The sequence below is a fragment of the Sciurus carolinensis genome, unplaced genomic scaffold (assembly GCF_902686445.1).
Source record: "Sciurus carolinensis unplaced genomic scaffold, mSciCar1.2, whole genome shotgun sequence".
Classification (NCBI taxonomy): Eukaryota; Metazoa; Chordata; class Mammalia; order Rodentia; family Sciuridae; genus Sciurus; species Sciurus carolinensis.
In genome coordinates this window covers 1,392,058-1,536,236 of record NW_025920137.1, presented here as the reverse complement: position 1 = coordinate 1,536,236, position 144,179 = coordinate 1,392,058, and the positions used below count along the sequence as shown (strand labels likewise).

The following is a 144,179-nucleotide window of genomic DNA, read 5'->3' as shown; positions in this document are numbered from 1 at the left end:
GCTCAGGGATCTTTCAGACCTGATCTCCATTTCCATTTACTTTGTTGGATACATTGATTAGTGGATAGATAGAAAATGCGTGGTAATATACTTCTTGAATATTATAAAAATCTATAATAAAGAACAGCAGTCAGAAAATATATTCTGTAAAATGAAGAACAGAAAATATAGAGACTTTGCAAAACTAAATTTTCTTATTCACCAATAATCAACTGCCATGTATAACTAAACAGAACAAACAAAGAAAAACAACGGTCAACCCATCATCCTTAAAAAGAGCCATGGAAACTATCAGTGGAAGTAAGCATACACCATTAAACTCTATGAGAGCATGTATTTTACATATATATTTATATATATGTATGTTTATATATATACATGTATATGTTTATATATGGATATGATGCAATGTATATTTAGATATGCAAATGTGATAAAATATGCAAATTTAAATTACAGATGAATATGCATGCATGATTAAAATCATGCTAATTGGGTGAATGCATACCAATTGATATATACTAATAGAGAAGGTTAATGGACCAATAGATAAGTTAGGTATTGTCATTCATTCAAAGTAAATATTACATTCATTTAGCAGAAGATATTCTAGCCACTGAAATTCTATGAAAGATAAGGACTTCAAATTTGTTTTGAAATAGCAAAAGAAACAATAAAAATGGACTTCAAATACCAAATGATCAACAGCCCACATAGTACAGTTTTGATTTGGTTGATCAAATATATCAGATTTTTGTTTTCCTTTGAGAATGAAGAAGCACTGCATATGTGCAAAGATAAAATAGGTAATAACATTTATGCCATATTTAGTAGTTGGAAAGAATTGATTTTCTTTATGTTCAAAACAAGGATGAGGATATAGACAATGTAGAAACAAATGCATTTCAGATATATTAGGGCTTTTATCATATTTCATTAACAGTCAATTTCTCTCATTATAATGGCTTGTGTTTTATATACTCCCTTAGTTGTTTAAACTTCTTAGTATCTACCATATTGTGCTTTAAATTTTATTTAAACATCTGCATTAGAATAGATAACTTATTATGAATAAAATGTTTACAAATAACATTTTTTTTAAATACCACGTTATATCTTTGTAATATAAGCTGTGCTTAGAATTGTGGTTGCTTGACATTTAAAGAATGTTATTTTAGTACAATCGCTTCCAAGTAAATACAAAAAAAAATTCAAATTTATCTTTAATTCTTAGAAAATACACAGTATTTCTTAGCATTTTTACACTTTAAATGTACATAGTGGCCTGATTCTGCAAAAGAAATTTAGACCTGGAATCCATAAACCATAACATAAGTTGCTAAAAAAATCTCTCAATTAAAAAATGAATGATCGGCAGTGGAAAGGGTTCGGGCGCGGGGGGGGGGGGAGTGGGGGGGGGGGGCCCGAGCGCCACAAGAGTATGACGGGGTTGTACGAGCTGGTGTGGCGGGTGCTACACGCGCTGCTCTGTCTACACCGCAGGCTCACCTCCTGGCTCCGCCTTCCGTTCGGCACCTGGAACTGGATCTGGAGGCGCTGCTACCGTGTAGCCTCCGCTGCGGTCCTAGAGCCGCTCGGCTTTAGCTCCGTAAGCCCCGGCAGTAGGCAGGAACCGCCGTTACCAACGGCACCCGCGCGCGGGCCCGGGTCCGGCCGCCGCCCACCCCCGGCTGCGCTGGCGCGCGGACGGCGGTTCCCTGGAGAAGTTGCCTGTACACCTGGACCTGGTGATCACCGCGGAGGAGCAGGAACCCAGCTTCTCGGACATCGCGAGCATCGTGGTGTGGTTGGTGTACGGCCGCGGGTATCTCCTACATTAGTGTCTACGACCACCAAGGTATTTTCAAAAGAAATAATTCCAGACTGATGGATGAAATTTTAAAACAATAGCAGGAACTTCTGGGCCTAGATTGTTCCAAATACTCACCAGGGTTTGCAAATAGTAATGACAAAGATGATCAAGTTTTAAATTGCCATTTGGCAGTGAAGGTGCTGTCCCCAGAAGATGGAAAAGCAGATATTGTGAGAGCTGCTCAGGACTTTTGGCAGTTAGTAGCCCAGCAGCAAAAGAGATCTACAGATTTGGATGTAGATATGTTAGACAGTTTACTTAGTTCAAATGGTTTCCCTTTCCTGATTTAGTATTGAAGTTTGGTCCTGTGGACAGCACATTAGACTTTCTTCCCTGGCAAATCAGATTGACTGAGATTGTCTCTTTGCCTTCCCACCTAAACATCCGTTATGAGGACTTTTTCTCTGCCCTTCGTCAATATGCAGCCTGCGAACAGCGACTGGGAAAGTAGTGATCCCTGGTTGCATAATTTGAGTTCAGGCTTTTGGAGAAAAGGACCCAAGTGACTCTGATGTTTACAAAGCACCTATGAAACCCTGTACACACCTCGTTCATATTCCTCATAATTTATCAACAAACACACAAAAGTGTCTTACTTGAGCGTGAGTGTATGAGTGTGTGCAAGTGTGTGTGCATGTGTGTGTGTGTATGGAAATAAACTTATAAATGGGGGAAGTATTGGAGAATGAAATAAGTAGACCTACAACTTTTGAGCAAATAGCAGCAGTGTTTTAGGAGCTGAGATTTCACATGTAAAGCTTTGGGCCCCTACTACTTCCCTGTTTTTGTGGGGAGTAAAGGGAGGGAGTGACTAAAACTGGGTTGTTGTTTGGGGAGAAGGGAGTAATTTTTGTTCTGTCTTTCCTAGTGACCAAACTTTAATTTTTTTAAATAATATATTATTAAATGGAGGTATTCTTAGTTTGAGGGAGTTGCAGAGAATGGAGTTCTGTGTTGCTCACTTGTTAAAAGTTTGCTCCTCTTCAGAGGAGAGAGAATACCTATCTTAAAATACCCGTCCATTTTCATTTCTTACTTCATTGTAGTTAAACAGTGTGACTTGAGAACGGAGTCTGTGTTCTGTGTTGTAAAGAACATTTGAAAAAGAACTCTTGATACACTGAGATGCAGAATTAAAAAAAAAAATTGAATTAGGCAGTCAGAAGGGAAAAAAAGGTGAATAAATTGTATTCTTTAAAGTAAAGGTGGAAATTTCCTAGAAAAGAGAAGTTTTGATTTTCTATTTCATGTAATGTTGCTTAGTACCCAAAATTGGTTTAAAAAATATTTCCATTAGCTATTTTTATTTAAAATGAGCATTTGAGAGAAATTACCAGGGCAGCTCATTTCCTTAGAAGTAACCTGTTCTTCCTTGAAATAACACCTGGGATTTTTTTTTTTCTCAGTAAATTCCAGTGGTGACTTTGCATAAAAAATTAAGTAGGATTGAGGCCTGTGGGGGGGGGGGAATATTACCAAAGTCTACAAAAATAATTTAGATTAATTTTATAGGACAGAGAACTCACTGATTCTGTTTTTTTTATGAATAAATGATTTCTTGAAAGGTGTTTAATATTTTCCCCTCACTACTGATCCTTGGACAGAAACCATTCTTTATATTTGATGGACTGTTCTCAGAAAACTCTTTCCAACAAGTGTACAGTAGTTAATCTAAAATTGTACATTTAGAATGGAGTATTATAAATACTAGGTCTCAGAAGTCTGGAAAACAGCAAAGAAGACTGAATTTGGAAAGCATGGTCTGGAATTGCTTGGCAGATTCTAAAGCAATGAATAAATGTTTCAGCTTTGGATTATAAAACCCCATTTATGATTTTTAAAATACACTTGAAATAAAAATGATTAAACTAAATTTTGGTCCAGTGACATTACTTTGCACTTCATAGTTCTTTATATAACCTTTTTTAAAGTCTTAATTTATTGCCAAAAGTTTTGTGTGAAGCTACAGCATATCTAAACTTTGAGAATTTTTCATTTATTTCCCTGTGCTGTGATCCATGTTTTATTGAGAGTTTGTGTTTTTGTTTTTGGCTAATTTAAGACTGAATTTTTGCCTTTTGCAGATACGATAGATATGTTATTTATAACCATTCTGGAGTACGTTCAGCTTTAATGAATTAAATTAATTGGTCAATTAAAGGGAAGAGATATAATGTTTGTTAAAATGAAGTTAGTCAAATTATCCATTGGCATATAGCTCAGGTCCCTAAAGAGTTAATATTGAGTTTTTACACTTCTCTCCTATTTCATAATAGTGTATGTACATCAAAATAAATCTATAGCCCATGACCTGAGTCTAGGAAGAAATACTTGAAACATGTTGCTAAGCGTTCTGAATTTGGATATACACATTTCAGAACCTTCTCAAGTGAGTTCGACTGCTTGTACAGTCTGTACAATTTGAATAATATTGGTCATTCTATCATTCCTGCCAAAATTATCACAAGTTCTGTATCATCAGGGCTCCCTTTGCACTCCCGCCAAAAGAACTGATAGCTGTAAAGAAAAATGTATCTATGTGTATTGAAGGTTATTTTCTTTAAATTTTTCTCAACACTCCCCACAATGAAAAAATTATCAAATTAAAACTACTTTATGGATGACAGCTTGTAGCATAGCAAGAAGTTGGAGAATTTGAATTCCATTCCCAGTTCTGGTTGTGCTTTGCTTCTTAAAACTAATTGGTTCTGTTACAAAGTTTAAAAAGCTAGTTTTAATGTGAATAGCAAATTCTGGTATATTGTGACAGAGGCTTGAGATTGCCTGTCTCTGAGAAGATGTCATATTAGTGAGCAGTGCCAAATACACTGTGCTATCTATAATTTAATCTTTGAATGTATATTAATTAATTAGCTCCCTCCTGTGTGATGGTACCATGCATAGAGTCAATTAAATCCTTGTGATGTTTTTGTATGGCTGTAGACTTTGACGAAACATGTATATAATGTGTACAGCAAGTTTTTATGATTAAGGAATCAAATTTATTGAATTTTATTATTGAGAACAACATGTATGAACAAAACCCAATAAAAGAATATACTCTTTTCATGGACTGTAAAAAAAAATGAATGATCATTTCTAATCATTGGTAATATGCTAATAGTGCCAAAACAAGAATTATATTTCCTGTTTTCTATTTAAATTAACTTATTTTTCCAACATTTGGAAACTACTGTGATATTTAATAGATGTATAAAACATAATGAAAAGTTTATGAAAAGTTATTAAAAAAAGAAGACATTGATTTTAGCCCATGATTATAATTGAACACTCCTAATTTTTTTAGTGATAATCAATTGTCTTCTTAACTGATAGGGAAGAAAGGCAATTTATTGTCATTTTCTCAATATCATGTTCTTGATTACTAACCCTTATTTTTAATGTGCCTCTGAAAGATTCTAAAAAAGAGCAAGTTCTTTACATCAAATAATTATGTGCATGAAAAATATTGTCATAACACCTTAAAAATGGTGCAGTTAGAAGAGTGTTTTCTTCAGTTTCTTCTTTTTTTCCACAGCAACAGGGCAAACAACCTTGGCTCCTCACTTCATATTGCTAGGTTTAACATCTCTCAATTTTTTGTAAGTGGAATTGAGGATAATAATATCTAGTCTGTAAGTAGATGTAGGTGCACTGACATTTAAATAATATTTAAACAAATTCTTTAAAAAATTGAAGCTGCAAAATTTTACACAGAGTTATATTGTGTATAGCACACCTTCAGCACAAATAAGCACTTGAAATTCAAAATAATTGAAAATATCACTCACGCATATTTCCAAATCAAAATTTCATTTCTCCCTGGGCATGATGGTGCATGCCTATAATCCCAACGGCTCAGGAGTCTGAGGTATCAAGATAGCGAGTTCAAAGACAGCCTCAGCAAAAGCGAGGCTGTAAGCAACTCAGTGAGACCTTGTCTCTAAATAAAATACAAAATAGGAGTGGGGATATGACTCAGTGGTTGAGGCCCCTGAGTTCAATCCTTGGTATCAAAAAAAAAAAAGAAAGAAAGAAAGAAAGAGAAAGAAAGAAAAAAAAAGAAAAGATAAATTCATTTCTCATGTAACTCTACTTAAATCTACCCTTACAATTAGTTCCTACAAAAGATTTTACTATATTTAACACAACACTGAATTAATCAGTGAACTTTTGACTTAGGATTTAAAAATCTGAAATAGCTTCCAAAGGGTCAAAATAGTAAAAATGATTATCTCCTGGAGTTACTTTTAAAATTTTTCTAAACAATCAAACATCCACTCTATATATCAGAAAGTGAAATGTTTTATTATTTTGTGTCAAATAACATTAATTGTATTAAATAATATTATTTAATAAATTAACAAGATGAGGAAGTCAACCATAAAAAAGAGAATAGCAAATAGAAAAGTGATAGATATACTTTCTACAGCTGATAGAGCCAGCAATATCAGTGAATGCCAACATCTAAAAGTAAGTGATCATAAATTTAGACTTTTAGATAATGTTTAAAATGGTTCTTAATATATTTCATATTCCAGTAGAACAGCCCGAGGTTCTTACTGGACTTACATACATTCTAGGCTTTTTATATAAGACACTGAATGTTTGGTCATGTTACTTTTCTTTTCTCTCTGCCTACTCCATTAGACAAAAGAGAGATTGGAATCATTGGAGGTGTGTGATCTTTAGGACTAATCTAAGCAGCAATACCAACATCTGTCAATTTTTCTGTTGCCTGTAGCCTAGAAGCAGCCTCACATGCCCTTGTTTCCCAGAGGGTATCCAAAACAGACTTGAGAGTCTTAGGAACAGTTGGTGCTTTATTTTGAGATTACTTTCCAAGTTCAGAATCCTTATTAATGAAAAAAGTCATCTAAGAAAACAGATGTTCAGTTGAGAGGAAAACAAACAAACAAACCAACAACAACAAAAAAAAAACCACCACAGATAACAGACATACTCTTGAATCATAATGAATATTTGCCAGAAAATAAAGGATGTATTTCATTGCATTTAATGTAATATTCTTCTCGAACAAGCCAAAATTACACCACATTTTAGCCATGACAAAACCATGTAGCCAATATATATTTTTTTAAATTTTTAATAAAATTTTATAATTACAAGAGTTACATGTTTTCAGTTTGACTTACTATAAGAGGATTTGAGTAATGTTTAATATCTGAATGGTGTTTCTCTGAAATTTATGTAAATTTTATGAATTAGTCAATTCACAGTGGTCACAAATCATTGCTATATTTAACTTCCTTCCTTCTCTTTGTCCAAGAAAATTAATGTTTGAATAAAGTCTCCCCAAAACAGCTCCTTTACTGGAATCTCACAAAATTGTTTCCAGAATAGTGTCCAAAATAATTTATCAGGTTTTGCTATTTCAAGTTTGGGGTAACTTTGAGAAATTTCTTATATTACATTTCCCTTTGAAGAAAGGAAAAATGTGAATTATGCAATTTTCTTAAGTAGGTAAGTCATTTTATTGTTGACATGAACACTTAAATTATACTTGAAAAGAAAATGTGATAGGCAATGAATCATGTTATATTTTATAATTTGTGATTAAAATGTTACTACTTTTAATACAATGAATATTTTTGCTTAACTTTAAAAATGTTTATGTGTTAGTTATCAAATTAGCTTATAAATTTTCCTTGGTTTTTATGTAATTTATATAAATGATTTTTATTTCTCCAAAACTATAAAGCAAAGAAGCATGGAAATTATTCAGTGATGCTGCATGGAAATTATTCAGTTTTTTAAAGGAAAGGTTGAAAACCTTAGATATTAAAAAAGAAATCAATGTTTATATTAGGAATGTACTAAATTATTTTTATTGTGGTGAATTTATATTGAATCATAAATCAAAAACATCAATCCTAAAAATTAAATATAAAAAATTTCTAGCCAGGCATGGTGGCACACACTTGTAATCCCAGCTGCTTGGGAGGCTGAGACAGGAGGATCCAGAGTTCAAAGACAGCCTCAGCAAAAGGGAGGCTTAAGCAACTTAGTGAGACCCTGTCTCCAAATAAAATATACAAATTAGGACTGGGGATGAGGCTCAGTGGTCAAGTGCCCCTGAGTTCAATCCCTAGTAATGCCCGCAAAAGAAAAATTTCTTCCTCTTTTGACAGAGCTCTCTCCAGGGGAAATCACTATCTTGATATTCATTATATTCTCACATATTAATTTAAACTCTGATTTTATATTGTTGTATTTAGAAACAATGTGTAATAACTTTAGATGTTTTAATAAATAATATAAACACTATTAATTTGCTTTCAACAGTACATTTTATGCATACTGAACATCCTACTTCCACAAGGTTCTATCTCTTGATGATTGAAATTGATGTAGGTCCTAATTTTTATCTCTTACAAACTTTGTATCTACTACTATTCTTTTTCAGGTCTTCATACGCATATTTGAAAAAGTTCCACAAGAGTATACGTTTGATGACAGAATTGCTCTATCATGTTTTTGGTATTGCTTTATATTCAGTACTGTGTAAATAGCAGTACATATTCATGCCAACAGGAAGTAAGATTATAGAATTTGCCACCTTTATAATACTGTATTGTCATTGAGGTGTGTGAAATGATATGCAATGGTAGCTTCATTTTGCATTTTTCTCATTTGATATTTGAAAATCATTTCATATGTTCATTTATAACTGAGTATACTATTTAGTTAATATAAAAACATCATGTAAAAACTCTTTATACCTAATGATATATTATGCCTTAATGTCAGTCTTGCCTAGTATTCTTTAGTTATCTTACATCAGTGTTTGCCTGTGTTAATTTATTTTTAATTTTAAAAATTAACCTGGTCTAAGGGTTTGATCATATATTTCATAAACTACATTAACCTGATTTTTGAAAATGTAATCTCAGTATATTCTTAATTATCTGACAAATTTAATTCTCATGCATTTTTTTGTACTGGTTAGCAAGTTTGAATTATATTCTTCCATATTATTAATTGAATAATATTCAATTCACTTTTCTCATGAACATAAAGTTTATAACTTACTTTCAATACTAAAAAGTCTAAAACAATATTGTTGTGCAAAAGACACAAGGCAAAGATTTTTGCTGTTACACTTCAATATAGTCCAAATTTGGTTGATAATTTGTTCATTTCAAAACATAAATTTAAAATTGAAACTATTCTCTTCAATTATTCCTGGGAAAATATTAAGTATTTACTGAAACTTCTTAGTATCTCATTTCTTCAGTTCTTATTTCTCTAGAAACATTTCTCTAGTGCCTTTCTGGAGGTGTCTGCTCTTTTGCCATTTATTCTTCACTTTGCCTGAGAGGGAAAACACCCCTAGACCTCATTCCTTCCTCCATTTAAGGCAATGTTGCCTTGTAAATGGCAATACTTTTAGTTTCTTCAAGATTCTTCATGAACCCACCCTTCTCTTCTGTGGAAGGGAAAATACAGCAAAAGGAGAAAGGAAGATAATGGATAGCAAAAGCAATTCCATTTAAATAAAACCATACATTTCTAATGATTTTTTTCCTTTTCAAATAGATGCTTGACATATACATTAACATGTGATCTTTCCTGCAACACCTCATATCCAAAAAATAATAGTATTGTTTCTGATATTACCTCAATATTTAAAATGAAGATTTTTTTTTCTTACAGAGCAAGTGCATATGTTGCTGGAAATGCAATGCCATGCAATTTTGAAAGGAGTTTTTAAAAATTCACTATACTACTTGGCATCATAAACTTTTTACATTGGGACTAGTAATTCTGGATTCTATTGCTCATGATAATATGAACTGGCAAAGCAATATGACTAAGCATATTTCCACTGTGGTAAATAGATAATTTACAGTGTGCATGTGATTTAGAAGTAGTGATCATACAGCAAATTTTGGGAAAAATAAGCTTATATAAGTGAAAATAAACCCTATGGAAATAAAAAGGTTTATCTTATTTGTATGTTCACATTTTAAAAAGTAGTGAATCATTTTTTTCCTCAATTAAAGGGATACCATGAGTTAATATTTTACATAAAATTTCTTAAAGGACAAAAATAAATAAAAGAACACTCTCATTAGAAAACTGCATTTGCATAATTACTATAAAATGCCAATTTTACACAAGAAAATAGGAACCAGAAAGGTTTCAAAATCTCTTTTGAATAATACATGCATATGCAGAGGTTCTGCATGGCTACGTCAATCACCCCATCAGTGAAAATATTTACCTTAGAATGTTAACTTTAAAATAAAAATTTTCAATATGAAAACAGAAGCCTTCAGTATAAAATGTACATTTTCTTCAGTCATGTCTCCCTTTCCATCATTATAGGTAAGCTAAATAATTCATCTGTTCTCTATTTACAAAGCAATAAAACTTATGTAAAATATCAGGGACCTATAAATATTTAATATATAAGACCTGCCCAATCCTGTACATTCAAGTCAGGTAAGAACATGTAAAATTCACAAATTAAATTATTTTTGAGACATTGGTCTAGTGACCATATATTAAAGTATTAGTCCCCAGATTACAATGCTATTTGAAGGTGGTGGAATCTTTAAAAGGTGGGGCCCACTGGAAGCAAGTCAGTTCACTGAGGTCATCCCATTGTAGCGTTCCGAGCCTCTCCTCTTCTTCTATCCTTGCTTTCTAGCTGCTGAGTATCTCCCTCCACCATGTGCACATGCCATCATATAGTGCCTCACTACCTGCTCAAACAGAAACAGGTACAAGCAATTAGTTATTGGAACCTCTGAAACCATCTACCAAAATACACCTTTTCTCCTTATAAGTTAATTAGCTCAGGTGTTTTTCATAGTAATGGAAAGCAGACTAATACAGAAGTGATTTTCCATAGACTAAAATGCATAGGTCTTAAATTCTCATTTACTTTCAGTTTTTATTGAGGTAATATTTTCATCTCTTTATGAAGTATAGTAAAATAATTTGATACATGTATACAATATGTAATGATCAAAACATCACAATTAGCACTTTTAACTCCTTTAACAGTAATCCAGTCATTTTGAAATATGTCATAGATTGTAAAATATAGTTGTTTTACTATATTTCAGAAAAATATAACCAATTTCTCCCACTTAGCAGTGTTTTGGTAACATCTTATAGTCTCTTCTCTCATCACCCTTTCCAAGTCTCTAATGACAATTATTCTATGCCATTCTTCTGTGAAATTAGACTTAGTTTCCACAGGTGAGTTAGAACATGTGATATTTTTCTTTCAATATTTGACTGGTTTCACTTAACATGATGACCTCCAATTCTACCCATGTTGCTGCAAATGACTTTAGGATCTCATTCTTCTTTTAGAGATGAAAAATATCCTGTCAGTCATACACACCACATTTACTTTATCCATTTAACCACTGATGAACATATCAGTTGATCTCATGTCTTGTCTATTATGAATGCTCCTACAAAAACATGAGAGTGCAGATGTTGCCATGAGATACTGATTTCATTTCCTTTGGATGTATAACAAGTAGTGGGATTGCTGGATCCTGTGGCACTTCCATTTTAGTTCATTAAGGAATCTCTAGTGTTGTTTTCCACAATGACTTAGGTGCCACCAACAGTATGTAAAATGTCTCATTTCTTTGTAAGCTTGCATTTTTCTGTTTGTTTTGGCTTTTTTATAATAGCTACTTTAACTGGGATAGCATGATATCTCTATATTGTTTTGATTTGCATTTTCTTGATGAATAATGATATTGAGTATTTTTTCATTTATTTGTTGAACATTCATGTCTTTTATGAGAAATGTCTATTCAGGCCTTAAGTGCATTATTTAATTGGATTATATGTTTTAGATGAGATTGCCAGTTGCAGGAAGCCACATTTCACCACACCAAATAAGATTTAGAGAATTCTATAATCTGAAAAAATTGTTTCATGCCCTATTCTAGTTAATTCTCTAATGGCAAATAATCTCTAGTTCTGACTAGAATGTATTTAAGTAGAATCACATAACACAAATATTTTGTGTGTCTGATGTTTTCATTCATTATACATGTGAAATTCTCCGTGTTGTTGCATGTATTATTATTGTCTTCCCTTTTATTGATGATAAAATACACCTAAAATTGATTTACTCATTTTGCCTTCCACCATGGGATGATGCAGCACAAAAACCCTTCCAGATACTGACCCTTTATGGACTTCTTAGCCTCCAGAACTATGAACTCAACATTTCCTAGTTATTAAAAACTACCTCTTTGTGGTATTCTGTTATCATAACACAGAACAGACTAAGAAAGAAAATTTGGTCTGTTAAGTGGGGTAATTGCTATAAAAGATAACTGGAAAAGAAATAGATTTAGAAATGAATAATGGTTAGAGAATGGAAGAATTTGAAGGACCAGGTGAGGAAAAGCCTATATTGTCATAAATGGAGAATTAAGGGTGATCCTAGTGAGGACTCAGAAAAAAGAATATATGAAATTTTTAGAAAGTGTTTAATTAGCTTAGATCAAAATTTTGAGAGATGTGGATTTTGAAAGCAATTCTGATGAAATGTCAGATGGAAATGAGGAATAAGATATTGGAAACTAGAGTAAAGAACATCCTTGTGACACAGAACTTGACTGAATTGTGTCAACAGAATTTAAAAGTAATAAACTAGAATGCATCTCAGAAAAAATAAGCAAGCAGCAAATCATTTAGAGCTCCACATGGCTTCTTTTAACTGCATAGAGTAAAATGTGAAAATTAAAAATATGGAATTTATAATGAATAGGAAAACAACTTTTAGATTTGATGATATCTCAGTCTGGTTTGATAGAGAATGAAAGAGTATTTTCAGGAAATGAAACCAAAGGTATAGACAAGCAGGTGATAGGAAGACTACTATTAATAGTACAAAATCAGAGTCTATCCTGACACATGCATAATGAGAGAATGCCATCAAAGTCACTTTGGAGGTTACTGATTCCCTTCCTTTCATCTCAGGTCCAAGGGGACCAAGGCCTAGGGGAAGGGGAAGGACACTGGCCAAAAATGAGTCCTAGGACCCACTAGGAAGCCTGGAGTTTGCTGTCCAGGACTGACTCCAGTCCTGCTTCCCACATTCTGGCACAGCACTCCAGTTACCCTAACTGTGGCTCAAGTAGGCTCACAAGTGGGTTTGCACATTGCTATTGAAGGTGCAATGGGAATGTCTTGCAGCATCTATTAAGTATGAAGACACACAGAACTCAAGAGCTGTTGGGAAACATTTTCTTCCACCTAGATCTCAAAGGACACCAGTGTCCTGGGGGCCAACACAAACATGTTACACAATCAAAGTCACCAAAGAGAGTCCTCAATAGGGCAATACTCTGCAGAACTACGGGATCAGATATACTGCAAAGAGTCAACACCATGGGTGTAGGGTCACCACTGTGATCCCAGAACAATAAAACCACCAGTGTGTAATGGCACCCTGGAGAGCTGCAGGCATGAGACCCTAAACTATGAGAACTGCTTCATGGGCTAAGTCCATTAAAGCCAGAGCATGTGAAGGCATCAGGACCCAGAGTGGGACAACATCAGGGTCCCCAGAGGGTGGGATACGGAGTCAAACAAAATTTTCTTCAGGTTTACAATTTAATTTGTTTCCTCCGTGGGATTTGGATTACTTGGACCATTTATCACTTCTTTTCTTTCCTATTTCCCATTTTGGAATAGAAACGTCTGTACTATGCCAATCCCATCATTATATTTTAGAAACATGCAACTTGGTTTGATTTCACAGGCTCACAGCTGGAAGATAATTTAGCTCAGAATGAACCATGCCTTTGAGTCTCATGCACAAATGATTTGCACGAGTCTCTGGACTTTAGATTTTGATTGATGTGAGATAGAGTTAATACTTTTGGGGCTATTGGAATAAAGTTATTGAATTTTGCATGTGAAGAAGACATGAGTTTTTGGATCCAGAGGAAGAATTTTATGTTTTTAATGAAGTCCCTTATAGAACTCATGTTGAAATTTAACTGTCACTATACTAAGTATTAACAGTACTAAGCTGTGAGACCATCAAGAGGTAATTAAGCCAAGGGATCTTAACCAGTGAGGTATTGGAAAGGGTCAGGCAGTCAGTGGAGGTAAGAATAGTGAGGGTCTGGTAATGAAAAAAATGAGAAAATTGTTTGACTCACGTATTTCAAGTCAGGCAATCAATATGGATAAAATAATGAGGGTTTCAAGAGAGACTGATTTTTCAAGGGAAGAAAATAGGGTAGTTGATGGTTATTTTTCAAGAATATAAAAAAATCTTCCATGTTCTTGCTCCTAGGCACGCATATGGGGGAGAAAGGAAAAACAATGATTAATGAAAGAGAGATATTCTGAGGATTATAAAAAAGGCAAGTGAGGCCAATACAATGCCATTTGTGTTACTATGGCTCTGTAGTATAGTTTAAGGTTTGGTATACCCAAAGGATTTAAAATCAGCATATTAAAGTGATGCAGCCACATTAATTTTTATAACAGCTCAACTCACAATAGTTAAAGTATGATACCAACCCAAGTGCCCTTCAACATATGAATGGATAAAGAAAATGTGATATATATATATATAAAAGGATTATATATGTATGTATATTCCATATATACATATATGGAATATTACTCAGTCTTAAAGATGAATGAAATAATGGCATTTGCTGGTAAATGGATGGAGCTGGAGAACAGCATGCTTAGTAAAATAAACCAATCCCCCAAATCAAAGGTTTAATGTTTTTTTCTGATATGCAGAGGCTAATTCATAAAACGGGTAGGGGTGGCAGGAAGAATACAGTTATTTTAGATTAGATAGAGGGAAATAAAGAAAGGGGTGGAGGTATGGGGGCAAGAAAGATAGTAGAATGAATCAGACATTTTTACCCTACGTACATATATGACTACCTGACTGGTGAGATTCTACATTACGTACCACCAGAAGAATAAGAAGCTATATTGTATTTATGTGTGATGTATCAAAGTGCATTCTACTGTCATGTATAACTAATAGAACAATAACAACAAAAATAAATCTATCAGAACATCTGGTGAAAAATTTCATTATCCTGAGGAATAATATTGACCAAATCATATTACTATATTGTATGTACATAAAAACTGTAAAAATGAATAGTTATGTATAATTATAATGTACCAATAAAAAAAAGTGCAAATTTCATTTAAAGAAAAAAGGCAAGTGACAACTCTCCCAAGGGCTTTTGGCTCCCTTCCTCTCCAGAGGATTCTGTCTCTATCACTTTCTTAAATACCTAAATCTTGCTTACTGTGCTTGCTTACATCAGATGTTTGCAGTGTTCATTCTTGGACTCCGTAGAACACGAGCTCAGTCCTGATCACCAATAAGCCTGGTATCACCATCATGGGTGTTACTGCTGTTGTAAAAGGATGAGTTTGTCTTTATCTTGCACTGCCTTGTCCTTTCTGTTTCTTCCATGGTTTTGTAAAGTAAGAAGGCTATTTCCAGATATAGTCTCCTTGATCTTAGAATTCTCAGCTTCCAGTTTTATAAGAGAATATGTATGTTTTTCTTGAATACCTACTCTGTGGTATTCTGTTATAGCAGCACACAAGAGACTAAGACACCATACATGGTGATACTGACCTGAATAAGGTTTTGTTATGCTGATTTCTATTTTCAGAAAGAAAAGGGACGTGGTTAAAATTATGATTGCTTGAAAGATGGAGTAACAGTTTCCTTCCTGTCTGGAGGGAGAAATCTAAAAGAAAATGACTCAAAATCATACACCTATCCTTTAGCTGCTGTTACAGCAATGCTCATGTTATGATATCCATGATGTATTAAGGATATTTTATTCCCTTCTTCACTAAACCCCCAAATCTATCTGGGAACCTTTCGCATTGCTGCTAGCTGAGCAGATCTGTCTCTTAACTGTTAGTAATGATGCTGTGATCACATTCTATATGTCCTTAGGAGGAGAGTTATTAATGGTAGTAAATATTAATATATATTATTGCTTGTCAAAATGCAATTCTTCAGAGTGTTGAGTCATTCTTCTTATATAATGTCTTCTTCAGAGAGAATTAATGTAGTGTCCCAAGAGATTCTTGGAATTCCTAATGACAGATTTTGTGGATCAATTAGTTTCACTTATCATCAGTAAGTCTAAATAACAAATCGACACTTTTAGTTGTCTTTTTGACAGAAATAACTGAGGGCAATAGTTTTTGCTCCCTTGAATGGAGGAGAGTAAGAGTGGAGATAGTAAGGTGAATGGAGAGTGCTTGGTTGTAGGGATCCATTTTCTGTGGCTACAGAGCAGTGGGTTTCTCCAGAAGAGTAATGGAGTGACAGTTAAGCTAGACAGAACAATGAGTAAAATTTATTTTTTCTGAGACACATTAGAAATCTTACAACATACTGATTCACACAAACTCTACTAACATTGTCTCACTATCGATCTAAGTATGTGAAAACTTTTGCTGTGGTTGTTTTAAATATGCCACTATTAAATAGTGTCTACCCACTGGACCATGTCATGAATAATTTTAAATCACTAAAGAAAAATGAGCAAATTTGTAATAACATTTTATGTATACTTTTAATTATTAATCATGTGTATTCCAACTTGGAAAAAAAGTCTCAATAAATAGTTGTTGAATTATATTTTTCATTTGTGGCAAAAGTTTTCAAGGTTAGAGAGTTCTGGAGATTTACTGCACAATAATTTGCATATACTTAATAATGCAGAACTATGATCTTAACTGTCAAGTTGGTAAATTCATTATTCTGTGTATTTGCCACACTTAATTATAAAAAGTAAAAAATTCTAATTAAAATATTTCTCTGAATGTAGGGTAAGAATTCCTGGGTCAGAGTATGTTTATTTTCAGGAAGTATCAGTACAATATCCTGCTTGAAACATTTGCTTTCAAAGTGCCTCCTGGCCTCAAATTTTTGTCCCCCACTTTCCATACATTGATCACTCACATGCTGTCCATGGAAGACATCCCCAGTCCTATTCAATCACTGAGTCCAGCTCAAGGTCTGGAATCCCCTGAGGTAGAGCTCTCTAAACATTTGTTCTTCTAAATCCCCTTATATGTGAACTAAAAGCAACTTGCCTTCTCCTGCCATGGCTGAAGGCTCCGTGACCATTATCCTCTTTGTTTCTTTCCAGAACTTTTTGAACTCTGAAAACTGTCTTTAACTCTGAGAAGTTTAATTGTCCAGAAATTAAATATTCAAAGACTTCTTAGTACAAAATTGGTGTTTAGTAAGCATTATTTTTTACTCAAAATCTAAAATGTTTTTGAACTACCTGTTTGCCTTCAGTTTCTTGTGCCAGTGAGCACATTTCAAGTCCTTTTATGAACATACCTCTTAAAGTTTGACCTACTTCCTTCACACTTTCTTTATTTTCCTCCTTACATTTCCCTCCTGCCTTCCTCCTCCTCCTCCTCTTCTATTTCACCTTTTGTCTTCTTTCCTTGCTCTCCTCCTCCTTCTTTCTTCTCCTTCCTTCTTCTTTTCCTTCTTCTCCTCTATTCTCTCTCTGAAGGAAGGAAGTTTTCCTTGGGAACTTAGGAACTGAGTGAAAATGCTACACCATGAATTTAGCCTTTCCCTGAGTGAGTTATTCAACTGAAAGGATCCATTGGTCTATTATCATTAAAAGTGTAACCACATGCAATTGTGGGTTCTGTTTGTGTTTATTTCTTGTGATAATTCTCAAAGCAGTGTCTCCCCAACAAAGAAAGCAAGGGGGTTTGATTGGAGAAACATACATATATTGATATAGGAAAGAATCATCACTGTATTTAGAAACAGGCACATTCCTGAGCATGCTCAGTTTGAGGATATATATTGTGTGATTAAAAAGTGCAGAAGAAACTGCCTCTGAGTGGAGAATTTAGTATTATAATGTGCAAAGTTTAGGTCACTTAAAAGAGTCCATCATAATGAATGAGTGAATTTGGCTAGTTCCTTGCAAATTTCTTTTAAGGGCTTTGTCTGAAACAAAAGAAAAAAAAATAAAAAAGAAAGAAAGACACAACTCTCAAAGAGCATTGACAGTTGTTTAAATCAGTAGCAGCTTCAAACATACCCCATAAGCAAAGGTGCTTGCTTCTAAATATACCTGAGTAGCAGATAACAAGAGTTACTTATGAATCTTGTATTTTTGTCTTTAGTACCTACTCAATTATCATTTTCAACCCTGAACCCCAGGACATTTATTTTCTTTCTTTTTTGCTATAAAATTTGCAATTCTTTTCTGACATCATATTTTTCTTGTAATACTTTAACACCATCAGTAATAACTAATAAACAGAAATATTCCATTGTTCAAACACTTTTTCAGGAGCTCTGAATTTGGACAGCATGTGATCTACCTTACAGTTTACTACAATTTTGTTGAAAATATTTATTCAATGTCTGAGCCCTCCTCAAAAGGACATTGAACCATCTAGACTAATGTCATCTTTATGCCAATGCCATACATTCATTTTAAGGAAACTTAAGTTCAAAGTACTAATTTCTGAATCTGTCAGTGCAACAGTTGAACCTGCTGAAAAAAATAAATGTGGACATCTCAGAGATGTAGTAATATCACACTCTGGTACTGCAGGTTGGTCGAATTTCTTGTTAATTCTTCACTAAGCAGTAACATGAATATTCTGGACTCTTCCGCCTTGAGGCTTTGATATTTCCAAGCAGTTTGTTTCCATCTGTATGAATGATATTTGCAAATCAGCATAAAGAGTAGTATCAGCACACATAAAGGACTAGGCCTAGCATGTGCAACATTTTAACATTTTTGTCCAGATTCTTCTGGCCAAAGCTGTTGATAGGGCAAAGCTATCATTATGACTTGGATCTTCAGTGTCCCCCAAAGTTTCAAGTTCAGCGGTAGGGTTTTGGGGAAGTGACTGGATCTCAAGGATTCTGAATGAACTACTGGGATGTGGAACCTGGTTAAAGGAGGAACGTCACTGGGTATGTGCCCTGGAAGGTTTGATCTTCTCTCTGACCTCTTCTCCTTTCTGCTTCCTGGTTGCCAAGAGCTGACAGATCTTCTCCACGTCACCCTTCCACCTAGTGTTCTTCCTTACCTCAGGCAAGAACTATAAAACCAGCTGACAGTGAACCTGAACTAGCAACCAAGATGAATCTTTTCTCTTGTAAGTTGTCCTTGTTAGTAATTTCATCACTGGGATGAAAAGTTGACTAGCATACCTGTCTTGAAGGAACCCTGTGAAATGGAAAAGAACACATAGATAGGGGGGTGCATCATTAGTCTTTGCCTACACACTTTTCTTATAAATTCTTACGTATGATGTTCTTATGTATTTGTTTTTACACCTCACTGTACAAATTACTTTCATAACTCATGCCGTCTATTTTCATTACTCTTACTTGAAAGTGCACTTCCCCTTAACATTGATTTACATTTAAAAATTTTTTTAAATTATTTACTTATTTTTTAATTTTATGGACTGCATTTTGATTCATTGTACACTAATGGGGTACATCATTTCATTTCTATGGTCGTGCATGGTATAGATTCATACCATTCGTGTAACCATACATGTACATAGGGTAATGATGTCTCACTCATTCCACCATTTTTCATACGCCCTCCCTCTCATTTCCTTCTAAAAAATCTAAAGTTCCTTCATTCTTCTCTTACTCCTGACCTCTGCCACCCCCATTATATATCAACATCCACTTATCGGGGAAAACATTTGGCTTTTGTTTTTTTGGGATTGGCTTATTTCACTTAGTATGATATTCTCCAATTCCATCAATTTATCTGCAAATGCCATATTATTCTTCTTTATGGTTGAATAATATTCCATTGTGCACATATACCACAGTTTCTTTATGGAATATAAGTTGAAGTTATGTAAAATACATCTGATTAGAAACTTTAAGAAACTTTATATGGTTTGTCTAATAATTTGTTTCACTCTTTTGGAAAGTTCATGTATTTCTTAGAGGGGCATGGGAAACTACATTCTATAAATTGAAATAAAGATGCATGGTACACCACTACTGCTAAACTATAGCTGATATAAGTTTTAGTTGAAAATGAACTTTGATGCTTAAATTATAAGAATATTGAGGTTGTTATGACCAAAAATTCATGAAAATTAAATTTATTTTTTTCTTCAAAATGAATATGAATTTGTGATTTTATAACAGTATTATCTCATTTGTTCTTTCTGGACTTATATCTACCTGAGATAGATAGGCAGGCAGGCAGATTGGTAGATGAACAGATAGACGATAGATATCATCGAAATGGCGGTGCAACCGAAGGAGGCGCTGCAGCTGGAAAGTGCAGTTGAGGTCGGTTTCCTGCGCTTCTTCCAGAGCATGCGGGAGAAGCCAACCACCACCGTGTACCTCTTCGACCAGGGCGACTTCTACACTGCTCACAGTGAGGACGCGCTGCTGGCCGCCCTCGAGGTGTTCAAGACCCAGGGGGTGATCAAGTACTTGGGACCAGAGCAAAGACTCTGCAGAGTGTTGTGCTTACTAAAATGAATTTTGAATCTTTTGTAAAAGATCCTCTTCTGGTTCGTCAATATAGAGTTGAAGTTTATAAAAACAGAGCTGGAAATAAGGTATCCAAGGAGAATGATTGGTATTTGGCATTTAAGGCTTCTCCTGGCAATCTTTCTCAGTTTGAAGACATTCTGTTTGGTAACAATGATATGTAAGCTCCCATTGGAGTTGTGGGTGTTAAAATGTCCACAGTTGATGGTCCACGGCAGGTTGGAGTTGGGTATGTTGATAACATACAGAGGAAGCTAGGACTGTGTGAATTCCCTGATAACGATCAGTTTTCCAATCTGGAGGCTCTCCTAATTCAGATTGGACCAAAGGAATGTGTGTTACCAGGAGGAGAGAATGCTGGAGATATGGGGAAACTGAGGCAGGTTATTCAGAGAGGAGGAATTCTGATCACAGAAAGAAAAAGAGCTGACTTTTCCACAAAAGACATTTATCAGGATCTAAATCGGTTGTTGAAAAGCAAAAAGGGAGAACAGATGAATAGTGCTGTCTTGCTGGAAATGGAGAATCAGGTTGCAGTTTTATCACTGTCTGCAGTAATTAAGTTTTTAGAACTCTTATCAGATGATTCAAATTTTGGACAGTTTTAATTGACCACTTTTGACTTCAGCCAGTACATGAAACTGGATATTGCAGCATTTAGAGCTCTCAACCTTTTCCAGGGTTCAGTTGAAGACACTACTGGCTCTCAGTCTCTGGCTGCATTACTGAATAAGTGCAAAACCCCTCAAGGACAAAGACTGGTTAACCAGTGTATTAAGCAGCCTCTCATGGATAAGAACAGAATAGAAGAAGATTAAATTTAGTGGAAGCTTTTGTAGAAGATGCAGAATTGAGGCAGAGTTTACAAGAAGATTTACTTCGTCAATTCCCAGATCTTAATCGATTTGCCAAGACATTTCAAAGACAAGCAGCAAACCTTCAAGATTGTTACTGACTCTATCAGGGCATAAACCAACTCCCTAATGTTATACAGGCTCTGGAAAAATATGAAGGGAAGGTCATCCTCTTCCACTGAGCACACACAGCTTTGCTTCAGACATACGTGAAACAGTGAGAAAGAAAACACCTGCCTAAGCCAACCAGATTAACCGAACTGACTGACTATCAGCAAGATGGTAGATGTTGCAGCCAGATTACCCTCGCATCCAGAAATAGCTATTTGAAAAGATACAGACCTTTATTCATCATTTCCCTTTCCTACCCCACTCTGGAGATTAAACCTAGGCCTTGCACATGCTAGGAAAACACCAGGTATTGATGTTGGCAGCTTTTGTGACTCCTCTTATTGATCTTCGTTCTGATTTCTCAAAGTTTCAGGAGATGATAGAAACAACTTTAGTTATGGATCAGGTGGAAAACCACGAATTCCTTGTAAAACTTTCATTTGATCCTAATCTGAGTGAATTAAGAGAAGTAATGGATGACTTAGTCCACACTAATAAGTGCAGTCCGAGATCTTGGTTTGGACCCTGGCAAACAGATTAAATTGGATTCCAGTGCACAGTTTGGCTATTACTTTCGTGTAACCTGTAAAGAAGAAAAGGTTCTTCGAAACAATAAAAACTTTAGTACAGTAGATATCCAGAAGAATGGTGTTAAATTTTCTAACAGTAAGTTGTCTGCTTTAAATGAAGAATACACTAAAAATAAAGCTGAATACGAAGAGGCCCAAGATGCCATTGTCAAAGAAATTGTCAATAGTTCTTCAGGCTATGTAGAGCCAATGCAGACACTAAATGATGTGTTAGCTCAGCTAGATGCTGTTGTCAGTTTTGCTCATGTGTCAAATGGACCACCTGTTCCATATGTACAACCCGTCATTTTGGAGAAAGGACAAGGAAGAATTATCTTAAAAGCATCCAGACATGCTTGTGTTGAAATTCAAGATGAAGTTGCATTTATTCCTAATGATGTACACTTTGAAAAAGATAAACAGATGTACCACATCATTACTGGTCCCAATATGGGAGGTAAATCAATATATATTCGCCAAACTGGGGTAATAGTACTCATGGCCCAAATTGAATGTTTTGTTCCATGTGAATCAGCAGAAGTATCCATTGTGGACTGCATCTTGGCTCGGGTCGGGGCTGGTGACAGTCAGTTAAAAGGAGTCTCCACATTCATGGCTGAAATGCTGGAAACTGCTTCTATCCTCAAGTCTGCAACCAAAGATTCTTTAATAATCATAGATGAATTGGGAAGAGGAACCTCTACCTATGATGGATTTGGACTAGCATGGGCTATATCCCATTACATTGCAACAAAGATTGGTGCTTTCTGCATGTTTGCAACCCATTTTCATGAACTTACTGCCTTGGCCAATCAGATACCAACTGTTAATTACCTACATGTCACAGCACTAACCACTGAAGAGAACTTAACTATGCTTTATCAGGTGAAAAAAGGTGTCAGTGATCAGAATTTTGGAATTGACGTTGCAGAGCATGCTAATTTCCCTAGGCATGTAATAGAGTGTGCCAGACAAAAAGCCCTGGAACTTGAGGAGTTTCAGAGTATTGGAGCCTCACAAGGACATGATGAAACAGAACCAGCAGCAAAGAAGTGCTGTCTGGAAAGAGAGCAAGGTGAAAAAATTATTCTGGAGTTTCTATCCAAGGTGAAGCAAGTGCCTTTTACTGAAATGTCGGAAGAAAACATTACAATAAAATTAAAACAACTGAAAGCTGAGGTGATAGCAAAGAATAATAGTTTTGTAAATGAAATCATTTCACGAATAAAGATTACTACATAAAAAAAAAACAATGGAATGAAGATAGTGTTGATAAACTGTAGTCTGTAAGACTTTTGTTTCATATTAACCCCTTTTCCACAGTGTTTGAGTGGTTGACTAATGGTGCCCATAGGATATCAATTTAATAAAATACATAGTGATAGTACATTTTCAAAAATCTTTATTTTGGAAATTGAGAGCTGTAACTAAGGACTATTTAAATGGACACAAGCAATAGTAAGCAATGTGCCGAATTTTATAAAGTCATGTTAAAAAAAAAAGAAGATAGATACCATCACTATACTTAAATACATATTAAGACCTGCACAGAGTGCACAGAATTAGAATGACTGACAATCCTATTTGGCAGATTTATAATTTTTCATGCTTTGCCCACATTTTAATTTACTAAATAATATTTTTCAAAAATTCTAATTACATTTTATTTTTAGAACCATTTAGATTTAGAGGAAAAAAATGCAAAGACGTACAGAGAAATTCAACATGTCCACAACCAGTTTCTCCAACTATAAAAATCTTTGAAGATTATGGTATGCTTGCAACCAGTAAACCAACATAGACATGTTATTATTGGCTACATATTCTGTTGTGCATTCTCTTGGAGGTCATCTTTATCTTAATGGCAAAATACACTTTTGGAAGAGTTAGAGTCAAGGCCATAGTTTTCAACCATTTCCATAAGTTTAAATGGACAGGAGGAAGTAAATATCAGGAAGAGTGAGCCTTTGTTGACCTCCTTCCTTCAAGCCTGGCTATTGAACTCCAAAGGCTCTATTCTTTCCATAAGAGGGAGTCATAGCTTTTAGCTTCAAAACACTGTGGGTAAATATTAGGGAAAAGCAATATATGATAGTTTAAAATTTTTCTTTCTTTCTTTATTTTTGCTATGTTTATTTTGGATTTAGCAACAATGTGGTAGCTAATTAGTTATTTTCATCTTGTAAGAAAATAAGTGATATCATGAAGAATAAATATGCCATGTTTTTATTTTAACTTGTTTGCTTGCAGAGACCACTGATGCTACTGAGCTTCCATGGCAGGAGCCTTAAGAATCAGTAAGAGGCATAAATTCTAAGCACAATAAAAGAGAGCCAGCAGATAAAATCTCTCTCTGCTCCCCACACAACCCACGCAGTCTTACCTGAATGTTTACTTATGCTAGTATCTTCAGCTCCTCTGATGACATTCACTGAGGAAGAGCTACTCTTATTGCAAAAAGGTGTTCATTTTGACCTTTCCTTTATTTTTGAAAACCCCCTTTTAAAAAAATCTTATGTTTTCATCTTTTCTGCTTTCTTGGAAATAGTAGTATTTATCTAAAGTAGTCTTAGCCTAAATGTTCTCTTGCCACAGCCTATGCCCCACCACCCCTGGGAAGCTGAGCTAAATTAGTTTCTAAATGAAAATTGCAATATATATTTAAATAAAAATTATATATCAATATAAAATTATTTATGTAAAAGTTACTATATGGCTGAGAGCATCTAAAAATTAAAGAAAATGTTTCCAAACAGCTAAAATTAGGGTTCAGTGGTTGAGATACTAGAAGGTGGTTGCATATTCTAATAATAATAATAATAATAGAATTTCAATATCAAGAAAACAAAATGGAATTAGCCAAAGTTAAGTTTTATAAGCTAAGAGAATTCATTCATTTAGCAAAGCAATTTCCAAATGTTGGCTTGTGCTAGTACTGGGGAATACAAAAGTAAAAAGAAACAAACCACATCAAGTAAATAGAATTTCTGACAGTAGGAAGATTATCTTTTGACACAGGGGTGCTGTAAATGGATCAAGAAATTATACTATCCTGTATGTAAAATTTAGATCTATCTGTGGCCTAAAACTGGTAATTTATCATTATTCTTTTTCATATCTCAAATCATATAAAGGTATTTTATTCCACAAACCCCTTTAGTTTGTTATGAGAGTAAATAGTAACATATAAAGAAAAAAGACTACAGTACAGTATTAGAAGTTTGAATGTAGGTCTTGTGAACATTCCAGAAAGAAAGCTGAGTTTAACAGCTAAAACATTTGTTTTTGTTTTGTTTTGTTTTGTTTTTTTCTCAGTTAAAAGGTAAGATGGACTCAAATTCTCCCCCCACCCCCTTGGTACTATTTCTTATGCAGTGGGGCTATTTTTAGTAACAGGAACTTGACATCACCTGAGTATTTGCAATAGTGCTAATCTTGGGCCTTCATTTTCTGTGACTCACCCTTTGACTTGCTTTCCCAGGAGGAATCCCTGGACACCCATTTTGCTTCCTCCTTAGAGTGGAGTCCAGGGCTGAGAACCTCCAGGCCAGTGAGCCAGGATCACAGCTCTGAGCTCTGAGCAACTAACTCCAGCTTCTTTCCAAATAGTGCCCTATGCTGACCTTCTCTTCCTGGTTTTCCAGAGCCTTGTAAATTTACCCAAACGTGTCTATTAACACCTAGAGTGTTGTCCTTAAACTCTTTTTGGAGGTCTTTTCTTAGATTGTGTTGATTTTCTCCTCTTTCCCTTTCTCTATTTTTTTTTTTTTTTTTAGATTTCTGAATCTGTTCCCCTTCCTTGATTAACCTTTTATAAATATCTATCATCTATTAATTTATTTAATCCTTAAAAAAACAGTTGTGTGATTTTACTGAATAGACAACCATATTGGAAAGGTTAATAAATATTCATGATGGCAAAATAATTGTATCTAAATTATTTTCATTTTAAAATTCAGAGATATATTGCCATTATACCTAATTTATATAGTTCCTGAATTTGTGTTTGACCTTTATTTATATTTTTAAATTTTTTTTGGATTATTAAATATATAAAATCATCAATAATATAAAAATGAAGCAAGATCCATTTGATAATCTTTATCAATAATTTTGTCAAAAATGGAGTTTTAGTCAAAAGTGGGAGAACATTTATTTGATGACAATTTTAGATACTAAAACTATCAGTTTTTCTAAAATATAGGAGATACAAAAATGGAGGAACACATGCATGAAGAAACTTGTTCTCTGATATAAAAAGGTATGTGAGAATCACTCCATCTAAGCTAATCATTAATGCTAAATTAGAAATCATCATAAAGATGATAATTTTATCAGAAAAAAATGTTCTCCTATTTTCTTTCCATATATTATGATAAATATAAGAATCAACCACTTAGAAAATGTTAAAACCACTGGCTAATCTGCTAGTTAGGCATGATATGTGCTTACCCTGTTTTAAAATTTATCTCAGCAAAATTTTTATTCTGGTCTCTATAATGTTAATATCTCATAATTTGTACATTTAACAAGTATGAACGGGACAGGAGTTTTTCCAAGTCTTTAAAACAAACCTTAAAGTTCAATGTATTTTTAAGTATAGATAAAATAAAATTATCAATATTGCACAAGATGAGTTAGTCAGGTTCCTATCGTTTTAGGATATTGTCAAAAATGGAGATGAGCAAATATCAAAACAGAGCCTATATTATAGTTTTAAAATACGTTTTTCAATTGGTATTTTCCCATTGTAGAAAAAGTGTTCTCAAGACTGTCACTGTGTTTAAACAGTTTACTCTGTAGCCAGGTGTGGTGAGGTGGAGTTACTGTTGGGGGGATTTCTATGCTGGGTAATAACAGGTGAGCAGGGGATGAACTGTGTATTCTGCCAGCACAGTTTAAACCAGTAGAATTGTTTTCCTTTAATTTCAGTTTAATGTCTCTGAAAGGTATTTATGGAGTTTGTATTATTTTATAAATATGTTTGCATCCTCACCATTAACACAAATCATTGAATTTGATTTTTCTGTTCAGGACAATGTAACTAAATTCTTTTCTCCTAAATAACTGCATAGGAATTAACAGCAAAAGTCCACCAGTTTATTTTCATTGGAGATAAAGGACTGGAAATATTCAGTAGCAGAGTATGGTATGGAATAGAATCTGTTTATCCCTTTTGTGATTCTTCATTTAGTAAAAGAATTATGGTTTGGTTTGTAGACATTTTGGAAAAGACACTGTAAGACTAGAACATGTTTATGAACTTGTCATTACTAGACAGATATCAAACTAGATTTTGTTCATCAATAAGAAATACATGGAATAAATCAACAAGAAATAGTTTGAAACAGGTTAATACAGTTACTAAAATCTTTTGTTATTTTATTTTGGGATATTTACCTGAAAATGCGGCAGAAGATGGCAGTATAAATCCTTTTAATTTAGACAAAGTTTAACATTCAATTTATTTAGAAAGTATTAATATATACAAAAACTTTTCATTAAAATAATTTATAATTTTGTCATTACTTAAATATCATTTGATTGAAGTCATGGTTTATATTATTACTATTATCAGATGGTTTATTACATAAAATGTCATTTCTTATATATAAACATATCAACTGATAAACTATAAGACTGTTTTAAAAAGTAAAATTTAAACAAATACTGCCTAATGTAATTATTTTTAATTTGTAATGTCACTTTCCATGGCGTTAGATGCATACTTTAATGATACATACATAAGATTTCAACAATAATACAATCATTAAACTCAATCTGGAAATTTTTTAAAAATATGGAAAAGGTGAAAAAAATCAAAGATTATTTTCTTGGTAGTAGTTTACTTCCTCAGTGTGTTCAGCAACTTTGCTGAGATTTTTCTGGCAAAGCGAGTTAAAATAATCATATGGAAGATATACCAGAACTAACATAAACCAATAGAGAAGGTAAATTAACCAACAAACATGGAATACCATAAATTGATTTAAATAGAAAAAAACAATCAATTGCTACATTGTAATGGTTGTTTGAATTGACTTACTTGAATTGAATTCCTTAGGTAACTTTTTTAATAAACTGTGACCTATGTTGAATTTACAAGTATATTGTAACTTTAGACTTAAGACTGACTTTAGTAGCTCATCACCTAATTTTTTAAGTTCATTTTGTTTAATTGAACTCTTCATTTTTCAAATGCCTCATAAGATAATATGAAGCAAAATATATTGGAGAGTTCATTTTAAAAAGTTAGTATTGAAGCTAAGAAAATAGGGTTTATGTATTACTCTCCTGATTCCAAATACTTCCCATTTCAACAGCACTTTTTTTAAGCAGTGCAATAAAATAATAGTGCATGGATAAACATATAGAAATACTTTTAATCTTCTGAAATGTACAGAATGACTTTAAGTAGAATCAATATTCCATTTTTAACCCAGTATGTTAATATTTAAACCTGTGAAAACAAAAATGAAACAATGTTAACTTACCAATATTCCTTTAATCCTTGATAACTCACAATTAAAAGAGATAGGAACAATATAAACAATGATTTTGAGAACGGAAGAAAGCTCTTTCTAAATTATCAAGACATCTAATAGTTTTTCACCAGAACATATTTTGACATGGTTCTTTTTAGTATGCTGAGTTGTGCTTAGGGAGAATTGGTAGCTTAAAATTGTATACTCTCAAATGCCGACCCAGTCTTAACATCTATCAAAATAATATGAAAATAGTAATACCATGTTAAAACACATAATTATAATAGCACTCGTTTTACCCATCTACACACTAAACTGCATGGTCAAGGAAAAATTAAGCCAAAGTGAACAGGAATTGTTATTTCAAATGCATCATCTGTTTTGTTCTTTAAAAATCCATTTTTTTCTTTTTATAATCTCTAAATACAAGCATACAAAGAAAATATTATTAATAAGCATTGCAATATGTGAAATACTAGCTAATATCTTGTGTATCTGAAATGTATAAGCTAGAGAAATTTAATAATATATTTTCATGTGTGTCTAAGTATAATAAAGAGTAGTGAGTTGGGGATAAAAATAAGTTAGCTGGATAGTAGAAATCAATTAAAGAATAAATTCAAGTCTCCTGTGTGGCCCATAGGATTGTCTAACACAAAATATGAATGTAAAAGGAAGCACTAGAGAAGAGAGACTCACTGGCATACAATAGAAGGAGCACATTTGTCTTCCACAGGATGCAGGGGAAGCTGTCTTCTTAGGAGAGTGAAAAACTTCAAGCTAGAGAGTAGATAGGAAATGGTAGAAGTTAAATTTAAATGAAGAAAGATATCCTAAGAATTGATATTGGAGTAAGGTGTAACCATGGAATGCTAGAACAGAAGAGGGAAATGGGTAAAATGATAAGGAAACAGAGAATGTGCATGCATTTTCCTTTATGATTGGCAATGCCAGGTATGTTGGATTTAGAAGGCAAAACGTAGTTCTGAAGAAATAATTTAGGAATTTACCTGGCAGATGGTGGATTTGCAGTCCTTCTTTTTGTCCTTATAATATAATAGGTAGATATGATTTAGAGCCAGTTGAGATATATTTTTTAACTTTAAATTTTATATTCTCTGATATTTAATATACTGTTATCATCTTTCCCAAAACTATCAAAGACATAATTTTTAAACAATGTTGATAGATTTTTTTAAGAAAGATTGATAAATTAGCTCCTTTAATTATGCTATTTTTCATATTGTTACCAAATAACTTAAAAGGGGATGGAGAAAAAGAAAGAAGATGATTTTCCAATAAATGCAATTCATTTATTTCCAATAAATTCTGTAATCTAACTTATTTGCTTTTTCATATTCCTATTGACTGGGGGAAAATATGTCTATAATGTGTACAATTGTTCTGTATGTCATCTGGGTAATCTATTAATAAATCAAAATTTTGATGATTGCCATACTTATATGACAAGATTTTAAAAAGAAAGTTAAAATACATTAACTGTTCAAATCTCACATTGCCTATTCCATGCCACTGCAGTGTATTAAGTGTTGGCAAGATTAGAAGGCAAATTCTGATGAAGGAAACTTGATGCTTGAACTGCGAAAGTTTGTAATTTCATTATTGTCCTCTAACCTCAGTGTGATAGGGGTTGGGTCCAAGAGCATGATGCAGTTAGACCTTGGCTTTACCTAAATCTAACCAACTATGGTGGATGAAAATAAAGCAAAGCCAGCAAAAGTCTCTATGAAGAAAGTAAAGTGAGCCAAGAGGAGAAAAACAGAAAGTAGTCCCTACAGGGTATTGTTAAAAATCAATTTGACAAATGATACTAATAAATAGGCTGAGTACTTGAGGACTGAGAAGGACTCATTGAATCTTAAAATAGATAAATTATTGACAACCTCAGTGACTGCTGGAGAAAAAAAATCAGAAGTTATACAGAACATCTGAAAAGAAAAAATATATATGAGGAACATGCAGTCTACTTTCAAAGAACACTATTCCATTCTTAGCATATAAAAGTATATTTTTAACATACTATAATTGCATGTATGTTTCTGTCTTACAAGAAAATTGAATTTATTTTAAAATTTTATTTATTTATTTATTTATTTACATTTAAGTAGACAATTATTGTACTGCTCAAGAATAACATTATTTTCCGACTAACCTTTGTCATGAAAGAGAACTATCTAAATCACAAAGTGCAGTGTTTTTTTCCCCACTGTGCACAAATGCAGTACAACTTTTCATTCCTCTGCTTGTACACGATGTAGAGTCACACCATTTGTGTTATCATACATGTACATAGGGTAGTGATGTTTGTCTCATTCCACCATCTTTCCTTCCCCCTGCACCCTCCCCTCCCCTCATTTTCCTCTACACAATCCAAAGTTCCTCCATTATTCCTTACTCTCAAACCCCATTATGTATCGGCATCCATTTATCAGAAAGAACATTGACCCTTTGGTTTTTTGGGATCAGCTTACCTCACTTAGCATGACATTCTCCAGTTCCTTCCATTTACCTGCATGTGCCATAATTTTATTCTTTTTTATGGCTGAGTAATATTCCATTGTGTATATTTACCACAGTTTCTTTATCCATTCATTTACTGAAGGGCATCTAGGTTGGTTCCACAATCTAGCTATTGTAAATTGAGCTGCTATAAACATTGATGTAGCTGCTTTACTGTAATTTGCTAACTTTAAGTCCTTTGAGTATAAGCCAAGGAGTGGGATATTTGGGTCAAATAGTGGGTCCATTCCAAGTTTTGTAAGAAAGTGCCATACTTTCTTACAATTGGTTGCACTAATTTGGATCCCACCAGCAAGGTATGAGTGTACCTTTTTCCCCATATCCTTGCCAACACCTATTGTTGCTTGTATTCTTGGTAATAACCATTCTAATTGGAGTGAGATGAAATCTTAGGGTAGTTTTGATTTGCATTTCTCTAATTACCAGAGATGTTGAATATTTTTTTCATATATTTGTTGATTAATTGTATATCTTCTTATGTGAAGTGTCTGCTCAGTTCTTTAGTCCATTTATTGATTGAACTATTTGTATGTTTAGTGTTAAGTTTTTTGAGTGCTTTATAAATTCTGGAGATTAGTGCTATATCTGAAGTGCATGTAGTAAAGATTTTCTCCCACTCTATAGACTCTCTCTTCACATTATTGATTGTTTCCTTTGCTGAGAAAAAGTTTTTTAGTTTGAATCCATCCCATTTGTTGATTTTTATTTTTATTTCTTGGACTTCGGGAGTTTATTAAGGAAGTCAAGTCCTAAGCCGACATAATGAAGATTTGGGCCTATTTTTCTTCTATTTGGTACAAGGTCTCTGGTCTAATTCTGAGGTCCTTGATCCATTTTGAGTTGAGTTTTGTGCAGGGTGAGAGATAAGGGTCTAATTCTATTTTGCTACATCTGGATTTCCAGTTTTCCTAGCACCATTTGTTAAAGAGGTTATCTTTTCTCCATTGTGTTTTTGGCACCTTTGTCTAGTATGAGATAACTTTATTCATGTGGATTTGTCTCTGTGTCTTCTGTTGGGTACAATTGGTCTATCTGTCTATTTTGGTGCCAATATCATGCTGTTTTTGTTGCAATTTCTCTGTAGTACAATTTAAGGTCTGGTATTGTGATGCCTCCTGCTTCACTCTTTTTGCTAAGTATTGCTTTGGCTATTCTGGGTCTCTTATTTTTCCAAATCAATTTCATGATTGCTTTCTCTATTTCTATGGAAAGAGACATTAGGATTTTAATTGGAATTACATCGAATCTGTATAGCACTTTGGTAGTATGACCATTTTGCCAATATTAATTCTGCCTATCCAAGAACATGGGAGATCTTTCCATCTTCTAAGGTTTTGGTTAATTTCTTTATTCAGTGTTCAGTAATTTTCATTGCAGAGGTCTTTCACCTCTTTTGTTAGATTGATTCCCAATTGTTTTATTTATTTATTTTTTTTGACAATACTGTGAATGAGGTAGTTTTTCCTAATTTCTCTTTCAGAGGATTCATCACTTATGAATAGAAATGCATTAGATTTATGACTGTTGATTTCATACCCTGCTACTTTGTGGAATTCATTTATTAGTTCCAGAATTTTCTGGTGGAATTTTTTGGATCCTCTAATTATACAATCATGTCATTGGCAAATAGTGATTGTGTGAGTTTTTCTTTTTCTATTAATATCCCTTTAATGTCTTTCAACTAATTGCTCTGGCTAGAGGGCAATGTGTCTTATTCTCTACAGAGAAAATTCTTCAGGCCTTGTGCTTCCTTCAGAAGAATTTTTGTATCTTGTTCTTTGATTTTTTTCTTCTACATTTATTTAGTATATTCCATAAGAATTTTTTGATACTTACATCTCTTTGATATTATGACAATATATAAAATCTCTAAGGGAACAGATAACTGTGCTTTATTATATCTTCCAATGCATTTTAACAGATACAGTGAATTTTTCAAAGAGCATAAGCACATTTCTCTTTGACTTATTAGCAATTGTTATCAAAGTGGAATTTCATAATATGGAAAATTTAAAGAGCTTAGTCTTTTGTGTATGTTTGTGTGGTTGCATGTATGAAAAATTACAACTTGGTGGAAATAGGAAGGACCAAAAATAATAGAAAATCATAAGGAGAAGTACTGAGTTGGAGAACTTCCATTGCCATCTACCAAGACTTTGCAATTATAATCCATAACCCTGCATAAGACTGGACCCAAAAAAAACAAGTAGACCACTGGAACATTACAGAGATTCAATAAACATACTAATACATAAAGGATATCTAGAATTTTTTTTTACATACAAGTAACACTAAAATATAGTCTGGGAAATATATTCCTTTCATTGATTGAGTTGACTCAATTTGTTCACTATGGAATCATTGAGACTCATGGTACTCAATCTATAAAATCAGTGTTTTACAGATTGTAAAACCACGGCAATTGGTACACTTGAAAAACACTAAACTAAAACATAAATTTTGATATACTTTACATTTAAATTTGAGAGTTTAAAAAATACCAAGACTCTGCTGATATTGTAAAATTGCAGCTCATGAAATAGAATAAAATATTTGTGTATATCTGGCAAAATACTAGCATACAGAATACATTAGGTAAATTAAACATGAATAGGAAAAAAGACAATGTAATAAAATTTTGCATGTGTTAAACCATCCTTGTATGCCATGGGTAAGTCTTGCTTCTCACAATGTCTGATACTTTTAATGTGCCATTGAATATTTTTTTCTCAAATTTTCTTGCGCATTGTGCATCATTGTATATCAGGGATATTGGTCTGTAACTGTTTTCTTGTAATTTCTTTGTGTATATCAGGTATTGACATAATTCTATTCTAGTGTAAGGAAATTTAAATGTTCTTTGATTCAATTTTGGGGGTAGTTTGAGAAAAAATGCAATTAATTCTTCTTTAGTGTCTGGTAAAATTTATTGTTGGGCCATACAATCCTTCTACAGATTTTGGGTTTAGTATTTTTGTTTGTTTCTGTTTTGTTTTGTTTTTCCATAAAGCTTTCATACAGCAAAGGAAACAAAGTGAAAATACAGAGTATAAAGTGGAGAAAATATATTTGAAAAAATATTCTAGCTTCTAAATATATTTGAAAATACTCTAGCTTCTAATATTCTAAGTTAATCAGTAAAGTATTTAATGGCAAGAAAAATGTACTAATAGACATTTCTCCAAATAAAACATAAATGGCCACAAGGTGTATAAAAGAAAAATGCCAAAAATCAATATACAAGGGAAATGCAGAATAAGTTATCATTAAGATGGATATTTTATAAATAAAAATGAAACAAAACAAAACAAAATAAAGGGTACGTTTTAGCAAAGATGAAGAGGAACAGAAATGGAAACCCTTATTCACTGTTGTAGGAATGTAAGTTGTTATAGTCAATGTGAAAAAGAATACAAGGATTCCTCATAAAATTAAAAATAGAAGTGTCATATAATACAGCAATTAATACAGTTTAAAATTAACAAATATACATTTCTGAGTATATATCCAATTATATTAATCAAGGTCTTAAAGATATATATGTACCCTCACACTTTTATGGTATTTTTCTATCAGCCAAAATATGGAAACAGCACAAATATCTATTGATGGATAAATTTCAAAAGAAAATATGGCATGTACACACAATGAAATATCATTCTGCAATAATAAGCAAGGAGATCTTCCCATTCATGATACCATGGGTGAACTGAGAGGACCTCTTCCTGAGTGAAAAGAACAAGAGTTGCATGATTCCCCCTATATGAAGTAATTAAACAAAATATTAAAATTTATAAAAGCAGAGAATTAAACAGTTTTTGCCAGGGTTGGCCTGAGGGAAATAATTCCTCAATAGGTATAGAGCTTCAGTACTGTATGCTAAGGAAGTTCTAGAGATCTTCTGGACCTACAGGTAATGATAGGGTATATATTGAGAATACACCTCATGTTTACCATATATTAAACAAACAAAACCCAAAGGAAGTGTTGGAGATGAGGAATATACTTAGTATCTTGACTATTGAATGTAATGATGGTTTCTTGGGTGTATGCATATGTCCATACACATAAATATAAATATTTGTACGCATGTATATGCAATTTTTCATATATCAAATATAACTCAAAAAGTGTAAACAAATCATATTATAAATTATATGCCCAGTCTCATTCAAAATATTAAATTGAAAAATATTTCCTTGACAGGTACACTTAATGATAATATAGAAAGTGACAAATCCCACCATTCTGCTGAACTAAAATATTTGAATAAAATAAAAATTGTATTTGCTGAATGAAATATTTGAAATTAAATATTTGAAAATATAGAAATAAAATATTTAAATTACTCATTGACCTATTCAATGGCAAAGAATCAATGACTTTAGAATCGTTCCCCTGTAGTCAGCTACATTTCATGTAATGATTGTAAGCATAATACAGTTTTTTTAATAATTTTATAATTCCTATATTAATAGAGTACTCATAAAATTCATTAAAACTTACTAGAGTTTCCAGGAAGTGTTATATTAAAATATTAAATATAGCAATAAAATATATTACTTATAATATTTTATTAGTAAATGTTTATATATGTTATTAATGACACATTTTGTTTTAATGCCTTCTTATTCAAATGGTAATGATTAAAAATTTTTAGTATGAGTAAACAAAAATTATACACTTAATTAAATCACCATTAAAACCATTATGTGGATAATGCCATGAAAATACACTATGTTTATCTTTTCCTGAATTAGCAATAATAATTTAGTATGCATGAAATATACAATGATTATAATTATTATTGGCTGGTTTATATTATTGTATTTAAAAAGATCCTGATAAAATAAACCTAATTTTAATTAAATCTTAACATATGTATTTTTGTACCAAAGGGAAAGATTTTCACATACATAATATATTTCTGTATGCAGTTTGTGTCTCTATGCACAATTATATATATATTTATATATACATAAATTATAATGTACTTCTAATGCTCTCATCTTTACCATGATATAAAGACATCAAGAAACTGTACCATGATGCCAAAAGTAATTTGTACCCTTTGATTTTATTTTCAAATTGACTAATTTAAATTTTAAAGAAAACTAATAAAACAATTTTTCAAAATATAGTAAATTTGGGGGTAAATCATAAAGATATTTCATTTCAGCTCATACCTTTTAATTGAGGTAATTCTGTCAAAGGGGATGTAGGGTCATTGGATCCAAGCAACTGTGAATACATATAATTGGCAAATGAACAATCAGCATTTCAGAACTGGTACTTGAAAGCTTTATAAAGCAGATAACTGATCACTGCATTGTTCAAGACCGGCAGGTGTTCTCACAAATTACCTGAAGTAATTTGCAGTAAAGTACTGCCACAAAGTTTCACATTAAATATGGGTATGATGTATGTAGTTCTTTCTACAGAAGTAAATCAAAGGTAGTTTTCTTCTTTTTTTTTTTCCAGGTATTTACTAATTACCATATAATTATTATCTTTGCCTATAAGAAAATATGTAGAATACATATTTTAAAAATGCAAGGTGACATTTCCAAGAGCTTAAGTTGCCTAAATGGTTAAGATTTAAATTTTTATTTTTAATGAGAAAAATGACACCTATAAAAGAGATTTGTGTGTGTGTTAGTATAGTGGTTACTAGTGGTTATTCATAGATTTGTTTTATAAGTAGTTATTAGACAATTATGCATATTTAAACTTATACACTCATCTATCAAGATGTCATAGAGGTAATTTCACCAGAGGGCATTTTTCCTTTAAGCATTTCTGAAGGCACTTAAACTTTTTTTCCAGAAAATCTTTTAGTTTATATATATATAATTTTTATATGCTTAATTTTTGATAAACCATGTGGGAGTTATGGCAATTTCTATGCTGTCAAAAGATCTTTGCAGTTGGCACAGCACATTTAGGTAGTAAAATCATTTTTTTTCTCTTTTCAACAATAAATTAAACAGCTACTATAACCTATTTACTTTATATAACTCTTAGTTCTTTATCCTTTTGATTTTTTATAACTCTTAGCTTAAATATAAACACCTTTTGCACCTGTGAAAAATATTTTCCTTTATATTTTTTTTCTGTAGGATTCTTTCTAGGTTCATTTGTTTATTGTAGTATTAATCATTTTATTAGAAACAAAGAAAAAGGAACACATTATCCTTTGCCTCCTTGGGTTACAATCATCAAAATCACTCTTCTATTTCTATGTTTTGTCCCACTAGATGTCCTTAGGGATATTCTCTCTGATAGCAATGCTATATTCTGAAATACTCTCTGAAGGACTTGCTGATACTGTTATACAGTAAACCTTCTTAATTCATAGTCAAACTATTCTCTATCAGGAAAATGTGTAGTATAATAAATATATAATGAAGTAGCATTCATTTATCATTATCAAATATTATGCACTGAATAATATATATTATATAATGTATAGTTTTATACAATGAGTGGTGCACTTGGCTTGTTTACACCAGCATCACCATGAACACACAAGCAATGCACTGCATTGTAACATTTTAACAGCAGTAAGATCACTAAGCAACTGGAGTTTTCAACGTCATTATAATTGGATGGGATCATTATCATACATGTGCATCACTGGGTAAGACATCTATTATGCAGTGTCTCATAGCAAAATATTATTATCTCTTATTCAAACTTCTTTGCTACAAATTTTTCTCTCTAATACAGACACATAAATTTTAATGTTTACAAATTAGAAAAATTTAAAGTTGCTGAATTGATAAACGAGTGATTTACATAATTTGTGGCAACAGTTAAGAACAAAGTCTACAGGAAGAAAGTATAGATTCATTGTATTTACTATAATTAGAATTTTATAATGTAATTAAAATGAACACTTATTCTTTACACATGGTCCGATACATGTCCCATAATTTTGATAAAGTTTAAAGTTAACAAATAAAACTTAATCCTTAAGCTATGGGCAAGAAATACCAATTGTAGAGAGAGTTATCACATTTTACTCATTTTCTTCAAATCTAATCATATTTTCATTTTGGGAAGATAAAAACTTCTCAAAGAAATGTCTCTTTTTAAGACAATTAACTAATTTTGGGAGATTTTTACGTAAGATTAGAAAAACATTTCATACCAAAATGTTATAGTTCTCTATGAATTATAAAATGTACATCTCTCAATGATGTGTATCCTTACGTTGCAGATTGAAAAAAAAATTGAATTGCCACCAAATTTTAAGACTACTTTGGCAGGTGACATAAATATATGATTTAAGAAACACACAGGGCCTCATTTTTATTAACTTGATTTGTATGTATTTATTTAGTTATTTTTGTTTAGTTTTCAAAATTACTTGAAAACAATATGGAACAAAATTGGAAGCTTTTGATTTTTGCATTTTCAAAAATGAAGAATTTTAATATAACAGAAAAGAAGAAGAAGGAATAAAAAAAGAAAACTCTGAAAGTCATTTTAGGAATTCCAGAGCTTAATTGGTTACTATCTTCCATCTCAAAATGAACTGTATAAAAATAACGAGAGGGATATAAACTAATATTTAAACAAATGAGCTGAAAACCTCAGGTAACTGAAGCATGTTTCTGAGTGTAGATAATCTGCAGTAGGAGGACTGTGCCTCAGGTACAGAGGTAGGAGACACACAAGGACCTATGACAGCTCCCCAAGAAGCCTTGTCCTCCCTTACGCTTCACACTGGGAAACACACCACCCTCCCGCCCACTCCCATTAATCACAGAGCACCTTTCTTAAAGGAAAAAAAATCTAGACAACACCAAAATCCTCTAAATGCTAATGGAAACTGAAGGACATGTATCCATACGGAGTTTACCGAGCTGTCTCTATCCAGGAATCAAAAAAAAAAAAAAAATTATACCCCACTGCTGCTGCTCTTGGCTTGGTTAAGCCCCTGATGGTGGCTTGATTCTCTCACACATACGGAAAACATTATAGATTGTGTTTATTGAATGTTTTACATTTAAATATAATCACAGTTGTACTTAGTACTTATTACATGATAGCATATTTGACAAAAAAATTTGTTTTTTGTTTCAGAAGACTGAGGCAGGAGGATCACAGGTTCAAAATCAGCCTCAGTACTTAGCAAGACCCTAAGCAACTTATTGAGATCCTAAAAAACAACAACAAAAAAATGGGGGGTCTGGAGATGTGACTCAGTGGTAAGTGGTTAAGTACCTCTGGGTTCTATCCCTGGTACAATAAATAAATAAGTAATTAATCATTTTTAAGACTTATAATGCCTACCTTTGGGCTCATAATGACTTATGTTAAGAATTTATTTGTGATGCATGTATTTAACATATTGGTTATATTTATAACAGCAAATCTTCATTTTATATCTTTGTAACTTCTAAATTATTTTTTCCACAAAAAATTCTTTTTAAATGACACATTTTTTACTACCCTTATTATGATGAATCCATTTATTACCTTCATTGACCCATAATTACAAGGTATGATTAAAATGTACAGATAATCTCTGCTACTTTAAACAACCCACATATATTTTCCACTCCCCCTGCCTCAAAATTCATCTTTATCTTTAGGAACACTAAAAATAATTCTTAATTTATGCAGAATTAATTTAGTGTTTTATAACTCTTCAACTAGAATACATCAACATATGATTAACTCTCTAAGGTTTGCCTTTCAAATGATTGATTTTTAAAGAGTTATTTATGTACGTACAGTTTCTTCCAGGAAACACAAAGGATTTTCCCTTGAGGGTTTTTGAAACACAAAAGATACCACTGTATAATTTTCCCAAATGAACTTTTTTTTTTTTTTTTGGTAGTGCTGGGAATTGAACCAAGGGCCTTGCGCTTGTGAGGCAAGCACTCTACCAACTGAGCTATCTCACCAGCCCAGAAAATACATTTTTTATTAGACCAGCCTTTATTAAGTTCTTATAATGATGATTGGCACAGGTATGTCACTTATGACACTAAAATTATGTTGACATATCAATGCCACATAAAATATTTTGTATAACCTTAGGTATAGCTAACTTAATAAAGCATGTTTGCCTGCTTATGCTGTATTATCATCAAACTGGCATATGGTTGTCATTTAATTTCTTTCTCATTTACGATTATTACTTTCACTCCACTCTACCTTTACATCATCAATTTCTTGGTAGTATTATAAGCATTACAACTATCACAGAAGAAAACATAGAGTTTTAAGGAGCGCTCCACTGGCGGTCCGCAGTCAGTCTGCTGGCTGCTGTGGGACAATTGGCAGATAAGGCATGTAGCAGATATGCTGTTAACAACGCGGGTGACCATGCCGATGACCAGGATGGTGACTCCAGGTTTTCAGATGTTATTTTGGCAACAATTTTGGCAACCAAGTCTGAAATGTGCGGCCAAAAATTTGAACTGAAGGTAGATAATGTGCTGTTTTTTGGGCACCGGACACTGCTGCAGCATGCTCTGGGGCAGGTCTCCAAAACAGATCCGTCCCGAAGAGGGAAAGCGCCTACCATGATTCTTTTTAATGTGGTGTTCGCCCTGAGGGCCAACGACGACCCTTCGGTGATCAACTGTCTGCATACCCTGTCCCGTTGCATTGCCACGGTCCTGCAGCATGAGGAGCGCCACTGCCAGTACCTCACTCGGGAGTCCAAGATGATCCTGGCGCTGCAGGATGAGGTGTCCGCCGTGGCTGACGCAAATGAGGGTCCGCAGTCCCCGTTCCATCACATCCTGCCCAAGTGCAAGCTGGCAAGCGACCTCAAGGAGGCGTAGGACAGCTTGTGCTTGTCTGGTGGGTGCGGCTCCACATCAACAGCTGGCTGGAAGTGAGCTTCTGCCTACCACACAAGATCCACTATGCTGCCTCCAGTCTGATCCCCCTCTGAGGCCATTGAGCGGAGCCTGGAAGCCATCCGCCCCTACCATGTCTTGCTACTGCTCAGTGATGAGAAGTCCCTGCTGGGTGAGCTGCCCGTCGACTGTTCCCGGTTCTGGTGTGGATGATCAAGACCACATCTGCTGTGAAGAACCTGCAGCAGCTAGCCAAGGACGCTGACCTGGCTTTGCTGCAGTGTTCCAGCTTGCGGCTCACCTGGTGTACTGGGGCAAGGCTGTCATCATCTACCCTCTGTGTGAGAACAACGTCTGTGTGCTGTCTCCCAATGCCAGCGTGTGTCTGTACCGGCACTGGCTGAGCAGTTCTCCCGCCAGTTCCCATCCTACGACCTGCCATTCATCCTTGCCAAGTTCTCCTTGCTCATTTCCTTGTCGGAGTTCAGGAACCCCCTGACGCCCCCTGCAGGAAACCAGGCTCATCCAGATGGTGGTGTGGATGCTGCTGCACTGGCTCCTCATCCAGGTGCACACCTATGTCTGCCTGATGGCCTCCCCCAGTGAGAAGGAGCCCCGCCTGCGGGAGGAGGACGTCCCTTTCACTGCCCGGGTTGGTGGCCGCAGCCTCAGCACACCCAATGTCTTAAGCTTTGGCTTTCCAACCAGCAGTGATGACATGACCCTCACCAGCCTCAGCATGGACAACTCAGTGCAGAGCTGCTCCCCAGTGGGGATTCACCACTGAACAAGCGGATAACAGAGAGCCTGTGGCCAGTCTGTGAGAGCACGATCGGGCAGCCAGCCTCAGTGTACCTTCTGCCCAGAACCCTGAGGATCTGCGCATGTTTGCCAGGCTCCTTCACTACTTCCGCGGCCACCACCACCTGGAGGAGATCATGTACAATGAGAACACTCGGCGCTCCCAGCTTCTCCGGCTCTTGGACAAGTTCCGCAGTGTGCTGGTGCTGACCGCCCAGGAGGACCCTGTCATTGCTGTCTTCCAGGCGCTGCTCACATGATCCAGGAAAAGAATGGGGCGTGAGGGTAGGCACTGTGGGTGGCCAGCCCTGGCCTGACTGAAGACCTGCAGAGCCCTTGACCTTCTTGCCACCGGCACCTTGCTCCCGTTCAGCAGCCGCTGTGGGGTCATCACACTCTGGGATGTCACTTTCAGTTGGTAAGGAGTAAACAAGTTTTATTCATTAGAAATATTTGAAAATGGAACTTATAGAGATGAAACAAAAAACTTCATAACATGATTTTATTATAGTCGTGTATGTATCACAAAGTAGAATGACTGTTTTAATAGTTTATAACTAGGATCCTTAGTCTCAGAGATTAGTTATTAAATAATTAATATGAACTCAAAAAATTTCACTACAATTATAGCTAAAATAACTGGTAATATAATTTGAGGGTTTTTTTTAAACTATTCCTTACAGTAGACAAAAAGAATACAAATATGTTTTCCTTTTCTGACATTTATAGGATTTGTTGTATAAAACATATAAAAATACTTTTATTTTAAAAATTTAAGATTAGTTTAGATATTATTCAAATACAAAATTCTACAGCGTTTTAACAAAACCTTGTTCAATTTTGAGCTTTTATAATCCGATAAACCACTAGTTCCACCATTTTGGGGGTTTTTATTTTTTCATAAGTATTTACCATGAAATTATTTTAAATGTGTTTTTACATATGTGGAAGATACAGAAAAAAAAACTAATAAATAATTTCAAATAATTCTCATCTTTGGTACTATTTTGTATTCATGGAATGTACAGAAATGCAATAATAATGTAACTATTTCCCTCATATTTTCCACATTGATCCATTTTGTGGGTCTAATTTTTTCATGAACTTGAGTAAAACCTGAGACATATTCCAAGAATATTATTTATTAACACTCCTTAATACCAACTTTCAGATAATTTTGTCTCCAAAAAGTTTTAGTTCAATAATAAACTTGACCACCCAAGTGCATAGTAATATTTCTGAACTTCGTTAAAAATTAAATTTTTTCTCCTATCCCAGCATAGGCTGCTTCTTCTACAGATGTCTAGAGCAGGATGAGGAAGTGTTACCATTTTTCTTCTGTTCACCAGTGTTGCTTTTCCTCAATGTCCTAATCCACTCGTAGTTATTTAACTTCCTTTTCTGATTCTTCCAGATCTAGAGGGAGGAAGAAGAGGGAAAAGATGTAAGAGTAATGAAGTGGTTTATTGAATTGAAACTGATATAAGTGTGGGTTGATTTCTTATAGCCAAGGAAGATATTGAGAGTGACATTTTTAATTGAGAAGAAATGTGTAGATTTTTTAGAGACTTTCTTTTCTTATACATCAATACCCTTTGAGTTCCTTAACACTTTTTCCTTCATCTGGTTACTCAGCATGTTGTCAGCTTCTGATTTATGATAGTAGACCTCCATTGATTTTGTCTTTTGACATTTCACCCATAACTGTCTTGGAAATTATCCTTTTAAAATGTGTTCAGGTCAGTTTTTATTGTTGTCCATGTCTAAGTGGAGTATATCTAACGTCCTTTGCCAAGACAAACTATAAGTAAGAAGAATGTTTCCAACATAGTCAGCTTATTTGCATTCAGAAGGTCCAGTGATCATCTTATCAAGCTATCGGAATTTCAAGGCATGTGTGTGGAACCAACCATTGTGTACCCTTCTCCCAAACATGTCAAGGGAAATAGGCCAGATTCTCTTAATGATCTCTTAAGACTCTTTTTCTTGGGTTAAGAATGAAGTGGAAGCATCATCATCTGTTAGAGTTCCAAAGAAGGAACTTATACTGTATTAACAGTACATCCCTCTCATTTACCTCTTCAACTGTACTGCTTTCATACAGTCTAAAGAGATAAAAATAAAGCTTACACATTAATTTTTGACTGCTTTTTTTACTTGCCCCTTTCCAAGTGGTCTGGGAGCTCACAGATGCGGGGGCTGTTAATATCAAGACTCTATTTGTCTTAAGACATTATGGGATTGAGTTGGTAGAAATCACATTTGGTATCAGTACAATATTGCAAAAGATTATAAGTGAAATGTTAGAGTAGTATAGAAAATGCAGAGTCTTTAAATCATTTTTAATACTTTCTTAAATTATCTCATTATTAATGTCCAGCCAGGAAATCACTGCCAAAACAATGTATATAATTTTGAGATAAGTAATTATTAATTATTTTATACTGACAACTGAGTGAATGGAAGATTTTTCAAATTTTATATTTCAGGACATAGATGTTTTAAGCATTTATTTTAAAATAAAATTTGGTGTACAATTGTGTATGAAATACATCACTTACTGCAGAATTTGTTTATCTTTTCAAGAGTTTTCTTGAGCTGCACAATTGATCATACATATTTCATACTATTTTAGATCTGGGCATTTTTGCTTTTGGTATAATTTAGTTCCAACTGTGTTAGAAATAAATATCAAATACTATCTGGAGGAAAACTGAGGGGAAAAGTGTTTTATCTGGTTAATTTAAATGTTAGGTCATTAATTATATTCTTCCTCATCAGTTTTTTTTTTTTTAATTCCCAAGACAGAGTATTACCATTCAAGTCATGTAAGTAGGCTCTAAGTCACAGCCATATCTGAGAGAGTTGGACATGTTTAATATTTAAAGTTTCACCATCTTTATTCCATTCTTTTTCTAGCTTGATTTCATGTACTTTAGAGGATAGAAAATTAGAAAAACAAGCAAAATGTTGCTCCCCAACTACTCAGAAGTTATGTTTCTTCTAGTAGTCACATTCACATGAATGAGGCTTGCAAGCAGAAAAGAGAAATGTGCTTTTTAAAAAGGAATTCCTGCCATATGCAATAATGTGAATGGGCCTGGAGAATAGTAGGATTCATGAAATAAGCCAGCCATCGAAGGACAATGCTACCTGATTCCATTTATATAAGGAATCTAAAATGGTGAAATACAGATAATCATAGAGTGGGATTGTGGTCCAGGGACTGGGGAGAAGAAATGAGGAGGTTGGTCAGAGTTCAAAAGGCTTCAGTTTTAGAAGAATGAGTCCTTGAAAGCTACTGTATGTCATAATGCCTATAGTTTACAGTACTGTCTTGTGTACCTAAAACTTTGTCAATAGTATAGATCTTCTATTAAGTGTTCTCATCACAAATCAAATAAAAACTTTTGGAGCAGATGGATGTTTATGATACTGCTTATAGCAATGATTTTATGACTGTATCCTTATCTCATTAAAATGTACACAATAATGTGGACATTTTTCATATGTCAATCACACCTGTATAAAATTGTTAAACTGATAAACAATGACAGCAGTTCATTATCACATTTCTGCTACAGAGTTTTCAGGGTAAGAGCTATAAATACATCTTAAATGAATGTGAGAAGTTATAAACTTATCCATTCAAACTGCCTCCAGTTCATTTCCACTTTAATTTATGTATACTCAGGAGTAGTTTATCTTATACTGGAGGTCAGCAAAAGGAGAAAGACTCCTGAAGTTTTCCCAGGCAAAGGAATGACACTTCTTCTGATGACCCTCTCCTTCCACTCTCACAGCCCCCAGATCAGCTGCTAGTCAGATTCCTGCCTCCTTCAGGATATCAAGAACTCGAAGGATAAAGGTAATAAAATAAGAGAATTGAAACATTTCATTCTTATAATAGCAAGAATCTGAGAAATGTGTGTGAGAATGTATATTTCTTGTGTCAGATACATAAAGGCAGATAATTATATATTAAAATAAATACATTGATATAGATTAACATTTGAAGATTCATTTTTATATCAACATACTGGTTCTAACAGCTCTCAGTGATCATGAATTTTTTTTTTTTTAGATTTGCTTTTGGCTTTGATTAATAGCTTATAGCCTCCATTCAATAGAACCTATGGTAAATGAAGTTTAGATATTAGAAGTTGGTAGAAGTTAAGATATTAGAAGTTTGGTAGAGAGGAATTAATCTAAATGTCTGTGGAAAAGTTGAATGATATAAAAATACAATTCATGACCTGCTCAACTCCTACCAGAATGCATCACAGAAAAAGCGGTGAAAAATATTTCTTTTTTTATTTTGGAAAATGCTTTTGAAGAGAAATTCAGTATAGTTGACAAGTTCTGTCTGTAGTTTGGGAAAACCAGCAGAAGACACGACCTCTGAAATAAGATTCCGTTTCATCAGTGTTGGCATTATTGAGTGAAAAATACAGATGTCAATATGTAAACTGCAAAACAAACAAAAAAGAATTTGTCATTTAAGATAAAGATAGGTAATGAGAACTATATTGATCCACAGGGTTGTTTTTGCAGGGACTGAAATTGTGGATTTTAAGTTCAAAAGCAATGAACAATCCAATAAATGCTATTTTGTTCTATATAACAAGAAAAAAGAATGGTGAATGAGGACTGATATGATCCACAATGAGAAAGTCATTCTCTCTCATCCAATTTGGTCTTGCATCTTCACACAATAATGATAACTCTACCAGCATCATGTTATCGTATAGGAATTCTGTGTGTGACAAGATAGAACCTTTGAAAATGCTTCTTAGAAATAGGCATCACAATTTCAGAAAAATTAATGTTATGTAAAAAAGTCATCAGATTCATTAATCATTCTCTACATTTCTGTCTCCCATAAAATTAGTTGTTGCCTCTGACATCTAAATTTTGCTTCCCTCTATCACTCTACTGTGCTTGAATCACCTCCTTTGTAAACTTGAGAGTTGATAGTGAACCACTAGATATTTATTTCATTTGCTTGCTAAATAAGGCCCCTACTTTTGGTTTTGCAATGTACCAGCTCTCAGACTCTGTCTCCATGGAAGGAGTCAGCTTGTGCTAAGTTATCACTTTGTGTACTTTAATTATTCTGTTCCCCATTTCTGAAGGACTTTGATTTTATGACTTGAAATATGTTACCATGGAAAACATTTCCAACTATATTGAATAAAATATGTGATGGAGACATTAAATGCTCACCTTTTTAATGCCACGTTGATGCCACATTAGCTTGCACCTGTAGATGTCCTTTTCTGTCTCTCTGTCAACTTATAAATATTCAGGCCCTCTATTATCTTATATGTCAATCTGCTATAGAAATTTTCTTTTTCATAGCAGATATATCAGAACTTCTTATTAAGCTTGCAATGTTAAAATAGCTTTCCGTTTATCTGGTATTTTACACTGTCTTCTATTTGTTCCCATTTCTATTATATATTTTCTCAAATATTAGTCACATAACTAAAATTTGAAAAATGTAGAAAAATAGAAAGGCAGGAAATATAATGTATAATTTTTAGATTGTGTTAATCATTTTATTTTCTTAATTATTAAATGCATATTTAATATAAAATTCTATATATACATACAGAAAAATACTCATTAGATAAGTAAAATTATATTCTATAGGTAGTATTATATGTAGTATTTGTTAAATTCAAAATTTAATGCTATTTTACCAATTGCCACTTCTATTTTTTCTTAATCTGTTACTCTAAATCATCTTTTACACTCTTCAGTGTTCAGCATTGAATTTTAGTTGTTTATTGACTATATTTAATCTATGTCTTTTAGGTAATTGGTAGCACATTCAAATAGATGTTTATCTAGCTAATGTATTATCAGAGATATGTCTTGATTTATACTTAAAACCTCACAATTATGTTTTTTCCCTTACAACTCAATCCAAATGGTTCATGTCTAAAAGCCATTGCTGTTTCTTCAACAACAGTTGACAGAACTTTGAAACAGTCTTTGCATTTCTCAGGACACTTGCTGCTCTAGGTTTCCATGGAGTCACAGTCTTCTGAGTTTTGCTGTACCAATGGTGCTCTCCATGTTCAGCCTCCTTGCCGTTTATCCTCTTTCTAACCTTTTATGATTGCTCTTCAGCAGTTGGTCTTCAGACCACCTCCCATCTCTAGATACACCTATTTTTAATTGTAGATCTACTTAAATAGCTCCAATAAATCTGCTAATGGTTTCTAAATTTTTACCATTAGGCAGGTCCTGTCTTCGGAGTTGCCTTATCCATTAACACCTCCCTCTAAATAGTCATTTGAATCCCTGTTGTACCCACTGCTCACGTCAAAGTGAATTGCTATTTTTTCTTATTTTTCCTATGCAACTTTTCATTCTTTGTTCTTAAAAAGTCTAGTGGATTTTCCACAATGTATCCTGGAGGTTTTATTATTTATGATACTTTCTTTTTGCCATTAGGCAGGTTACACCTGCCTTTGGACCCACATATTCTGGAATTTAGTCAATCTGTCAATTATTAAGTAATTAGTTTTAAATCTATACAGAAAAAAACCCTGTCACTTTCCTCAGAGATGCTTAAATAACATATGTATGGTTGATTGCTTGGCAGAAAAACCTTAAATCATTTGCTCTGATGGTTTCAGGGCAGGGATTTGTGCTCATTTTCAAACAGTATGTGGGCTATTTTGATTGAACTAGTGGAACACTAAGCCATGGTTTTATGTTGGTAGAAACTGCTAGAATACCATGAAGATGATTATTTTCATTTGAAAGTAAATGTTATATATGGAGGGAATAGCATGGAAGTTCAGTGATGGAATATTTTTAAAAATAGTTTTATCATTTTAAAGTTGAATACATTTGTTACACTTAGAATTTCAGTCAAATTTGCACAACATGATCACAGACCTTTTATAAGAGTGTCATTTGAACTAATCCATTAGCCTTGTCCAAATTAGCCCACTTGTTTGTAATGTATTAAATGCACTACAAATCCTAACATGTTTGTTATGCTCCATAATTATAGCACCTGTTAAACAGCCCACAGCAGCTGTACTTTCAGCAGATTACAGGCCATTAGGCAAGTTATACAGTACATTCTTTTAATAACCTATTTTCTCTTCTTTTGCATGAGACTTTCTGGTTCATAACATGAGAACTTTGTCATGGCCCTTCACTGATTGAGATGAGGACAATGGTTTTAAAATTATCAGGATTCTTAGATATAATTTGCAAATGCTGAGATAAAATGCAATAGTAAAATATTTCACTAACTTTTAATCCAATTTATGATTTTTTTTCACTTGGGAGGGGATGGCTTCAGATTTATCATGCTCTTTTTTTCCTACAATTTCTTGAAAATAAGTTAAGTATAAACTACATGGTAAGGAAGCGCAAAAACCCATATTACAAGTTTTTGTTAGGGGTCCAGACAGTTGCCAAATGGAGGAAACATCTGGCATCTATTTTATTCTCTCATTAATTTTTAAGCATTTGCAGGTTGTCTAAATCATCAAAACCCTCTGGTGCATGCAGACACATACACACAAAATTACATTTAGAGTAACAAAGAATATAAAATAGATGAGTCAATCTATTCACTTATTCAAAATTCAGGAGGGTCCAGAAGCTTGAGTCACTCTGCTGTGTACTGCCAATAAAAAAGGGAGAAAATGTAGCAGGCTGACTAGGTCCCTGTTCTCAGAAAGCATACAGTTTCCTTTAGAAGACAGGCTTTAATCAAATTAATCAGGAAAACAATAATAGCAACACATTATATATTTGTGTGTATATGTATGTATGTAGAAAGAGAGAAATGATAAGTAGATACATGTATGTATATCTATATAAATAACCATGTATGTGCATATACACACATATATGTATCAGATACATATGTAGGGGACCTTTATGTGTGTATACATGCATATATATATATATATATATATATATATATATAATGGTGAAGTAGAAATATTTGAATATGTACACATATGCATACACCAACAAACTGAGAACATTAAATATGCTAGGGTTCACCATAAGTATAATTTTCATTGAAATATATTATTAAATAGGTGATTATATTAGAGTAGGGCTTATGAGGGAGTGACTACACAATACAGGATTGTTCCTGGTAAAAGAACCATAGATACAGAAATTCTGTATAAGGGTGAAGCAGGGAGAATTTAGAAATTTTAAAACAGAATAATATGCCTGGATCACAGATAAGGGCAAGAGTTCATTTGAAGAGTCTGCATAGATTCTCCTGGACCAGTTCATTTGGCACTTCATAACCAGTCTGTTTGTTTGTTTGTTTGTTTTTTGTTTTGTTTTTTTGTCTTAATGCTCAGTGCAATGAAAAACCAGAAGTGCTTTTAGATATGGGAGTCTTATGATCAGATTTGCATTAAACACTCCTTTTGCTGCTTTATGGAGCATGGTGATAGATAAGGAAGGAAAGTGGTTTGTGATGAGTGGATATAAATATGGTACAAGGCCAAAGAAGATTAAAAATCTTGTCACATGTTCCTCAGATAGGACATAAATACCCAGAATATACAAAGAACTCAAAAAAACTTAACACTAAACAACCAAATAAACCAATCAAAAATTGTGTAAAAGAACTAAATGGATACTTCTGAAGAGAAGGAATACACAAAGTCAACAAATACATGAAACAATGTTCCATGTCTCTAGCAATTAGGGAAATGCAAATCAAAACTACTTTGATATTTCCTCTCAGTCCATTCATATAGCAATTATTAAAAACACAAATAATAAAATGTTGGCAAGGATGTGGGGAATATTGGTGGAATTGCAAGTTACTGCATGCACTCTGGAAAGCAGTATGGAATTTCCTCAAAAAAACAAACAAACAAACAAACAAAAAAAAAAAAAACTAGTTATGGAACCACCAAATGACCCAGCTATCCCACTCCTCAGTATATATTCAAAAGATTTAAAATGAACTCTTCATTTTACAAAACAGAAATGTTATAATCATTTAAACCTTTTTATTATTTAAAATCTATTTTGTCTGCTATCAATATAGCCATTCTACTGTGTTTTGTTTACTGTTTTCATTGAGTGTTTATTCTTCCTTTTTTAACTTTGAGCCTTTTAGCATATTTCAGTGATGCAAACATTTCAGCACAATTCACAATAGCCAACCTATGGAGCCAAACTAGGTGCCACTCAACAGATGATAGATAAAGAAAATGTAGTACATATGCACAAGGAAGTATTACCCAGTCACAAAGAAGAAAGAAAGTTTGGCATTTGCTGGTAAATGGATGGAACTTGAGACTATCATGGTGAAATAAGTCAGTCCCAAAGAGTCAAAGGTCAAATGTTTACTTTGATAGAGGAAAGCTAACCCAAAATAAGATGGGGGGTATTAAAAAAGAAAGAGGTAAAGTGGAAAATAGTGAGAGAGAAAATAGAGGAAAGATCAGTAGAGTAAATGAAGGGAATTCAGGAGGAGGAAGAAGGGATAGGAAAAGGGAAGATCAGTGTAATGAATCTGACCAAACATTTGCATGGCATGCATAGATGTGGCATGATGGGTCCCAGCATTGGTATATCCACAGGACACTAGTTAAAAGAAAAAAAGTAAACCGTAAATAGTTTGATAGAGGGTTTGGAGGAGTGGAGGGAGGAGAGAGTAGATGGGTGGGGAAGGGTACTGGGGACTGGGGACTGAATTGGAGCAAGTTGTTTTCCATGCTCGTGTAATTATCAGGGGTATTTTGGTGTTCTACATAGCTAAAAAGATTTTTTTAAAGAACAGATGATCTCATTTTTAAATAAACTTCAAACTAAGGAATCAGTTCCTACTTCAGTTTTCATAACATTTTACTGCATGTATATGACCCCTGCATTAAATGAAACAATGAATTCATGGAAAAAGGCATTGTGGGAGTAATAAGAATGTGAATTTTTTGAGAGTATTACAACATACTATGCCATTTTAGGTATTTGAGGCATCAATATTATACATCATGTCCCTCCATATTTTTTTCCTGTTTACTATAGAGATAGTAAAATATTTTGTTATTTATAACCATTCTTATGGTTTATTAATGAACTTCTTAGATTTGAACCAACTATGTATTCCTGGAATAAATCTCTCTTGACCATGGTTAAGTTTTCTCATTAAAATAATTGTTTCTTTTCTTCAACTTTAAATTGTGATAAAATTCACATAAGGTCTGACATCTTAACCATTTTAAGGGTACAGTTCAATGATATAAAGTATGTTTGTATTGTTATACGGTAATCACTAAGATTTAGAACACTTCATTTTACAAAACAGAAATGTTGTAATAATTTAAACCTTTTTTATTGTTTAAAATCTATTTTGTCTGATATCAGTATAGCTGTTCTACTGTGTTTTGTTTACTGATTTCATAATGTTTATTCTTTTTTTCTTAACTTTGAGCCTTTTAGAGTCATTGTATCTAAAGTGAGTCTTTTTTATTGCTGCCTTATAATTATATACATTAAGATTCATTATGCCATATTCACACATGCACATAATTTGATCATATTCCCACTATTATCCCTTCCCCACCCCTCAGCAAATGAATTTTTAAGAAGACAATAAAGAATAATTAAAAATGAAGAATGGTTTAAAATAATTTTCATAAAATGAAACAATAAGCAAATAATGAAACTATAAGCAAAACTAAATAAACAAAAATAAAACATAAAGATAATTTATAAAAGGATTGACTGATGCTTACTAAGAAACTGTGGTTTAAAACTTATTTTTAGAGGTTGATTAAGTCATATTAAATAACTTTCTAAATAAATCTGTAATATTTGTCCTGGAAAAATACTACTGGAAAACCCTACTTCTACCTACTGTTTACAGAAAGTTGAATATTCTATGCAAGAAAATTCAAGTGTTAACTGATTTAAAGACAGATGGAATTTAATGAAATAAATCATATTTTAGTATGTCTACACATACCTAATCACTTCTTCTAATTATATTTGTATAAGTAGTAATGGAAGTTTTTAATTTCTCCATTTAGTGGGATGATAACAGAAAATCAATGTGGACTGACCTGGAATTAGAACAAGACTTATCATCTTTCTTATCATCTTTCTGTAATTTACTCTGCTGAATGCATTATGATGAGGTTATAGAAATAGAACATGAGAAAATTTTATATTTTGTTTTCTTTTTGGTATTTGAAAAGAGAATGTACTGATCTTATTAATATTCTTCCATTTTCCTGGCCATAACACTGACAGTGGGAACATTCATATGAAAACAACATTTTATTTTAAATTGGTCTGCTTTATAGATGACTTTGATGTTTTAAATTTCTAAAATTTCAGCATTAATTTCAGTTTTACTGTGCCTAAGCTGTATAATTTGTGAATTTTTTCCCTCTTACTCCAGAAATTTTTTTATGTTTTATACTGTAAACTGTACAATTTTAAAGATAATATGGGTGTGATACCTATACACATAGAAGATCAGAATTTTTAGGACTAGATGAAGAGAGATTAAAAAATAAAGGGATAGAAAAGAAAGACAAGCAAAAAAAAAAACAGAAGAAAGTACAGTGAGTGGACTATATATAAAATTTTTTGCAGCCTAATTTCATCATGGTAGGATGAAGAATGTATCTTTGGCACTTAATCCTATAGTACATAGCATCAAGACTTATGCCTGACCAAGGGCCAGTGGATTTGTAGGAAGGAAAGAAGAAAGTCAAGCATGCATTGAGACTTAATGACTCGTAGACTTTCTTATGTCAAACTTACATCATTTTATACTTTACTATATTGCACTTTTGAATTCACTTTGTAACTATTTAATGTGATTTATTCATATGAACATTTAATCATTTTATAATATATGGAATATAATACAAAATATTGGGATTCTGGTTAATAATTCATAGTTTTTGGTCTCCATTATGTTAAGATGGCACACATGGGAAATGGCCTTTGAAAAACAAATTAAAAATTAATATAAGACTAATTCCCAGATCTTAGTTTCTAATGCCATTTTCCAACAAAATAAACTTAGAGAAATTACTGATTCTGGAGATAAAGCAAGAATATGCAAAATAAGACTGAAATAGCCTCTAGTTCCAGAAAGGAAATATTCATAAAAGAAAAGGATGGGGACTGTCAGAGGGACATGGAAGCAAACTAAAAGACAGACCTATAAACCAGAGTTTTAGCAACTTGAGCACCAATAAGGAAAATATGATTATATTATAATCTAAAGCAAGAAATAAATATCCATAAGTCTGAATTGATAAAAATAGATGATTGACAAACTAAATAAATGGAGATGAGTAGACAAATATCCTGTAATTATAAATATTTGTTTGGTTACTGATGCCTCAAGGATATAAAGCATAGCTTCTTTCCAAAGAATACATCATGAAAAGAAGGCAAAAATTTAGTTAGTTTTAATTGGATACATACAATCTCTGGCCTGAAATAAAGAGCACACTGTCAATTAAAAAACCTTGTTGGTAATAGATATCTTTCCCATGATATGCTGAGGGTGGCACTTTACTCCTGTGTCTTCCTCTTAAAACCCCTAGTAATGACTCAACACCTCTAGTCATGAGGGAAACTTTAGATAACCTTAAATGGTGAGACATTTTACAGTATGTAATCAGTAATTCTCAAACAATAAACATCATCCAAACAAGAAATATCTGCAATCTTGTCACAGTCCAGAGGGGACTCATGACACATGAATATTAAATAAAATATGGGTGCTGGATGGAATATTCTAGATCAGAAAAAAATAATTATATAAAAAGAAAAAATACAAATAAATATGTCCTAGTGTTAAGGTTGATTCATTAGCTGATTCAAATATGCCATTCAAGTGGGAGATGCTAATAAGAGGAAAACCTGGAGTTGGGGTAGAGAGAGACCCTCTGTACCAACTTTGTAACTTTTCTGTAAGTCTAAGACATTCTATTATTAATGCTTGTGTAAGAATTCATATAGTGATTTTATTTATTTATTTACTTTTTATTTTAAGCATATACCTTTAGGAGCCTGGATAGAGTTTATATAATGTAAACCTTAAAGTAGCATAGTAAGCCTATGTTTATGACTGCATTTTGTTGCTATATTTACCCATTTAAAGCAGCTCATATACTTATAATTAGACCTATTAGTCATTTTTTAATTTTTCTGTGTTTTTCATAGTTGGTTTTCATACTCATGCTTATAAAGAAAGTGTAAGAATAGACAAACTATTGAAACAAGTTATGGATTGTTTATTATTGCAGTATTGAGATTGCTTTGGTTTCTCTTATTCTCTTTGGCAGTCATTACAGTACTCAATACACAGAACTCTGCCACCATCACAAGCAACAAAACCTAATTAAGAACAGAGCACTATAATGAGTCTAAATTTTTCTTCATGGGATGGGGAAAACAACACAAATTAGAAACACTTTACAGATTGGGGCCAATATTTCCTCCTAAACTCCACTGCATCTAAAGATTCCTGTCACATGTATACATCTGTTTACTGTTTTCTAAAAAAGCATTAAACATCATTTTGTAATTTTAAAGTAGTCTGAGGTATAATTATAACAACAAATTGCATATATGTAATCATACAATTGAATATGTTTTGACAGTTGTGTGAAGCCATCACCATAGTCTAAGTCTAGTTATTGAACATGTGTAGTATGCCAAAGGCATTCCTCTCACCCAACTATCCCATCCCCCTCCTTCTCTAATGAAACAGCCACTAATCTTTTATTTCTATCACTACAGACAAGTCTACATTATCTACAATTTCATAGAATTTGAATAATATTTTGTACTATTTTCATTTAGCAGAATTAGTTTGAGATTCATCCCTGTTGCTGTGCATATTAATAGATTTTCCTTTTTACTGTTGAGTAGTGTTCCCTTGAATGGATATACCAAATTCATTTTATTATTTATCTTTTTATGGATATTTGTGTTTCTAGCTTTTGGTGTTGCAAAGAAGTTGGCATGAACATTCAATTACAAATTTTCTTATGGACAAATGTTTATTCCTGTTACACAAACATCTCTAAATGAAATGGATTTATCATTAGTAGGCGGAGTTAAAATTTTAAGAAACTGTTCCAACTTTTTGGAAAGTCAATGTATCTTTTTCATTATTCACAGTGGTGTTTAGTTTTTTAAAAGTAGATAGATTATATAAAACAACAAAGAATAATAAAATATACTGTGATGATAAAAAGTAGCTAGCCCTTGCTAGTCACAGTGGCCCATGCTTGTGATCCCAGGATCTTGGGAAGCTAAGGCAGGAGGATTGCAAGTTTGAAGCCAGCCTTAGCAACTTAACCAGGCCCTAGGCAACTTAGTGAGACCCTATATCAAAATAAAAATAAATAAATATAAAAGGACTTGGGATGTAGCTCAACACCCTTGGTTAAAAAAAAAAAAGTAGATTTACCATGTTTTGCCTAATTAGTACACTCTCAAAATGTATGCTTCTTATATCTCATTGTAGATTCCTAAGCACAATGTTTTCTTGTAACAATAAAATAGTGTCAAATAGAAAAATTAGCTTTTCAAAATTCAGAGGTGTACAAAATTGATAGAAAAATCTAGGACTGATTTTAACCTAGTATTCTGGACTGAATGTTTTTTGTGCCCCCATCCCACAAATTCATATGTTGAAGTCCTAAGTCCTAATGTGACTGTAATTGCAGTTAGGGCCTATGAGGAAGTGATAGGGCTCTCTCTCCCTGAACCCTCAACCATGTGAGGACATAGAACATGGCCATCTGCAAAACAGGAAAAGAGCCTTCACCAACAACTAAATTGGCCAGAACCTTGATTTTAGACTTTCTACCCTCCAGAATTGTGATAAAATAAATTCCTATCATCTTAAAAAAAAAAAATCTAGGGCATGTGTGATTGAAGTTAATTTTACTATGTAGTTAGATATTTGTCAACTGTTCGAAGATAAGTGCAAACTGTCTACATTTCTGAGATCCATAAAAGTACTTCTGGACTTGAAATTCACTTTTATATCTCATATTTATCATGTGACAGCATTATCACTCAATCTTGTGTTTCAGATTATCTGACAGCAATTAATAGATAATATCTAGAAATATATAAAATTATATATATTTTATAATATATATTATATATTATATTATATATAATATATTATATATATTATGTATATATATAATTCATTTCTTTATTAAATTCCCTAAGGGTGAGTGTAAAACAAAAATAACATAAATTGTTTTCAAAAAATTTGAACTATTTACCTCATCAATGACCTTATTGACCCAAAATAAACCATTTCTCCTTACAAATTTATCATCTCAGGTATTCCTTACAGTAACAAAATATTGACAAACACAAAACGTTTTCTCAGTCACATAATTAAACTTCTTGAAGCATAGTATTATTCATGTTACTCTATCATTTATAATCCTTCAATGATATTTCACTGTCTGACTCTAGTTTAGCATTATGCATTTTGTTTTATTTTTATAATTTACTTCAATTTGTGATGATACTAAATGTGACTCACCACCCTTCCTCAAAAATATAATCAACTTTTCTTTTTTCCCTACCAATTTTTTTGTCCTTCATCTTTTTTTGTTTTGTTTATTTAATTTTAATTTATTTTTATTGTAAACAAATGGGATACATGTTGTTTCTGTTTGTACATGGAGTAAAGGCATACCATTTGTGTAATCATAAAAACAAAACAAAACAAAACAAAAAAACTATTCTTTCACTCTTTAATTGTTTTGTAGAAAGTTAATTACCATAAATGAGTTGGTTTAATTCTGAACTGTCAATTTCATTTTTTGATCTATATGTGTTTACTATAGCTTTGCATTAGGTTTTGAAATCAGGAAATAAGAACACTCCAACTTTGTTGTTTTCAAGTTTGTGTGTGTGTGTGTGTGGCTATTCTTGGTCTCTTGCATTTCCTGAAGAGTTTTAGGATCAGCTTGTCAATTTCTGCAAACAAAACAAAACAAGCCAGCAGGGTCATGCATGCCTGAAACCTAGTGGCTCAGAAGGTTGAGGCAGGAGGATCAAGAATTCAAAATAATTCACCATAGCCAGATTGTGGAACCAACCTAGATGCCCTTCAGTTGATGAATGGATAAAGAAACTGTGGCATATATATACAATGGAATATTACTCCGCAATGAAGGATGATAAAATTATGGCATTTGCAGGCAAATGGATGAAACTGGAGAATATCATGCTAAGTGAGATAAGCCAATCTCAAAAAACTAAAGGACGAATGATCTCGCTGATAAGCAGATGAGGACATATAATGGGGGTGGGAGGGATTAGCATTAGGGTTAGGGTTAGGTTTAGGGTTAGGGATAAGGAGGGTGGTAAGAATGAAGGAAAGAAGGACTGTATAGAGGGAAAAGAGGGGTGGGAGGGGTGGGGGGGAAGGGAAAAAAATAATGAATCAAACATCAATGCCCTATGTAAATGTATGATTACACAAATGGTATGCCTTGACTCCATGTACAAATAGAGAAACAACATGTATCCCATTTGTATACAATAATAAAAAAAAAAGAATTCAAAATCAACCTCAGCAAAAAGTGAGGTGCTAAGCAACTCAGTGAGATCCTATCGCTGACTGAAATACAAAATAGGGCTGGGAATGTGGCTAAGTAGGGCTCCTGAGTTCAATCCCAGGTACCCAAAAAAACAACACCACAAAACAACAAACAAACAATAACAAAAATCCCCTGCCCCAAAACCATTTTGGATTTGGGTAGAGATTTTCTGGATTGTATAGTCCAATTTGGGATTTATTCATTTTTGAACAATTCTTTCCGAGTCCGATTCATCACAGACTGTTACTAAAATTTATTACAACATCATTTCATAGGGATAAAAGGAGATACTAATCGGGTAATAATGAAATAAAGTGGTAGCTTATGAAGCACGGTGGAAAAGAAGGTTAGTAATATAATTGCAGCTGAATGTTCTAGAGTAGTAGTTTCCAAATTCTTGTGTATAATTGCTCTCACTTTGCAGTGAGGCTGAATATGGTAAATCTAAATGAACTTTTTATTCAGAAATTGCATTTTTCTTACTTTGGTTGTTATAATATCATTTAAAAATAATAAATCAAAGTGGTATATTTTAATTTCATAATGTGCTTACCAGCTCTATATTTGTTCAGTTTTTATTTCCTTTTAAATGACATAAAAGTTTAAAACTCTGGAATCTGTTCTGTAAAGCACCTCTGTACCAGTCAAGATTCTTAGTTGTAAGAAATTAAAAAAATAACTGAATAATTGAAAAAGAGAATGGATTCATTAAAATGATATTGGATAGTCCATTAACGCTCTTGGTTGCGGGTAGAAAACTATGATGGGAAGCTTCTTTTGTCGCTCCACTAGTTACATACAGTAATTACAGTTTGTACCTCAGGAAGTTTCCAGAAACACTTCTCATAGTCACATTCTAAGAATATGAACTGACACCATATTTTAGTGTTAAAAGCCTAGTGCATATAATGGGAACTTTTTAAAGCTCCAGTTTAGTTTAAAGCTCTCTGTGATCGTTCAATTAAAATAGACAAATGTGCATTGACCACCCACTATGAGCACTTGGCTAGTCTCCAATCATGAGCTCTGCCATGTTTGACTTGGCTTGGAAACAACTTAGCCATGTTAAGTGTATCTCCTTGCCTACCAGTGAATGAGGAAGGAGAACTCTCCAACTCTGTTGGGTTTTGATACTAAACAGCACATCCCTGAGAGTCCTGCTTGCTGCACCTGATATATACAGAGAGAGCAGGAAAAAGAATAATTACAATCAGGCTTCTGCTAGCTGTGCTTAAGATCAACAAGTCAGCAGAGTGCCAATCAGTGCATTTTTACAGAAGCTTGAGTTGGGAGCTTCCCTTTTCTCACAGCAAGATGACTGGTTTGTGGGAAACAAACAACCCTTGCATGCCTTTCCAATCTGTAGTGGCCCCACTTCAAAAAAACAAAAAAGTGAACATGCACATACATACACACACCAAATTGGGAGTGCAGAAGTGGTTCCCTGTGGTGTTATATATAAGGGATGTCTTGAAGACATTGGTCTAAGGAGTTCTTTATGGGAAGCAAACAATTTGACCGAAGCAGCAAAACAATCAACCTTTATAAATTTGTTTATGTGTTATGGTAAAGGCCTTAGCTAAGAAACATTGTGTCAGGTCCACTATTTTTTGTGGATCCTGAGACTACCTTTGTATATACTGAAATACAAAAGTTTCTGTTGGTAGCATAAACTCTTAGTCATGGGAACACCAAATGAGAGGGTGAACAAGGTTTAATTTTTAATGATATACTGTGTATTAGAGTTCAAGCTTACTATACCTTATAAATAATAGATTAAATTTATTTGAGTATAATACAAAAGTATTTAAAAAGTAAAATTGATTTCTGACTTTTTAGATATAATCAGTATGATGTATTTTGTAATTACAGCAATTTATAATATGCAATGAAAGTAAATTTATTAGTCTGTTTCTGTTGCTGCAATGTCATAATAGAGGCTGAGTTTTTTACAAAGGAAAAGGTTAATTTAGCTCACAGTTCTGGAGATTCAGACTTGACATCAGCATCATTCAATTCTGGTAAAGGCATCAGAGGAGATTTCATCACAATGGCAGCACCCATAAAAGGAGAGATAACATTGGAAGGCAGGGAGTCAAAGTGAGGGGAAGAGTAAGGCTTGCCTTATTATAATAGCCTGCTCCCAAGAACTGATTCAGAGTCCCACAAAAACTATGTTAATCCTTCCAAGGGTATATTCCTAATGACCTTGCACCTCCTACTAGGCCTCATCTTTTAAAACTCCTATCACTGAATTCAGTAAAGTAGCAGGTTACAAGATCAATGCTCATAAATCCAATGCATTTTTATACATAAGTGATGAATCTTCAGAAAGAGAAATTAGGAAAACTACCCCATTCACAATAGCATCGAAAAAAATAAAATATTTGGGAATCAATCTCACAAAAGAGGTGAAAGACCTCTACAATGAGAACTACAGAACACTAAAGAAAGAAATTAAAGAAAACCTTAGAAGATGGAAAGATCTCCCATGTTCCTGGATAGGCAGAATCAATATCGTCAAAATGGCTATACTACCTAAAGTGCTATACAGATTCAATGCAATTCCAATTAAAATCCCAATGATGTACCTTGCAGAAATAGAGCAAGCAATTATGAAATTCATCTGGAAGAATAAAAAACCTAGAATAGCTAAAGCAATCCTCAGTAGCAAGAGCGAAGCAGGGGGTATTGCAATACCAGATCTTCAACTCTACTACAAAGCAATAGTAACAAAAACGGCATGGTATTGGTACCAAAACAGACAGGTAGATCAATGGTACAGAATAGAGGACATGGACACAAACCCAAATAAATACAATTTTCTCATACTAGACAAAGGTTCCAACAATATGCAATGGAGAAAAGATAGCCTCTTCAACAAATGGTGCTGGGAAAACTGGAAAACCATATGCAATAGAATGAAATTAAATCCCTATCTCTCACCCTACACAAAACTCAACTCAAAATGGATCAAGGACCTCGGAATCAGACCAGAGACCCTGCATCTTATAGAAGAAAAAGTAGGGCCAAATCTTCAACTTGTTGGCTTAGGATCAGACTTCCTTAACAGGACTCCCATAGCACAAGAAATAAAAGCAAGAATCAACAACTGGGATAGATTCAAACTTAAAAGCTTTCTCTCAGCAAAGGAAACTATCAGAAATGTGAAGAGAGAGCGTACAGAGTGGGAGAATATCTTTGCCAACCATACCTCAGATAGAGCGCTAATTTCCAGAATCTATAAAGAACTCAAAAAGCTCTACACGAAGAATACAAATAATCCAATCAACAAATGGGCTAAGGAAATGAACAGACACTTCACAGAAGATGATGTACAAGTAATCAACAGATATATGAAAAAATGTTCAACATCCCTAGTAATAAGGGAAATGCAAATCAAAACTACCCTAAGATTTCATCTCACCCCAATTAGAATGGCGATTATCAAGAATACAAGCAACAATAGGTGTTGGCGAGGATGTGGTGAAAAAGGAACACTCATACATTGCTGGTAGGGTTGCAAATTAGTGCAGCCACTCTGGAAAGCAGTGTGGAGATTCCTCAGAAAGCTTGGAATGGAAACACCATTTGACCCAGCTATCCCACTCCTTGGCCTATACCCAAAGGACTTAAAATCAGCATACTGCAGAGATACAGCCACATCAATGTTCATTGCTGCTCAATTCACCATAGCCAGATTGTGGAACCAACCTAGATGCCCTTCAGTTGATGAATGGATAAAGAAACTGTGGCATATTTATACAATGGAATATTACTCTGTAATGAAGAATGATAAAATTATGGCATTTGTAGGCAAATGGTCGAAATTGGAGAATATCATGCTAAGTGAGATAAGCCAATCTCAAAAAACTAAAGGACGAATGATCTCGCTGATAAGCGGATGAGGACATATAATGGGGGGTGGGAGGGGCTAGCATTAGGTTTAGGGTTAGGTTTAGAGCTAGGCTAAGGAGAGCGGTAAGAATGAAGGAAAGAAGGACTGTGTAGAGGGAAAAGAGGGGTGGGAGGGGTGGGGGGAGGGGAAAAATAAAATAAACATCATTACCCTATGTAAACGTAAAAAAAAATAAAAATAAAAAATAAAACTCCTATCACTTCTTAACAGTGTCACTCCAAGGACCAAGCTTCCAATATATTAACCCTTGAGGGAAACATGGCAAAGTCCAAATTAGAGCAGTAACAAAGAGGGTATTATTTGGAAATGGTAAATATTTTCTGATGGAGTGAATTTGGAGTAGAAAACATAATTTTTAGCATATGTTTTCTGTTGGTACACTGTGTAAGTGCATGTGAGTATGCATGTGTGCGTGTGATGCACATGTACAAACAGGGGGGTAATGAAGACAAGATATTTTCTTAAAAATAAATGAACAAAGGCCCTTGGCAAATATATTAGCTATTTATTGCTATATAACAAATTACCTCAATTAAGTAATTAAATAATAAACATTTATTATCTGAGATTCTTGGGGGTAGTTTAGTTGGATGATTCTGGCAATGATTCTAGTAGGTTATAGTCAAGGTGTCAACTGGGATTGTATTCATCTAAAGGCCAGGTAATGAATGTCTGGAGAATCCTCTTCTAAGATGGCTTATTCAACATAGGGATTATTTGGCTGTGTTCTCACTGGCTACTGGCAAAAGAATTCACATATTGTCTCTATTGACCTACTCGTAGTGCTATACCTATTCTCTTACAACATGCCAACCAGCTTCCCACAAACTAAGTATAGCAAGAGACAGAGTGACAAAAGTCACACTGTCTTTTACCTGCTCCTGGAGATCACATTCTATATCCTATTGGATGCATAAATTTTCTCTGTACAAAGCCATGAAAATCAAGAAACAGGGATCCTTTGGGGCCATTTTGGGGACTGACAATCATTGTACATATAAATGTTTATTTTTTTAGTTTTATTTTATTTTTAATTGACAAATGTAACTTTATTTATGGAGCACTATGTGATGTTATCATGCATGAATATATTGTGGAATAAACAAATCAGGCTAATTAACAGATCTTTCTGTAACACTAGGATGAATGTTTTCTGACTGAGTTGAGTTTTATCCCTCTATTAGGTAATGATGTATCTTAGTTCTTACCATAAACACAATGTTTTTCTTTTCTTTTGTTTTTCAGTGTTAGTGAATCAAACCTATGGCCTCATAGCACACTAGGCAAGTGTCATACCACTACTGAGATGCATCACCAGCCCTGAACAATTTCTATATTTGACTTACATGAAGAGATTCAGGATAATCAAGTCTGAAGATATTTTGTCTTTATTTTGTAAACACCTTAATTCTTGGGCATAGGTTGTTAATGTCCCATTTCTTAACATTCCTTTTATTTCATGTATATAATTCATTGATAACATATAGATATGTCTTACTATTTATATTGAACAAAAAATGTCAACAAAAATTTGCAAATATATTTCTTTAAGTTTTGCATTTACACTAATTATTCCATCACTCAATACCTCCTTCATCTAATGTGGTGTTGCTTCAAGAATCCACCATGAAGAATGCCTTTAGATTTAAAAAGAATGGTAATTTACTTGCCAGATCTCTCTATTGTAAAAAAGGATCTAGAAAATAGGTGTAACAGTGTGTTTCTGGAAAAACTGCACAACAATATGATTTTCTTTCCTCTCTGTTCTTCTCTCCGGAAGGATAAATTGGGAATAAAATATATGTATTTCTTCAAGAAAGACTCTCACAATAAAACAACTCCTAGAGAGAACACAAAAATGGCGTAAAAATCTTTAAAGTGTTCTTTTAAAGTCTATTACATTCCAAAGTATTATTTCTAAATGGAAGTTTTTTTCCTTGCTTGATAAGCTTTTATTTTCTAATATTATATACAATTGCTTGCCTTAATGCGAAAATTCAAATTTCAAAAAGCATTTTATTTTTCTCCAAGAACATTCAGGTTGAGTTTTGCTTCATGTTTTAACCTTGGTTTTGTTTCTAGGCAGATATTACATTTCTAAAGCATGTCTTTAAGATGATTGAATAACTAATTTTTATATACTTTGATATAATTTTATTGCTGATAACATAAATATCTTTTTAATTGAAGAAAGTAGAAGACTAAAGGGTTTCAAATACAGCATTTTATATTTTCTGGCTTATTATTTATCACTGAAAACAAGTTGTTACTGAAATTTATTCATTAAAATATAAAATGAAAAAAATTAAGATGTAGTTTTGATTTGAATATGATAAGGTTTTTTTTTTTTAATACTCAGACAAAAATGGAATATTTTCAAGATGTTAGTTAAGTCTATCTTGCTCAAATGCTTTGGTCCTAATTAATTCCAGAAATGTCCGATATGGAACTGCTATAACAATTAATATGAAAATATATAAATTATATTTTATAATAACCAGTGTCAGAATGTGGTTGGAGTTTGCATGGCACATTGTCTAACTTAAGGTTATGTTCAGTATTGTTGAATTAAAGAGCAAATCATTACCCTATGTAAATGTATGATTACACAAATGGTATGCCTCTACTTCATGTACAGAGAAACAAGATGTATCCCATTTGTTTACAATAAAAATAAATTTAAAAAAAAAAGAGCAAATCAGAAAACAATTCCAGATGTGGTTAGTAATAGTTGATGGGTGAATCTTGTAAAATCTTTTAGGTCATCCTAAGAAATTTTGTCTTCAATCTGTTTGAATTGACATTTTTAAAAGATGGCTCTGAAGACAAATAAGAGAGCTATTGCAGTATTTCAGGTAGGACATGATAACTTAGACCAGGGTGGTGGCAATGGATGCAGAGGTAATGAAATAGTTTCTGCAGGAAGTAAAATGTACAAATTAGGAGATGGATTTAACATGAGAAAAGAAAAGAGATACAAAAAAAAAAAAAATCGTGAACAAATGTTTTGACTTGCGTAACTGGTTTACTGGTCATATCGGTCATTGAGATGTGGCTCCTGTGTCACCGGCCAAAAGTGTGGTGTTAAGATCCCTATCCAATGATGAGGATCTTTTACTTTTTGTAGGAAGAACTTTGAAAGGCTCTATAATTAAAAAAAAAAAAAAAAAAAAAACAGTGGTTTTTAACATTTATTCTGTTTAGACTAAAATTTCAAATTGAAACTGTATTATTAGCATAATTATGAGAAATTCATAAGCTATCCTTAGGAGTTTCCAAATCTACCTTTATACACAGGTATGGACTTTCTGACACTTGGTGGCAGCCACCACTTTACACAATGATGCTTTTAGAATATCGCCCTCACTCTTTGGACTACTTAGTAGATGAAAGCAGAAACTTATTTATGACACATTCTCCAAAGGGAATTGACATAAAGGAAACCCTGGGATGGCTGGAAGAGTATATGGGTTGTTTCCCAATTCGTTGTTCATGGGAAGTCATCCATGTTTAGCAGAATCAGGCTTGGCTGAGCCATGGGATACAGAGGTCTGACTCCCAGGAACTTACAGTCATGAGAGACTGTTTCAGATAGCCTAGGGTAGGTGATCCTGTACAGAGTTGGTTCATCGTCTGAGGACATGTTAATTCTCTAAAAAAATGGCTTCCCTAACTCCACCCCATCCTGTTCCTCACAGAGGCCCCTCCTGGTTCCCCTTTACCTGCAAGAAAATAAAGGAAGAAGGGCTTCTCCATCTTGTTTTGAGGCCAGATCTTGGCATGACCCAATCCGTCACACCCCCTTCCATTTGAAAAGATTATTGGCTCTTGTGTTTATTTGATTAGATAAGTTTCTTGGTGGTTAATCAATAGCTGACACCATCCTGCGACAGAAACTCTTTCCCTCATTCACGCGGGATGTGGCAGGAGAACCCCACACATTTATTGTTTCTGTGGTTTCCTAGATGGTCCAGTGCCTGGTTACCTGGTCAGTTTGAAAATTTGCTCTAACCCAGCCACCTATAGTACAACTGGCCCCAAAGGATGCACACTCAGACCTCTGACTAGCTGTATGTGCACATTTTCAACTGAATTCACAGAAAGAGAAATCTTCAGTATTCATATTGTTCATTGATTTCTAGCAACTTTTAGAAGAAACACTAAAGATGTAGAGTATCCTACAAGGTGGAAATGAAATCCCAATACTTCTTGTGAAAATATTCAGAAAGAAACAATTATTATTATTACATAATCAATCTCTTCAATTGTGGAGCAAGTCAGTAAATCCATAACCTGAAAATCTCAGACATTAAACAAAAGCCACTGAGATCAATGCACACTGGTCAATCAGGCAAAATCCAAGTCATAATGGAGTCAGCCAAAAATTATTTATAATTACCAAAAAATGTCTTCCTACCTTCCCATTCATCGTTTGCAATAATTTCCATATAATTTGCATGAAATGCAGTTCCTTACATCTAAAATAACTACAGAGAATCCCAGCACAAAAGAATAAAGTCAGAACACATAAAGAAATTTAAAATATAGATATTAAATATCTATTACAATATGGCCTCAATCCTATCAGTTCCATCTAACATTGCCCAAGAATTAAAACAAAAACATTTTCTTGCATGATGTCATACTTGATTTCCTAGAGAAGAAAATGTGCCATAGTAGATATGAACAATTTTTTTCTTTCAAAACATATTTATCTTAATTACTGAGCACTTATGTAACCACCATTCAGGTTAGTATTCTTTTTGGAAGAAAGAACCCCCACAACTAAATAAAAAATAGATGATGATTTTTTTTCAAGTTCTCAGTTTTGGAGGACATTCGTTGGAGTTTTTCTCAAAAATCTGATTTACTTTTGATGTGGCTATTGTTGCACTGCCAAATAAACCTAAAATATAATTGTGGATTAAGAATTGCATCAATTCAACTATAACCATGTCATAAATAGCCAATGGTTCTTTCTGAAATGTGATATGAGTACCTATTCCTAAATTGTACTTCTTATTTAGGGAATGTATAATTTCTAATTGATTGATACCATGACAGACAAAATGAATAAATAAACGGGGCATGGTGGGAACATTGTGGTGGAAAAGGTACACTCCTGCACTCCTGGAGGGACTTCAAATAGGTGCAGCCATTACAGAAAACAGTATGGAGATTCCCCGGAAAACTTGCAATGGAACCACCATTTGACCCAGCTACAGCACTCCTCCATTTAGACCCAAAAGACTTAAAGTCAGCATAGTACAGTGCCACAGCCCCATCAATGTGTACAGCAGTTCCACAAGAGCTAAACCAGGGAATCAACTGAGGCGCTCTTCAACAGGTCAATGGATGAAGAGAATGTGGTATAAATACACAATACCGTATTATTCCGCTTTCAAGGATAATTAATTTATGGCATTTGCAATTAAATGGACAGAGCTGGAGAACATCATGCTAAGTGAAATAAATCAAGCCAAAGAACATATGCTGATGCTAACTGACAATGAAGGAGGGCAGGTAGGGGAGAAAGGAGGTCCTTAGCATTAGATAGAGGAGAGTGAAAGAAGAGAAGGTGAATAGGAGTAGGAAAGATACTAGAATGCCTAAGACATTATTACCCTAGTGCATATATGATATATGACTGGCGTAATTCTACATCATGGACTACCAGAAGTATGAGAAGTTATACTCCATTTATGTATGATATGTCAAAGTGCAATCTCCTGTTGTGTATAACTAACTACAAAATAACAAATAATGAAAATCAATATATATTTGAAATTCCACGTAAAAGAGGGGGCAGAATAGAAGACACAGACAAACCCACACCTTTATAGTCATCTGATCCTTGAGAGAGGTGCCGAAATACACACTGGGGTGGAGATAGCCTTCTAAACAAAAGGTGCTTAAAAACTGGTTCTCCCTATGCAGAAAAATGAACCTGGAACCTTATTTCTCACCCTGCACAAAAAGCAACTCAAACTGGATCAATGCTCTAAGAATTAGAGGAAAAATGATGCAACTTCTAAAGAATAACGTAGAGTCAACACTTCAGCCTAAAGGCCCAAGCAACACCTTTCTACATAGGACCCCTAAACCTCAGGAAATATGCCAAGATTTAACTAATGGAATGGTGTCAAATTAAAAACCTTAGGCACAACCGAGGAAATGATTAAGAATGTGAAGTAAAAACCTAGAGAATGGGAGAAAAACTTAGCTAGCTACTCTTCTGACCAAGGATAAATATCTGCAATACAAAAGTCCTGAAAAAACGTCACAGCCCAAAATCAAATAACCCAATTAATAACAGACCAAATGAATTAAACAGAAGCTTCTCAAAGGGAACAGAGTGAGGGAACATGGCCCCATTTTCAAAGTCACTGCATTGTCAGGGTGGGCTCTGAGGGCCCCAGAGCCGCACCATGGTCTGATCTCTAAGATGTCGCCTGGCAGCTTGCCAGACATAGCTGCACTCATAAACAAGTTTTAGGAAGTAACTCTGGTTGGCTGTTGTACATGAGGCCATCCTGGTATCTGCCTGGAGACTGTTCCTTGATAGGCTGACTTTCCTGGTAGTCTACTCTCTGATAGGCTGATGTTCTCAATATAAGTCGGAGACTTGTGGAATAAAGCCCTTTTGGTTCCTGTGATCAAGAAAAGCGTACGTGTTGTGATTGCCCACCGCCTGCGGGCGGTGGGAGATCATACTGCATGTTGAGTAGAGGGCTCAGAGAATATCCTAAGATTAGTCACACCTCTGTGATGAAGAAACCATCTTTTCAGAAATGTTTCTTTTTTTCCCTGCTCACCAAATTTATTTATTTAGTTAGTTTTTATTTTTTACAGACTGATTTTGATTCATTGTACACAAATGGGGAACATCATTTTGTTTCTATGGTTGTGCAATTAGAATTTGCTTATCTACTTCATAGAGTTGGGTAAGTATTGTACTTACATCTTATTTTTGAGGCAATTAAAGGATTTGTTAGAGAATGATTACCATCCAAAAGAAAATCTTTTTTTTTTTTTAAGTTATTTAAACATCAGATGAAGTATATGATTGCATGCTTCTCTGGAGAGTTCTGGTGAGGATCATACTTTATTTCTAGGGAGTTACAAGATTGATTATGGAATAGTTATTGTTCTTAAGAGTTCCTGGGTTTTTTCCCAAAAATACTTTAATGTCATGTAAAGGTTGTGTTAGAAGAAAGTAGAAGACTGTTGTGTTAAATTCATTTCAGGAAAGTAAAAATTTAAAAACCCAAGTGTTGAGAACAGGGTTCATAAACCAGCTTCTGCTGAGACAGTGTTACAAAGAAAGTGCTATCCTGATTGTATGCCTCTGTATCTGTCTGACCCTTCTCTCCTTGACCAGAGTGTGGGGGTTTTCAACATTTCAGGACAGAGAGAGAGCAATATTCAATGGGGAAGGAAGTTTGTACTGGGACAGTATTCTCCTATGAAAACCCACATGTCCTTTCTTACAGTAGATACATCCTTGCCTTCAGAAATAATGCTTGCTTTCTCTCAAAATTTTCTTTGGTTTCCATGTCTCCATGCTGTCCAGAAGAGCTGTGACAGTCTAGTTCTGCTCCATGATCAACCCTCCTACCACTCTTTCTGGACATTCCTCTCTAAATTCATATATCCAATTATTCAATTCTATCCCATCTACCCTCTCCTGCCAGCTCCTCATCCTGCATTCTTATTTTAGAGTGTTATTTTTCTGTCTTTGTAGGTGCCATCTCAATTTTTTTTTTCAGAAAGTAAATACTGACATAAATAATTTCAGACCTTCTTTTAAAATAATCCTAAAAGCTATACAGGATAGGATATTGCCTTTTACTTCTTCCAGACTACATAAACTAAACCTTTCTATAAAGAGAGGTTGCCTGCTAAAAAAAACAGAAAGCCAAAAATTCAGTTATCCTGATACAGTGAATGTATCATACCTGGTTTTACATATTTATTTTAGAATCATTCAGAAATCAGAATTCAGTTTTTAGAAGAAAGAAAATAATATAGGGCTGACTTGTCACGTGGTGGGAGGTTTTCTGAATGTAGCATCAGAGTGACTTCTTTGAGTAACTCAAGACAGGTGTCCATGGAGTCAAGCAGGCCCTCTCAGCAAGTGTGGGTCACACTCTCCTCTCCCCAGGGCTGCTGGGGAGTGCTATTGCCAGGAGATGCTGGCGCAAGGTGGGGTCAAGGATCCATGCTGATGGTTCAAGGTAAAACAAAACCAAGAGTAGAAACTTTTCTTTGTGTGTGTTCTGTTTCTTTTTAAACATTTTATGAGTTATACATTTTGGTGTCCACTTTCAGAATGTTACTGAGATACTAATAGAAAATTGTTAAATTAGTTTTAAATTCTCAAAAAACATGCTCTTAGATTTTGACAGGTTACAATGTGTATTGTTTTGTTTATTGTTTTCAGCATAAAGAACTCATTTGCTTCTTCATTTTTCTTCTGAGAAATGCCAAATCTTCAAGATAGATGTTTTTACCTATTGAAAAATAAAACCTAATTAAATTATCTTTTTTGTGATATCATAATGTTTGATTTACTATAAACTTTGAGTAGTTTTTTTAATATAAATATTTTTACAGAAAATTTAACTGTAAATTGAAGTGGCCATCATAATTTTTTATGGAATGTTTGCACAAATATTTCTAACAAGATCCAAGTATTATCGAATACTCTCAATATATTAACAAACATTTACAGCTGAACCTTCTGATTGTTGGACAAAATTGCATTTAGGAAATAACTCCCGATATTGGGGAAGTGTAATTTTCATTGTAGCAATGGAGTGAGTCCTGGTAGTAATTGGTCTAACTTAAATGTGCCCTGGCCTACCTATGTTGAATCTAATGACTATTACCCTTTTTAGCATTCCTCCTGATCCTTGCCTTCAACTGTTCACTTATACATCAAATATTTATTGAGGACTGATAACATGCCAGGTAAAATTATAAGTACAAGAGGTGAAATACCGAGAGACACGTACATAGAATATCCTGCTTTTGTGGAGCTTGCATTTATTCAGTCAGCTTTTTAAAGTGCGACAGGTATTCCTCCAGATTCCATGGGTTCAACACCATAGCAGGTTTATGGAACAAATCCGTCCACCCAGTGATCCCACAGTTCCAAGTAGCCATTAGTGAATTATGCCTCAGAATTGTCATCTTTTGATAATAGTGCACATTGATGCTTATGGGCCTTTCTTGAACTTTACTACAGCCAGAACTGGTTTGATTGGTCTTGTTGTGTTGCATGGACTGGCCTCCATCTCCTGGGCTGAAACAATCCTGCCTCACCCTCCTGAGTAGCTGGGATGACATGTGCATGCCACTCTACCCAGCTACAATTGATTTTGATGATTTTTATGTATTAGCTAATTTAATCTCAGTAACTCTTTAAGGTAGAATTATCATTATCCCCATTTACAGATGATTGAGGGGGTCAGGTCCCCCACCTGTGCAGAAGGCAGTGAATAGAAGAACCAGAATTCAAATCTGGTACTTCTGGCAGCAGAGACCAAGCTTGTATGCAGCCTAGGAAAAGGACACCTAGTCTAAGGACTATGCTATGGACTCAGGAAAAAGTGAAAATAATTGGCTAATAATAGTCAGCAACTAATTTTTTAAATTGTGTGTTTTTAACTGATGGTTTGCAGTACTGTGTAGATGGTCCTCCATGAATTGGACCTGAATTGAAGAGGTGCACCTGAATTCCTTCCTCTTGGAGATAGATAGTTCCTGTTAGTGTGACCTCTGGAAGCCCTGCTTAACTTGTCCTTTTTGAGACCAGACTCTAAATGCTATCCACATATAAATATTAATGTCCATGTGGTTCCATCAAAAGAAAAAATTAACTTCTTTCCACATTTTATCTTTTAACTAGTATATTTTTCTGCTCTGCTCCTGACAATGGTGCAGCTACTTTGCTAAAAATTCTGTTCTTTATCCAGAACATTTTTGTGTTAAGAAATTTAATATATTTTGCACTAAAATTCACACTCTCAAGAAAAATAAGTCAGTTCAGACTAGAGGTGCTGAAGTATTCAGATTCTAATTAACACCAAAATAGGATAATTCTTCTTTTGTACTTTAGTATTTTTCCTCGTGTTGTTCTGTCAGATCTCATTAATCTACAAGGTCTGCAGTAGCATCTCATTTTCTTTTATGCCACCAGTTTATACCCCAAAATGGAATAACTTAGTTGATGGTTCATAGCCTCAACTTTGGGGTCTTCCTAGGAGTGATTGGTAAAGTTACTGAGATTTGTAATATAAAAGCACATTCAATGTAGTTGGCATCACTCTTTTATGAAAATGTAACTTTTCATAAGTGTTTTATGTATTTTAACTACTTATTGGATAAATATTTTAAAAATTGCATTAAGTAGCAAAAGGCAAAGATAATACCTATCTTCAAATTATGTACCTCCTGACCAAATCACAGTTGTATTTACCTTCTCCATCAAGACTTTGGTTTCAAATGAACTCCAAGACATTTCTTAGTGTCCCAGTGTCTACCATTGTGCTTGCAGTCTTTGAATGATATCTATCTGAGAAATGAAATAGTGGCAACTTTTGATCTTTGAATAATTAATACTGCATAGGTACTCATTTAGATTACTTAACTTTGCCTGAATGAATCATCCCTCGGCAGTTTCAGTCCCTACTGACAACCTCGGTGGTCAGAACCCCATCTAAGGGGAGTCTCAGAGAAAAGAGGATTCCTTCCCTTCTTTTCTCCTCCTTTGCTCCACATTCATCAGTTAAAGGCCACTGTTAGGCAACCCCCTGTCTCTACTCTCTAACTCCAGGACACAAGGATTTTATTTAGCAGTTCCCTTTGCCTAACTCCATACAGAGGGATCTGCATAGGAAGTAGCAGGGCCCTTTCTTAAAGAGTATGCATTTTTTTTTTTCTTTTCAACACCCTAAATACCACTTGAAGAGAACAGGATAGTGGTTAAAACAATATTTCCTTCTCGGAGAAGAAAAGCATAGTGGAATAGAACTGGATTTGCAGGTAATAGTTCTGCCACTCTAGGAGGATCTGTAGAAGGTATCATGTGATTTGACTCCAAAACACTGGCTGATCTGCTTTGTTTTCAGTCCCTGTCTGAAAGGGTGTGTGTGTGTGTGTGTGTGTGTGTGTGTGTGTGTGTGTACGCATGTGCACAAATTACAGACAGTAGGACCTTATCAAGTTTTAAACACATTCATAGCTTATGTAAAGATGTGTATCATAAGGATGATATTTGGTTATTCTCCCCCTGAACCAATGTGGCAATGCCCAATTGAAACCAACCTTCTTGTTGCTGAGCATTCTGGGTGAGGTTTGGCACTCTGTTCACTTGTCAACATGAAGGTTTCTGCTGTTCCTTCATACCTCACAGTGTTTCTCAGCTTGTGTTATGAATCACATTTCTTAGTAATAAAAGAACTGAATTTTTTTTTGCTTAAAACCATGATGATATGACATTTCCATTCATTTTGCCATTTTATAAAATATATACTGGATTATTTTTTAAGTTGTGCTGTGATGAGCTTGAAGTTCAGTTTCCACTACAATCATCTTAGAAAATATATAGTTTTTTAGAAAGATAAACATGCCTTAAGACTTTGTTGAGTAGAAAGAAAGTCATATTTTGGCATTACTAGGAAGCAGAGTTGTTTTCTTATTACAAATAAAAGAGTGGAATTATGTGACTATTCAGGCTAGAAACTATATATGCCTTTCTCTGTAAATTATTTTATCTTTTTGTGTTCTACAATATTGAAAATTCTTGTGTGTGGCCCTTGCTGAGTTTTTAAGGTTTAGATTTATCTTTCAATAACCAGTAAAAGAAAAAAAAATAATATATTAAAAACTTGTCATGAAGCAGGTTCTCTCTGCTGATACCTAATTAAATTCCCTGTGACACTGGTCCCCATTTTTGTAAATGAAGAAATTTTGTCAGGGTTCATACTCCTTCCACTGGTGTCTTGCCCATGGGAATTCTGACTTGAAATTGACTTACTGTGGAGCAAATGGGAGACCCAAGGGATTTGGGCCTTGAGGCCTCATAGTTCCCTAATGATCCTCAAGTCTTTTGTGTTATTGTTGAAATTTTGCAACCTAACTGTTCTCATTGCCAGGAGAAAGACCTGCAGATCGAGAATAAAATCTCAGTTTCCTATGTGCTCCTTTAGAATTTTATGGCAAAGCTAGTCAGTGGATTTTTTTCTTTAATTTAATTTCATTTTTTGATTTACCATAAACAAATGGGGTACAACTTTTCATTTCTCTAGTTGTACACAATGTAGAGTCACAACATTTGTGTAATCATACATGTACATAGGGTAATGATGTTTGTCTCATTCCATTTTCTTCTCCCGTCTCCTCCCCATCCCTCATTGCCTACACAATCCAACATTCCTCCATTCTTCCCTTATCCTCTCCTCCCCTATGTGGTATCCACTTATCAAAGAAAACATCTGGCCTTTCATTATTTTTGGGATTGGCTTATTTCACTTAGCATGATATTCTCCAAGTCCATCCACTTACTTGCAAATGCCATTTTATTCATCTTTATGGCTGAATATGATGAAACACATTAAATTTCAACAATAAAGACAGAAATAAGAAGCTAAAAAAGGATACTTCAATAAATCTGTTTTTGATAAAATAAACAGATTAAACATTAGTTAGAATATGAAAGTGCTAAACAACCCACTAGTAAATAGAACCAAATGGACATACAGGGCATTGAATCCAACTACTTTGGGGTACACTGCTTTTGCAAACCCACATGAAATATTTTTCAAAATGAACCTATATCATGTTGTAGAACAAGTCATAATGCATTTCAATGATGAGAATTCCTATTCCTATTTTCATTTTATGAAAATTATGTAAAACAGTAGAGGGTAAATATCCTAGGTTTTGTGGGCAATGTGATCTTTGTCACTGAAGTCTGAAAGTATCCATAGACAAAATGGAGGTAAGGATGGAGGGAGGGAAGAAGAAAGAGAGAGAGAAAGAGGGAGAGACAGAGAATAAAGCAGTTCATCAATAATACCTCATAAAAACAGAGATGGTAGGGTGCTGTATTTGACCAGCAGGCCATAGTTTGCTTGCTTCTTAGGTAGAACATGCTCCCTAGTTATAATACAATTAGATAAGAAAACAATAACAAAAAGAAAATGAGACTCTCCCTATACAAATAAAAATTAAGAACACTTCTAAGTACGCCATAATTCAAAGAAAAATAAGGTTAAATAAATGTAAAAATAATATGGAATACTGACATCTGTGTTATTTTCTAATATTCAGTAGAGGTCCTGGGGGAATTTGCTGATTCAACATTTGGGGCAGGATATGAACAAGATGAACTTAAAACCTTTTGTGAGAAGGCAAAGTGAAGAAAATTTTCAAAAATCACTAGAAAATTCGACATGACTTTGAAACAATTTTAAAAGTTTAACAAAGTTGAGATGGCTTGTGTACTAAAAGACAATGATAAACCTCTAAAAATATTTAGCTAATAATCACTATTAACGTTTTAGTATCTTGTAACCTGTAGTAAAATAATGAATATATGCAATAACCACTAATGGACACTAAAACTATAGGTGAAAGAGAGAGAGTAAAATTTATAGTGGATAAAGCAGGCAGGTAACAACTGAACTAGCTCAACATTCTCAACATCCCCCAAAAGCAGCAAACAGAAAAGGTAAGTCTTGGTAAGAAAGTATTCAACATCAGCTATGAAGTATTCCTTCAGGCCTTAATCTCCTCAAACCTCTAAATCAAATTACTGTTTATGAGAAATTTAGGGCAACATAGAAATAGGTAAAGGTAAGCACAAGAGATAGTGAGCAAATTCCCATACATAGAAATATCTAATGGAATAAAAGACATATATACTACAAAGGTAAAATAATTGAGAAGTAAAAACTATAGCTAAACACCTACGTTTTGACTTCCTTAACAAGACCCCCTAAAGTAAAAGAAGTTCAATCAAGAATAAATAAATGGGATGGATTCAAATTAAAAAGTATCTTCTAAGCAAAAGAAACAATCAATAATGTGAACAGAAAGTCTATAGGATGGGAGAAAAATCTTTACCACATGAGCCTCAGATAAAGCATTAATCTCTAGGATATAAAAAGAACTCAAAAAACTCAACAGCAAAAGAAAAAAAAAAAAACCAATCAATAAATGGGCTAAGGAACTGAATAGACACTTCACAGAAGATATATAATCGATCAACAAATATATGAAAAAATGTTCGACATCTCTAGCAATTAGAGTAATGCATATCAAAACTACTCTAAGATTTCATCTCACTCCAGGCATAATGGCAATTATCAAGAAAACAAGCAACAATAAATGTTGGCAAGGATGTGGGGGAAGAGGTACACTTATACATTGCTGGTGGGAATGCAAATTAGTGTAGTCATTATGGAAAGCAGTATGGAGATTCCTCAGAAAACTTGGAATGAAACCACCATTTGACCCAGCTATCCCACTCCTTGGTTTATACCCAAAGAATTTAAAATCAGCATACTACAGTGATGCAGTCACATCAGTGTTTACGAAGTTCAATTCACAATAGCTAAACTATGGAACCAACCTAGTTGTTCTTCAACAGATGAATGGATAAAGATAATGTGATATATATATATATATATATATATATATATATATGCAATGGAATATTGTAAAGAAGAATGAAATTATGGCATTTGATGATAAATAGATGGAGCTGGAGAATATCATGCTAAGCAAAATAAACCAAACCCAAAAAAAACAAAGACAATGTTTTCTCTGATATGTGAATGTTAATTCACAATAAGGGGCAGGGGGCACTAGATTAGGTAGAGGGGAGTGAAGGGAGAGAAGGGGATATAGGGGTGGGAAGGATAGTAGAGTGAAATAGATATTATTACCTCATGAACATATATGACTGCATGATCAATGTGATCCTACAATACAAACAATCAGAAAAATGAGAAATTATACTCCATTTATGTATGATTTATGAAAATGCATAAATGCATTCTACAGTCATGTATAACTAATTAGAACAACAACAACAACAAAAAGAACATTGTAAGTACATCACAACCCAATAAAATGTATGGACTTTTTACTTAAATTTTGATTTGATCAAAGTAATGTAAAAAGAAATATGAAAACTTTGGTGACAAATTTGGTGATTGGAAATTCAAGCATATTAAGTTGCTATTAAATATTAGGATGATAATGGTTTGTTATTATATTTCAGGAAGTGTCCTATTTTTTAGTGATACCATATTTCAGAGCATAACTGTGGCATATTTTATGCTAAATCTTTTCACAAAATAGTGGGGTATGACAATTATGGAAAGCTAAAACATGGTGTAATGATTACAGGTGATGTGCAGTGAAGTAAACACTAATTGGATGAAATTTAGGACCTATGCAAATGTACTAGAATATTCTAGAATGGGGGTAGATAACAAGACTAGTCATGATTAACATTTATACTGGAATTTGTATAAATGGGAGGAGGGTATAGTTTTACTATTTTGTATGCATTTGAAATTTTTCTTAATGTAATATTTTAGCACTTTAAGAAATGGCTTCCAGTAAGACTGAGGAATCAAATATAGGACAAAAATATTGAAATTAAATGTCAGGAATAAAAAATATACTTTACAACAAAATGTGCAGATATTATGATAAAAGAAGTATAAAGTCATGCCCATTTTTACTTTAAATTTTAATAAAAAAGACTAAATGGATGACTTTCTAGCAAAATACAACCTACTAATTATGATGAGAGGAAAAAGTTCATAAGCATTGTATATTATTATTAGATTTACAATTTAAAAGTTTTTCAAAACCTTTACTGATAAATTATATAAATTATTTAAAAAATAATTACTGTCAACATTAAAGTTTTAGAGAGAAGTGAAATCTGGGAAGAGTGACTAACTTGTACTATGAATTCAGCATAAACTTTATGCTAAGTAGAGAGAGATTATTAAGAGAATTTGAAATTAATAGTCTCTCTCCTCATGAATATTGAAGCTAGAATCTTACAATCAACAAGATATGGAATGAATAATAAAGGAAGAACATGCTGGATGTATTCAAAGAATGCTTCTTTAGTTTAACATTCAAAAAGCAGTCATTATACTTTGCCACATCCATAGATTAAAGACCCAAGATTATGTAATATTTTCATTAGAGGCAAATAAAGTTGTTCATAAAATTTGACACCCATTTTAATAGCACAAACCTAGGTATAGAAGGAAAGTTTTTTGACCTGATGTCACATATTTTCAGAAATATAAAGCCAACATAAAGGTGAAGCATAAGGAGTGTTCTTTCTAATTTCTGAAACCTTAGGTCAGGTAAAAACCAGCTTCATGTTCAAAGACCAGCATGCACTTTTCAATGCCAGATGACTTTCTCCTGCTGCTGGAGCCAGCTCTGTTGTTCTTTTGACAGGAGGTGCCAGGGAATAAATGGCCCCAGGGCACCTCGCTTCTTGGCTGTCAGGACTTGCTACCCACATACCCCACCAAATGCATCTGGTCCTTGGGTGGAATAACAGAAGGCACATGTTCTATATTGGTTCCTAGAGTTTCTCTCCAGTCTGAAAGTTTCAGTGTCCCATGGAAGAAGCCGCTATCCTTTACTGGCCATTTTACGGTTCTTTCCTTTTTCTTCTTCCTTGATAAATTATTTGCCCTAGAATCTTTGTCTCAGTGTCTGGTTCTAGGGTAATCCAAACTAGTTTATAATATAATTTTTTAAAGATTGTTTACTTTGATAAGAATAAATTTCTAGCTAAAAAAAATCTCTAATTTTTTTTTCCTCTTTCTTTTCTTGAAAAAAATATAAAATGCCTAATAGTCTCACTCACAGAGTTTAAAATGCATGTAGCACAACATTTAGTAGTCAGGGTCAAGTCTTTTATAGTTACAGAAACATGATTCAATATTTTACAGACAAGTGTGAGTAGACCAAATTGTGTGTCTTTTTATTGTTTTGTATCAGGAACTACTTTAACTCAAATTGTAAAACTACCAACTATTGTACTGATGGAGGTGGCTTCTTTTCATATATCTAAATGTTTATCATGAAAGTATTTAAAGTCAATTAACAATAGTAGTCAATCCTCCCACCTCATTTATTCTTCTTCCTGGGAGGAGGGGAGATTTATCTCCAGCATTGGTTTGGGAGAAGGAACTGATCCTCATTAGCTCACCAGCTTTCCTTTGAAGTCAGCTTATTCTAAAATGCATGAATTCTGGTGAAAGTCTTCCTCTCCAGCAAAGCCCTGGGATTATATTTACTGCAGGTGCAGGTTGGGGATACCTGACTAATTCATGAGTAAGGTCTGAGTAAATTCACTTAGCTGCTAACCCCAGACTCTACTGTCAGTCCAACTATCCATTAAAAGTAAAATTCTCATCCCCATCTGATCCATTCTGAGGTGTACCTCTCATCTTGTTTTGAACTCAGGAGGAAATGAAAGGTTGTTATTTATAGGCTCCCTAAAAATCACAAACTAACATAAAAGAATCTATGGGAGTGAATCCAAGACCTTTATGCTTAACAAGATCTAGAGACGATTCTAATGCACACTGAACTTTGAGATTCTTATCAATGATATATAAGCACACAAGTTACTTTGCTGGAAAGATATGCATATTCAAAACTTTAAATTTGCAATCTTTCAAGTTTCCATATAAGTTTATATTAAGCATGCAATAGGATTCTTAAAAGCATTACTTTAAAATTATACTACTATGAATTAATGAATCATGTAATATATTTTATGGAAAAGTTTACTTAAAAAGTAAAAACAAGTAATAAAATATTTAAAATTTTTAATTAAATAATTACAAAAAAGGTTAAAATCCTTGTAACTCTGTCAATATGTCCAACAGCATTCCAGCATATAGGGAAATTCTCTCCATGTTCTCCATGTTCATGGTTAAACAAGAACAAGAGAGCTCCCTCCAATATACACATCTGTATTCAGTGTGCCCATGTTCCACATCTTATGTTCAATGGGCTTCTACACAGATATGAACACTTAGATAATTGCCCAAGATGGTTAGTTAGCTGGTTTGAATTAGAATGGATTGGTAGTTTTGTATGAATACTCACATAGAAGAGCTGAAATTTGCACCCCAAGCTTTCTTCCCTTTGATTTTAAAATTTTTTATTTGTTCTTTTTGGTTATGCATGACAGTAGAATATATTCTGACATATTATACATACATGGAGTATAACTTCCCATTCTTATGGTTGTACATCATGATATGGAGTTACTCTGGTGGTGTATTCATATATGAACACAGGAAAGTTATGTCCTATTTATTCTACTGTCTTTCCCATTCCCATCCCAACTCCCTTCCCTTCATTCCCCTTTGTCTAATCCAAAGTAATCTTTTTCTCTTTATGTTCCTCTTCAGCCCTCTGGCTTCCAGTTGAGGGAATGTGCAAGCTATCTCTGTATGTATCCAAACATTTCTGTCTTGTGCTAAAGCCAGTGTCTTTTGAGCACTTATTTTTTGCTTTGTGTTTTCCAATAAAGTAAAAATGGCACTGAAGTAACTAATGAGAGAGAAGAGAAGGAAAAATTTGGAAAGTACATAAATTAGTGATTCAGAATATGACACAACTACGTTAAAGAAAATCAAAATTAGGGAACTAGAAGTTCCCCATCGATTTCAAAATGTACGCAAGATAAATGGAAATGTATAAATGATGAGAATCCTCAGATGTGTGTGCATATGCATGTGTGCAGGTATTCATATGTTTCTAACCTTAATCTCTTCCACCCTCTCCTCTCTCTAGATCTTTCTGACCACTTTTATAAACATTGCTCCCATGTATGCAAAGAGCTACATAGTAAATAATTTAGTGTTTACACAGAGTCTTTGCAAACACTTTGAGTCTTAACTCTCTCTTTAATACAAAACAGTCATATAAAATATGAAAACAAATAAACATGTCCCTGTTCCAATAAAAATGTTTTCAAAAGCAAAAGGTGGAATGGTTTTTCTGATTCCTAGCATCGCTTAAAAGAGGGAAAGGGTAGACTATCTACTAAATGGCACTTTAGACTTGACAATTAATATGACTACTATACAGCTTGAAAGAAAAAGTAAAACATGAGCATTAAACTTTTGAAAACAAAATAATACAATTTCTCTGAGCGTCGTTTTAATATCTCTGTATTAATGCTTTGGCAGCATTAAGACCATATTGCCTTAAGACCAGCTCAAATCACTGTCATTCTAGATATAAAATTCACTTGATTATATTTCCATAAGTATTTTGACATGGTCAAATAATCATCATTGAAAACTGATGAATAGTTTTCAGAACACATCTGATTGTGGTTCAATTAATACTACTGGGAAATATAAAAGCCTATAATTTTAGGCAGTGTCATAATCTGATTCCACTATTTTGGTTTGCACTCTTGGAATATCACTAAATTTTATTCTACTTTTCAAAAAGAAAGGCTAAAAAGAAAATTAATAATTACTAAGGCCAAAGTTGAATTTCATAAGAACGAAAGGTGCAATGTTTTCTTTTAAGGTTTGTTCTCTTGATTAAGAGTGCCATCTGCAAATGTGAATCCTAGTGCTCTGAAGATAAGCTCTGTATATCACATCAAGCACACTAAAGTTACTCCATATCTGTTTGCTGAAATTAGGCACACTAAATTCTCCAAACCCAGGTAAACTGGCCCCTTCTAAATAGATAATATTCCTCACATATACTGTTTTAACTGTTATTTTAAGGCAACTCATCTAAAATATTATTTACTTAGAAACATGTGAAATGTGTCTTTCATATTTGACAAAATATTATGTTGGAATTCCAACCACAGGGAAGGTAATATAGGTATAAATGCAGCATTAACTTCTGGTAGACTGCTGCACAATTATCATATAATTAGAATCAGATCTATAATGAGGGAAGTCCCCATAGTCAACACTTTTCCAAAATGCAGATCACCCTAATTGCTAGTAATCCCCTCAACATTGTCATTAAATCTAGACATAATTATAAAAGAATGTATATTAAGGCATTGGATTTCAGAAGGATTGGTATTATTATCTAAGGAAAAATAAACGTAGGAAGACATGCTATAGTTTAAAGTTAATGATTTAGTGTCCAGATCTGAATCCAAGTGCCTTCATTGAAGTAGTTTGATCATCTCTGTATACCTGTTTCCTCATTATAAAAATGGCTCTAGTAATTACTTACACTTTAAGATTCTTACATGACAGTAATGGGAATGGCCATTATAAATCCCAAGTAAGAAAAATCTTTGTCTGTGATTAAACGATAAATTCTGAAGTTTATTTTTCTTCTTTTTTAGTGTATGCCACTGTTTTCTTAACATAACTTCACATAAAAGTTATTTGGTATAATCATTTTAAATCTAGAACCCTCAAGTCTTTTCCCTAGAGATTCTGATAATTGCTGAAATGGATACCAGGAATCTTTAATTGTCAAGTTATATCTTCCAATGATTATACAAGTTTGGAAAATACTGATTTATGTTATTCATTTCCATATATGAATATTTGTGACAGATATTAAAGCACTTGAACTAAATTAAAATGCAGGTATGAAAAATGAAACAAAATTGCTTCCTTTATTCCTTCATCATCTTTCTATTTTTTTAAATACCAATCATATTAGACATAAAGTAAGCTCAGCTAATTTCTTCCTTTTATTGGTAGGTTATATTGGGACTTATGAAAATTCTATTATTTTACTTATAAAGATGTTTCTTAATAAGAGAGATATGTCAGAAACAATTTGGACATTTTTCTAAATATAATGCCCAGAAAATCAGTTTTGAGCATGCTCTAACATTTATACAAAGAGAAATGATAAATAATCATTCCTCGAGTTTATTTCTCTTGGTGAAATAATACAGCATTGACTATGTTCTCCTATGTAGATATGAGAAAAATATATCCTATTTAACAAAAATGAAACTAGGGATTTTAATTGGAATTGTGTTAAATCTGTATAGTGCCTTTGGAAGTATAAGCATTTTGACAATATTAATTCTGCCTCCAAGAACATGGGAGATCTTGCCATCTTCTAAGGTTTTCTTTAATTTATTTCTTTAGTGTTCTGTAGTTCTCACTGTAGAGGTCTTTAACCTCTTTTGTTAGATTGATTCCCAAGTATTTTTTTTTTTTTGAGGTTATTGTGAATGGGATAGTTTTCCTAATTTCTCTTTCAGAGGATTCATCACTTATGAATAGAAATGCATTAGATTTATGTGTATTGATTTTATATACTGCTACTTTGTTGAATCCATTTAGTAGTTCTAGAAGTTTTCTGGTAGAGTTTTTTGGATCTTCTAAATATGGAATCATGTTGTTGGCAAATAGTGATAACTTGAGTTCTTTTCCTATTCATATCCCTTTAATTTCTTTGGTGTGTCTGACTATTGTGGTTAGTGTTTCAAAGATGATGTTGAATAGAAGTGGTGAAAGAGGGCATCCTTGCCTTGTTCCAGTTTTTAGGGGGAATGCTTTCAGTTTTTCTCCATTAAGAATGATATTGGCCATGGGTTTAGCTTAGATAGCCTTTACAATGTTGAGATGTTCAGAATTATCCCTACTTTTTCTAGTGTTTTGATCATGAAGGGGTGTTATACAATTCCAATTAAAATTCCAATGACATGCCACATAGAAATAGAGAAAGCAATCATAACATTTATCTGGAAGAATAAAAGACCCAGAATATCCAAAGCAATCCTGTGTAGGAAGAGTGATGCAGGAGGTATCACAATACCAGACCTTAAATTCTACTAAAGAGCAATAGTAACAAAAATGGCATGGTATTAGCACCAAAACAGACAGATAGACCAATGGTACAGAATAGAAGACACAGAGACACCAACATAAGTACAGTTACCTCATACTAGACATAGGACCCAAAAACATACAATGGAGGAAAGACAGCCTTTTCAACAAATGGTGCTGGAAAAACTGGAAATTCATATGCAACAAAATGAAACTAAACCCCTATCTCTCACCTATACAAAACTCAACTCAAAATGGATCAAGGATCTAGGAATTAGACCTGAGACCCTTCACCAAATAAAAGAAAAGATAGGCCCAAATCTTCATCATGTTGACATTGGAACAGATTTCCTTAACAAGACTCCTGGAGCACAAGAAATAAAAGCAAGAATCAATAAATGGGATGAATTCAAACTAAAAAGCTTTTTTCTCAGCAAAAGAAACAATCAATAATGTGAAAAAAGAGCCCGCAGAGTGGGAGAAAATCTTTTCCACACACACTTCAGATAGAGCACTATTCTCCAAAATTGATAAAGAACTTAAAACACTTTACACCAACAATACAAAGAACCCAATCAATAAATGGGCTAAGGAAATGGGCACACAAATCACAGAAGAAGATGTACAGGCGATCAACAAATATATGAAAAAGTGCTTGTCATCTCTAGTAATTAGAGAAATGCAAATTAAAACCACACTAATATTTCATGTAACTTCAATTAGAATGACTATTATCAGGAACACAAGCAATAGTAAGTGTTGGGGTGGATGTAGGGGAAAAGGCTCACTTATACATTGCTGGTGAAGTTGTACATTGGTGCAGCCACTTTGGAAAACAGTATAGAGATTCCTCAAAAAACTTGGAATAGACCCACCATTTGGCCCAGCTATCCCACTACTTGGTTTATACCCGAAGAACTTAAAATCAGCATACTACAGTGATGCAGCCACATTAATGTTCATAGCTGCTCAATTCACAATAGCCAGATTGTGGAACCAACCTAGATGCCCTTGAATTGATGAATGGGTAAAGAAACTGTGGTATATACACACAATGAAATACTATTCAGTCATAAAGAAGAATAAAATTATGGTATTTGCTGGTAAATGGATGGAGCTGGAGAATATCATGTTAAGTGAAAAAAGCCAATCCCAAAAATCCAAAGACTGAATGTTTTCTCTGATAAGTGGATGATGATACATAATGGGGGTGGGGAGTGGTGGGATAGAAGAATAATGGAGGAACTTTGGATTGTGTAGAGGGCAATGGGAGTGGAAAGAGGTGGGGGACGGAAACACAGTGGACTGAAACAGACATTATTACCCTACATATATGTATGATTAAAAGAATGGTGTGAATCTACATTGTGTACGAACATAGAATGAAAAGTCGTAACCCATTTGTGTACATTGAATTAAAATGCAGTCTGTAAAAATAAAAAAATTATATATATATGTGTATATATATATATACATATATATATATATATAAACCATTTAAATCAAACTTTTGCAGATGGCTAAAATAAAAATGAAATCAGCAAAATCCAGAGTGGAAAGTCTATAGAATATAGGACAATCATTCTGGTTTCATGAACAAATAAAATGATACACTGAAAAATCTATAGATAACAAGAAACTTTTTTTATTATTATTTTTATTTAGCTTTTATTTTTACAGACTGCATTTTGATTCATTGTACACAAATGGGGTACTTAATTTCGTTTCTATTGTTGCACACAATGTAGATTCATACCATTCGTGTAATCATACATGTACATAGGATAATGATGTCTGTCTTATTTCACCATTTTTCATACCACCCTCCCTCTCATTTTCTTCTTTAGAAATTTTCAGATATCACTTTGAATATAATTCACACAAATTTAAATAAAAGGAGGGGGATAACTTGGACTTTTAGACTATATAAACCTAGATAATGGAAATATTAGTTTATTCATTATTCAAACTAAATATGTTTTGCTAAATTTCATCTAACTGATAAATTATGAGCCATTATTCTGACTTATGAGAGCATATTAAAATTTAATTCATTCAGTGGTTATGACAGTCTTTATAGCTTTATATCAGTTCATAGTTAATGTTATGAGATGCAGTTGGACATCATGGTATAAATTTGGATTTTGTAAAAAGCAGAATCACCTTGTGATTTTTGAGTTGAGAAGGTATATGATTTAATTGCTGCTAAAACAAAAATAAAGTCCACTTTCTATTGTCTAACAGAATCAAGGGGGAAAACACATTAACAGGAAGCTCATTGTCTTTTGAAATTATAAGTGAGGACATATCACTTCCTTGTTTAAAATGCTTAAATCCAGATGAAACATGACTTTCATCTTCAGAAGTGGTGTGATTTAGATATGAGGTGTCCCCAAAAGCTAATGTGAGATAATGTAAGAACGATCCGAGGTGAAATGATTAGATTATGAGAATTGTAACTCTTTGGGTAGATTAACCCACAGATATGGGTTAACTTGGTGGTAACTGAGAACAGTTAGGGTGTGGCTGCAGAAAGTTGGTCCCTAGGGGTGTTATTATGAAGTTTATATTTTGTCCTTGGTGAGCAGAGATCTCTTTCAGCTTCTTGGTTGCCATGGCCTGAACTGCTTTCCTTCTCCACATGCTTCTGCCATGATGTTCTCCCTTTCCTTGGGCACAGAATTATGGAGTTGGTCAACCATAGATGGAACTTCTGAAACCATGAGCCAAGATAAGTTTTCCTCCTTTAAATCTGTTCTTCTTAGGTCTTTTGATTACAATAATGAAAAGTTGACTAAAACAGGCAGCTGGGGAAATAATGAGAAGCAATAGATATATTTTGAAGAAAGTGTCAAGTAGACCAGAAGCAGAAAATGAAGGAAAGAGATAAATCGAAAATAACTTCTTGAGTTTTACACCAAATAACTCTGGACAAATGCTAATGCCATAAACAAAAGTGGAGAAGACTAGAAAGAAAAACAGTTTGGAGTACAATAAAAATTCTCTTTTGAATATGCTGTTTTTAATCTTAGGTACCCAGTGGGAGTGTCTAGAGTTGGATATGAAGAAGAGAACTAATAAAGCTGTTGGCGATCTGAAATGAAAGGATCTGAGGTGAACCTGAATGAAATCAGCCAGAGCAGATATAATGACCATGAGGAAAGGTGAAGATTACCTCTGTAGTACTCTTAACATTTAAGGAAAGAAGAGACACTGGCATAAAATTCTGAAAAGAAGCAGACTATCATGTAGGTCAAGAAGTCTGTTAGCATGGAATTCAGGGGATAAAAGAATTTCAAGAAGTCAGTGATTATAAGATGAATCAACTGCTGGTGAAATGTAAATAAATTTTCTGAATTTACCATCTAAAGACAGAGAATAAATTTGTATTAACTGAGGAGGTTTCAAAGGAATCGGTGCTTAATACATAAATTAAGTTGAAATTTCATTAGTTGAGGTAGATCATCTGATGACAACAACAGGTCTAAACATTTCAGTGCAAGAGACTCATGGTTAAGTGTCTCCATAAGTCCCTGAGTTCTGAAGTGTTCTGTAGATATTTTACATCAAAACAGTAAGAAAAGGAGAGAAGAGAGAGAAATTAAGAACAAATACAGAACTTTAACTGCCCTGGATAGGCAATGATACATCACTTTGTTTAACTTTCCATTGGAAAGAACTAATCAATATGGTAAGTGGGGTGAAACTTTACATTTAATGTTGTGTCCTGAAACAGAAAGTAAATTCAGTAACTTCTAGCCCGTCTTTGTTACATAAATATTTTTCAAGGTCACTGTAAATATCTCTAATTACTTTATTCTCTAAAAAGTACTTGAACATTATTTCATTGATCATTAAAGCCAGTATCTTAATTCAATATATGTCATCTCTGCTTATACCTTAATTACAGACTTTTCTAATGATGTTTCTATGCAATTTAAATGATTTGATTTGCTAATTAGCTTACCAAGTACTCATGAATTGATTTAATTCACAGAAGAAATATAGTTTATATATTTTCATCAGAAATATTTTTATTCAGACTGTCCTTTATGCCATTAAAGTAGGGTGAAATACAAATATTCAGAGTATTATTTAGAAATTTTAAAATACCATTGCTTTTCTATTTTAACTTTGGATTTATCACTGAGTTATGCCTTCAAGTCTACGTACCTATTTCAGTCAAACATATTAGATCTTAACAGGCAAATATAGAATTTTTAGTGGTAATATTATGCTCTATTTACTTAGCTTAGAAGTTCATCACATTATGGGAAATTTGATAAATGGAAAATAAGAATGGAAAAGTAAGAAATATTTTATTTTTTAATATCCAATTAAATTAGACTTTTTAGTAAAATTGCTTATATACACAGTACTCAATAAGTTGTTCCCCTGATAACAATAGATAAATTAAAAATAATATATCCACAACTCCTACTAGCATATTACTAGCTATATAAACAGTGACTATTTAAACATGAAGCACATCATTACTTTGAATTATAGTATTTGAAAAGAGATTTCTTTAAAGCATCACTATTAAAATAGTGTAAACTTTCCCAAAAAGAAATGGTTAGGTGAACAAGATACTACTGACTTGCTGAAATACCATAGCAAACACTAATGAATTGGCTTTAGCTGTCCTAATAGCAGCTCATCATTCCCACACAATTGTTAAAAATAATTAACAAATATTGCAGAGACAACCTATGCCTATGATATACATTATATGTTATGAATTAATTATACTTAAGTTTATTAATAATACATTCATACAAACCATGTCAATAATTAGAAATAGCTGAGAGTTGCACAATGGGCAAATATAAACAAACCAATGTGCTAGTCTTCACTTTTTTCTGACTCTAAATTCAGTTTCAACTTGTATTGATTTAAGGATTAGCATATGCAATTTTTATTCATATTTTAAAACACTTGGAGAAAGCATAAAATTAAGTACTTTATGTGCTCGCCATCACTAATCACTAGGGGAAAAGTAAAACTCCGATTGTATTCTTATGGCAACTCTATTATCTATCTCCTCAACTCTTAGCAGATAATTAAAAGAAAAAAAGAAAACTCAAGGTTTTGGTAAGGATATATAACAAGTAGAACTGTTATGCACTGCTGGTGGTTTAAGTTAAAGACAAACACAAGCTATGACCCAACAATTCCATTCTTGCTGCACACCACACAGGAAGTCATAGAACTGTACAAATAATTTCCACAGGGATGCTGCTTGTAATAATTTATTATTGCATCTTTTTCCCCTATAACCAAATATTAGGTGGAGAAAATCCTGGTGAGAGGGAAAAATGTCACTTTGATATTTGAGAGATTTTGAATTATTCTATTACTAGAATGTGAGTACACATAAATGTCTTTACTTCAATGATCTGTTTGCTAGAGTACAAACTCTCTCTCTTCCCCCTCTACCCTCCTACTCCTCTTTCTCTTTCCCTCTCTTTCCAAAATAAAGATTTGCCAAACTATTATCATTTATCTGTTGTTCATCCATAGAAAAGTAGTGAATTATATGAATTTTATCTTTCTTATTTATGACTCTATCACTGTTTAGTATATGTCAATGATTTAATTGTCACATATTTAATAAAAAGCATATTTAAATGAGTGACTATGAATACATGTGAAAATTTTTCAAAGCAGAGTGTTTTAAAATGAATATTTACCCTATTCAGCTTGGATTTCTATCAGGTCTTTCTGTTTTCTCTATTTTTTTTTTTAAATTGATTCTCAAATGACCAGATCCTGACTTCTGTCTGTTGTTCATCAATAATACTTAGGAGCCTGGTTACATTAAATTTGCTCATCTCCTACTTATGATGTAACACCACCTTATTTTTCAGGATGAGTTCATTACACTGGTTTTCTTGACAACCTTCTCTCAAGGGAGGAGATCAAATCCACAAAGCACCAAAATGTTAATGAATCAACAGGACATTTCAATAAGGATGAAACCACTATGCCCGTACCTCCCAAACTACCTTTAGAAGAACCTGTTTTAGTAGATTTTTAAAAATGATCATGGACTGATACAATGAAAAGAAATGACCAAAAGAATAATGACATTGCAATGTCAGGACAATGTCATATTGCTTCAAGTTTCTAAACACTCTCTCAAGTTTCTAAGTACTTGACTCTCTCCCATTTGATACTTATCTCTTCATAGACAGTCATATAGTTTGAAGACACAGGTTCATGGACCACATAAGTATTGGTGCTCTATATTACATAAGAAAGCACAAAGATCAGGGTCTCAGTAGGAAACAGCATACTCAAATTTGGGAGTTTCAGGGAGGTTTAAATATAGCGGTTATATGCAAGTATATGGCCAAAGAATAAGGAACAGACAAAAGACAGTAACAAGAGCCTCTATGAGAATTCTTATTCTCAAAAAATATTAAGTAAGTCAGACGAGGTATCCCAACAGATAAATTCCTGATCTGAGACTTAAGCCAAATCATGCTATACTCCCAGAAATATAAGAAATGCTCTTTGAGAAAGCCTAAATTGAATACCTGAATCCTGTAATGATTAGAGATGATAGACTTCTGAGTTTATGAATGAGTATATAGTAATGGAGGGCAGAACGAATACATAAGTACTGGACAGACTGAAGCAGAGTAATCAAAAGAAAATACTGAAGCTTATTAACATGTATCTACCCGAATAAATTACAGAGTTTCAGAGTACATCAGGAAGAGATTATTAAACATGTAACACTGAGGAAAATTAGTATTAATGAAGTGAATTGAGATATGAGAAAAGTGATGAAGGTGTGATCCAGCAATTTGTATTTGAAAGTGTGTAAGAGATCCCAATCAACACAAAGACTACACAGGGAAATAATGTAACTCAAAAGTAGCTCTCAGTCATTTAGGGACTTGCACATTAGCAAATCATAGATGAAGAATTTTTAATGATTGCTGATATTATATGTACTTAATATGAATTTTTCTTTGTTTTCTTGGTGAATAGTAAAAAGAATTTTGCAGGTTGCAAGTTCAAAATAAATCATGAAGAATGGAAAACTGTAATAGCTTCCACTTCAGAAATTCATTCTGAACTTTAATTGAGCCTTTGAAAAAAGTTTGCTAAAAGGCAAAATTCTTACCTTTCAAAGTTTACCACTTTCCATCTGTTATTCTGCCATAAGTACCTTTTCATTTACATTAATTTTGCAAAATTACACGTAAAATATTTGTTATGGATAATAGCACCTGTCTTAATTTGTTAACCAAACTATAAAATAAAACCAAATATGCAGTTAATTGATATTTAATAAGAGTTGCATGTTTGCTTAAATAATAAATCACAAGGATTTTGAATCAAAGCCTTTCACCAGGCAAGTATATAATGAACCATTAACAAGCATTAATATTTTGGTACAGAGAACTTGCCAAAAAACCTATTAGGCAAAAATGCCATCAACCAAATCATTCCAGTTAAAAAAGTTATAAAATAGCCCCATGTTTCTTAAATAAGAAGGCACATGAAATGGTAGACCTTCTTTTCTACAGGCTTTGAATATAAAGTGTTATAGTTATTATTATAGTCAATGCTGAAGATTGAAGTTTTATTTATCTACCTGGATCCACTAAGCTATAATGAGTATATTGTGTAGCAGAGGGTTTATAAATAAATTTTGCCTATTTAAACATTGAATTTATATTAAAGACTTCTTAATATTAGCCCCTTTAAAATGTCAAATTATGTAGGCATATCTTGAAGATATATTTACTTGGTCAAATTAAAATAGTGAATTGTACAACAGTGTTTAAAAGTGTCTTAGTTAAATGAATTTTCATCTTTTCCCCTTCTCAGTGACTGCTGGTTCCTGCCCTGAAAGTACAACTTTCAAATTTTGCTTTTAAAACTATAAGGTGGTGATTGAAACAATGAATGTCATTGCCAGCATGACATACTCTACCACATTTCCCATTTGTAGTATTTTTTTTAGCTTTAAAAAGTACAATCACAGAACTATACATTTTGGAACAATTAGAGAGATGTAACTAAACATAAAGTCAACCATGTGATATTACTAATCATGTGTTTTCAATTAGATACCCACAGTCTGCAAAGTTAATTTAGTTAGACCAATGTATCTGTATCATCAACAAAAATATTATCATCATTATCACTTTTCAGTTGGCAGAAATTAGCAGCAGATGTTATGGAAGTTTTCCATGTTTATATTCAGAGATGTTCAACATTCCCCCATGAATTCAAAATAGGAAAACACAATGAATCATGTCCCTGCAGTCATAGCAAACTATATTTTGCATCATACTAACCATTTGTCTAACAGAAATTCATCTCATATTTCTTTGTCTAACAGAAATTCATCTCATAATTCTTCCTCAAAGGTAAGGAAGTTGCAGAACAGTTGGGTGTCAATAAAAATGTTCTTCATATTAGCCAGACTAAAAAAGAGAAAATAGTTTTGTTTATAAAATGTTCTGAGGAATCCAATGTAATAACCAGGGTATCTCTGTGTTGCATCAATTTCTTGCTCAACTTTTATATTAATGAAATATTTATTTAAGGTTTATAGTCTTTTATTACTGTATCCTTCCAAATTAATGAAGATCACTCTTTTGAGTGTCAAGTACAGAAGTACCTTATTCAAATACAGTATGAAACAGAACAAGTAAACATAAAAAAGGGCAAAAATAATTAAATATTTTAATGTTAGGAGACACTGAAAATGAGCTTGCAATGACAATTTGACATTGCACTTAGCACTGGGTTTACTCAGAGAAAAGTCAAATAGAAGCTCATCTTATAAACATAAATATTTTTCTAATATCAATTCTAAAAAGTAATTAACAACAATGGGTCTTAATATAAGAAGATGTGAGTAATGTGGTGGATGACATTTTCAACTGAGTTTGCAGTAGAAACAGAAGCATTTTCTAAATGATATAACTTACATCAGCACTGATAAACACTGGAAAATGACAATTATAAGCCCTAAAAGCATTGGAAACTGAGTGGGTGTTAAACCGGATGTATAAATTTCTGATGATGTTAGTAAACAGAACATTAGTGAGCTCTCATTTGCGAGTTCTAGAATGACTTCCTTAAGTTTTTCGTTGGATACTAAATCAATAAGATGTTCAGATATAAAATGCTCTTCATTTAATAATATTGGGAGTTATTAAATGGTATCTTCCTGTTAAGTTTTCAAAATTCTTATTAGTACTGTTAAGTTCAGTCACCAACAAATCTGGTTATTTTGTAATTTAATCATAAAACTTATTTTCACATAATATTATATTGACCTAGTGATTTCTTCTTTAAAGAATATTTCAGCAAACAGATTTTTAAATTTGTCATATGGCAGGATGAGTAAATAACATGTGCCTAAGTAAGTAAATCAACTAAAACACTTGACCATCATGACTGGTTATCATTAAGCATGTTGTTTTTTCTGATGGGTGCCTGAAAAAAAATCAGCATTATATTTGTTGTTTTTCAGAGTAACTAAGTTTTACTTAATATACATGTGACAACATGGGCTCTTGTTAGGGAAATTAGGAAGTGGAATTTGAACTCAAATGAAAAGACCACCTTGCTTTTTGCCCAGAATTGTGTCAAAGTCCTACTGGAAACTTTTCTTTAATGAAAAAAGGACTTTAAATGTGCTTAAATCTCTTGTGGGGAGAAAGGGGCATATGCTTGAAAATATCTGAGGGTGAATACCAAGAATTAAACCCTGATAAAGGAATTCTTATCCAAGAGCTAGGTAAAGAAGGGAGGACAGGGAGGGGCAAAATGATATATAGTAAATTATTTATATAATCAATATGTCTTCTAAGCTCAGAAGTCTCACCTCATACTGAGACTGCAAGGGGCTCTATAATGTGTTTTAGGGTTGATGTGAGGAAGTATGGCCCTTTCAGTCATCTCTAGGAATGTAGCCTGGGCAGTTATCTAGAGAAAGGTAGAGCTATGAAACAGGGAGAGCCAGTCAACTCTCACTAACTAGTAAGGGGATCAGAGGGGAAACAGCAGCAAACAACATCTGATACAGCAGTTTAGTCTATTAAATTGTAAAAGTTAGTAGTCTTTTTTTTTTAATAATTATCAAACTATACATTGGCAGTTTACAGATAATATAAAATTAGGAAAGTGATAATTAAGTAATTATCTAAAACTAGATTCACTCAAGTTACATGCTAAAACATGCTCATACAATTCTACTCAAATGACACCAGGTTCAACAAATCATTAAGTTGAAAATGTAGCTGTTGAACTGCATATCAGAACCAAGATTGAGTCCCCCTCCTCCGGTGTTTCATATCTCAGCAATGGCTCTACCATGTAACCCATTATCCAAGTATTATAATTCAGGAGCTATCCTTTTTTCTTTTCTCTGACTATTCATATAAGGCCTGTTTGAGTTCTTTCTTATAGCTCTGAAATATCTCCTGAATCAATTTACTTTCTTTAAAAAACATTTTTTTAATCTTATTGAGGTATAGTTGACAAAAATGCTTGATATTTTCATATATACACATATTATAAATGAGTTGAATCCATTTATTTTCCTTTTTTTTTTCTAGTCAGTTCACCCTTCCATCATCTCTAGCTTAGATTTCTGGGAAAATAAAACAAAACAACAACAAAAAATACTCATGTGTTTTATTGCATTTGGTCTTGACCTCCTTTGCCATATTCTCATATCACAGCTGTATATCCTATTTCCTATTTTAAAAATAAACCTAAATAGGTATCCTTCTCTCCTGTGTAAAAAGTGCTGTTGGATTTCTATCTTAAATATGTTCTAGAAGACATTTATGGAATTTGTCTTCTGCCTATGCTTCTAGCCTCTTTTTTTTCCCTCACAGTTCTGTGGACCTTGACCACTTTCTCTTTCCTTCAAGTACTCAAATGGCACATACTTCCTTCCTCTTAATGGTCTTCACACATTTCCATCCACCAGACATTCTAATTCTCTGGTCATGAACACATACACACACTTACAGAAACATGCAAGTCTACATGCAGCCTTCCTCACCAGAGCACTCCTGAAAGTGAATTCTTTGCTGTATTTAAGATCTCCTGTAAACCACTGGTTTCTCACAAAGAACACAGAAATATCTAGAGCATTCACTCACATCCTCTTAACCTTACTTCCAGCCAAATATTGACCACTTTTACCCTCAATTGTTCACTTTCCTAATGATACAATGTAGGATGCTGCTGGAGACATTTCTGTTCTCAGCACAAACTAAAACTGTGGGTGAGTTAGCACAACCCACAAAAACAGCAAGCAATCCTCCTCCCATCATTATCCAGAATTATCCAGAAATAGATAATTCTGAGGCCAAAGAGCAAAACTACTGGTGAGGAAAAAATAAGACTTCTTTACAAAGTAGTGAATACATACACAACATGCATAACAGATATATAATCCTTGCATGGCTTCCTTTTTTTTTTTTTTTTTTGACCTCTGATTTAATCTTTTTATTTATTTTTTTATTTTTTATTATTGTAAACAAATGGGATACATGTTGTTTCTCTATTTGTACATGGAGTCAAGGCATACCATTTGTGTAATCATAAATTTACATAGGGTAATGTTGTTTGATTCATTCTGTTATTTTTTTCCCTTCCCCCCACCCCTCCCACCCCTCTTTTCCCTCTATACAGTCCTTCCTTCCTCCATTCTTACCACCCTCCTTATCCCTAATCCCAAACCTAACCCTAACCCTAACACTAACCCCTCCCACCCCCCATTATATGTCCTCATCCGCTTATCAGCCAGATCATTCGTCCTTTAGTTTTTTGAGATTGGCTTATCTCACTTAGCATGATATTCTCCAATTTCATCCATTTGCCCGCAAATGCCATAATTTTATCATTCTTCATGACGGAGTAATATTCCATTGTATATATATATGCCACAGTTTCTTTATCCATTCATCAACTGAAGGGCATCTAGGTTGGTTCCACAATCTGGCTATGGTGAATTGAGCAGCAATGAACATTGATGTGGCTGTATCTCTGCAGTATGCTGATTTTAAGTCCTTTGGGTATAGGCCAAGGAGTGGGATAGCTGGGCCAAATGGTGGTTCCATTCCAAGCTTTCTGAGGAATCTCCCTACTGCTTTCCAGAGTGGCTGCACTAATTTGCAACCCCACCAGCAATGTATGAGTGTACCTTTCTCCCCACATCCTCGCCAACACCTATGTTGTTTGTGTTCTTGATAATCGCCATTCTAATTGGGGTGAGATGAAATCTTAGGGTAGTTTTGATTTGCATTTCTCTTATTACTAGAGATGTTGAACCTTTTTTCATATATCTGTTGATTGCTTGTAGATCTTCTTCTGTGAAGTGTCTGTTCATTTCCTTAGCCCATTTGTTGACTGGATTATTTGTATTCTTGGTGTAGAGTTTTTTGAGTTCTTTATATATTCTGGAAATTAGCGCTCTATCTGAAGTATGAGTGGCAAAGATTTTCTCCCACTCTGTAGGCTCTCTCTTCACATTACTGATAGTTTCCTTTGCTGAGAGAAAGCTTTTGATACAATCCTATACATGTCATTAGTTTATGATATGGTTTGGATGTGAGGTGTCCAACAAAAGCTCATGTGTGAGACAAGGCATTTTTGGTTATAACCACTTTCCTCAGAGTAGGTACAACAGATGCTCCAACAGCTCTGCAGATTTGACAATTCACTTCCTTTCTTCCTTAAAAATTGCTGTTGGCTTTCTCCAGAACATTTATCAAACTTGGTGAAGATCTGGTTACCAATTAAACTATTTTCACAAAATTCATTAATGCCTTTCTAAATTCAAAATTTAGTGGATGTACTAGATACTACACTTACTTCTCTCTAGATCTTCCTTTAAAGGTGCTGGTAATAATCCAGGAGTGGTAGCACACACCTGTGACCCCAGCAGCTTGGGAGGCTGAGGCAGGAGGATTGCAAGTTCAAAGTCAGTATCAGCAAAAGTGAGGCACTTAAGAAACTCAGTGAGACCCTGTCTCTAAATAAAATACAAAAAAGGGCTGGGGATGTGGCTTAGTCATCGAGTGCCCCTGAGTTCAATCTCCAGTACCTGCCCTCCCACCCCTGACCAAAAAAGTGCTGATAATGTTGCTGGCTGCCAGCCAGAGCTGGCAGTCCTCTCTGGAAATTACCCTGGGCTGCAGAGAAAGACAGTCATTTTGTTTACTTCTTGGTGGGGAGGCTACATTCAATGACTGGTTGATGCAGGGGTACAAAGACCCAGTCCCTCAGCTTCAGAGTACACTCCAAGACTGGCAAGGATTTTGGAGATTGCATTATAACCCAACTTGTCTTTCTGCTCAATCCTGCTTGCTCCCTCCAGATCCCAGTTCCCACCCCTAACTCTCCTACCCTATCCCTCATACAGATCTGAAGAGTTCTGCCAAGTGAATCTCCATTTTGTATCTTAAGTCTTCCGTTCTAAATAGCATCAGGGGTCTATTCAAAGTTTTCATTTCCTTGAGTTACCCCTCTGGTGAATCAATGCTGCATACTTCCTCTTTGTGCCATCCTTTACTTCAAAGACACCATGCTCTCTTGGTTCTTTTCCTGTCTTCTCAATCTGAATCTTACTCTTGCCTCCTCAGTGTTTATATACCCCACAGTTCTCAGTTCTAAGCTTTCACCTCTATAGTGATGATCACTGAATTTCATCTCCAAGCCTGATTTCCATTCTGAAATCAGTTCATATGCCTCCTGGACATTTCTCTTCAGATATATCACCATTACTATAAAACAAATTTTAAATATACTCAAAAACAAACTTCTTTACCCCCTAATTAGCACCCTCTGGACATACAACCAGCAATACTCTCCTGCCAACAGTTTTAATATACTCGAGTCCTTTTTTTAACTGGTGGTTTTGATCTCTTTCTTCACCTTAGCACATATAAGGGATGTAGTACCTTTCCACTAATAAGAGCAGGACAGCACAACAGTGATTCTCAGTGATGCACAAATCAGAAGCTGTAAGAGAACTGGAATGTAATTTAACAAAACACCATCACTGTTCTGCACACCTTCCCTCCTACCACTTTCTTACCTCTATGCTGTATTTGGACCTTGTTGGATCAACTTTTCTTTGAAATCTTTTCTCAAAGTCCTAAAGTAAAATGTTATTTGTCTTTTTGAATGTGAAGCACTTATTACCAACATTAATTTATTGTTCTCTAATTTGAACCTTCCTTCCTCTTCTACCTACCCACCTTCTTTGTTCAAAATTTAAAAAGAATCATTCCCAATTTAAGAAACAAACATTACAAATAAAGAAACAATCATTCCCAATGATTGGCACTCAGTAGGCCTTCAAAGAACACTCATTGTAGATGGTACTCCTCTGTAATTTTATTTAAAATCACTTAACCTATCACTTTCTTCATCACTAATAGGAAATGTATCTCTATCTCACCTCTTAGCTATATGTTCCATAATTTTATGATGTTTTGTTCACTATCACAATTTTTCTCCCTCCCATCTCCTTTAGAGATGGTCTTCTCACTCATGCCTACAAACATCCAAGCCCAGCACCTGCACGATTAGATCTTCTATACACCTCAATATTATTCCACTTAATATTCTCCCCCACTCTTCTTTGGGGGCCTCTCATTAGGCATGATCCTTAGGTAGATATTCAGCAATATAAAAATACCACATGACGAACTCTTAATTAAGAAACAAAACTTACCAGATAATACAGGAATGAGAGATTGGTTGCAGCTGCACTTTTCACTCTACTGTCCTTTTTCTCAAACATTTTTAAGGTATCTACTGCCTAGAAATGGAATATCTGAAGTTACTACCATTGTAAATGACAGTACTCAAGCTTATGGTGGGGAAAAGATCAGTATGGAGTGTTAAGACCAGTGAAGAGTACAAAAGAGTGGGTTAATATGCTCAAGAAAACAGATGACAAGATGGAAATTTCATTTGAGAGTTAGATTTTATAAAAAATAATGAAATAGAAATTCTGAAGCTAAAAATATAATAATTAAAATTAAGAATATATAGATGGGTTTAATAGCAGATTAAATATAACTAAAGAGAAGACTGAGATAAAGCAAGGTCACTAGTGAATACTAAAGTCTTGTGAGTCATGCAAAGTAGTTTAGGGTTCATCCTGCATCATGGGGTGGGAATGACAACTTGTAAGGTTTAACCTAATAAACATAATCACATTTGCTCTTTATGAAATATTCTGAGATTCTTTTTCTTCTGATTATTACAGACTAGTCTTCCTTAAAAGACCAGACTTCCAGAGAGAACAATGAAAACAGTTATATAAAATACTGAAAGTAATTTTTGAAGACACTGGAGGATCATAGAGACAACAAGGACTTTAAGGTCAAAATTTCAGAAAATGTTCAGAAAAATAAAAAGGGGGGGGAGTTCTTAGAAAAGAACAAAAAAGAGACCTATGAGAACACAGTGAAAATGTTTATTAGAAATGTAACTGAAGTTCCAAAAGGGAAAGAAAGGTGAATGGCTGAGAATTTTCTAAAATCAGTAATAGAAAATAATTCTGAGAACATAATAAAAATGATCTGAAGTAGATCCAAATATAATTACATTTTCAAATCATAAGAAATTAAAGTACATTTTTAACCAACTGGAAAATCTGAGATAACGTTAACCAAATAAAATATGTGGAATGGCAGGCATCTTACATGAAGGTTGAATGAGTATTCAACATAGAAATTACTACAGAATATCAGAAATAAAAAAAAAAAAGGTAGCAAAAGGCAATGAGTTATCTTTTATTTCTTCTTTTAAAGTACATTTAGCAAATAGAAAATGCTCTTGGTAACTCCTATCCCTGGTAAGCAGTCATGTTCAAGCAAAAATCCTGCTTTAGATTTACAATGGTCATCAGCTATAGCTACTCCAAGTGTTTGACAAAGTCTGAGATGTGTACTACACAGTGACTGACTCAACTGACATAACTCTGATGAAGTACCAGTCAGCATGTCAACTCAATTTTGTGAAGGGTAGACAATTTAAAAATATTAGATTTCATATATTTTGGTTATAATATGAGTAAATTGTTATTACTTTAAAGGGTGTATGATGACTTTAAAGAAAACTGTTAGAATTTCTAGACCAGTTGTTTATAATTCCACAAAGTAAACAGTGTCAAAGAAAAATCCAAACATCATATCCTCACTCTTGGAATTTTTTTTCCTCACTTATTTTTTAAGAAGAATTTTATAAAACTGTCAAGAAATTCCTAAAACTCACTTCAAAAATTATTGTTGCTACTATTGATCATCCTGTACAAACCATCTCATGGATTCTTTACATAACCTCCACAGCTATTAATGTGAAAGTCACTGCTGTTTTAAATCTCTAAGTTATGTAAGCCACAATTCTTTGAATAAGATTTGCAATGTTTTAATCTTCACTTTTACATTGTGTCACAACAAACATGTTAGTTCAAAATATAAGGCACTTAAATAGCTATAGTCATATATTCATTAAGTTTTCTGAGGTAAAGTGCAGAGGAAAAGAAAGCTGTTCTCTAGAATTTATGACATCCATAAAATGGGATACAAAAAGAAAACTAACGAGTAACAGTACTAATTTTTAAAAAAGGAATGCTATAGTAATTTATATCATGCCTTTTAGAAGCAGTCATTTGTTTTATAGTCAAGGAAATGTGTTAAATTTAAATTTTTAAAAAATATTTACTTCTTTGTAGCTCAGTAATATATTTTAAGGTACATTTAAAACAAAAACTAGTTTCTCCCAAAATAGTTTCTCCCAAAATTGAGTAACATATAAAAAGTCAAGGTAATCCAAGATGGTGGACTAGAGGGTGACTGCATCACCTGTCACTCCAGAACCCAGGATTCAAGAAGGGGAGGCATTGAGAGACTCAGACTAAAATAGAGAGGGGTAAGTCTCCCCCACCGGGTGAAGCTCTGCCTGGGCAGCAGGCCCGGAGAGGGGCAGCTTATCAGAGCAGGGCAGGGCAGGACAGTTAAGAGTCTTCCCCAGGTAGCCCTGTTCACTCCGGTGGTGGGCTCCTCCCACATGGCCAGCTTCTCCAGCTTCTCGGAGCAGGTCCCCCAGTGACAGCCTTTCTGCACAGAACCAGCTCCAAGTCCCAGAGCCAGCACGGGGAGCTCCGGCCCACAGGCAGCTTCAGGGACCAGGACAGGGCAGCCAGGTACTTCCCCAAGCAGCCCGGCTCCCTCCGGTGGGAGGCGCCTTTCAAGGCTAGCTTCTTTGAGCAGACCGCCAAGTGAGAGCATTTCTACACAGATCCAGTCACAAGTCCCCGAGTCAGCGGAGAGCTCCGACCCGCAGGCAGCCTCTGGGACCAGGCAGGGCAGCCAGAGACTTTTTTATTGTCGTGGTAATTTTACAGGTGTTTAAATCTGTTCACCTAGACAATTGGGCCTTAAATATGTCAAAATATAACAGATAAGTATAGTTCATTATTTATCAAGGCTACCTCAACAAAGCTGTTTAAAATACAATCAAGCTGATTACAATGGAATATTAAAATTCTCAATTAATTCAAAATAAGATAGCAAAAAAGAAATGAAGGAATATAAAAACAGAGGGTACTAGTGGAAAACATGTAGATAATAGAGTTTAATCTACTTTTACAACAATGATATTAAGTGTAAATGGATTAAGCATTCTCATTAAAAGGCAGAGGTTACTATATTGGGTAAAAAGGAAATCTTCAGTACTCATTAAAGCTTAACATTGAAATATGTAGACAGAGAGAGGTTAAAATGAAAGAAAAAAAAATCAGTCAAAAGAAAGATGATGTGACTACAGTAATATCAAATAAAATAGACTTCATAACAATAAGTTTTTTTATAGGTTAGTGGGTTAATTTATAAAGGAATGAAATAATCAAGGACATGTAATAATGAGCCATGCTGTATGGTGCACAACTGTAACCCCAGTTCTTTTGGAGGCTGAGATAGGCAGATCAGAAATTCAAGGAGAAACTTAAGGAGAAACTTAAGGAGAATCTGCCTCAAAATTAAAATAAAAAGGGTTGAGGTACAGCTCAGTAATAGAGCATTTGCTTACCATGTACAATGCTCTGTGTTCAATTCCCCAGTACCTCAGCAAAAAAATATAGGATACAAAATCATACACACACACACACACACATATGTACATGTACATAATGGGAGCGCTTAAAAATACTTGAAAGAAAAATCGAAAGAAGTAAAAGAAGACAAAAAATATTCATAGCCATTGTTAGAGGTATTAACATCACTGCTTCAGTAATTTATAGAGAAAAACACAAAAATGTTAGTTGCGGTTTAGAATATTTTTACAATTCTCTTAACTAATTGGATTTAATTAATAATCACAATTATATCTAATATCTGCAGAATAAACATTATTTTATGGGCAAATGGGAATTTCAACAAGATAGATCTTATGGTGGGTTATAAAATAAATCTTGAAACATTTTGAAGACCTGAAATATGCAGAATATGTTCTCCAATCAAAATTAAATTAAATAAGAAATCAATAACAATTTATCTAGAATATTATCAATATTTGGATATAAAAAATTGTCTAAATTTCTTGAATTAGAGATAATATTGGAAAATATGTTGCAAAAAAACAAAACTACAATACAACATATCATGATTTATGGACTGTAGTATAAAGAAATACTATTATTTGAAAAGAAGAATGTATAAAGTAAATTACTTATGTTTCTAACTTGATGTTAAGAAATGGAAGTTAAATACAAAGTAGGCATGTAAGCTTATATAAACATATACATATAGATGAATCAATTAAATAGAAAACAAAAGGGTAAAAATTCATTCTTTGAAATGATTCTTAAATTTTTTAAACTTTTAATAGGAATGGTCAAGATAAAATGAAATGGAAAAAATGATAATTGTGTCAAGACTGATAGGGCACATCACTGCAAATCCTATAGATACTAAAAAAGCAATACTGTAATATAATGATCAACTTAATGTTAGTAAATTTGATAACTAAGATGAAATGGACTACTGCCTTCACAGATTCAACTTAGCAAACTAACAGAAGAAGAAATAGATTGAAACAGTTTTTGAGACAAGATAAGAATACCCACTGTCACCACTCCTACTTAATATAGTGCTAGAAATTCGAATGAGAGAAATTAGGCAAGAGAAAGAAATAAAAGGCATAAAAATAGGAAAGGAAGAAGTCAAATTATCACTGTTTTCAGATGATATGATCCTAATACCTAAAAGATCCAAAACTGCTAGAGTTAATAAATAAATTTGGTAAAGTACCAGGTTACAAAAATAAACATACCAAAATCAATAGCTTTCCTATATACCAACAACTATTCTGTTCAGAAAGATATTAGTAAAACACTTCCATTCACAATACCTTCCAAAAGAAATTAAGTAAAATACCTGAGAATAAATCTAACCAAAGAAGTGAAAAGCCAATACAATGAAAACTATAGATCATTAAAGAAAACTTCAGAAGTTGGAAAGGCCTCCCACATTCATGATGTTCATGAATAGGCAGAATTAATATTACTAAAATGGTCGTACCACCAAAAGAAAATTTTGGATTCAATGCAATCCCCATCAAAATACCAATAACATACTTCACAGAACTTAGAAAAACCAGACCTAAAATTCATTTGGAAGAACAAAAGACACAGACATTTTTACCTAATATTTTGGGTAAAGAAATATTAGACAAAAAAAGCAATGCTAGAGATATCAAAGTACCTGTCTTCAAATTATATGACAGAGCTAGAGTAACAAAAACGGCATGCATGCTACTGGCATGAAAACAGACACATAAATCAATGGTACAGAAGGCACAGAGACGAACCCACACATATACAGTCATCTGATCCTTGTCAATGGAACCAAAAACATACATTGGAGAAAAGACAATCTTTTATACAAATGGTGCTAGGACAACTGGTTATCCATATGTATAAGAATAAAACTAGACCCTTGTCTCTCATTCTGCACAAAAAACAACTCAAAATGGATCCAAGACCTTGGAATAAAACATAAACAATGAAATTCCTAGAAGAAAATGTAGGTTCAAAACTCCAGTTTTTAGGCACAGGCAACAGCTTTCTCAGTAGGACCCTTAAAACTAACCAAATAATGCTAAGAGTTAATAAATGGGACAACATTTAATTAAAAAGGTTTTGCACAGCAAAGGAAACTATTAGAAATGTGAAGAGAGAACCCACAGAAGAGAGAAAGTCTTTGCTAGCTACTCTTCTCACAGAGGATTAAATCTTTCCTATTCCCATCCCCCCTCCCTTCCTTTCATCCCTCTTTGTTTAATCTACTGTACTTCTATTCTCCTCCACCACCCTTATTTTGTCTTAGCATCCACATATCAGAGAGAACATTTAGGTGTAGTTTTTAGGGATTGGGTTATTTCACTTAGAAGATAATTTCTAGGTTCCGGGGACACTGGCCCAAGGACCCAGGCCCAGTCCAGCACTGCTGGGTGAGACTTCTGCTCCAGGGAGACAGGCCCAGAGACCTAGGCCCATTAAAGTACTGCAGCACTACTGGGTGAGACTTCCACTACAGGGAGGCAAGCCCAGAGACCCAGAGACTTCCACACCAAGAAGACCGGCCCAGAGAACCAGGCCCAGCCCAGTCTGGCACCAGCCCTTTGGTCTAGTACATGTGCTGTGGTTAACCATCTGTCAACACATGGAGGTACCTCTGCCCACAAGCAGGGATTATACCCCACCTGGAAGCTACCATTACTAGAGGGGCAGTACCCTTCTTGGGTCATGGCATTATCAAGTTCCTCCCAGACATCAGGCTATTGAAAACTAGGAGTTTTATTGTAGATTTTTCTTATAGTAGTAATATTATGATATTGCTATTATACCTACTATTACTCCTACTTTTCTATTCTTTTATTAATATTTTTCTCATCCTCTCTATTTTCCTCTTATCTATCTGTCTCCTTGGACACTATTTCCCTTTTCACTTGTTAACAACCAATTTCTTTTAATTCCGCTTTTACTACTCCTATGACATAGTACCTCTATAGAAACACTTCTTATCTCTTTTACTACTCCTATGACATAGTACCTCTATAAAAACACTTCTTATCTCATTATTGTTATATCCTACACCCCTCTGCATCCTCTTTGTCCACCATTAGAAATTGTGATCCTTATTACAAACCCATTGGCTAAGCTGTAGATAATAATTGAACTATAATCTCTGTTTATTAAGATAATATGGTTAATATCTTAAAAGGGACATTTGAGTTAAGGATGCATATTGTTTGTATGGTGTGCTGCTAATATTGATCTCTCACTTCAAGGTGAGGTATTGGAATCCTGCAGGGACACTATAAGTCTATAGGGGGGAAACTGCAATACATCAGATTTGCACTCCTAGAGGGAAAGATACATGAACAACATGAGAAAACAAGGGAAGAAAGTGTCCCAAACAAACTTAGATGCTACATCAATAAAATCCAATGACAGCATGGCAGAAGGAATGTCTAAAAGGGAGTTGAGAATGTACATAATTAAAATGATCAGAGAAACAAACAATGAGATAAGAGAGCAAATGCAGGAATTGAATGATCACATCAATCAACAGTTAAAAGAGAAAATGCAGGTAGCAAAAGATCATTTCAATAAGGAGACAGGGATTCTGAAAAAGAAAATAGAAATCCTTGAAATGAAGGAAACAATAAACCAAATTAAAATCTCAATAGAAAGCATAACCAATAGGCTAGAAAACTCAATAGAAAGCATAACCAAAAGGCTAGATCACCTGGAAGACAGAATCTCAGATATCGAAGACAAAATATTTTATCTTACAAAGTTGACCAGAGAAGATGGTAAGAAATCATGAACGTAACCTCCAAGAATTATGGGATATCATGAAAAGACCAAATTTAAGAATTATTGGGATTAAGGAAAACACACAGACACAAACCAAAGGAAAGAATAATATATTCAATAAAATAATATCAGAAAATTTCCCAAATCTGAAGAATGAAATGGAAAATCAAACACAAGAGGTTTACAGGACACCAATTGTACAAAATTACAACAGATCCACACCAAGGCACATTATAATGAAAATGCCAAACATATGAAATAAAGATAGAATTTTAAAGGCTGTAAGAGAAAAAAAATCAGATTACATTCAGGGGGAAACCACCTACAGATATCAGCAGATTGCTCAAACCAGATCCTAAAAGTTAGAAAGGCCTGGAACAACATTTTCAAGCTATGAAAGAAAATGGATGCCATCCAAGAATCTTATACCCAGCAAAACTTACCTTCAGAATTGATGAAATAAAATCCTTCCATGATAAACAAAAGTTAAATGAATTTACAAATAGATAGCCGGCACTACAAAATATCCTCAGCAAAATATACCATGAGGAAGAAACAAAAAACAATGATATAAGTCAGCATGGGGGAACTACCCTAAAGGAATGGGCAAACAAAGGAGAAAACAAGTCAAGTTAAAAACCAAAAAGAAACCAAAATGACCAGGAATACAAATCATATCTCAATAATAACCCTGAATGTTAATGACCTGAACTCATCAATCAAAAGACATAGATTCACAGGTTAGATTAAAAAGAAAGACCCAACAATATGCTGCCTTCAAGAGACTAATCTCAGAAAAGCTTACCCACAGATTAAGGTGAAAGGATGGAAAAAAACATACCACAGACATGGACTCAGTAAAAAAGTGGAGGTATCCATCCTCATATCAGATAAAGCATACTTCAAACCAAAATTAGTTGGAAGGTATAAAGAAGGACATTTCATACTGCTTAAGGGAAGCATAAGTAAGCAAGACATAACAATCATAAATAATTATGCCCCAAATGGCTCATTTATGTACGTCAAACAAACCCTTTTCAACTCCAGGAACTAAATAGACCACAACACAATAATACTTCGTGACTTTAACACACCTTTCTCACCACTGGACAGATCTTCCAAACGAAAATTGAACAAAGAAACTATAGATCTCAATAACACAATCAATAATTTAGACTTAACAGACTTTTGTAGAATATTCCATCCATCAATGAGCGAATAGACTTTTTTCTCAGCAGCACATGGATCCTTCTCCAAAATAGACCATATGTTATGCCACAAAGCTACTCTTTGCAAATCCAAAAAGACAGAGATACTACCTTGTATTCTATCACATCATAGTGGAATGAAATTAGAAATCAATGACAAAATAAAAAACAGAAACTCCAACACATGGAGATTAAATAATATGCTATTGAATGATGCATGGATAACAGAAGATATCAGGGGGTAAATAAAAAATTCTTAGAGGTAAATGAGAACAAAGATAAAACATATCAAAATCTCTGGGACACTATTAAAACAGTACTAAGAGGAAAATTCATTGCATAGAGCAAATTCAATAAAAGAAGGAAAAGTCAACAAATAAATGACCTAACATTACAAATCAAAGCCCTAGAAAAAGAAGAACAGATCAACACCAAAAGTAGTAAAAGACAGAAAATAGTTAAAATCAGAGCTGAAATCAATGAAATTGAAACAAGAGAAACAATTGAAGAAGTTGACAAAACAAAAAGTTGGTTCTTTGAAAACAATAAACCAAATTGATAAATGCTTAGCCACACTAATGAAGAAGAGATAGAAAACTCAAATTACTAAAATTCAGAATGAAAAAGGGAATATCATGACAAACACTATTGAAATACAAAACATAATTAGAAGCTATTTTGAAAATCTATACTCCAATAAAATAGAAATTCTCCAAGACATCAACATTCTAGAGACATATGATCCACCCAAACTGAATCAGGAGGACATACACAATATAAATAGATCAATTTCAAGCAATGAAACAGAAGTAACCAAAAGCCTACCAACAAAGAAACGTCTGAGAACAAATGGATTCTCAGTCCAATTCTACAAGACCTTCAAAGAAGAGCTCCATCCAATGCTCATCAAAGTATTCCATGAAATAGAAGAGGAGCAGATCCTTCCAAACACATTTTATGAAGCCAATATCACACTGATACCAAAACCAGACAAAGACACACTGAGGAAAGAAAATTTCAGAGCAATAACCCTAATGAACATAGATGCAAAAATTCTTAACAAAATTTTAACAAATCACATACAAAAACATTTTAAAAAGATAGTGCACCACAATTAAGTGGGTTTCATCCCTGGGATGCAAAGTTGGTTCAACATCCAGAAAACAATAAATGTTATTCACCACATCAACAGACTAAAAGTTAAGAATCACATGATTATTTCAATAGATGCAGAAAAAGCATTTAATAAAATACAGCACCCCTTCATGCTCAAAGCACTAGAAAAAATAGGGATAGTAGGAACATTTCTCAACATTGTAAAGGCTATCTATGCTAGGTCCATGGTCAACATCATTCTAAATGGAGAAAAACTGAAAGCATTCCCCCTAAAAACTGAAACAAAGCAGGGATGCCCTCTTTTTTCACTTCTGTACAGCACTGTCCTTGACACTCTAGTCAGAGCAATTGGACAGACCAAAGAAATTAAAGGGATACGAATAGGAAAAGAAGAACTCAAACTACCCCTATTCGCCGATGACGTGATTCTATAGTTAGAGGAGCTGGGAAATTCCACCAAAAAGCTTCTTGAACTCATAAATGAATTCAGTAAAGTAACATGATATAAAACCAATGCTCATATCTAATGCATTTTTATTCATAAGTGATGAATTCTCTGAAATAGAAATAAGGAAAACTACTCCATTCACAACAGTCTCAAAAAAAGAGTTGGCAAACAATCTAACAAAAGAGGTGAAAGACCTCTACAATGAGAACTACACAACACTAAAGAAAGAAATTAAAGAAAACCTTAGAAGATGGAAAGATCTCCCATGTTCTTGGATAGGCAGAATTAATATTGTCAAAATGGCCATATTACCAAAAGTGTTATACAAATTCCATACAATTTTAATTAAAATCCCAATGACATACCTCATAGAAATAGAGCAAGCAATCATAAAACTCATTTGGAAGAATAAGAGACCCAGAATAGCTAACACAATCCTCAGCAGGAAGAGTGAGGCAGAGGATATCACAATACCAGACCCTCAACTGCACTACAGAACAATAGTAACAAAAATGGCATGGTATTGGCAACAAAATACACAGGTAGATAAATGGTACATAATAGAGGATACAGAGATAAACCCACATAAATAAAGTTTTCTCATACTAGACCAAGGTGCCAAAAACATACAATGGAGAAAAGATATCCTCTTTAACAAATGGTGTTGGGAAAACTGGAAATTCATATGCATCAGAATGAAACTAATCGCCTATCAATCACCCTGTACAAAACTCAACTCAAAGTGGATCAAGGAACTCAGAATTAGACCAGAGACACCCTGCACCTTATAGAAGAAAAAGGAGGTCTAAATCTTCATTATGTAGGCTTAGGACCAGACTTCCTTAACATGACTCCCAAAGCAAAAGAAATAAAATTAGGAATCAAGAATTGAGATAGATTCAAACTAAAAACCTTTTTCTCAGTAAAGGAAACTATCAACAATGTGAAGAGAGAGCCTACAGAGTGGGAGAAAATCTTTGCTACACACACTTCAGATAGAGCACTAATCTCCAGAATCTAGAAAGAACTCAAAAAACTTTACACTAAGAATACAAATAACCCAATCAATAAATGGGCTAAGGAAATGAAAAGATACTTCACAGAAGAAGATCTACAAGGAATCAATAGATATATGAAAAAATGTTCAACATCTCTAGTAATAAGAGAAATGCAAATCAAAACTACCCTAAGATTTCATCTCACCCTAATTAGAATGGTGATTATCAAGAATACAAGCAGGGGCTGGAGAGATAGCTCAGTCGATAGAGTGCTTGCTTTGCAAGCACAAGGCCCTGGGTTCGATCCCCAGCACCACACACACACACACAAAAAAAAAAAAAAAAAACATACAATCAACAATAGATGATGGCGAGGATGTGGGGAAAAGGTACATTCATCCATTGCTAGTGGGGTTGCAAATTAGCGCAGCCACTCTTGGAAAGCAGTGTGGAGATTCCTCAGAAAGCTTGGAATGGAACCACCATTTGACCCAGCTATCCCACTTCTTGGCCTATACCCAAAGGACTTAAAAATCAGAATACTACAGTGATACAGTCACATCAATGTTCATAGCCACTCAATTCACAATAGCCAGATTGTGGAACCAACCTAAATGTCCTTCAATTGATGAATGGATAAAGAAACTGTGTATGTATACACAATGGAATATTACTCAGCCATAAGGAAGAATAAAATTAATGTATTTACAGTAAATGGATGGATGCAGTTGGAGAATATCACGTTAAGTGAGATAAGCCAATCTCCAAAACACCAAAGATGCAATGATCTCTCTGATAAGTGGATGATGATACATAACAGTGGTGGGAGGAAGGCAAGAATGGAGGAAGGATGGATTGTATAGAGGAAAAAGAGGGGTGGGGAGTAGGTGGGGGGAAGGAAAAATAACAGAATGAGACAAACAACTTTACCCTATATACATGTATGATTACACAAATGCTGTGACTCTACTTTGTGTACAACCAGAGAAACAACAGTTGTACCTCATTTGTGTACAATAAATCAAAATAAAATTTTAAAAAACAGTTAACCTTAGAAGATGGAAAGATCTCCAATGTTCTTGGATAGGCAGAACTACTATTGTCAAAATGGCCATACTACCAAAAGTGCTATACAGATTCAGTGCAATTACAATTAAAATCCCAATGACGTACCTTACAGAAATAGAACAAGCAATCATGAAATTCATCTGGAAGAATAAAAAAACCTAGAATAGCTAAAGCAATCCTTAGCAGGAAAAGCGAAGCAGGGGGTATCACAATACCAGATCTGCAACTATAGTACAAAGCAATAGTAACAAAAACAGCATGGTATTGGTACCAAAATAGACAGGTAGATCAATGGTACAGAATAGAGGACATGGACACAAACCCAAATAAATACAATTTTCTCATAATAGACAAAGGGGCCAAAAATATGCAATGGAGAAAAGATAGCCTCTTCAACAAATGGTGCTGGGAAAACTGGAAAACCATATGCAACAGAATGAAATTAAACCCCTATCTCTCACCCTGCACAAAACTCAACTCAAAAAAAATCAAGGACCTCGGAATCAGACCAGAGACCTTCATCTTATAGAAGAAAAAGTAGGTCCAAATCTTCAACATGTCGGCCCAGGATCAGACTTCCTTAACAGGACTCCCATAGCACAAGAAATAAAAGCAAGAATCAACAACTGGGATAGATTCAAACTAAAAAGTTTTCTCTCAGCAAAGGAAACTATCAGTAATGTGAAGAGAGAGCCTACAGAGTGAGAGAAAATCTTTGCCACTGATACTTCAGAGAGAACACTAATTTCCAGAATCTATAAATAACTGAAAAAACACTACACCAAGAATACAAATAATTCAGTCAACAAATGCGCTAAGAAATGAACAGACTTCAATCACAGAAGAAGATCTACGAGCAATCAACAGATATATGAAAAAATGTTCAACATCTCTAGTAATAAAAGAAATGTAAATCAAAACTACCCTAAGATTTCATCTCACTCCAATTAGAAAGGCGATTATCAAGAAAACAAGCAACAATACTTGTTGGCGAGGATGTGGGGGAAAAGGTACATACACTCATACATTGCTGGTGGGGTTGCAAATTAGTGCAGCCACTCTGGAAAGCAGTATGGAGATTCCTCAGAAAGCTTGGAATGGAACCACCATTTGGCCCAGCTATCCCACTCCTTGGCCTATACCTAAAGGACTTAAAATCAGCATACTACAGAGATACAGCCACAGCAGTGTTCATAGCTGCTCAATTCACAATAGCCAGATTGTGGAACCAACCTAGATGTCCTTCAATTGATGAATGGATAAAGAAACTGTGGTATATATATATACAATGGAATATTACTCAGCCATAAAGAATGATAAAATTATGGCATCTGTAGGCAAATGAATGAAATTGGAGAATATCATGCTAAGTGATATAAGCCAATCCCAAAAAACCAAAGGACGAATGATCTCACTGGTAAGCGGATGATGACACATAATGGGGGGATGGAAGGGAGGCAAGAATGGAGGAAGGAAGGACTGTATAGAGGGAAAAGAGAGGTGGGAGGGGTGGGGGGAAGGGAAAAAATAGCAGAATGAATCAAACAACATTACCCTATGTAAATTTAAGATTACACAAATGGTATGACTTACTCCATGTACAAACAGAGAAACAACATGTACCCCATTTGTTTACAATAAAAATAAATAAATAAATAAATAAAATAAAATAAAAAACAGTTTCCAAATCCATCCATTTACTGGCAAAAGCCATAAAGTCATTCTTCTTTATGGCTGAGTAATATTCCACTGTGTGTATATATACCACATTTTCCTCATCCATTCATCTGTTGAAGGACACAGGTTGGCTCCATAGTTTAGCTACTGTGAATTGAGCTGCTATAAACATTGATGTGGCTGCATCCTGATATATGCTGATTTTTTAAGACCTTTGAGTACATACCAAGGGGTAGGATTACTGGGTCATATGGTGGTTCCATTCCAAGTTTTATGAGGAATCTCCATACTGCTTTCCAGAGTGGTTGCACCAATCTGTAGTCCCACCAGCAATATATGAGTGAAACTTTTTTCCTACATCCTTGCTCACATTTGTTACATTTACTCTTGATAATTGCCATTCTGACTGGAGTGACGTGAAATCTCAGTGTATTTTTAATTTCTACTTCTCCAGTTGCTAGAGAAATTGAACATTGTTTCATATACTTGTTTACCATTCATATTTCTTCTTCTGTGAAGTGTCTCTTAAGTTCTTTTGCCCATTTATTGATTGTTTTATCTTTTTGGTATTAAGTCTTTTGAGTTCTTTATATATTCTTAAGGAGTAATGCTCTATCTGAAGTACAGGTGACAAAGATTTTCTCCCATAATGTAGGTTCTCTCTTCACATTCTTGATTGTTTTCTTTGCTACGAACAAGCTTTTTAGTTTGATACCATACCATTTATTGATTCTTGATTTTATTTCTTGCACTTTAGGAGTCTTTCTTATTTAGAAAGTTGGTTTCTAATCCAACATGATAGAAAGTTGGGCTTACATTCTCTTCTAGTAGGCTCAGGGTTTCTGGACTAATGCCTAGGTCCTTGATCCACTTTGAGTTGAGTTTTGTGCAGAATTAAAGGGGTTCAATTTCATTCTACTACTTGTAGATTTCCAGTTTTCCCGTTGCCGTTTGTTGAAGAGGCTATCTTTCCTCCAATGTATGTTTATGTTGCCCTTGTCTAGTATAAGATAACTCTATCTGTGTGGGGTTGTCTCTGTGTCTTCTATTCATTCTGCTTCATTGATCTTCATGCCTTTTTTGTTGCCAATACCATGCTGCTTTTTTACTATAGCTCTGTAGTACAGTTTAAGGTCTGGTATTGTGATGCCTCATGCTTCACTTTTCTCACTGAGGATTTCTTTGGCTATTCTAGGCCTCCTATTTTTCCAAATGAATTTCAAGACTGATTTTTCTATTTCTATGAAGAATGTCACTGCAATTTTAATAGGTGTTACCTTAAATCTGTATAGTGCTTTTAGTAGTATGATAATTTTGAAAATATTAATTCTACCTATCCAAGAACATGCAAGATTTTTCCATCTCCTAAGGTCTTCTTCAATTTCTTTCTTTAATGTTCTGTAATTTTCCTTGTAGAGGCCTTTCACCTTTTTGTTAGATTTATTTCCAAGCTCTTTTTTTCTTATTTTTGAGGCTATTGTGAATGAGATAGTTTTCCTAATTTCTCTTTCGGCTGATTCATCAATGGTGAATAGGAACACAATTGATTTTTGGGTGTTAATTTTATATCTTGCTACTTTGCTAAATTTTTTATGAGTTCTTAAAGCTTTATGGTGGAGTTTTTTGGGTCTTCTAAATATAGACTCATACCACTGGAAACAAGGATAGTTTAAGCTCTTTTTCTACTCACATCCCTTTAATTTCCTTATATTAAAAAAGTGAATTGTAGCCTATTTGCTTTTTGGAACTAAATATGCCTCACATTCATTATTTTCATGATGTTTACATGGAAATTCCATTCAGGAACACCATGATTAATTTAAGTATTGCCAGGGGCATCTTTCACTTGTTTAATATTTCTCTTAAAGAAGAATTTTTCATAGTAGAATTTACATGTAGTTAATTTACATTCCTTATTTCTCTTGAAGACTATGGTACTTTGGAAGAATGCTTTAATCATTAATCCACATATGTTGCTATTATAACAAATATTTTAGGCCGGGGGATCCATAAAGAATTAATGAATGAATTAATAGGTTTATTTAGCACTCAAATCTGATGGTTCATGAACATTCATGATGGTTCATGAATTTATGCTTGACTCTGGAGAGAGCTTCATAGAAGATGGGATCGCAGTGGTGGGAACAAATACCAAAGAGATCACCTGGCTAGACAGGAAGACAGAGACTGGGGAGAGGCCAATCTTGCTCTTTTTTATAACAACCTACCCTTGTGGAAACTAAGTGGGGTCCCATGAGAACTATCTTAATTCATTTGAGGGGAGCATCCCAAATGACCTAATCACCTTCCACTAGGCCCTGTCTTAAGTTGGTTCCATGAGCTGACAATATTGCCATACTTGGAATGCAGCTTCCAACACACAAACTTTGTGAGATGCACTCCAACCATATCCAAACCACAGCACTTTGTAAATAAGAACAAAGAGTTTATACAAATTTTACAACAGTTTTTACACAAATTATAGTGTAGCCTATAATTCTGTTTCCATTACAAAGCATAATGATTCACAATATTTATAATGTATTACAATAACAAAATCCATTTTTGATGAAATCCTAATTTATATGAAAATGATAACTGTTAAAGAACCAGTCAAGGAGTCTCTGAGTTATTGTAGTAATACACAGAGAACAGGATGATACCTTATTTGTAAATTCTGATCTTTAAAAATGTGTTTTCCAAGTGTTCTTAGCTCTACTGAAGAAGACAAACTGGGAGGAAGGATAAGTGAAGTCTTTTTGCAAAAATGCCACTGGGGATAATTATATCAAAGTGTTATCAGCTGCAGACTGAGGAGATGAAAGTCAATAGAAGTAGTAGGCAGAAAAAGAATGGAGGGTTTGGTCTTATCAGCCTATGACACCCAGCATGTATGTTTTGCCTACTCTACCCACTCTACCCAACAATTTGGTGCTTGAGACAGGTTGCTTTCCAAATTTTCAAAAAAAATTTGTTAAGTATGTCCAAAAATTTGACAAGCAATCTACACCTAGAACACAGTTTTCTTGCTCAATATGCCACTATCTGGCAATGATCAACTTCCTATTTGCAATGATTCTCAAGCTTTATCTTGGTCTTGCATCAGTATCACCGGGAGAGTATGTTAAATCACAGATGGATAAGTTGCACTATAAGAGTTTCTTATTCTGGAGGTGGAGCATAAGAATATTCATTTATAACAAATTCCCAAGTGACAAATTGCTACTGGTCTAGGGACCACATTTTGAAAACAATGCCATATTAAATATTCCTTTGATCTCCATATCAGTTCTCATAAGTATGAATCAGTCTATCAAAATTAACAGTGAGGGAAATGAAACTGAGGAAACACTAAGCTGTCTTACATCTAGAATAATGCAGGGGATGAGTACATCCATACAGCAAGCAACAGGCTTAAACGAGGTGCTTATTAGAATTGGTTGCTTATAAGAAGTGGGGATGAAAAAAAGGAAGACAGGAGAGAGAGGTGAGAAGGAGTTAGTTAATTTATTTTTGTCAACTTTGTGCCAATTGGCTCTGAAAGCCATGAGCAAAAGTGGCTTCCGAGTCACAAATGGTAATTGTGGTAGAACACTTTCAGGGCTCTGAAAGAATTCCCTAGGGCTGCCTAAGTCTCCTGCCATCCCTGAACACTGTAAGGAGAACAGTTGGGCTTGAGATAGAAGGTAACAAGTTCATTTCCTAGCCTACTCATCACTCCAAAGGGAATAAATTTGTAGATAATTAATTCTTTGTGGAGTAGTTTCTCCATTGTTTAGTTCAACTTGAAAAATGTCTTCTGTGGGGAATTATAAAGTTTGTCTTCATTAGCTTGTTGATATGCTAAGCAATTATTGCATAGCAATAATTGAAAGTGGTTATCAGGTGTTTCCTAAACTATCTCAGGGAATCTGCCCTTTGAACTCAGTAGCATTATGCAAGGCAGTCACAACATAATAAGAATTAGTAGTAACTATATATAGTATATGTAGTAATAACTATACATATATATTACATAGTGTATACACACACAATTATACTATTATTTATTACTAACACTATACACAGGTGTTAAAAAATGGAGGTATGAGATTGGGTAAAATAAATGTGTTAGTTAAAATAAAGAAATAAATAAAAACAGGAATTAGTCCCAAGTAAAATGGAAAAAACAAATCCTACCCTATCTGTCATTGCATACAGCTCTGCAACAGAATATTTGAAACACCATGAAAAATAAATAGTAGCAGGTTGATGGGAAAGAAAACCAGAATCTAAAGTACTACCAAATCAGTGGTTCGTTAATCATGGTTTTTATCCTTTGGCCCAAGAATGAGGTGCAGTCACAACATGAACTGCAGAGAAGAGTAACTGAGGTCCCATTTCTCTGGCTATGATACCTAAACGGGGAATGAAACATGCTGAGGAGATTTTGATGAGACTGGAACGCAGGAAAGAAATTTCATTACATTATTAAATAAACTGAAGGGTCACTACACATCTGTACAGGATTAGAACTTATACTGATTGGCATAAAAAAGACTTGGAAAATTGAAGTAACAAAAATTTCTGGCCAAATGGTCTGCCACTGGGTAACACACACATGGGGGCAGCTCTGAGTAGCTAAGCAAAGATTTGATAACTGAACTGATGTTGAAACCTCTTTTTAGAGATGATGGAATAGAACAGATCTCCTGAAATTAATCAAGTAAATTTCTTGCTAAGAAAATATATCAACATTTTCCAAACTATTTAAAACAGATTCCAAGTCTTAAATATTGCATCCCAATCTAAACATTCATTAGACATGAAGAACCAGAGAAACATCAATTCTCATGGGAGAAAGATGATCAATGGACACAAATACAGAAATTCACAGATGTTGGAATTATCTGAGAAAGACCTTAAATCAGATATTTAAAAATTTTCAACAAGCAACTGTAAATACTCTTAAACTTAACAGAAAAATAGAACTCAGCCATAGTGTATAAAGTAGAATGAAATATAAATATCAGAACTGAAAAATACAATGACTGAAATATGAAACTCATTGAATGTATTCAAAAGCATAGTGAAGATAAGGAGGGGTGCTAGGGAAGAAAAGAGTAACTTTAGATTACTCTACCTTTAGATTAGGTAGAGGGGAGTGAAGGAATGGGAGGGGGAATGGGGGTAGGAAGGGTAGTAGAGTGAAACAGACATTATTATCCTATATACATATAACTATATGACTGGTGGTATTCTACATCATGTATAACCAAAAGAATGAGAAATTTTACTCCTTTATATATGATGTATCAAACTGCATTCTACTGTCATGTATAACTAATTAAAACAATTTTTTAAAAAATTTAAAAATGTGAGTGAAACTGAAAATGAGTCAATAGAAATTATTCAATTTGGAAATCAGAAAAAGAAAAAGATTTAAGGCAAAGTAAAAGAGACTTGGGGACTTCTAGGAAAATAGCAAAAGATAGAACCTTCTTGTCTTCACAGTCTCCAGACAGCAGAAAGCATTTGATACTGAAAAATAATTTTAAGAAATAGCAGAAAACTACCTAAACTTAACAAACCACTTAAACCTACAGATTCAAGAATTTGAATTAAACCCAAACAGAGTAAACCCAAATAAATTTAACCCTCAAATTATAATCAAACTGTTGGAAACTTAATACAAATAAAAATATTGTGACCCGAAAATAGGGGCACATTCCCAGTAAAGAAATAATTTGAATAACCGTAGATTTCTTGCCAGAAACTTCAGAAATAAATGGCATGATATTTTTCAATAGCTGAAAGAAAATAATTGCCAACTTGAAATTTTATATTTAGGAGGACTGTAAAGAATGAAGAAGTAACTAAAATAAGAGCATTTTTTTGTGCTAGCAGAGAGGATGAAAATGAATTACTAAATGAAGTTTTTCAGACATAATGGAAATGCTACCAGAAGAAATGGTACCTCAGAGATAATAAGCAAGAAAGTGACAGATACCTTGGTTCATATAATAGACTAGTATTATCCTCTTTTGTTTTCAAAAATATACTTAATAGTTGAAAGCAAAAGTAATACATAGTTTGAAAGTATTTTTCCCTGTATTTAAATGTAACACATAAACAACTATAACATAAAGGGAAGAAGGTAGAGACTTGTGTGGTATAGAAAATTCAGAAGTTTTCTATACTCCATTTAAATGCTAAAATATTGATTCCAATTAGAATACGAAAAGGTAAATATATAAATATGGTTTTTCAAAGTAACTAACTAAAAAACTACATAGAGAAATATAGTTTAAAAACCAAAAAGGAAGACATATTAAAGAAATAACAAATTTGTAAACCTAAATGCAAGTATATCAATGATCACATTGAATAGAAATGACCTAAACTCACCAATTGAAAGACAGATATTGTGTTGGGGATGTAGACCAGTGGTAGCTAGCAATTAGATCAGAAACTTTTCAACTGCTCCAAGACAACATATAGTCAACACTCCAACATAAATGAGTAAGCAAAAATTTCCTTGATAAGATTCTTAAAGCTCAGGAAATAATACCAAGAATTAATAAATGGGATCACATCAAATTAAAAAGCATCTGCATAGCAAAGGAGTAACAGCATAAAGAGAGAATGAATAGAACGTATTTGCCAGCTATGCCTATATATATACAGAATATCTACATATATATTAACATATATATATTTATATAAAGAATAAATACTTAACACCAAAAAAACCCTCAATAAATAAATGGGTAAATGAAAAAAAAAAAAAGATACTTCCCCAAAAAAGTATAACTGACTAACAAATAAATAAAAAATGTTTAACATCTTTAGTAATCCAAGAAATGCATATCAAAACTATGTTTAGTTTTTATCTCATTCCAGTTAGAATGACAATCATCAAGAATACAAATAATATGAAAATAAACACTGGTGAGGGTGTGGGGAAGAAGGAAAACTCTTGTATGTTGTTGATGGGATTGTAAATTAATACAATCAAAATGGATATCAGTATAGAGTGTCCTCCAAAGACTAGGTATGGAAATATGATATGACCCTGCTATACTTCTCCTCAGGGTCTATCCAAAAGAATTGAAATCAGCATACTATATTGATAAAGGAACAACTACTTTTTACAGTAGCACAAGTTACAATAGCTAAATTATGAACCCAACCTAGGTGTCTTGTCAATGGATTAATGGATAAAGAAAATGTTATAAATATATAGAGAGATAGCTATAGATATGCATATATATATACACACACACAATGAAGTTTTATTCAGCAATAAAAAACAAAATTATGTCATTTGTAGGAAAATGAATGGAACTGGAAAGTTTTTATTAAGTGAAATATGCCAGACTCAGTAAAGGGCCACATGATTTCTCTTATATGCAGAAACCAGAGAGAATACAGAATAAGAGATCTCTCATGAACATAGGAGAGAGACCAGTAGAGAAAGGAAAGGGGCAAAGGAGAAGGGGTGAGAAAGGGGAGGTACTCAGAAGTGAAATTGACAAGTTGTTATGTCCATATCAAATAGATCAAAATGAATCCCACTGTTATGTATAATTATTATATACCAATAAAATTTTTTTAAAAATTAAGTTGTATTAATTTATTAAATAAACATTGTATTAAGTTTCTAATGAAAGAAAATCCAAACTTTCTGTAAAGAGGAAGTCTCACATTTCTGAGTGTGTTTCAGGAAGTCCAATATCCCCCTTAGACTTGGAGGAATTGACTGTGAAGTATGACTGTTATGTCCACTGTGTGAAGATGGAAGATCCATGTTGCTTCTTTGGACTTTTTGGCCTCCATGACCCTCTGATGGAGTAAAAATGGGTGAAGGCTACATAATATTCCCTTGTATATATACTGCATTTTCTTATCCATTCAACTTTTGATGTATATTTAGGTTGTTTTCCTATGTTGACTGTTGTAAGTAATACTTCCAGGAACATGAGAGGGCAAATGTCTCTTCAACAACCCGTTTAAATTATTTTGGATAAATCCCAAGGATTGGACCTTTAGATTATCTGCTATTTCTATTTAAAATTTCCTGAGAAATTTTCATACTATTTTCCCTAGTGCCCGCACCATTTTACTCTTCCACCAACGGTTAACAATGGTACTAATTCTTCCACATCCTTGTTAATACATGTTTTTTAAAATAGTGCAGGTGTGACATAGTATCTCCTTGTGGTTTTGATTTGCATTTCCCTAGAGGATAGTGAGCATATTCTAATATACTCATGTCAATTTGTATGTCTTCCTTAGAGTTTTTTTTTTTTTTTTTTAGTATTCTGGCCACAAATGGGGTACATCATTTTGTTTCTATGGTTGTACACAAATATTAGTTTTGATGTAATCTCTCTTTTCTATCTTTTCTGTTTTTACTTGGGCTGTCATATCTAAGAAATAATTACCAAAACTAGTGCTGTTAATATTTTCAAAGTTTTCTTCTAGAATATATTTTTAGATCTTATATTTAAATTTTGAATCCATCCTGAGTTTATTTGGTGTCTGATATAAAGGTCCAATTTCATTCTCTTGTGTGGGTATTCAGTTTTCCAGCATCATTTGTTGAAGATTCCATCTTTTCTCAATTATGTTCTTGGGACCCTTATCTAACATAAGTTGGCTACATATTTCTAGTCTCCCCATTATATTTTTACATCTGTATTTTGGATTTTACATCTGCATACATTCTTACATCTGTATTTTTTACCAGTATCATATTATTTAATTACTATAGCTTGGTAATATACTTTGAAATAAGATGGATGTTTTGCTCATTTTTGAGATTATCTTGGTTTGCAGGGTCCCTTTTTGTTCCATGTGAATTTTAAAATATTATTTTTCATGTTATAGGCAATAGTGGTATTTATTTGACATATTCATGAATGCATATAACACAGTTTTCTCCAATCCAATCCCCAGTACTTCCTTCATCCCTCCCACTTTCCTCCTCTGATCCCCTTCTTCTACTCTATTGGTCTTCATTGTATTTTTTTTAAGATTTTAACTGATGCATTTTAGTTATACAGAAAATTAGAATACTTAGTGTCATATTCATATGTGTACATAGTATAATTTGACCAACTTCCAAAAATAAGAGGCTATGGACGATGGTGGAAGCAAGCTAGGCAACATTCCAGATCTCCTCACCACACAGAAGAAGGCAGCGAAGGAAAAGCAAAATGGGGGGGGGAGAGGTGGTGACTAAATAAATGCATTAAAACTCAATATTACATAGTCTGAGACCTGAAGAGATTGGAAGATGGTGTACCAGAGTAGAAAACAAACATAGAATGCCCTACCCCCCCACCCAAATTGGTGGATGGGGGGAGGGGCGTCGGAGAGAATGGGAAAGCAGACACTCCCTTAAGCTCATCCACTTAAAAACAGTTGAAAAGACAGACAAGGCGATCCAAGATGGCGGACTAGAGGGTGACTGCATCTCCAGTCGCTCCAGAACCCAGGAGTTAAGAAGGGGAGGCATTGAGAGACTCCGACTAAAATAGAGCCACGGGTGAGTCTGCAAACTGGGTAAAGCTCGGCCCGGGTGACAGGCCAGGTACAGGTGGCTTATCCGAGCAGGGCAGGGCAGCTAGAGTCTTCCACAGGCAGCCCTGCGCACTCCGGCAGTGGGCCCCTCCCACACAGCCAGCTTCTCCAGGTTCTCGGAGCAGGCCCCCTAGTGAGAGCCTTTCTGATCAGAACAAGCTCCAAGTCCCGGAGCCAGCGCGGCGTGCTCTGGCCCGCAAGCGACATCAGGGACCAGGACAGGGCAGCCAGAGACTTCCCCAAGCAGCCCGGTGGGAGGTGCCTTTCAAGGCTAGTTTCTCGGAGCAGACCGTCCAGTGAGAGCCTTTCTACATAGAGCCAGCCACAAGTCCCCGGGCCAACGGAGAGCTTCGATCCCCAAGCAGCCTCTGGGATCAGGGCAGGGCAGCCAGAGACTTCTCCAGGCGGCTCTGCCCACTCCGGCTGCAGGCTCTTTCCACGGGGCGATCCAAGATGGCGGCCTAGAGGGTGACTGCATCTCCAGTCACTCCAGAACCCAGTAGTTAAGAAGGGGAGGCATTGAGATACTTGGACTAAAATAGAGCCATGGGTGAGTCTGCCCACTGGGTAAAGCTCGGCCCGGGTGGCAGGCCCAGATAGAGGTGGCTTATCAGAGCAGGGCAGGGAAGCTAGAGTCTTCCCCAGGTAGCCTTCCACACTCTGGCGGTGGGTTCCTCCCACACGGCCAGCTGCACGGTGCAGGCCCCCAGTGAGAGCCTTTCCACACAGAGCCAGCTCCAAGCCCTGGAACCAGTAGGGGGCTAGGGGCAGCTTTCTTCGGAAGCACTGCATTATCAAGTTCCTCCAATACTTCAGGCTACTGAAGGTTGGGAGGTGATACACTGGAAATCTACCGGGACACTATAAGCCAATAGAGGAAATCTGCAATATCTCAGGGTCCCACTGACAGCTGACCAATATGAGAAAACAAGGGAAGAAAATGTCCCAAACAAACCTAGATACTACATCAATAAAACCCAATGACAGCACAGCAGAAGAAATGTCAGAAAGGGAGTTCAGAATGTACGTAATTAAAACGATCAGGGAAGCAAATGAGGAGATGAAAGACCAAATGCAGGCATTGAAGGAGGAGATGAAAGAGCAAATGCAGGCATTAAATGATTGCACCAATCAACAGTTAAAGACCAAATATGGGAAGCAAGAGATCATTTCAATAAAGAGTTAGAGATACTGAAAAAAAAAAAAAAAACAAACTGAAATCCTTGAAATGAAGGAAACTATAAACCAAGTTAAAAACTCCATAGAAAGCATAACCAATAGGATAGAACACCTGGAAGACAGAACCTCAGACATTGAAGACAAAATATTTAATCTTGAAAACAAAGTTGGCTAAACAGAGAAGATGGTAAGAAATCATGAACAGAATCTACAAGAATTATGGGATATCATGAAAAGGCCAAATTTAAGAATTATTGGGATTGAGGAAGGCTCAGAGAAACAAACCAAAGGAATGAACAATCTATTCAATGAAATAATATCAGAAAATTTCCCAAATCTGAAGAATGAAATGGAAAACCAAGTACAAGAGGCTTATAGGACTCCAAATATACAAAATTACAACAGACCCACACCAAGACACATTATATGAAAATACCTAACATACAAAATAAAGACAGAATTTTAAAGACCGCAAGAGAAAAGAATCAAATTACATTCAGAGGGAAACCAATAAGAATATCAGCAGATTTTTCAATCCAGACCCTAAAAGCTAGAAGGGCCTGGAACAACATTTACCAAGCCCTGAAAGAAACGGATGCCAACCAAGAATCTTAAACCCAGCAAAACTTACCTTCAAATTTGACGATGAAATAAGAGCCTTCCATGATAAACAAAAGCTAAAGGAATTTACAAAAAGAAAGCCGGCATTACAGAACATTCTCAGCAAAATATTCCATGAGGAAAAGATGAAAAACAACGATGCAAATCAGCAACAGGAGGCGCTAGCCTAAAGGAATAGCCAAAAAAAGGAGAAACCAAATCATGTCAAAAAAAACAAATATGAGTCAAATGACTGGGAATACAAAACATATCACAATAATAACCCTGAAAGTTAATGGCCTGAACTCATCAATCAAAAGACATAGACTGGCAGATTGGATTAAAAAGAAAAATCCAACAATATGCTGCCTGCAAGAGACTCATCTCATAGAAAGAGATACCCATAGACTAAAGGTGAAAGGATGGGGAAAAACATACCATGTACACGGACACAGCAAAAAAGCTGGAGTATCCATCCTCATTTCAGATAATGTGGACTTCAAACCAAAACTAGTCAGAAGGGATAAAGAAGGACATTACATGCTGCTTAAGGGAAGCATAAATCAGCAAGATATAACAATCATAAATATCTACGTCCCAAACATTGGCTCATCCACGTACGTCAAACAAATCCTTCTCAATTCCAGAAATCAAATAGACCACAACACAATAATACTAGGCGATTTTAACCCACCTCTCTCACCACTGGATAGATCTTCCAAACAAAAATTGAATAAAGAAACCATAGATCTCAATAACACAATCAACAATTTAGACTTAACCGACATATATAGAATATACCATCCAACAAAGAACGAATACACCTTCTTCTCAGCAGCACATGGATCCTTTTTTAAAATAGACCATATTTTATGCCACAAAGCTACTGTTAGCAAATACAAGAGGATAGAGATACTACCTTGTACTCTATCAGATCATAATGGATTGAAATTAGAAATAAATGACAGAATAAAAAACAGAAACTTCTCCAATACCTGGAGATTAAATAATACACTATTATATGATGAATGGATAACAGAAGACATCAGGAGGGAAATAAAAAAATTCTTAGAAGTAAACGAGAACAAAGACACATCATATCAAAATCTCTGGGACACCATGAAAGCAGTACTTAGAGGAAGATTTATTTCATGGGGCGCATTCAACAAAAGAAGTAGAAATCAACAAATAAACAACTTAACACTACAGCTCAAAGCCCTAGAAAAAGAAGAGCAGACCAATACCAAAAGTAGTAGAAGACAGGAAATAGTTAAAATCAGAGCTGAAATCAACGAAATTGAAACAAAAGAAAGAAATCAGAAAAATTAACAAAATAAATAGTTGGTTCTTTGAAAAAATAAACAAAATTGATAAACCCTTAGCCACACTAACAAAGAGAAAGAGGGAGAAAACTAAAATTACTAAAATTCGGGATGAACAAGGAAACATCACAACAGACACCAGTGAAATACAAAACATAATTAGAAGCTATTTTGAAAATCTATACTCCAACAAAACAGGAAAACTCGAAGACATCAACAAGTTTCTAGAGACATATGAATTACCTAAACTGAAGGAGGAGGACATACATAACTTAAATAAATCAATTTCAAGCAATGAAATAGAAGAGGTCATCAAAAGCCTACCAACAAAGAAAAGTCCGGGACCAGATGGGTTCTCAGTCGAGATCTACAAAACCTTTAAAGAAGAGCTCATTCCAATACTCCTCAAAGTATTCCATGAAATAGAAGAGGAGGGAACCCTCCCAAACTCGTTCTATGAAGCCAATATCACCCTGATACCTAAATCAGACAGAGACACATCGAGGAAAGAAAATTTCAGACCAATATCCTTAATGAACATCGACGCAAAAATTCTCAACAAAATTTTAGCAAATTGCATACAAAAATACATTAAAAAGATAGTGCACCACGATCAAGTGGGTTTTATGCCAGGGATGCAAGGTTGGTTCAACATTCAGAAATCAATAAATGTCATTCACCATATCAACAGACTTAATACAGCATCCCTTCATGCTCAAAACACTAGAAAAAATTGGGGTAGTGGGAACATTCCTTAACATTATAAAGGCCATCTATGCTAAGCCCATGGCCAATATCATTCTAAATGGTGAAAAAATGAAAGCGTTCCCCCGAAAAACTGGAACAAGGCAGGGATACCCTCTTTCACCACTTCTATTCAACATCGTCCTTGAGACTCTAGCCAGAGCAATTAGACAAACCAAAGAAATTAAAGGGATACGAATTGGAAAAGAAGAACTCAAACTATCCCTGTTCTCTGATGACATGATTATATATTTAGAGGAACCTGGAAATTCCACCAGAAAACTTTTAGAACTCATAAGTGATTTCAGTAAAGTAGCAGGTTACAAGATCAATGCTCATAAATCCAATGCATTTTTATACATAAGTGATGAATCTTCAAAAAGAGAAATTAGGAAAACTACCCCATTCACAATAGCATCGAAGAAAATAAAATACTTGGGAATCAATCTCACAAAAGAGGTGAAAGACCTCTACAATGAGAACTACAGAACACTAAAGAAAGAAATTAAAGAAAACCTTAGAAGATGGAAAGATCTCCCATGTTCTTGGATAGGAAGAATTAATATTGTCAAAATGGCCATTCTACCTAAAGTGCTATACAGATTCAATGCAATTGCAATTAAAATCCCAATGATGTACCTTGCAGAAATAGAGCAAGCAATTATGAAATTCATCTGGAAGAATAAAAAACCTAGAATAGCTAAAGCAATCCTCAGTAGCAAGAGCGAAGCAGGGGGTATTGCAATACCAGATCTTCAACTCTACTACAAAGCAATAGTAACAAAAACGGCATGGTATTGGTACCAAAATAGATAGGTAGATCAATGGTACAGAATAGAGGACATGGACACAAACCCAAATAAATACAATTTTCTCATACTAGACAAAGGGTCCAAAAATATGCAATGGAGAAAAGATAGCCTCTTCAACAAATGGTGCTGGGAAAACTGGAAAACCATATGCAACAGAATGAAATTAAACCCCTATCTCTCACCCTACACAAAACTCAACTCAAAATGATTCAAGGACGTCGGAATCAGACCAGAGACCCTGCATCTTATAGAAGAAAAAGTAGGTCCAAATCTTCAACTTGTTGGCTTAGGATCAGACTTCCTTAACAGGACTCCCATAGCACAAGAAATAAAAGCAAGAATCAACAACTGGGATAGATCAAACTAAAAAGCTTTCTCTCAGCAAAGGAAACTATCATAATGTGAAGAGAGAGCCTACAAAGTGGAATACTATCTTTGCCACTCATACTTCAGATAGAGCGCTAATTTCCAGAATCTATAAAGAACTCAAAAAACTCTACACCAAGAATATATATAATCCAATCAACAAATGGGCTAAGAAGATGTACAAGCAATCAACAGATATATGAGAAAATGTTCAACATCTCTAGTAATAAGGGAAATGCAAATCAAAACTACCCTAAGATTTCATCTCACCCCAATTAGAATGGCGATTATCAAGAACACAAACAACAATAGGTGTTGGCGAGGATGTGGTGAAAAAGGAACACTCATACATTGCTGGTGGGGTTTCAAATTAGTGCAGCCACTCTGGAAAGCAGTATGGAGATTCCTCAGAAAGTCTTGGAATGGAATCACTATTTGACCCAGCTATCCCACTCCTTGGCCTATACCCAAAGGACTTAAAATCAGCATACTACAGAGATACAGTCACATCAATGTTCATTGCTGCTCAATTCACCATAGCCAGATTGTGGAACCAACCTAGATGTCCTTCAATTGATGAATGGATAAAGAAACTGTGGCATATATATACAATGGAATATTATTCCGCAATGAAGAATGATAAAATTATGGCATTTGCAGGTAAATGGATGAAATTGGAGAATATCATGCTATGTGAGATAAGTCAATCTCAAAAAACTAAAGGACGAATGATCTCGCTGATAAGCGGATGAGGTCATATAATGGGGGGTGGGAGGTGTTAGCATTAGGGTTAGGGTTAGGTTTAGGGTTAGGGATAAGGAGTGTTGTAAGAATGAAGGAAAGAAGGACTGTATAGAGGGAAAAGAGGGGTGGGAGGGGTGGGGGGAAGGGAAAAAAATAATGAATCAAACATCATTGCCCTATGTAAACGTATGATTACACAAATGGTATGCCTTGACTCCATGTGCAAACAGAGAAACAACATGTATCCCATTTGTATACAATAATAATAAAAAAAAAAGAAAAGACAGACAAGATATAAAGCACAATAGTCATAGTGTACAAACAGCTTAAAACTAAATTGGGAAAAGAAAGCTGACCACAGGATCAGCGCCATCTTGTGGAGCCATTAACCAACCAATCATCTTAAATCAGCATAGCACCTTCTCATGCCTAATCAGCTGCAAATTAAACCAGAGGGAAGTCTCCTACAGTGGGCCTTTTAAAAATCTAAAGAACTTCTAGAAGGACCACTACTAGGCCTAAGTCATGAAAACTGCCCTCCCTCTCCCCTGTCCCTGTGAACAAGGGGAAAGGAGTGTGCTGGAGGGGACCTTCCCCTGGGAAATATAGCACTCCAAGTTCAGCCTGTTACCTGGGCAATGCAAAAGCTCAGAGCAGCATCCACTGGATACAGAGGTAACAAAGCAGCAGCTTTGGCTCTGAATAAAGGAAGGTCAATTCAGCAGGTCCCCAACTATTCACTCTGGGGAATGCACTGTAGGAAGACTAGGGACAGGCCTAAGATCCAGATTACAAGGCTGGGATTGCAGGATCTACCAGAGAGAAGCTGCCTGAATATCCAGTGTCATAGAAATCCAGTGGAGGAAATTGCCTGAGGCTATGCAGCAGATAGAGGCTAATGCCAGCGCAATCATAACTGGCAAGTAACAGGGCATTGTTCGAGATACTTACAGGTCCTTGCATTGGGAATCAATGCACACCATTCACAACCTGGGGCAGAAGAAACTAGAATCCAAGTGAACCACTAGAGACCCTTTATTCGTGTACCTCAGAGAGCTGTGTTACAGCCTGGGGAAACATTTCTAGACCACAGGTCACCTGTGGATAATCCACAGAGTTCTTGCACCCACAGTCACCATAACCTCCACCACTGTGAAAAGGTACCAGTAGAGGGAAATAGGTACACAGTGTCACACAACAATCACAGGGACACTCCAGAGCCTACCTCCTGAACAACTACACACGATAGAAACATTGCGCCAACTGAGCAGTCAGGTGCAGGCCCTTGAGCTGACCAAATAGAAGCCACTAGTAGGATGATCAGAGCAACTAGGAAATTGGCTTCTGTTCCCTAGCAACTCAGGAGAGATCCACGGCCTATGATTAATGGACAACTGCTAAATGTCCAAACCCCAATGAAATCCAAACCAAGATTCAACAAGAATTTTATTCACCTGGACATGGTATACTATGAATAATTCTAACATCAACTTTGATCACATAAAAATCTTATTAATTTGAAGGGTAATTGTTAACCCAATAGCCAACTTTGCACATTCAACCCATTTAAATATATTTCATCTAATAGTTTAAAGCATTAATTGGAATCTATCTTCCTATGTTTGTTTTCCTAGATCCAATTTATACCTGCTTCTCTTAACCCCTACTCACCCTGTGGCACTATCTGCTACAACCTCAAATAATACCCCATCTATCTCTCTCTCCTTTCTACCTTAGTATAAATTATCCTTTTACAGTTCTCTCTCTCTCTCTCTCTCTCTCCTTCCCTTCCTCCCTCCCTCCCTCTTTTTCTCTTTCTCTCACTCTTTTTTCTTCTCCTATTTCCCAATCTTATTCTTCCCTCCTTTAGCTCCTAAATAAGCTTACTAAATTTAACAACTACAACTAATTTTTTTACCTGTCCCAGAACTTTATTATAAGCATATACCTGAATTTGAGGAACATCAAAGATCAACTGCAACAAGGTTTTGTTTTATTAAGATTGAACAGAACAAGGCCTGGCCCAGAAGTGTCTATAGTAAATAGGGCTCAGAGGCATCAGATAAAGTGGGACTGATATTGGGACCAGCATACATCACACAGTGAATTAAAATATCATTATCTGGATATTTACTCAACACAGGGCTCTTAAGAAAAAGAAGCCCACAAAATAGTTCTTCATTTAAAATAAGAAGTCTGAATCACACTCATAGATGGGTAGACATATAGAAAATATAAAAAAGCAACAGAATAAACCATACCAAAGAACCTAAAATGCCACAACAAAAGATTTCATTGACAACACAGTGGAGGAAATGTCAGAGAAGAAATTTTAAAAGTTCATAGTTAAACTGTACTATGAGCTAAAAGATGATGTAAAAAGTGAAATTAGAGAGAAAAAGCAGGAAGTGAAGGATAACTTCAATAAGGAGATTGAGATTCTGAAAAAAAAAAAGCAGAAATTCTAGAAATGAATGAATCAGTAAACCAAATTAAAAATTCAATGGAAAGCATCACTTATAGACTAGAACACTTTAAGACAGATTTTCAGATCTCAAAGACAAAGTACATAATTATTTTTTTAAAATAGAGGATTGGACCGGTTGATTTTATTTTAAATTTTTTTTAGTTATAGATGGATACATACTTTTATTTTATTTATTTATTTTTATGCAGTACTGAACATCAAGCCCAGTGCCTCGCACATGCCAAGAATACTATACCCATAAAATTAAGCTTCAGAATTGAGGATGAAATGCAAATCTTCCATAATAAACAAAAGTTAAAAGAATTCATAACTGGAAACATGAACTACAAAACATACTCAAAAAATATTTTATGAAGAAGAAATAAAAAATAAAAATGAAAACCAGCAGAGGGAGGACCTACACTAGATAAATAGTCAACCAAAGGAGAATTGAATTCAATTTAAACACTAGAACTAAATCAAAATGACAGGAAAAAAATCATCTCATAATAGTGACATTGAATATAAATGGTAGACCATTTACAAAGACATAGACCAGCAGATTGGGTTAAAAAACAAGACTCAACAAAATGCTGTTTTCAGGAGACTAACCTCATAGGCAAAGATATTCACAGATCGAAGGTGAAAGGATGGGAGAAAACATACCATTCACATTGATCATGTAAACAAGATGGGATTACTATTCTTGTATCAGATAAAGTAGACTATAAGCTAAAATTAATCAGAGGCAAAGAAGGTCATTTCCTACTGCTTAAGGGAATTATGCAACAGTCAGAAATAATACTTGTAAATATTTAGCCCTAAATGATGGAGTATCTATGTACTTCAGACAAAATCTTCTCAATGTCAAGAATCAAATAGACCAAAATACAAAATACTGGGTGACTTTAATACACCTCTCCTGTCACTAGAGAAATCTCAAAAAATAAAAATAAAAATAAAAACTGAATCAAGATCTTATAGAACTAAAAAATAAAATCAATAATTTGGACTTAACAGATATATAGAATATTTCATTCAGCAATAACTGAATACACTTTCTTCTCAAAAACACATAGAACATTTTCTTAAACAGACCATATTTTAGGCCACAAAGAAAATTGTAACAAATACAAAAAACAATTAGAGATAATACCTTGCATTCTATCAGATCATAGTGGAATAAAATTAAAAATCAATGATCAGACGAAAAATAGAAAACACTGAAAGCTGGGGACTAAATAATATACTTTTGAATGATTACTTGATAGCAAGAGAAATTGAGGGAGAAATAAAAAATACAGGTAAATGAGCATAGTGATACAACAAATCAAAATCTCTGGGACAGTATGAAGACAGGTCTAAGAGAAAGGTCATAGGATTAAGCTCATAGAAAAAGAATAGAAAGATATCATAGAAATAATCTAGGGGGCTGGGGATATAGCTCAGTTTGTAGAGTGCTTGTCTTGCAGGCACAAGGCCCTGGGTTCAATCCCCAGCACCCTCCCCCCTACACACACACACACACACACACACAAAGAAATAATCTAACATTACCTCTAAAAGCCCTAGTAAAAGAAAAAACCAACAACAAAATAAGTAGAAGAGAGGAAATAATTAAAATCAGAGCCAAAATCAAAGAAATTGAGATTTCAAAAACAATACAAAAGATCAACAAAACAAAAAGTTGGTTTTTTGAAAGAAGATACAAAATTGATAAACCCTTAGGCAAACTAACAAAAAGAGGAAAAAACTCATATTACTAAAATCCTAGATGAAAAAGGAAATATCATCACAGACACTATTGAAATTCAGAGAACTATCAGAAACTATTTTGAAAATTTATACTGCAATAAGCTAGAAAATCTTAAAGGCATTGACGAATTTGCAGAGATATACAACTTACCTAAATCTGATCCAAAACCTTGGAAGTAGATCAGATACTCTGCAACTCCTAGAAGAAAACACAGGGTCAACACTCCTGCTTTTAACCACAGGCAACAAATTTCTCAGTTGGAACCCTAAAACTCAGAAAATAATTCTTAGAGTTAATAAAAAGGAAAGTATCAAATTAAAAAGCTTTTGCAGAGCAGAGGAAACAATTAGAAATTGAAGAGAACCCACAGAATGGGAAAAAGTCTTTGCTAGCTACTCTTCTCACAAAGGATTAAATATCTAGAATATATAAGAGCCCAAAAAGTTTACACCAAAAATTCAAATAACCCAATTCATAAATGGGCAAATGAATTACACACTTTTCAAAAGAAATACAAATGGCCAACAATACAAAAAATGCTCAACATCATTACTATTTAGGGAAATGCAAATCAAAACTACACTGAGATTTCATCTCACACCAGTCAGAATGGCAGTCATTAAGAATACAAATACTAATAAATGCTGGAGAGGATGTGGGAAGAAAGGATACTTTCACACAGTTGGTGGGACTATAAATTAGTATAACCACTATGGAAATCAGTATAGAGGCTCGTCAAGTCTAGGTATTAAAAAAAAGACTAAGCATGGAAACATCATATGACCCAGCTATACCACTCCTTGGTATTTATCCTGAAGAATTAAAGTCATCATACTACAGTGATACATGCTTTTACCCATGTTTATAGCAGCACAATTCACCATAGTCAAACTATGGAACCAGCCTAGGTGTCCATCAGTGGAAGAATGGATTAAGAAAATGTGGTATACATATATAATGGAGCTTTATTCAGCTATAAAGAATAATGAAATTATGACATTTGTAGTAAGATGGATGGAACTAGAGGTTATCATGTTAAGTGAAATAAGTCAAACTCATAAGGTTAAAGATTGTATGTTTTCTCTCATATTTGGAAGATAGAAAAGAAAAAGGAAAATGAAGATGAGGGCAGAGCTCATAAAAATCAAAGGGAGATCTTTAGAGGAAAGGGACCAAGGTGGGGCAGAAGGGGGAGAGCAAGGGGAAGTGCTGGGGAGCGATATTGGTGAAATTATATTATGTGCATGTACAAATATGCAACAACAAATCGCATCATTATGTATAACTATGCACCAATAAAAATCTGGGGGAAAAACAGTCTCACAAAATTAAAGAACAGTAACACAATTGGGACAGTTAAAGCAATGAATATCGGTAATTTTTATGACTCAAAATAATTAAGAGATCATATTATTGGCATAAGAATAAAGAAAAATAACTTTGGTACAGAATTCAAAGTCTAGAATATATAGGTCTATATAGACAGATACCTGATGTATGACAACAGTTTTACTTCAGAGATATGAGGAAATAAATAAAACAACCTTCAATTGAAGATACACTACAAAATACCATTGTCAACTAGTAAAGAAAAGTAAACTACAGTCACAATGAGGTACCACATAACATACTCACTAGAATGGGGAAGACTGATGATGCCAAATGCTGTGGTGGTGGGAATATACATTTGTTCAAATACTTTGGAAAACTGTTTGGCAATTTATGTTGTTTGCATTTAGAAATAATGTACTACCCAAATATTTCACTTCTAGGTTTATACCCATTGTAAGTCATACATAAATATATCAAAAGACATGTGCAAAAATTTTCATGAAAGCATTATTCATAATTGTTAACCACCAGAAGCAACTGAATGCCCATCAATAATAAAATTGATAAATTGTATATAGTTATACAATTAATACTATAAAGTAATGATAATTCATAAACCACTGTTATATAAAAATACATAAATGAATCTCATTATATAAACAAAAGAACCCAGAGACTAAATAGTACATCTTCTACATTTCTATTAAAATAAAGTTCAAAATACACAAAAAGTAGTCTGTGGTAATGATAATACAGGTAGTAGCAGCCTTTGGGGTAGATAATGGATAGAGTTTGGAAGGGGAATAAAGAGTTCTGAGATTCTGGCAATGTATTTCTTGGTAATATTTGGTGGTTACATATACATTCACTTTATTATTTGTGCACTTCAGTGAAAATTGTATTAAAAAAAGTGTTTTCCCTACTTCATTTATTTATTCTATTCTTATTCATATCATTATAGATCACAGATATTTATTTTAAATAATGTCTTAAGACCTATTACTACTACAATTTATTGTATTCCTTAGATTGTTCCATTAAGAGCTCCTTCAAGTTAGTTCTTTGTCTTTTTTACATCTCTCCATTATTTTTAAGCACTTCCTTACTCTCTGGCATCACAAGATATTGATCTTACACTTTCTTGTCCAACATTTTAATCAAACACTTTCCTAAAACTTGCTGGTTCTTTTTATTGGGTGAACTTCATCCTTATTTTTCTGATCATGGTAGAATGAGCATCCTTTTTGGTAATTCAAAGCTCTGAATTTTTTTTTTATAGTTCTTCCCACCACTGAATCTAGCTGGACTGATTTTGGTTCCTGGGATGCTAAACCCCTGTGAACCCTCACATGCTTTGTCTTCAGTATTGTACTGTATTTAGTATTACATAGTATTGTTTTTAGTATTTATGTTTTGCATTTTGTTTTTAAATTTATAAATTAGCAATAATTTTATTATAGAAACTTATTTTCCTTGGAAAAATACTACCTCTGTAAAAATGTAGTATAGTCATTTTCTCATTTTCTTTCACTTTTATTTGCCAAATTTTGAAGTTATCTGTTCTTTATTTTGTTCTGCTTTCTACGACCCTAGGTGAATGTTAAAAGGGAAACTTCTTAAAGTCTGGGAAGTAAAAAGAACTTTTGAACTCACTGCCCCAGTGTCTTTGGGGACCAGTAGTTATGAAGATACTGTCAGGGCACTTTTTGCTTACTGTAACTATAAAGCCTTCCTCTAGGAAACACTCCTTGGGAAGAGTCTCTCTTGTCTGTTTAAAAGAAAAATCTCTTTGTTTACTAGAGGAGGTCTTCTTTCTTAATCTTCCTGCTTCAGAACTAATAATTTCCAGGCTATTCATATTGCAGTCTTATAGTCAAAAGCCTAAAACATTTCACAAGCACCACTAGATGCTAACACACGACTTCCTCTTGTATCAAAATGAGTTTCTATGTGCCCACACCAAACCTCCAGGCAGAATCTTATTTAGTCTCCTATACCTATAATCCTTTTGCTTGTATTTTAAAATAGCACAATTCCTCTAAGCATGATTTAGAGTCCCAAATATCCATATTGGACCTGACAGACAAAGGTTAGTTTTCCTTTACCACTCAGCTACATCCCCAGTGTAGTTCCCAGTGCTTTTCTTTTTACTCCCCAGAGTCTCTCTAAATTAATGAGGCTGGTCTCAAGCTTGCCAACCTTCTGCCTTAGCCTGCTGAGTATCTGGAATTTACAGGCAAGTGCCTGGCTAGGTTTCTTAATATCCAGATCTCTCTAAGAGAAAGATAGTTCAATAGGAAAATTTAAAAAACAAAAAGAGACAATTCTCAGATGAGGAAATGTGCATGTCAATCATGTTGGTAATCAAGAAAATGCAAAGTAAAACAATAAATAATAGTGAAATAATTTTATCATAGATGTATAGTACTCGGTGCAAGCAGAGAATACAGGAGAAAAGACCCTATTCCTCTGCTGTGTGTGAATTGCTATAATCTTTGTAGCACAGAATCTACAGCACCGAGGGATACAAAACATACTCTTTGATCTGTAGAGAAAAAGTTCCAGTATATAAGGATCCATATGTGCTATGATTTTTATCCAGACTTAAACTAGTAAATATTTGACTTTGGAGTGTGTTCCTTAAAACCATTGTAGGGATTTAAGCTAATATATACAAAATGCATTTGCAAATTAGTTATCAACGCTAAAACATATGGCAATATGGAAACGCTGTGGGATTTCCAAAAGAGGATCCCAGCTTTCCTACCCTGACTCCTCATTCACTGTCCTCTGAATCTGTGTCCTTACAGGACAGCACTCCAAGGAATTAATGAAAGAACAACTACATAAAAGAGAAGTTCTGCTTCCTCAGCCCAGAATAGCCACTAGGGAAGGCAGCTTCCTAGAACTCTGACTACCAGACTTGTTGCTATTTCTCTTGAGTACTAATTACTCTCAGAAAGCGTGGAAAGGGGACAAGAAAAGTCTATGTCCTGGAGGCAGAGACAGCCCTGACTGCATTTGCAGGAGTCCCAGAGCTGGTCATTAGATACCTATCTCTGCTGGCTTTATAACATCTCAAGGAGGCTTGTCTGCTAGTGGGTGCTTGGGGGAGTTTAGAGCCTTTGGGGTGCTTCAGGAACTTCTTGTAGCCACAGAGGACCATGGGAGCCTCTGTTAAATCTCTTACAGTAGATAAGGAATGGAGGGTTTGTGGAATTAAGATAACTAAGAGAAAAATTTACAAGCTAGAGTAATCATGTGTCAAGAGAAAAAGCGGTTGTAGAGGACACTTTCCTTGGATACTCTTATACCTTTATGCTAATGATGTCCCAAGTTAGTGAGCAGGCTTTTATAAAATCCTTCAAGGTCAGTATTATTACCTTGATTAATGGGGAAGATATATAATGTTCATAGGACTTCCTCTCTGTCACCCTAACCTAACATGTATTCCTTACCCCATCTCCCACAGACTTAACCATTACCTTACTAATATATAAAAAATGAATTTGGAAGTTCATTACCAATAACTAGGATGTCAAGCTCTTTTTAAAAAATAAGGTGTAAAGTAAGTGCTTAATGTAATGAGTGAGTTAGCTAGAACTTAGCTAGAGTTAATTCTATCAGAACCTGTGTCTATCCAGAAAAGTAGGAAGACATAAGTAATGTGCAGTCAGACAACATAAGGACACCATTCCATAACTTGCCTGTCATGTACTTGTCACAAGTGGTTCCACCTCCAAAATATTTCTCTTGAGTAAAGTGACCTAAAACCACAGAAGATCTCAGTACCTTTGGACTAAAAATTGTGCTATTGAGAGTTTGTGGTATGGCTTTGTCATCTGGCTAAATAAAGTCATCATAACTTAATAAAACAAAGCAAAGTAGGCATCAAAGAAACTCTAAAATACTAAAAAAATTAACATACAGTAAATATAACTTCACAAATAAGTTTTGGTGTTTGAACAATTAATTATTTTCAAAAATAGTTACTTTGTAATATATCAAAAAATAAATTCTAGTTGAATTAAAGAATTAAATATGAACCAATGAAACTAAAGAAAAAATAGAGAATATTTAACATATCTTAGTAGCAAAACCTAACTCAAAAGTAAAAATAAGAGGAGAGAGAGAGGAGGAGGAGGACAAAAAAGAAGAGAAGGAGATATAAATGTGATATCATATTTAATAATTATAGAACATTTTAAGCTTCTGTATGTTGAAAAATTCTGGAATACATGGGAGAAAGAATTAATTTCTTAATATGTAAAACACTTATTTAATCAATATGTAAACTATAAGCAATCTAATAGAATTATAAAGTACAAAAATAGAAATTAACAAAAGAAGAATTTCTAATGCTTGTAAATGTATGAAAAGCAAACTCACTACTGATTACTTAGAAGAGCATGATCCAGATGCTGCCTACAAAATGTCAAAAACCAAGATGTGCATTAATATTCAGTGTTTGTGAGAGTGCAGACAATAACCCCTATAATGAACTACTAGGAAATAGAGCAGAAATGACCTCAATGTTTCCCCTGTCCCTAGGGAAACAGAGAACATATGCTAACTGCAGGACAACTTGCTTCTAAGAGGATGGGAAAAGATGAACTTGGGATACATTTGCTCAGTTTTACTCTCAAAATTAACCAATAACATAGGCCATCTCTAGCCTCAGAGTGAATGAACTAGAAGAAGGCTAAGGTGCTACACTTGGAAGTGCTGCCTCTGCATGGAAAGACGCATCAGGAATTGGGGAAAAGTCCTCCACTCCAATGATAAACAGTCCATTGTCTCGTCCCACCCCCAACTATTCACTCATATTATTTTTCTATTGCTGAGTAATAAGTTTACCAGATCAAACAGCAGTAACAAAATTTACCAGATTAAAACAGCACCCAATTATTATCTCACAACTTCTGCTCGTCAAGAATCTGGGCATGTTTCAACTGGGTCTTCAGCAAGACTGCAGTCATGGTGTCTGTCAAGGCTTGGTTCTCATCTGGAGGTTCAAATGGTGATAGATCCTCTTTCAAGTTCACTCTAATTATTGGTATAATTCAATACAGAGAGTTCCAACCAGCCTCTTAGTGGTTATTGGTGGAAGCCACCCTAAGCTCTTAGAGGCTGCCTGCAGTCTCTTGACACTTGACCTTCTTCATTGGCCCTCTCACCACAGCTAGCATGAGATAAAGAGAAAGAAATATTGGCAAGATAGAGCTTCATATAACATAATGTAATCATGGAAGCAATGTCCTATCATCTTTGCCATATTGTATTGGTTAGAAGTAAGTTAAAGTTCTTACCTACTCAAGGCTAGATCACACAAGTTCTGAACATGAGGAAGTGAAGAACATGGGGACCCTCTGAGACTCTGTCCAGCACACTACTACATAAGAGGGACCACATTTACCCCAGATAAAGGGATGATCACCTTTCTTCACTCTTCTTAACCCATCATATTTTATAATCTGTAATTTACAACACTCAAATTCCAAGTATCATATTTCTCCATTAATCAAGATTACTAGTTATAAAATGATATATATTCAAACCAAAACTAGCTTATGAGGATAAATGTATTAACTCACAAACACAAGAGATAAAATAATGTCCCACTATAAGAAGGGTCTCAAGAAAAATCTAAAACTAGGACATCAAATACTACCAGGACATTTTTTCCACCTCTGGTAAATGCATCTCTTTCTGTTAGCTTCATTGTCACTTACTGTGGTAAACTATTTTGAGCAGTGTTAAACATGGCTACTGATAGCACTTGAGTTTTACAAATTATAACACCTGTAACTGCGATGATATGGACCCATTTTCAATTCAATGTTAAAAATATTATATGAGGGACTTTCATGTCCATGAGTAATGGAGTAATGCAGGAGAGAGAAAAAAAAGATCTTGATGAGATCAACTTGAAAACCAGATCATATATATCTGAAGCACTTGGGATCTGTTAAGTCAAACAGGATTAGAAGCACTAATATTTCACAGAGCAGGGTGTAATGGATTGATTAGATGAGGCCCTACGGTCATTTTTTCCCTGAAAGCATTTGTTAATTTTTAGCATAGAGTAAAGAGGTTAAGAATCTGGACATTCGTGATGTGATTCTATATTTGGAAGATCAAAAAAATTCTACCAAAAATCTTCTAGAACTTATAAATGTATTCAGCAAAGTAGCAGGATATAAAATCAATACCCATAAATCAAACACATTCCTCTACATCAGTAATGAATCCACTGAACCAGAAATAAAGAACACTACCCCATTTACAATCTCCTCAAAGAAAAAATACTTGGAAATCAATCTAACAAAAGAGGTGAAAAAACTCTAAAATGAAAACTACAGAACACTAAAAAAAGAAATTTAAGAAGACCTTAGAAGATGGAAAGACTGCCCATGCTCCTGAATAAGAAGAATTAATATTGTCAAAATGACCATACTACCAAAAGCATTATATGAGTTTAATGCAATTCCTATTAAATCCCAATGATGTTCTTCATAGAACTAGAAAAAGCATTCACTTGGAAAAATAAGAGACCCAGAATAATCAAAGCAATCCTTAAAAGAAAAGTGAAGCAGAAGGCATCACAATACCAGAACTCAAACTATGCTTCAAAGCTAGTAATAAAAACAGCATGGTATTGGTACCAAAACAGACATGCAGACCAATGGTACAGAATAGAAGACACAGAGACAAACTCACAAACATACATTTATCTCATACTAGACAAAGGTGCCAAAAACATTCACTGGAGAAAAGACAACTTATTCAACAAATGGTGCTAGGAAAAATGGAGAGCTACATTAATAAAATGAAATTAAATCCTTATTTCTCACCCTGCACAAAACTCAACTCACTGTTATTAAAGACTTAGGCACTAGAACAGAGATCCTGTGACTACTAAAAGAAAATGTAGGCCCAAATCTTCACCATGTTGGCCTAGGACCTGACTTCCTTAACCAGACCCCTACAGCAAAAGAGGTAAAATCAAGAATCAGTAAATGGGCTGGACTGAAAAGCTTCTTTTAAGCAAAAGAAGCAATCAATAATGTAAAGAGAGAGCCTACAGATTGGGAGAAAATCTTTACCACATGCACCTCAGATAAAGCATTAATCTCTAGGATAGATGAGGAACCCAAAAAAGTTAACATAAAAAAAAAAAAAGAAACTCAATCAATAAATGGACAAAGGAACTGAACAGACACTTCACAGAAGGTATACAATCAATCAATAAATGTATGAAAAAATGTTGAACATCTCTAGCAATTAGAGAAATGCAAATCAAAACTACTCTAAGATTTCATCTCACTCCAATCAGAATGGCAATTATCAAGAATACAAGCCAAAATAAATGTTGGCAAGGATGTGGGGAAAAAGGCAAACTTATACACTGCTGGTGGGAATGCAAATTGGTGCAACCATTATGGAAAGCAGTATGGAGATTCCTCAGAAAACTTGGAATGGAACCACCATTTGACCCAGTTATTCCACTACTTGGTTTATACCCAAAGGACTTAAAATCAACATACTGCAGTAACACAGGCCACATCAATGTTTACAGCAGCTCAATTCACAATAGCTAAACTGTGGAACCAACCTACATATCTTCAACAGATGAATGGACAAAGAAAATGTGGTTTATATATATGATGGAATATTACTCAGCTTTAAAGAAGAATGAAAAACTGGTATTTGCTAATAAATGGAGTTAAGATAATATCATGCTAAGTGAATGAGCCAAAGGTCAAATGTTTTCTCTGATATGCCAAAGCTAATTAACAATGGGGGGTAGAGAAGAATAGAGTTACTTTATATTAGATAGAGGGGAGTGAAGGGAGGGGAGGGGCATGGGGGAAGGAACAACAGTAGAGTGAAATAGACATTATTATTTCATGTATGTTTATGATTACATAACCAATGTGATCCTGCAATATGTAAAATCAGAAAAATGTCAGATTATACTCAATTTATGTATAATCTATCAAAATATATAATTGAATTCTACTGCCATATACAACTAATTAGAACAAATAAAATTAAAAATTATTTTAAAACAATTGCTTAGACACAGAGTCATTATTAAGGATCAGAGAAATCAGCAGAAATAACAGAAGTTTTATGGAATGGAGGAATAACAATTAGTCTTGAACCAAGTCTTTAATGAGAAGGAAAGAGTAAATAAAGAATTAAGTAAAAAAATAAAAATAAAAATAAAAAGAATTAAGTCAGACACATGAACAATTTTCCTTTTAAGACATCTGCTAAATTCTGAAGCTTCACAGGAAAGAATTTTTTAAAAATCTGAAAATGGAGAAACACATCCATCAAGTATAATTAGAAGATAAGGCAGTTCAAGGACCAACAAGGGAAGGGTGATATTAGGCTCATAACTGGAATCACTGGAAGAACTGTGCCCTAAGTACATGAATTAACCAGAGGTAAATGAATCATTCCTAAAACTGCAACCACATTTCAGTCAACACAGTTCCTGATCAGAATAAAGTGAATAGTCAAAATCCATCAATCTAGTTTAAAAAAAAGAACAGTTTAATCAGAACCTCTCAAATTACTTTATACATAATGTCCAAAATTCAAGACTCTAGGACCAAACGTCCAAAAACCTAGAGAAAAAATCCACAGGTGCTCTACATATTGGAGTTAGCAGACAAGGACTTTAAAGTAGGCCAATTAAAATAATTAACATGTTCTAGATATAAAGAAGATAGAGAAAACGACAAAGCAGAATTTCCTCAGAGAATTTGAATTTAATAAACAGATTAAGTCCTACAATAGAAAAATATGATATTTCATTAAGTCAGCTCCTTTTTTTAACTTCTATTTGTTTATTATGTTGATTTTTCCCCTTTTTTATTTATTTTAATTCATTGTACACAAATAGGGTACAACTGTTGTTTCTCTGGTTGTACATGAAGTAGAGTCGCACCATTTGTGTAATCATACATATACATAGCCTAATGATGTTCGTCTCATTCTGCTATTTTCCCTTCTCCCCACCCCTTCCCACCCTTTTTCCTCTATACAATCCATGCTTCCTCCTAAGTCAGCTCTTTCACTGCTGTGACCAAAATACCTGACAAGAACAGTTTTAGAAGTAAAAGTTTATCTGGGTGCTCATGGTTTCAGAGGTCTCAGCTGACTCCATTCCTTGGGACCTGACGTGAGGTAGAACATCGTGGCAGAAGTGTTTGGCAGAGAAAAGCAGCTGAGAACCTAGCACCAGGAAGAAGGAGTTCCCAGGCAGTTTGCTATCACTCCACGAGTTCTCTCTCCATGGACAAAATATACACCGAAAAGTCATGTTCCAATGACCTTCCTCCTCCAGCCACACCCTACTTGCCTACAGTTAATCCTTATAAGTGGATCAATGTACTGATCAGGTTAATGTTCTCATAATCCAATCATTTCATCTCTAAACTTCCTTACATTGTCTCACTCATTACCTTTTAGGGGACATCTAATCTGAACCATAAAATATTCAAAATTAATCATGGAAAGGAATGGATTTAACAGGCAGGTTAGACACAACAGAAGTAATAATTTAGAAATTAAAATAGACAAATAGGAAATATTTAAACTGAAGAAAAATAAACGGTAAGAACAGAAAAGCATATAAGAGACAATAAGTGTACAGTAAAAAAATTTAACTTATGTAACTAGAGACATATAAGGAAGCAGAATGGGGCAGAACTTCTTTCACAAAAAATAGCCAAGAATTACTCAAAACTGAGAAAAATCTATCAAGAAACTCTTTGAATGACAGGTTAAATAGAGATAAAATCATATTGAAATATATTCTAGTAAAATTTATGAAAATCAAAGAAAAAACAAAATCTGAAGAATAGCAAGAGAAAATTAACTTCAAGTTAGCAAAAATAAAACTGAAGTTAAATTCTCCATAGAAACTGGAAGGTAAATGACAGCTGAAATTATACCTTTAAACTGCTGGGAAAAAAATAACTGTCAACTTAGAATTATATACTAAAAACATATCCTTCAAAAATGAAGATAAATATATATATTTTTTCAAATGAACAATACCAAGAAACTATTCCCAAAGAAATACTAGATGAAGTTCTTTAGGTAGATGCTAGATGGAAATGCAGAAATGCAGGAAGGAATTAAAGAATCTATGAGTAAATATAAATAAAAATTGGCTATACAAAAATGACAGTAGTCCTCCACACATTTAAAATACACATAAAGATGCACACCAAACACAAGGCAAAAGCATAAGGATGACAAAAGATGAAATTGTTCTAAGGCATCAGTATTTTCAGGGAAATAATAACAGTAACAATTTATACTGAATTGTAAGAATTGAAGATTATACATTATAATTATTAGAGTAACAACTGAAAGGATAAAATGTTTTATAGCTAATGAAAGAATTTACATACATATCTACACTAGACATTTATATAATTAAATTTTATATAGTAGATATTTACATATATGGAAAATTAACTCCTTCCCCTCAAAAAAAGGAAGAAAATTAATACAGGAAAAGAAACATATTAAACAGAAAAATCCATAAGATGGTAAACATAAACAGAAATACATATCTAGACCTATGTTAAATATAAATAAAATAATTACTCCAATTAAAAAAATAAGACAATCAAACTGAATAAGAAAAGTAGAAAACCTGTCAGACTGTATGTTTCTCACAAGGAAACACTTGTTAAGGATACAAAGTTTGAATGCAAAATAGTGGGCAAGGTATAGTATGAAAACAGTGGGAAAAAAACTGGTATACAAACATATCAATGTAGACTTATAAAGATAAAAAAGAATCACTCAAGAAAAATAAA

General features: G+C 34.1%; 1 long non-coding RNA gene and 3 pseudogenes across 1 annotated transcript; 3 read left to right on the top strand and 1 right to left on the bottom strand.

Annotated features, from left to right (window-relative positions):
- Window positions 1-1,441: 1,441 nt before the first annotated feature.
- Window positions 1,442-2,324, top strand: LOC124974188 (dehydrodolichyl diphosphate synthase complex subunit NUS1-like; annotated as a pseudogene).
- A 17,856-nt stretch (window positions 2,325-20,180) lies between these two features.
- Window positions 20,181-23,222, top strand: LOC124974187 (DNA mismatch repair protein Msh2-like; annotated as a pseudogene).
- Window positions 23,223-40,315: 17,093 nt separating this feature from the next.
- On the top strand, window positions 40,316-42,022 carry LOC124974212 (GATOR complex protein NPRL3-like; annotated as a pseudogene).
- Window positions 42,023-59,215: 17,193 nt separating this feature from the next.
- Window positions 59,216-132,195, bottom strand: LOC124974213 (uncharacterized). The gene is made up of 3 exons (XR_007106764.1): window positions 132,148-132,195; window positions 98,768-98,854; window positions 59,216-60,272 (listed from the first exon to the last, which is right to left on the bottom strand). It is a non-coding gene; the product is annotated as an uncharacterized LOC124974213 (long non-coding RNA).
- Window positions 132,196-144,179: the final 11,984 nt, after the last annotated feature.